The 121896-nt window shown below is 41.5% G+C and overlaps 1 protein-coding gene across 1 annotated transcript; it reads right to left on the bottom strand.

Moving 5' to 3' along the window:
- Positions 1–2936: 2936 nt before the first annotated feature.
- On the bottom strand, positions 2937–90182 carry LOC126480945 (alpha-tocopherol transfer protein-like). The gene is made up of 7 exons (XM_050104364.1): positions 90108–90182; positions 60935–61078; positions 58779–58938; positions 40795–41044; positions 40553–40663; positions 31893–31998; positions 2937–4027 (listed from the first exon to the last, which is right to left on the bottom strand). The coding sequence occupies exons 2-7, from the start codon at positions 61071–61073 to the stop codon at positions 3876–3878; spliced, it is 918 nt and encodes a 305-aa protein (XP_049960321.1). The 5' UTR covers positions 61074–61078; positions 90108–90182; the 3' UTR covers positions 2937–3875.
- Positions 90183–121896: the final 31714 nt, after the last annotated feature.

Genomic DNA, 121896 nt, shown 5'->3' with positions numbered 1-121896 from the left:
AAAAACAAAAATTTCAGAAAACTGTTTTGGGACTATACTGATAAAGATTCGTTGTATGTATATGTTATCCTATTAAGCACGATAGCGGCCGCCATGTGGATGCTACACGAGCAAAACAGAAGTGATTCTGGCGTTCCCCAAGGCAGTGTTATAGGTCCTCTGCTGTTCCTTATCTATATAAGCAATTTGGGATATAATGTGAGCAGCTGTCTTCAGTTGTTTGCAGATGACGTTGTCGAATATCGACTAACAAAGTCATCAGAAGATCAAAACAAACTGCAAAACTATTTAGAAAAAATATCTGAATGGTGTGAAAAGTGGCAGTTGACCCTTAACAACGAAAAGTGTGAGGTTATCCACATGAGCGCCAAAAGGAACTCGTTAATCTTCGGTTACACGATAAATCAGTCTACTCTAAAAGCCGTAAATTCAGCTAAAATACCTACGTATTACAATTACGAACAACTTAAATTGGAAGGAACACATAGAAAACGTTGTGGGGAAGGCTAACCAAAGACTGCGTTTTATTGGCAGGACACTTAGAAAATGTAACAGACCTACTAAGGAGACTGCCTACACTACGCTTGTCCGTCCTCTTTTAGAATACTGCTGCGCGGTGTGGGGTCCATACCATGTAGGATTGACGGAGTACATCGAAAAAGTTCAAAGAAAGGCAGCACGTTTTGTATTATAGCGAAACGTGGGAGAGAGTGCCACGGAAATGATACACCATTTGGGCTGGAAATCGTTAAAAGAAAGGCGTTTTTCGTTGCGACGGAACCTTCTCACGAAATTCCAGTCGCCAACTTTCTCCTCCGAATGCGAGAATATTTTGTTGACACTGACCTGCATAGGAAGGAAGGATCACAAATAAGGGAAATCGGACCTCGTACCGAAAGAGATAGGTGTTCATTCTTTCCGCGCGCTATACGAGATTGGAATAATAAAGAATTGTGAAGGTGGTTCGATGAACCCTCTGCCAGGCACTTAAATGTGATTTGCAGAGTATCCATGTAGATGTAGAAATATCACCACTTCCACAATCTGTTCTCATAGTGGTCGCTGGAATGCGCGGAACGCCACGGCGGGCGGCAACCCATCGTACAGCTTTGTTTCGCACTCCCACGGCTTAAGGCGCTGCTCAGTCACCGACACACAACGCAGTTATAAATGGTTTGCCCTGCGATGTTTTTGGCTATTGTTAGGATTGGGAAGAGAAGGGCTGCGAGTAGTGGAGGGACTTTAAATAACAGAGGAGTACAACAATGCTCACCTGAAGATGATTATAGCTCGCAGAAATTTGAAACACACTTACGAGAAAAGCCATGCTCGGCAACGATCGCAAAACATCGACTAATATTCAGTACAATTGGAAAATTTGCAGATCCAATATATCAGCTCATGAGATAAAAAGCGAAAATAACATTCAAAAAAGTAGGATATGAGAATATGTAAATAATACAATACTTACCTTGTCTTATATCTGGCATTTAGATAATTACGTAAAATAAATTTAATCATTGTCACACGATCATTTAACACTATTGTATCCAAAACTCTCCTCTCTGCCTCTACAAAGGCCTTGGAAGGCCCAACAGAACCGACTGGCCGCCGTGTCGTCCCCAGCCCACAGGCGTCACTGGATGCGGATACGGAGGGGCATGTGGTCTGCACACCGCTCTCCCGGCCGTGTGTGAGTTTATGGGACCGAAGCTGATACTTCTCAATCAAGTAGCTCCTCAGTTTGCCTCACAAGGGCTGAGGGCACCCAGTTTGCCAACAGTGCTCGACACATAGGATGGTCACCTATTCAAGTGCTAGCCCAGCCGGACAGCGCTTAACTTCGGTGATATGACGGGAACCGGTGTTAACCACTGCGGCAAGGCCATTGGCCAACACTATTAGATAGGGATCCAAAAACTAAACAACAAATAGAATGGAAAGTAATATTTTCCGAGATTATTTCTCCTGCTTTCATAGTTACGTAAGCAAAATTGAAAGATACAACGTCATAGGTGGATCAATAATATGAGCGATAAATCCAAGTTTCCTGAGGTTGCGATTTTAAATATTGAACCTTGTATCAACAACTTACTTTTAACAGCCCGAATACAATTGTCTGACGATACAGCTTCTGACATGAACTGTGCTTAATAAAACAATTATGTGCACTACAATTCGTTGTAGTTTCAATGAGCTCATACTCGAGTTTGTTGATGTTGATCAAAATTTTGCTGCTCTACGAATTTCTTTGTTCACGGCTACTATAAATACAACTTTTTAATATGGTTTTCCGGACAGGATTTGAAATTAATCAAACAAAACTAAAGGTGGATATTGACACTACTCTGCAATGTGGACTTCATAGTTCTGTTGCTAGTAGAGCTTGGTGTAGATAGATTAGTTGTACCAATTCCTGTGAATTATGATTTATCAAATTCGCACTTACGGATAGCTCTGGAACATTGCAGAATGTTTAAATACATTCAAAAACATCTAAGGAATTCCAGAACGGAATTTATATAAACATAACCTGATCATTTCAGTTCATTCCCCAGTGTAAAACATATTCATAGTACTCCAGTTCTGTAGGAGAAGAACAGGTAGCTGCGACTTCAGCCGCTTATGACCTCGCGTGACTTCCGCCATTTTCTAACCTATCCCACCAGAACTTACTTTTCCACCGTGAAAGATACGAAGTTACCTTAAAATACACTGTACACGCACACACGCGCCACACAAACACAGGAGGGTGACGGTGGGTGGTTGCGAGTGCAAAATGACACAAAGTGGCATTTAGGATTACTTTTATTTAATATTGCAGGTTTTAAACAAAGTTTCTATATAGAGGGTTCGCCCCCAGTCTCTTCCCTTCTTACAAAGTCCTTTTGGTGTTGTGGCAGTATTTTCAGAGGTGTCTTGCTATCAGTACCGTGCATACACACACACACACACACACACACACACACACACACACACACACACACAAGAGAACAATATAAAATCTAATCTTAAACACCGGTTTCAGGATCTCACTATATAGTAAATCAGTCTGGTTACAATATTACAGTACCAGATTATTTTTGATAAAAGAGTTTTCTTTTTAAAAATAGCTTTGTAGATTTACGACTGAGTGCCAGTTAAGTGGGATTCTGAAATATTTGCTGCATCTTGGCTATATCAGCTTGTGGTGAGCTGCGAGAAATTCACGTTTTGGTAAGGTAACAAATATTTAGTAATTCGTAAGATGTGTGTTGTTAAATATTTTGTGTGGTAATACCAAAATATCTTGCTTCCAAATTTATCTAAGGTTTTGGTATAACTTAGAACAGTATAGCGATGTTTGAATTACTAGTCGCGCTGTGATCCGCTTTTTCACATGAGACTGTGAGGTTTCCAGCAAGTCAGAATTATTAAATTCACTCTTCGGTAACTATTGATAACGATTTCAATTACCTTAACCGTCTGTAACCACGTTGTAATTGGAATATCAGGCTACTGCACAAGGAAAGTTCTACTTAACCCATGTTTGAAAATATAAACAATGTGTGTGACGAATAACCAAGGAGATATCCTCGGATCTGACGGAACTGTTTGAAGAGGAACATGGGGCCGCCTAATCACCCAAAAGATTTATCCTTCAACCTAATAAGTCTAGTTCCCCATCAATAAACATAACCCTTTTTCTGTTGTAGATTCATTGTGGTTCTATATTTCAATTTTGTATTGCCTGAGCGGAAATTTTGAACCATCAGCTTCGTTATTACAACAGTGAAAAACGCACATCTGATGTGGAGAAGAAATCCCAACAGTGCTTGAAAACAAGACACGACATGCACATCATAGTGGTACTACGCTCTCTGCCTTTGATGTGGTCAGTCCAATTGCAGCTTTTTGAAGGATCCGTCCACACCAAACAGTTCGTAGCTGTAGCCGTTGTCCTTAGGTCTCTTGCTCTCGTCCGCGACGTATTTGTCCTCTTCCAGAAACCATTCTCTGTGCTTAACCAACTCAGCATAGTCAGAGTCTGAAAATAAAGAAATAATTTTTATTTCTGCATTCTTTTAGTAACTTATGCTCAAATGCTAGATAATAACGTACATTAGACTCAGATATATGTGATTACATAAGTTTCCTTTTGTGAGCAAATTTAATCAGCAATGTCGGCGTTCTCAGCAGAGTTGTCAGTGTTGACGAATCTCATGCGGAGAAGCTGGGTTAGAATCGCGGTACTGATAAGGGTTTTTCCTCGGTGGGAAGAGTGCGACGGGGTACTCTTAGCCTCTTGATGGCATTGGAGGAGCCACTTGAATGAAAAATATCCGTTCCGAAGTCTGGAAAATGGATAACGGCAGGGAGAGGGTGTGTTGAACCCACGACCTTTCTTACTAAATCCTCCTGACGCCACTCGGAAAAAGATGACACGGCGGCCGGTCGGCATCCATTGATCTCCAGGTTCCAATCGACAAGAGCGAGCAGTAATATCATACGGTTCAACTTGCTGCTTTATTGCGTCGCAAACTTCTCTTTCGATAAACTTTACTGTTTAGACATATTTTTTCTCCTCTCTTGAGAGGGAGTATGCTGTTCACAGATAAGTGACTTGAGATAGTAATGCTGTTTCATTATTTTTATTAGTTTTATGCCTCGAAATTGGAAAAGTGCAGTTGAAATACAAGCACTTCGTAAAGGTTGTAAAGGGCTCGCAAGAGACACACACTTCAATATGCCAATATCCGAAATCATTCTTATTCTAGGAAGAGTATGACGTTTCTTGAACCACTAATAGCTTAGAACATGTGTGGAAACCATAACTACCACAGCATATTACATTAAGATGCAAATCTGTGTTGTTGTCAACATAACGGAATCCTTTCTAAAGGACAGCGTTTGGAAACACCGTCCTGCCGACCACATTTAGGTAATTTCTTAAATATTACATAGAAAGAGATGTCTTCTTACGAAATTGAATTTCGCATGTCGTTTACGTGAATCGCACACATATTACAGGCTGTGGGATACAATGGTTACCCTTATCACAAAACACAGGCTATCAACAACTAAATGGGCTACTTCTTGAGGTGGATTGAAAATAAAACTTTTTTTTTAGGTCTGACTTGACCGTTGGGTGCAAAAGGACGTAAAGTTGCTGCCTGAGTTTTGTCAAGGTGTAACACATTTTTATTGTTTAATTGTTGTCCATCTAAGTGGAAATCTCGTTAGTGCAGTAACACGTACGAACTATGCTTTTGTACGCAGAGTTTAAATCCCTTCATATGGTTCAAAGACGGTTTACTTTACGAGAAAGCAGCACGAGACCCCAAAAGAACAGAAGGATGCCATAATAAGTATCTGGAATAATAACAAAGGGAGAATGTCAACAAGCATTAAAACGAAGGCCACACAAATTAATCCGTCATTCTCCATGGCAGCTTCAGATGCCACGTGCAACTATAAGATCCTCAAAAAGCTGTTGCGTTTTATTCATACTAGTTGCAGATTCTGCAGCCCATAAAGCCCTATCACAAGCAAGAGTGATATCGAGTTGCTTGTGAAATACTTAACCGAATCGACCGGAATCCTACTTTGCTGTCAAGTGTAATGTTTTCTGATGGGACCAGTTTCCATGTCTCTGGAATCGTGTACAGGCATAATGTTCGCCTTTGGGACTCACATAATCCATACAGTATGTCGAAAAATGTGCGAGATGGTTCGAAAGTGAACGTTTGGTGTGGTTTCACGTTCGACGAGGTAAATGGACCGTAGTTCTTTGCTCAGGATATTATCAGAGAGACGACGTACCTAGACATGGCGGAGATGTTTGTTTTTCCCTAGACTGAAGACCTGGAAGCAAACCTTTGGTTTCAGCGAGATGGTGCCACACCTTAGTCGTCGTTAAACGTTCGGATAGCTCTAAATTGAACATTTTCAAGATGCTGGTCTCCTCACCCTCCTGACACCACACCATTCTTCTCTGGAGATCTTTGGAGGACTGGGTATTCGCCATTGCAATGCACGACCTTCAGAACCTCCGCATTCGAACTGTGGAAGTGATCGGCAGCATTTATACGGACATTTTGCATCGGACCTGGATGGAAATTGAACGCCGAATTGTCTTACGTGGATGTGTTTTAGCTTGATTTTATGACGTTTTTCTTGGAATCTTTAAATTTATTTTATTTAATTTTCTGTTGGCAACAAATTAAAAATATGGTATTTCGTTGTAGACAACAAGTGTAGTGGGAAGATTTTGTTACCTATAAAAGAGAACGGTGCGCGCTGAAGAGAAGGGAATTCTCCATCCCGTCATGTCCGACGTCCTACACTGCGGCAATGGTATCTTCCAGGCGCACTACTGTCTGTATCACAGTAGCAAAATAGTGCTGTAGTGCTAGAGAAATATGATAGTGAATTCACGTTGATTTCATGGTCACAATATTTACTTACTTTGTACCTGATGGAACTAATCGGGGGCACACACGAGCACACAAACCATCAACCCCGTGATTCGTGGAATGCGTCATATGTACGTAAATATCTAGTGTTCCACACCTGCAGAAACCTACTAAAGACTTACTGAACCCACGCCGCACAGTATAGGTTTTGCTTTGTTGGGCCAACCACACTGTTAAGGACGTAATCGTATCTTTTCTGCTCGACAGAGTATTTAGGGCATGAACCGCAGTTCACACTTCGCAACTTGTTGAGGGGCTTGCAGACGAACTGTCTGCAGAAGCCAGCCGACAGGTATCAGAAGAGTGAGCTTGTAATACGCACTGAAATGGATAACTTTCAGACTGAGAACAGGAATATGTCTACGAGGTCGACAATCACTCACTTGGAGATTTTTTGTTGTTTCTGGGGCTGTGCGGACACTCAACGTCGAGGTCATCAGCGCCTTTACAAATATTTAAAGAAAAGAATGTGAGAAAAAGACTAAAAACGTTGTCACACTATCTCGTTCACTCATCACTCCAGCCTCACCAGCATTTACCCACACAGACACTCCATATCACAGCTAGAGGTTTTACAGGATCATGGTGATGAGGTTCCTGTCCTAAGCTCTGTCTGTTTAGCTGCGTTACAGAAACATGTAAAATAGTTGGAATTAATATAAAAATTAGCAATGCAGATGATGTTACTAGAGCTTGAGGCTCTGTTTGATTCTCATGGGTTTCTGTTGGTGAGCATACTGACGAAGTACGAAATCAATCTGAGGATGAACTGTCTGTTTATCACATATAGTAGAGAAAACCACATTATCCGCAACCAGTGATAGAAGAGTTCTTTACACAGTAGTGATGAGACTGTATTATAGAGGGAAGTACCTGTTCTTCGAGAGCAACAATTTGGTGATCATCAAAAAAAAAAAAAGTACGTGACACAAAATGATATCGTTTTCGTTTTATTGTAAGGTCAAATTTAATGTTGGGGATCTTACTCAATAGTTGCATTATGTACAGCTGTGTGCTGTCTACCATCTTATATCTGTATACTCTTCTGTTGGAGTGTTAGTTGGATAAGTTAAACCACCTACTTATTTTATTTTGTATTAATCACTGGTAGGAGAGTAAAGAGTGAAGGATGTTTCACAGAAAGGGTACAACAGGAAGACGCATGTGACCGAAGAGGAATGAGATGTATACCGAATGAAATTTTCACTCTTCAGCTGATATAAAACTTCCTGGCAGATTGAAACTATGTGCCGGACCGAGACTAGAAATGGGGACTTAGCCTTTCATGGTAAGGGCTCTACCCTCTTATTTTTTGTTTTTGAACTGTCTATTAGACCGAGAATGGAACCGAGGAACTTTGTCTTTCGCAGGAAAGAGCTGGTTCCTCAAATGGATATGGTACTAGATTGTCTATTTATTTCCACTTTTTATTTTTTATATTTTTATTTTTATTAATTTTTTACTTTTTATGAAAATGAAACTTGATACACATAATTTCCTCAACTTTGGTACTCAAAAGAAAACAATTTTTTTCTCTGGGGAGAATACAATTAGAGGAAGCTAGAATAAGAGTAAAGAAAAAGGAACACATAAACAAAGGTTACCAATACCCTGACGACTAAGGACAAACTACAAAATATTTGCAAATGCAGTACGATAATGTGGAAGCCTCTGCCACTTCCCGTAAGCATGGCCATATATTCGCGGAAAACGCGGGGATGGGATCAACTGCACAGTAGACGTACTGTCCCAGGAGCCATAAGATCGAATCAGTCTTCGTCCGATGGAATACGGTGAAATCCGAACACAGAGAACTTCAACCGAGTAAGCAGCTTCAGGAAGGCCAGTTTTCGACGAAACCAGTGTCAGCGTTCTCGTTTGCAAGCAAGAAGACTGTGTGTTAATGTACCAGGTCGATGTCACAAAGACCAGTCAGACTAAAACCAAATCGATGGAGGCGGTCGTTAGTTGGGATCAGAATGACCCAATACCACGACGAAGTGACTTCCATCAGGAGTCTAGGATTAATAAATCGAAACCACACTCTTTCCAGGACATAACGGGAGCGGCAATTTCAACTAGAAGAGTGATGTAACTCTTCAGGCTTTCCCGGCGATCTAATGACATCTTGGGTTGTCGGGTGTTCTGCCGGATATCAGCGTCGTACTTGCACGATATTTCGGTCACGTAGCTCGAGACCTTCATCAGGTGCGACCTGAGACTGCTCCTCGAGTGGACCTGGTCCAGTATTTATGCCTATGGACTTCCCCCTCCACCAACAGCTGCAGGCGCTTCCTCTGTGGTCCGCGCCCATTCCCTGTGACCTGCTGGAGCGTTGCTGCTCCGTTTTCCGTCCGCTGCGGTTCTAGGTGTTCCCTCTGCGGTCCGCGCGGACCGCAGAGGGAACACCTAGAACCGCAGCGGACGGAAAACGGAGCAGCAACGCTCCAGCAGGTCACAGGGAATGGGCGCGGACCACAGAGGAAGCGCCTGCAGCTGTTGGTGGAGGGGGAAGTCCATAGGCATAAATACTGGACCAGGTCCACTCGAGGAGCAGTCTCAGGTCGCACCTGATGAAGGTCTCGAGCTACGTGACCGAAATATCGTGCAAGTACGACGCTGATATGCGGCAGAACACCCGACAACCCAAGATGTTAGAAGAGTGATGACAGAACTCTCCAACGAGAAAGCAAAGATCAGTGGTAAGGTGTGTCACTGACAAATGACGCCTCCCAGAAGTATTACTAAAACAAAAAATTCATCTATGTACCGTAATTTAGAGTTAATCCGGCCATCATCAGCATGAGGAGTTAGACTGGCCGGTTGAAGACACATATATAAGAGGGATGTAATAGAATAAGTAGCTCAAGTTGAACCGCACTGCGTCTCACGTTGGTGCTGTTTGTAGGTTTCCGCCCTCTGTCGGAGCCCAGACGGTATCGTTTAGTTGGCTTGGTTGCAGGAATTTGTCTTCTTCTCATGTTGACTGGCGCTACTCGGTCTCGCAAGCATTGCCTGGCCACTAATGGCAGCAGCGGCGGTTATCGATATGTAGTAAATGTTGCCGTATGTTCGCGGCGACGTCGTTGTTTAACCGGGTCGTGTGAGTGGAGAGTTCGGTTGGGGACGGAGGACAAGCCAGGACGGTGCAGTGCGAGAACACGCTGGGAACGCTGGTAGCACACATGGACTGCCGGATGGAACGGCTGTGGTCACGATGGTAAACCGAATCCCGCAGTCTTTAAGAGGAGTGCATATCTATCTGAGTAGTGAAACCTCCACCATTGTGATATCCCTGCCCTGGGGTTTAGTGTATGTAACGGCAATGTGCATTTACTCGCCTTGGTGCTGCTGTCCGGTAAAGCGTGTAGTTTTGACAGGTTTCTTTATTGTAGGCCGGTTGGTGATACCTCTACTCTCGTGATAATGATTCCTTTCTAGTTCAGGGGGTTCTAAATACAGTATTCAGGACGTAGAGCATGACCATCTGTTCCGGCTTTGGAATATTGTTCCATCGTTGCATTTGGTTTGCCAGACGTCAGGTAGCTCCTGCAAGATTATCATTAGACTTACCGTCTTGTGAGGTAAATGCAACTCTTTGATGTCTATCTCATCGCTCGCGAAAGTGTTTGCTGCTGGACGTTCTCAGAGAGCGATTCCTGGAGCACCATCTGGGTCAGTTGCTTGTTTTTTTAAATTAACTTTTGCTTTTGTATTTGCTGTTTTACATCACGTTTCGAAATTTCTATATTATTGCCGTTGCTGATGGTGGTCATTTGCCTTAAAATTTTAATTTGGAATTTGTATTTTACCAGTAACCCTTGAAACCTTACTTAGTGCCATTCCTGGCGTCTGATGCCTTCTGCTGCGTTTGTGGCGACTTACCATACTATTTGAATACCTGTAAGTTGTAAATTGCCGCGAGTAATTAAATAATTCTTAATTTATTGCCATTCTTGTTGTGTAAGGCCTTCAGCTTGTAACGCTGGAAATGCATATCCTCCTATTTCCATCTATTGTTCTATAAATTTTTTTCTTATTTTGTTACCTGAATATTTCTGTGCCTTTATATATTGTAATTGTTTTACTATTTGTATATATATTTATGTATCAATGTCGATGTATAATTGGTTTGTTTTGTAAATATTATTTGTATTTTACGCTGGGTCTTGCCTAGGGAAAACTATGCTGTCGAACGAATACATCGATAAGTCGTGTGGAGAACCAAAGTGTTTAGGATCTTTGATAGTGTTAACTCTGCCGCGTGGAGCGCGGGCAGAGCAGACAGAGTCTGGCTGGAGTAGTGCAGTGGAGCAGGTGTGTAGTGTGACCCTCCCGCGAGTTGCCGCGCTTTCGGGGTTTGGCAGCATGTAATTGCGCTCGACTTGCTATGTTAGTTTCTGACATGGTGTCGCGGACGGGAAGCTTTAGCTGGCACACATCAAGAGCCCGTTTCGGCTGGAGACCGTGTCGAGAAGAAGGCACGCCAGCATCCAGCTTCTGCAACAGCGACGGCCGACAATGAGTGACTGTCGCCACCTCCTCGATCGACGACTTCAAACCTTCAGTCAACCAACAAGGAACACTGGTAGCACGTAAAGTTTTAGAACTGTATGGCAGACCTCAGCTTTTCAAACTGTCCAATTTGTCTCACCAAATTACAGCAACTTAGAGTGAACCTTTGTTGCTCATTGTCCCAATTGCATTACCAAGCAGGGTCCCTTCCTTTTCCGAAATGAACCCGAGTGTCGTTGAAATTCAAACGCGAGCATTAGAGTAATTCCATTCCATTTCACTGCTTTAATTTCAAAGTTCAGTTAAAGTATTCATAGCTGGCTACAATATTTAGATTACACAAGCACAAATTAAGAGTGCGAGTTTTGTTACCATATTTTAGCTTACCTGTGACTGCAGCTCAGCTTGGTATGTACTAAATTTTACTATTGTTAATTGTTCAGAATCATTTAATTCAAGTTCAAAGTTAAATCTCTTGTTTCTAAATTACGTAGATTCAAGTAGCTTTTGAAATGATTGTTGAGGTAGTGCAAGACTAACCGTATTTTACTGAATTTCGATGTGCTTCAGAAACGAAGCTCACTATTAATTTCAGTCACTAAATTAACTTTCAATTTTCTGGTTTTATTAATTCTTTTGCTAAATTAAGTCAGAGTGTAGCGAAATTTATTGCTTCTGGCAAACTTTCAGTTTTCACACTACACGTGTCAACCTTCAGTTGCCACGCTTCTAGTGCTAATTATATGTGTAATAACCTTTCTTTTTCAGTTACTATAGTAATTGCCCATAGGACTGGCGACCGTAATTTCCCTCAAATCTCAAACATCTAATTAACGCCAATTAATTGTTAACGTGACGACCGCACATTTACTTTCTTTATTAATTTTACCCTTTTCTCAAAATTAATGTCCACCAATTTCATTTGCATTTTTCCTTTCATTTAGATGTAGCCCTTTCCTCCCTCTTTACCGGCAGATTAACTTCGGTGACGATTGCTTTTCCCAAATTCTAATTTGATATCGGTATTTACGCAGTACACCTTTAGAACCTCATTTACTGCCATTCCTGGCGTCTGATGCCATCTGCTATGTTTGTGGCGACTTGCCTTTAATATTTCAGTACCTATAATTTGTACGTTGCAGCGAGTTTTAAACAATTGTTAATTTATTGGCATTCCTGACCTGTAAGGCCTTCTGCCCAGACCACTGTGGCTTGCTTTTAAAACATTATCTGTAGTATCTGTATTTAATGTTGATTTGCTAAATTGTAACTCATTGAAAACACTATTATTTACAATGTGGGGTTCTCCTTTATAAATAACGTGTGGTATTTTTATTTACTGTTTCGTCTGGAATTACTGGTTTAAAATAAAATGTAATTGTAAAAGGTAACCAATAGTAACTTATTGTGGCCCCGTCGACAATAGTAACCGAATCCTGCCTTCCCTTGACGAGTAGAAGTGAAAACATCACTCCGTATAATCAATATTGAAGGCTACACTTTGATACTGGGAAGTTCCAACTCTCTAGGCGTACGGGGCCTCGCTACCACTTCATACCGAAGTCGAAAAATATGACTTTTCTAATGGAAAAGATCGGGTCATTGCACCAATTTGCGTGCTATCATAGCGCGGAGTGGGAATATTTGTGCAACATACTACACTTTACTGGAAGTTTAGGGATGTAAGGTCCGTACTTGTGAAGCAGTTTGAGGGAACGGTTTTCGTGTTCACCAACTGCCCCTTGAATTCGATTCGTCATCTCCTACTAATCCTACTAATTAAGTGAAGCGATTTTCATTGCGCAGCGATCCACGGTAAACCACAAAGATTTGTGGCGAGCAACCACCGTTACACAGGGAATTACAACTTAATGAAAGCCCGCAATGGTAGCAGGTTTCATTTCCGTTCATTTGTGTGGGCTCTAGCAAGAGAACAAAAGGAATCCAATAAGACCTTGAGCAAGAATATGTCATCGATATGACGTAGCAACACCATAACATCATCCGTGTACGCTCGTACCAAGAAGATTTCTCCTAATATTTTCCAGCCACATAACTGGTCAATAGTAACGCGAAGCATAAGTTGTAAGTTCTACTGACAGGGCAAGAAACGACATGGAGAGGGGGCTCCCTTGCGGTAAGCCTTGTGGGTTGGGGATCTGGGAAATGAGAAGTCCATTCACGGCAACACATGCTTGAATACCAGAGAATAGGTTGGACAGTACCTGATCAGCAGTGTGATTGAGACCTGATGCCTTTATCACCTGCATCAAGAATCTGTGTCTGACCTGGTCAAATGCCTTATTTAATAAAAAGTACGGCTCCAGAAACAAGTCGCTATAGCCACCCAGATGATGTTCCGGCATTCGACTAGGTACAGAAATCACGATCGTGAGCCAAGGCACACAACGTTGATGAACAGATAGAATTTGCTCTCGGAATATCGACAAAAGACTATAAAACACCCTGTGGCGAAACAATCGCTGTATCATTGTGAGAGATACAGAGACGAGCGGGTGTGCCGGGACTTACCCCAGTTCACTGCTACTAACACCACGTCATCATAACTGGCCTGTGCGTAGCATACGAAGAATTCCGTCATAATTTAAGAATGAAATTAAAAACTGAAGAATCTTTACTAAGCTTTGTCAACATATGCTTCAGTATATTAACGTTTAAATCGACAAATCTCAGAGGCATCATATGAATAACTTCCCCTAAATTCATCGTTTTAAGAAAAAAATAAGTGTCGCTAAATAATAAAGCTATACAGCTTAAAATCAATCAGAACGTGCAAATGTGTGTCAAAATTAACTAATACAAGTCTTAGCTTCATGAGAGCAATTTTTTAAGAAAAACTGAAGGAACTAAATATTGGACTCAGGAAAATGAAAATTGGTATGAAGCTCAATTTCATATGGAAATCATAACTACAAGACGCCATTGAGCTATCTTTAATAGTTTTCAAGAAATTTCCTGAAAACTAAATTTGGAACAACGACGTCATAATTTATAGTAGATTAAGTATCAGTTATATTAATGATAAACAGTTCTGACGAAAGCACTTGGTTGCATCTATCAAATAATGAAGGTATAACAAGTTTCAAGACTTTGATTTAAATAACAATCTGTACAAACTCTCTTGAAGATGTAGTTCAGAGGCCATGTTCTACTGTGTCGGTTCCATTCTAAAAATTCTAGCCAGCAATGTTTAAATGCAGGCGAGTTAAAACTTTCTCTGTGATTAAATCCAACATAATTCATACATAAACTACGAAGATACAAATGTGTTATAAAATTATGTGCATCTGAGAAAGCGGCCATTTACATGCTGCTAGTTGGGGATAGAGTGGATGGCAGTAGTGTTCCCTTCGGTCGTCTGATGCGTACATGTATAAATACCGCATTAGATGCAGTGAATGGACTTACCCACAGGTTAGCCGAGAGCGCTATTGAGCTGATTCCTGGACTTGGGTAGGCACGCTGGCATCGGATCGAATCCGTCCAGCAGATTAACGACGTGGGCCGGTGTGCCAGCCAGCCTGGATGTGGTTTTTAGGCGGTTTTCCACATGTTGCTAGGTGAATACCAGGCTGGTCCCCACGTCCCGCCTCACTTACACAACTTTCAGACGTGTAAATCACGTTCGCACTCTTCAATGGATACACTAGACGCAGACAACTGGGGTACACCGATTCCATCCCAAGGGGTACAGGACAGTGGCAGGAGGGGCATCCAGGCACCCCTTTCAATTAACCATGCGTGATCCAACAATGCCGACCCTGTGAAAATTGTGGGACAAGGGTACAAGCAAAAGAAGAAGATGAGGCAGTGAACGGACTTCACTTCGCACCCAGCTAACATACGGTCCGTGTCATTGAAACGCCGCCTTACGTGCTGTCTCGGGTGAGATCACAGCCAGGCTGCAACTTAACGCTTGTTTTCGGTAGAAATAGGAAGTGAATTCGCGAGGACTGTACACCATCCTGGATCGCTTAGATTTCACAGAAGTAACTGGTAACAAAACCGCGTGGCATGTGGTGACATTATTTTCCACTTTTGTGGCGAGCAATTAACTTTGAGTATCAGAAGTCAGGACGAAGGACCATTTAATGGGGACTTACCACAAAGGTCGCCTCTGAATTGCTCATAGTGCTATTTCTGATAGTGACATCATTGTTATTATTATCAGGAATACCACTATGATGTGTGTGTGAAAGTTTATCAAATACACTCCAGGAAATGGAAAAAAGAACACATTGACACCGGTGTGTCAGACCCACCATACTTGCTCCGGACACTGCGAGAGGGATGTACAAGCAATGATCACACGCACGGCACAGCGGACACACCAGGAACCGCGGTGTTGGCCGTCGAATGGCGCTAGCTGCGCAGCATTTGTGCACCGCCGCCGTCAGTGTCAGCCAGTTTGCCGTGGCATACGGAGCTCCATCGCAGTCTTTAACACTGGTAGCATGCCGCGACAGCGTGGACGTGAACCGTATGTGCATTTGACGGACTTTGAGCGAGGGCGTATAGTGGGCATGCGGGAGGCCGGGTGGACGTACCGCCGAATTGCTCAACACGTGGGGCGTGAGGTCTCCACAGTACATCGATGTTGTCGCCAGTGGTCGGCGGAAGGTGCACGTGCCCGTCGACCTGGGACCGGACCGCAGCGACGCACGGATGCACGCCAAGACCGTAGGATCCTACGCAGTGCCGTAGGGGACCGCACCGCCACTTCCCAGCAAATTAGGGACACTGTTGCTCCTGGGGTATCGGCGAGGACCATTCGCAACCGTCTCCATGAAGCTGGGTTACGGTCCCGCACACCGTTAGGCCGTCTTCCGCTCACGCCCCAACATCGTGCAGCCCGCCTCCAGTGGTGTCGCGACAGGCGTGAATGGAGGGACGAATGGAGACGTGTCGTCTTCAGCGATGAGAGTCGCTTCTGCCTTGGTGCCAATGATGGTCGTATGCGTGTTTGGCGCCGTGCAGGTGAGCGCCACAATCAGGACTGCATACGACCGAGGCACACAGGGCCAACACCCGGCATCATTGGTGTGGGGAGCGACCTCCTACACTGGCCGTACACCACTGGTGATCGTCGAGGGGACACTGAATAGTGCACGGTACATCCAAACCGTCATCGAACCCATCGTTCTACCATTCCTAGACCGGCAAGGGAACTTGCTGTTCCAACAGGACAATGCACGTCCGCATGTATCCCGTGCCACCCAACGTGCTCTAGAAGGTGTAAGTCAACTACCCTGGCCAGCAAGATCTCCGGATCTGTCCCCCATTGAGCATGTTTGGGACTGGATGAAGCGTCGTCTCACGCGGTCTGCACGTCCAGCACGAACGCTGGTCCAACTGAGGCGCCAGGTGGAAATGGCATGGCAAGCCGTTCCACAGGACTACATCCAGCATCTCTACGATCGTCTCCATGGGAGAATAGCAGCCTGCATTGCTGCGAAAGGTGGATATACACTGTACTAGTGCCGACATTGTGCATGCTCTGTTGCCTGTGTCTATGTGCCTGTGGTTCTGTCAGTGTGATCATGTGATGTATCTGACCCCAGGAATGTGTCAATAACGTTTCCCCTTCCTGGGACAATGAATTCACGGTGTTCTTATTTCAATTTCTAGGAGTGTATATCGATCAATTAGAATTCAAAAGATTCGTTTATATCCATAGTTCCTGATTCTGTTGAGTATATAGAGAGTAGAAACATTTCTTTCAGTGAACAAAAGAAGAATGTGGAAAACTGGATATTCGTGTTGAGGTTTTATGGGACCTAACTGCTGAGGTCATTGGTCGCTGAGCTTACACACAGCTTAATTTAACTTAAACTAACTTACTCTAAGAACACACACCTAAGCCGGAGGGAGCACTCGAACCTCCGACAGGGGAACCGTGCGGACCATGACAAGTCGCCTCAGACCGCTTCGGTACCCCGCGTGGTCGAAGAATGTGGACTTTCACACTGGAAACGTTTGTCATTATTTTCTCCATCGCTTTCTGGCTGACCACAAAAATAGTTTTTAGGCTCTCGTAAACAGACGGCGCCGCCGCCCCACATATGGTTCATCGACGGGAAAATTAAACGGTGAAAGTGGTCGGTATAAAACGTCGAACTCGGTAGGCACTAACAGGTTGCCGAAGTGAAATGGACAGAAACCAGTGCGACAACAGTGCTAAGATTTGCCCGCAACTGGGGAAACTAAGCTGTGAATGTTAGCCACAGTAAACTTGATCGTGTCGGAAGGAAGCGAGAACACGACACTAGATCGGGGCCGCCACCGGCGCTGAGGTTACAAGAGGACGGTGCATCATCACGGAGCTGCGAGGATCTGTGAACCACCTGTTACTGCGCTCGCTCATTGGTGCCCAGCCCCCCCAGAAGCTACCACAGTAGGTGAGACTCGACGCTATACTCAACGGCACTGCTGCTGCCGCTGCAACGCTTCGCTTCAAGTATGCTGGTACACCACGCTGGCGTCATTCGTCAAGGTCCAGCAATTAAGTTCGATATAAGTTGTCAGTTGCTGCTAATAGGCTACTAAAAGTGGAAAATATTGATGAGAATAATGTAAAATTAAGCTGGAACCAGTCTCTGACGACGTATCCTCAGCATCAAAGTCTGAAATTAATGACGATGGTTCCGTCGATGTAATAAACTGAAAATCGGAGTGTGATTTGTCAAAAGTAGAATGTAAATTGAATTTCAATGGTGCTGCAAAGTCAGTAGCATTTTCTGATGACGAGGTAATTGCAGTTGAGGTCAAAAAGGAAAAGGTAGAATTAATAAAGTTATCAGATCATGAAATTGAGCTCAATATGTCTGAAATTCAAACAAGCCTGCGAATGCTAGAAACTCCTTTAAAAACAGTGGAAATCATCAGTGGCTATATAGAGGCATCACATTGGATGCAATTACTGTTTACTAAACTTGAATCGCATCATAAAGAACTCAGGGATAGTAATAAAGAACTGAAAAGTAAGGTGGAATCCCACAGAAAGCAGTTAAGTAGTAAGATAGAATCTAGTAATAAAGCATTAAAGGTTTAATCGACCTCAAAACTGAATAGTTCAAATCATAAAATGGATGCTAACCACCACGATCTGCAAGTCAAAGTAGGGCAACAACTAAATAACTTTCATAGTACTTTCAAAACTGAAATTAGCGAAATTCGCAAACAATTCAAAGACGCAGACGAACATTTGGAAGGGAGGTTTTCAGAAAGAGTAGGCAACGAATCCAAACTTTACTCTCATCGATTTGAAGGAGTAACTATTATAGCAAATTCTTGTCAGAAAGATATTAAGAAAGTAAAGTCCGGCTGTGAAATTTTGTGAAGATGTTGAGAAAAGATTTTCTAATAACGTGGAAGCAGTAAAATTACAAGTTGAAGAACTAAATACTAGTATTACTAACACCAAAAATAGAGTAACCCCTCGCAGTTCCTGTAATACTACTGTTCAGCATTTTGGGTCAGTTGACAACACTTTCATCGCCTGTCGTCAATTTTTACGTTTTGATCCAGACAAGCAAATTCACCCATTAGAGTTCTGGAACGATTTTGAGCGTGTTTTGCCTAATGTATGGTCAGAGTGAGAGAAAATTTCTTTCATAAGAAATTATTTGCCAGGATATGCTTCTTCGGTAGTTAGATGACATAATGATAAGACGCAAAACTCTTTCTGAATTTAAACCTGCATTTCTTTACGAGTATTGGCCACTCAACAAACAAAACGATGTTTTGAGAGAGTTTTGGAGTGGTAAAAAGTTTGCTTCACGACGTGAGTCAGTAAAAGAATTCTCTAGAGATTGGATTTCATGGCTGTCACATCTGACTGAAAATATAAACCCGGAAAGGGTTAATCACGGGACTTGAAGGTAAACTGGCTTTGTATTCTCAGAAGACAATCATTTCTGCACCTGGGGATAGTGTGGCTATGTTCACTGAATGTCTAGAGCAAGTAAAAAGAGTAGCTGCTGCTGAGGAGCAGGTGTTAAAAAATAAGAGTTCTTCTCACGATCGTGTAAACAACAGAAATAATGACAGTGGGAACGTGAATGTTGAAAATATGGAGGTTCAGAACACAAGGTCTAATTATCGTAATGAAGGCCATGGTAGAGGAAGAGTGGGCAGACACAACTATTATTATGACGAAAGCAGAAAATGTAAATAAAGTGTCCTTGAGACAAGACGGAAACCAGACCGCTACCCAATCTGATTCTACATTAAATGGACACAACAGACCGCGTGTGGGAAACTAAGTCCCGTCTATGAGGAAATTGGGGCTTACAAGGCGGAAACAGTAACACAGCCAGTAACAAAAACACAGACGACAGTCAGTCAAAGCGCGCAAACGGATAACAGAGATGATAGAATAGGAACAGACTTTACCAGTGATGTGCTAAACCATTTTGATAATATAGTTGACAGCATTTTGGACACTTTAGAAAATTTGGTGAAGCAAGAGAAAGAAAGTGCTATAGGTAATAGGGACGAAGAAATTAATTGAATCTAATAGGGACGAAGATGAAATGAAGGCTTACATCTTCAACGATAATGGAAGTCTGACGGCTAAAGCTGCGGTATAGAAGTAGAGTCAGTTTGGCAAGGTTTCGAAGCGGAGTAATTGATGGATGATGGGGTAGCAATAATAATGAGGTCAAGGAACCTGTTAGCTGTATTGACTTGCCGCAAACGGTAAAAGCCGAAGGCAATGTTATAGATATCACGTTCTGCAAGGACGCAGTTGCTCAGAGATAGAGAATAGTTTAGCTGATATGTAGCAAACGGAAGTAGAGGAAGTCATCAAGTGCTTTGATTTAGAGTTGCTGGATGGGTTGCAAAAGGCAGTTAAGAATGACCCCATGAATCTAAGTGTGAATATATTTGGAACTGAACAATACTACTTTAACTGAATACAGATTGAAAAGCATTTATTAGAAAATGTTTATGAGGAGCCTGTTCAGACGAGAATAACTTACCCAAGTATACAAACTAATGTCTCAGGATTAATAGTGCCTTATCTTCCTGACAGTGGCGGCGAAGTGAGGACTTTGTCCCAAGCATTTTTTGATTCGATTCCAAATAAGAGTTAATTAAGTGTCATGAAAATGAGTGGTTTGAAAGGAATAGGTACCACTGGGAAAGTATCTAGACCAGTACAGCACGAAGCTCTGATACCAATTGATATAGGTGACATGATAATAGATCATCCTTGTTTAATCGTGCTGAGTTTAAGTGTTGAGGTAATATAGGCACAGATTTCTTAACAAAACGTAAAGGGAGTATTGATTTTGATCAGAACAAATTAGTTTAAACCTTACCTGATTCTCAGGTAATAAAAGAGCATTTAATAGGAAATTTGTAGGCAGTAATTATGAAGCCAAGGAACTACCTATTAGGCTAATGAGGAATAAAGGATACTTGCAGAAAGATACTTAATTCAGTAATAATGTGCAACATGTTAATCCGGAGGAAAACTATATCCTAGAAGAGATAGAGGCAAAAGTGCAATCAACAAATCAAATTTCTGATAAAGAGCATAATTAAGGGAAGTATTAACCACTCATCATAATGTATTTACGAATACTCCTGGTGAAGTTAGGAGGTATGAATACCGTTTGAATGTAAAGCCTGGGCAGGTATTTTTCAAGAAACCTTATCAGATACATGTTTCAAGAAAGCAAGCTGTTAAAAAAGGAATTCTGCATATTTTGGTATGGGGTATCAGCGAAAAAGCAGCTAGTGAATGTAATAATCCTCTTATTGTTGCGCCTAAGCGTGACGAAGGCTTTAGATTAGCACTGGATGCGCGCTGGCTAAATGAAATTGTAATAAGGGAGAGCGAACATCGCCAAATATGGACGAGGTAATAACAAAAGTTTCGAGGAGTTAGGTATCTCTTACGTCTATGGACGTCTTGCTTTTAAAACATTTTCTGTTGTGTCTGTATTTAATGGTGATTTGCTAAATTGTAACTCACTAAAAGCACTATTGTTTACGCTGCCTTTATTCGTTCATTAAATAAGTGTAGTTTTTTTTATTTATTGTTGAGTCTGGAATTACTGGTTTAAAATAAATTGTGTGCAATTGTAAAAGGCAACCAATAGCAACTGATTACGGCCCCGTCCACAATCGTAACCGAATCCTGCCTTCCCTCGACTACCACCAGGTCTCACTGGACGTTTTCGAAACTTGAACAGCAGCTGACTTGTTATCATTCGATCTGAACTTTGGAAGTCTCCTCCAATGGAATATTTTCAGTAGAGTGGAGCAAGGAAGAGGAATCGTCGGACTTCTCACCACCTAACGTCCGTCTACGTTTGCCTAGAACGGAGGTGGCGGCGGCGCTGAAGCTACAGTGGCAAAGACCCAACGCGCGGTTAGCTGCAGAAATGCGCTAGCTAGATTAAGCAATGGATCGGTTGCCCCTCAGAACCTAGGTTAAGCGCAATGACTTCCACTTGCGGAACTCGTCCGCTGAAGTGAGACTTTCACGATGTTCATAAGTTGATTTTATGACCGTCACGCGACGTGGGTGGTTTGTGTGGATATGCACACTCGCATTACATATAGAACAGGTCCCTTCTTGCCCTGTGTATATTGTATATACCCGATTTTCACACACTGGGATACTCCGTTCTGGTTTCCTTCTTGTCTCCGTTTGACCACCATGTCCACGGACAGAACACCACTACAAATTTGTAAACAATGTAGGGCAGTCCAGAGTTCCGTCTTGAGAAAACTGTCGTAAAAGTTAACATTCGTATATTGCACCTCCGCGTTCACCAGAATAACCACACTATTTGAAGCATTGCGATGACTGAAAGAGACTTCTTATCCAAGCCGCAGACAGAAGAAGGCGTGGAAAATTGACATGACACATATACGATTCAGAATCGAAGTAAGCCGTGTGAAACTGTTCTGAAGTTACGTTGATAGTATCTGCTAGCCAATCGCGAATATCTAACGAAGTTGGCTGTACATGCCACGTGGACTTGTCAAAAATATAACTGACGGTACCTGTACGTGAAATGTTGCTGGGACACATGGAGAATGTCACGGCGCAAGACAACGCCGCGGCAAAAGTGAGTCATAAACACGAGAAACTGAGAGAGAAATAACTATATGACAAACATAAGGACTCTAATGAAATTGAAGACAAACACGCGGAAGCACTTGCAGACCTGCGGTAGAAGTGGAAACAGGCAGAACATACTCACCTGATGCGCTAAGCAGGAATGTAACGGGCTACCCAAGCGCCACTCACGACTCACCCCGTAGCTTTACTTCCGCCAGTACATCTCCTACATTGCTGGGTCCAGCACACAGTTTTAATCTTCCAGGAACTTTCATACCATCGCACACTCTGCTACAGAGTGAAATTTTTTTTCTGGATATGTCCCCCAGGCTCCAGCTAAACCACCGCAATACCCTTTCTTCCAGTAGTGCTACGCTTGCAACTTTCGCTGGAAAGCTTCCGTGAAGTTTGGAAGGCCGGACATGAGGTACTGGCAGAAGTAGAATTCTTGGGGATTTCATGAGTCATGCTTTGATAGCTCAGTCGGTAGAGCACTTGCATGTGAGGTATGAAAGGTTTGTAATTAGTTGGGCATTAGCGAACGCTGAGAAAAAGGTATACGTTAGCAACATACTACATAAGGGTCAAAACATATTTTAATCTACTGGCTTTCGGGAGGCTGACGTACAAATTTGGGGCATAAATCGGCAACAGTCAACACGTGACACCTGACATGTTCTCGTGGAACGGCAACGCTTCTGTGACTGACAGAGGAATGTGGTAGTCTACACAAGATGACGTACTGGCTCGCCCGATGCCAATATCACTCACGGTGGAGGTGCGGCATAGGGAGGTGGGTCATCAGTGATCACAGTATGATGCGTCAAATGGACAGCATGGTTCAGCGAATGATGGAAATCAGAGAACTCCAGAACGTCAGGCGCGTAATGGGGCCCCTTAGGGAAATGGCAGCAAGAGAGGGGAAGAAAAACAATGTGCACTCCGTGTGCATACCGGGGGGAGTCATTCCAGATGTGGAAAGGGTCCTTCCGGATGCCATGGAGGGTACAGGGTGCACCCATCTGCAGGTGGTCGCTCATGTCGGCACCAATGATGTGTGTCGCTATGGATCGGAGGAAATCCTCTCTGGCTTCCGGCGGCTATCTGATTTGGTGAAGACTGCCAGTCTCGCTAGCGGGATGAAAGCAGAGCTCACCATCTGCAGCATCGTCGACAGGACTGACTGCGGACCTTTGGTACAGAGCCGAGTGGAGGGTCTGAATCAGAGGCTGAGACGGTTCTGCGACCGTGTGGGCTGCAGATTCCTCGACTTGCGCCATAGGGTGGTGGGGTTTCGGGTTCCGCTGGATAGGTCAGGAGTCCACTACACGCAACAAGCGGCTACACGGGTAGCAGGGGTTGTGTGGCGTGGGCTGGGCGGTTTTTTAGGTTAGATGGCCTTGGGCAAGTACAGAAAGGGCAACAGCCTCAACGGGTGCGGGGCAAAGTCAGGACATGTGGGGACCAAGCAGCAATCAGTATTGTAATTGTCAACTGTCGAAGCTGCGTTGGTAAAGTACCGGAACTTCAAGCGCTGATAGAAAGCACCGAAGCTGAAATCGTTATAGGTACAGAAAGCTGGCTTAAGCCAGAGATAAATTCTGCCGAAATTTTTACAAAGGTACAGACGGTGTTTAGAAAGGATAGATTGCATGCAACCGGTGGTGGAGTGTTCGTCGCTGTTAGTAGTAGTTTATCCTGTAGTGAAGTAGAAGTGGATAGTTCCTGTGAATTATTATGGGTGGAGGTTACACTTAACAACAGAACTAGGTTAATAATTGGCTCCTTTTACCGACCTCCCGACTCAGCAGCATTAGTGGCAGAACAACTGAGAGAAAATTTGGAATACATTTCACATAAATTTTCTCAGCATGTTATAGTCTTAGGTGGAGATTTCAATTTACCAGATATAGACTGGGACACTCAGATGTTTAGGACGGGTGGTAGGGACAGAGCATCGAGTGACATTATACTGAGTGCACTATCCGAAAATTACCTCGAGCAATTAAACAGAGAACCGACTCGTGGAGATAACATCTTGGACCTACTGATAGCAAACAGACCCGAACATTTCGACTCTGTATGTACAGAACAGGGAATCAGTGATCATAAGGCCGTTGCAGCATCCCTGAATATGGAAGTTAATAGGAATATAAAAAAAAGGGAGGAAGGTTTATCTGTTTAGCAAGAGTAATAGAAGGCAGATTTCAGACTACCTAACAGATCAAAACGAAAATTTCTGTTCCGACACTGACAATGTTGAGTGTTTATGGAAAAAGTTCAAGGCAATCGTAAAATGCGTTTTAGACAGGTATGTGCCGAGTAAAACTGTGAGGGACGGGAAAAACCCACCGTGGTACAACAACAAAGTTAGGAAACTACTGCGAAAGCAAAGAGAGCTCCACTCCAAGTTTAAACGCAGCCAAAACCTCTCAGACAAACAGAAGCTAAACGATGTCAAAGTTAGCGTAAGGAGGGCTATGCGTGAAGCGTTCATTGAATTCGATAGTAAAATTCTATGTACCGACTTGACAGAAAATCCTTGGAAGTTCTGGTCTTACGTTAAATCAGTAAGTGGCTCGAAACGGCATATCCAGACACTACGGGATGATGATGGCATTGAAACAGAGGATGACACGCGTAAAGCTGAAATACTAAACACCTTTTTCCAAAGCTGTTTCACAGAGGAAGACCGCACTGCAGTTCCTTCTCTAAATCCTCGCACAAACGAAAAAATGGCTGACATCGAAATAAGTGTCCAAGGAATAGAAAAGCAACTGGAATCACTCAATAGAGGAAAGTCCACTGGACCTGACGGGATACCAATTCGATTCTACACAGAGTACGCGAAAGAACTTGCCCCCCTTCTAACAGCCGTGTACCGCAAGTCTCTAGAGGAACGGAGGGTTCCAAATGATTGGAAAAGAGCACAGATAGTCCCAGTCTTCAAGAAGGGTCGTCGAGCAGATGCGCAAAACTATAGACCTATATCTCTTACGTCGATCTCTTGTAGAATTTTAGAACATGTTTTTTGCTCGCGTATCATGTCATTTCTGGAAACCCAGAATCTACTATGTAGGAATCAACATGGATTCCGGAAACAGCGATCGTGTGAGACCCAACTCGCCTTATTTCTTCATGAGACCCAGAAAATATTAGATACAGGCTCCCAGGTAGATGCTATTTTCCTTGACTTCCGGAAGGCGTTCGATACAGTTCCGCACTGTTGCCTGATAAACAAAGTAAGAGCCTACGGAATATCAGACCAGCTGTGTGGCTGGATTGAAGAGTTTTTAGCAAACAGAACACAGCCTGTTGTTATCAATGGAGAGACGTCTACAGACGTTAAAGTAACCTCTGGCGTGCCACAGGGGAGTGTTATGGGACCATTGCTTTTCACAATATATATAAATGACTTAGTAGATAGTGTCGGAAGTTCCATGCGGCTTTTCGCGGATGATGCTGTAGTATACAGAGAAGTTGCTGCATTAGAAAATTGTAGCGAAATACAGGAAGATCTGCAGCGGATAGGCACTTGGTGCAGGGAGTGGCAACTGACCCTTAACATAGACAAATGTAATGTATTGCGAATACATAGAAAGAAGGATCCTTTATTGTATGATTATATGATAGCGGAACAAACACTGGTAGCAGTTACTTCTGTAAAATATCTGGGAGTATGCGTACGGAACGATTTGAAGTGGAATGATCATATAAAATTAATTGTTGGTAAGGCGGGTACCAGGTTGAGATTCATTGGGAGAGTGCTTAGAAAATGTAGTCCATCAACAAAGGAGGTGGCTTACAAAACACTCGTTCGACCTATACTTGAGTATTGCTCATCAGTGTGGGATCCGTACCAGGTCGGGTTGACGGAGGAGATAGAAAAGATCCAAAGAAGAGCGGCGCGTTTCGTCACCGGGTTATTTGGTAACCGTGATAGCGTTACGGAGATGTTTAATAAACTCAAGTGGCAGACTCTGCAAGAGAGGCGCTCTGCATCGCGGTGTAGCTTGCTGTCCAGGTTTCGAGAGGGTGCGTTTCTGGATGAGGTATCGAATATATTGCTTCCCCCTACTTATACCTCCCGAGGAGATCACGAATGTAAAATTAGAGAGGTTAGAGCGCGCACGGAGGCTTTCAGACAGTCGTTCTTCCCGCGAACCATACGCGACTGGAACAGGAAAGGGAGGTAATGACAGTGGCACGTAAAGTGCCCTCCGCCACGCACCGTTGGGTGGCTTGCGGAGTATCAATGTAGATGTAGATGTAGATGTAGACTCTGTGACATAATCAGGAGGTGTCTGCCATCCTTATTGTATTGGGGATTACCTCATCCTAGTCAGCCAACATCTTCCCCAACTTGCCGAGTGTTATGGATCAATATATTAACAGCTCACCCAAATGTCACTGTTTTTCGTCCACTAGAAAATTTTGAGATACTCCTATAACTCACATCCCAAAGTCCTACTAATGAGCGTGTACCTCTCCTTCTGTAGGAAAAAAGTTCCAAACAAACATAAATGTTTTATTTACAGAACAAACATCAGGCAACGTACTATTATTCATTTCAGTATGACTGATATGTAGTTATACCTCTTTTTATTGTAAAATATAATTTGTATCCTGAAAATAATTTTAAGAATAATATTTCATTTTATTTCGCTGCGTCAAAAATTTTCAGATATTAACATTATTATGATACATACTCTTGTATGTATTTGTGAACGTCATACAATTTTCACGATTTCATGTGGGTATTTCTTTCGTGTGTATTCATGTAGCTAATTTGATCGTGTTAAAGGAAGCTAAAGTTAGATAATTTAGAGCAGAGATCATGAAATAATGGTAGGAATATGTTCTACTAGAAAATGAAGAAGGAACATTGTTTGCCGCTTTCAGGAAATGATGTAAACGGAATAAATGTCGTATCCTCTATGCAAGGAAACTCGCTGCAAAGTATAACATTTTTTGATAATCGTCACAGCACCCTTAGAGGTCTCTGCATCACTTTGTATGTCATATCTCTGCTAGTTCGGGACCTTTGACCGACACGAGCCAGCGAGATTACAGAGTGCCATACCCGGTTGGACCAACGTGCTATGAAGGGAGGAAGTTACGCACTTGATTCTGGGGCCTGCTTTCGTGCAGTTTAGATATTCTACACGAAGATAGTTGCGTTTTCATGCTTCAGCAAGCTTTTCGCTACAGTTGGGTATGACTACTGCCCACCACGCGCGTTGACCATGATATTCAGTCGTATATCAAGTCTAATGTTAATTCAAAGTAATTTCTCGTACTGCGTATTTCACGATATGCTTCTGGGCTTCACTATTCTTTTGCAGGTTGTTTAAGTTCACATGCATACATAGGTGTGCATACATAGGTGACACATCAAGTTATACATTTTCCATATGTGAGTTAAAGTTGCTTATAATATGTTTCTCACTCTTTCTCGTAAAAAGCATAGGAAACATTGTGCAGCATTCAGTACAAACATTTAACGGCTTTCATTGAATATTTCCTTGGTGAAATGGGTGCATCAGCTGAACTGAAGAGCTATATTCTTGATGTGGGCCTACTGTTATTGTATCACTATTTCGGACATTATAACATTTATTTTGTTTTTGTAGTACTCATTTTTTTATTGCAGTAGAGAATTTTCCTGTCCCCTTTCATACTTTCACGTGGCTTTACCTATCCACATTAATGTGAGGTGGTCTCAAGGCACCTAATCTGATTTTCTACATCCATACCCTGCAAACCAATGTGAAGTGCGTGGCCGAGGGTACTATTGCCCATTGTGTCGGCTATTACTGGCTTCTTGCGCTTTATTCTGAAAGAATTCGAAATTGGAACTTTAGAGATCCACGTGAGTCAACAGAGGAGAAGAATAATTCCTTACTCATTTGGCAATGGATAGGGTGTCCACTGAGACCTCCCTGATTTCCAATGCACTTTTAAAGAATTGATGAAAAGTAGGCATTTGAGGTTTGCAAGAATTTTGTACATTTTTTCTAGACGTTTCCTTTCTTTTGCTTCAGTTGGTAAATAATTACTAGAAATGATCACACCTGAAGACCGACACGTGGTGTGTTAAGGAAAAAAAATCACGCATTGTTGTCACAAGAAATTCCCGACATGATTTAATAAAGGAGGCCACCAGATGTTAAGAGGATTAAGGCTTCATATGAGAAGCCACTGGTAATGTAAACGGACAGTTAGTTTCCTGTAGAAAACGCAGATCTGATGAAATGGTAGAGGAGAATAGAGAGCTTCCAAAGAAGCCCATCCAAGTCCTTTTGCCAATTATAACGAGAATTAAATATCCGTTGCTCAGGAGTTCATAAGATGCTGTTGGAACGACTTCGCCAACGTACTTACAAACCTCAGACTGCTGAACAGCATCAACCAAAAGCTCCGCCACGTACTTGGTATTGAGATGTTGGACCTGACACGGCAAAGCCGCTACCACCTAGGCACTGTCCTTTTCTCTAACGAAGCAACCATCTACAACTGCGGGACGGTAAATCGTCACAACTTTCGCAACTGGGTTCGGCTACACCCACAGTTTCCGAAAACGTGTCAGTGACAGCGAAAAATGGAAGTGTGGTGACTGCTGCTGGAAGACAGCATAAACTGACTGGAATCTTTTCTCTGGGCATGCTCGAGCAATTTGCTGTCCCTCAGCTTCTTCCCCTACAGCCAAATGTGATCCTCCAACACAATGTTGCACCTACGCAATGGAGTTAGCACGTTCGTAGCTTCCTGGACCGATATTTCCACTGCCGTGGATAGAACGAGAGGAAGTAACCAAGTGTCAACCGCGATATTCGAACATAGACCCGTCTGGTTTTCTCCGTGTGGGGTTCTGTGAAAGGCACTGTGCATGCCTCGCCTGTACGAGACGTTGGCGATCTCCGCAAAAGAATCGGTGGACGTAATAGAACCGTCACCTCGGACTGCTAGTGTGTAAACTGGATGAGACAGAGTCTCGTCTAGACATTTGACGGGTCACAGAAGATACCCTTTTAAGAAGTGTTCTATTTTTTGTAGAAAAGCTTCTAAGATTTTTTTCTAAATGATTTACTTTGCTTTGTTTCAAATGCTAAATTATGACCAGAAATGACTATACCTCCGAAGAAGATCCAAACGGTATCTATGCTCACAGTTTTGTTATTACATTTGGAAATCAGAAAGATTTTATGTGGACACATTGTACATCTGTAAGTGCCATTCGTAAATTATGTACTGCATTGTTGTAACATATACTCAAGAACCGTGCAAACAGCGTAAAAAAAGAACGCTAGTTTCCTTAAATGCTTCATCAGCAGTTATAATTTGCTCATGGCCGGATGCGGCCCATTTATCAATTCCCTATTGGTTTTAATGCAGTTACGAATCGTCATAGTTTTAAACTTCCAGTAACAATGCAGAAACTAGTTGAGTATCCTGGAAGTGTTTCCCTGATTACAAACATTCATAATACATGATATATGACACATAGGCAATCGTATTTTATCTTAAATGGCATGTGACAATCTTAGGTTTTCGTGCACATGTACTTACCGCTACTTTGTTTGTTACCAACAGCGGAATCGGACACCATTTGTTAACAACATATACTCAAACCAGGAGAAAGCGCAATTTATCCTCTGGTATCAGGGAACACAGTCACCAAAAACTGTCCTCATCGGAGAAAAGTACACGCTTCATATAGTCAACACGTTCCCCAACCTCAGCCGGCATGGTAACAACAAAGTCATAACGAGTACTGCAATCCGTTGGTCAGAGGGACTACATGACCTGGACTTTGTCTGCACAGAGATGATGTTCGTGTATGGTAGGGTGCAGTGATGTCTACGGAACCTGCAGATCAGGCGAAGCTCTGCGGACTTACTTGTTGGCACTTCTCACGACGGCGTCCCTCACCGTGTGAGGTCTGTGCGCACCTGTTTCATTAAACTTCATACACCACATCTTGATGCTTTTAACAGGAGATGGGGCTGTCTATGATGTGCAGCCTAGAATTTTCTCCAGAATGGTGACTGTATCGCGCTACACCAGAGGATACATTGGGCGTTCTCCTGGTTTAAGTGAGTGTCGTTTGCAAATGGTGCCCAGGTCCGCTATACGTCACTGGGCCCTGTAACATAGTAGCAGTAACTATTTTTCTACACAAAACCTTGATACATCACTTGCAATTCTAAATAAAAGGTATTAATGCACCCTACTGGCCATTAAAATTGCTACACCACGAAGATGACGTGCTACAGACGCGAAATTTAACCGACAGGAAGAAGATGCTGTGACATGCAAACGATTAGCTTTTCAGAGCATTCACACAAGGTTGGTACCGATGGCGATACCTACAACGTGCTGACATGAGGAAAGTTTCCAACCGATATCTCATACACAAACAGCAGTTGACCAGCGTTGCCTGGTGAAACGTTTTTGTTATGCCGCGTGTAAGGAGGAGAAATGCGTACAATCACGTTTCCCACTTTGATGAAGGTCGGATTGTAGCCTATCGCGATTGCGGTTTATCGTATCGCGACATTGCTGCTCGCGTTGCTCGAGATCCAATGACTGTTAGCAGAATATGGAATCGGTGGGTTCAGGAGGGTAATACGGAACGCCGTGCTGGGTTCCAACGGCCTCGTATCACTAGCAGTCGAGATGACAGGCATGGGTGTAACGGACCGTGCAGCCACGTCTCGATCCTTGAGTCAACAGATGGGGACGTTTGCAAGACAACAACCATCTGCACGAACAGTTCGACGACGTTTGCAGCAGCATGGACTATCAGTTCGGAGACCTTGGCTGCGGTTACCCTTGACGCTGCATCAAAGACTGGAGCTCAACTACGAACCTGGGTGCACGAATGGCAAAACGTCATTATTTCGCATGAATCCAAGTTCTGTTTACAGCATCATGATGGTCGCATCCGTTTTTGCTGACATCGCGGTGAACGCACGTTGTAGGCGTGTATTCGTCATCGCCATACTGGCGTATCACCCGGCGTGATGGTATGGGGTGCCACGTCTTGCTTACACGTCTCGGTCACCTCTTGTTCGCATTGACGGTACTTTGAACAGTGGACGCACGACTGAATGTAGCAGGTCCTGTACGAGCCTTCTTAATACAGAAAATGTTCGACTGCTGCCCTGGACAGCACATTCTCCACATCTCTCACCAATTGAAAATGTCTGGTCAATGGTGGCCGAGCAGCTGGCTCGCCACAATACGCCAGTCACCACTCTTGATGAACTGTGGTATCGCGTTGAAACTGCATAGGCAGCTGTACCTGCACACGCCATCCAAGCTCTGTTTGACTCAATGCACAGGCGTATAAAGACCGTTATAACGGCCAGAGGTGGTTGTACTGGGTACTGATTTCTATGCACCCAAATTGCGTGAAAATGTGATCACATGTCAGTTCTACTATAATATATTTGTCCAAAGATAACCATTTATCATCTGCATTTCTTCTTGGTGTAGCAATTTTAATGGCCAGTAGTGTATATGTCATTTTTTATGCCTTATAAACGTATGCAATTTAATACTTATGGGACACACGATACATGTGAACTCCTTTTGAGAACTTCATGAAATCAGAAATAATATGCCGGTAAGTAGCTGAAGCGTTATTTGTGGAATTTGGTATTCACTGCAGAATTTTAGTAGTTTGGAAGAAAAATGTAGAGCCTTTGAGTAATTTTGTAGTTGTTGATAAACATAAGTTTACTTTTAAATCCTATTACTTAATCGTAGAGTATCTGCACCTAATGCAAACGACTTATTGAACCACTACTTACCCATTATATCTCTCACTGGACCAGCAGTACCACCCATTTCGTCGGGAACCACGTATTTAGGTAAATGTTCGAATAATGTCTGTGACCCTCGTTCGTGGACCATTATCTGAAAACGGAGGTGACACTTTATAACATATGTAGTACATGTGTATTTTATATGGGAAAGAATGTTCTACCTTGGAACACTTTGTCAGACATTCGGCACTATTCATTTCTGTAATAGAAGTTTGATATATATTTCTTCTATATTTTAAAATGACGACATTCATTTTAAGTGTGCTGTAATCTTTTTCTGAACTTAAATAAACTGTTCTGAAAAGTAAGAGTTTTTCAAATTAGAAAACATGTTCCGAGGTACAACATGGTTACATACACAGGAATAAACATTCCATTGATTTTTAAAAGAAACTGCGAAATGTGGGAATTTAAGGAGATGGGACCTGGATAAACTGACTAAACCAGAAGTTGTGCAGAGTTACAGGGAGAGCATAAGGTAACATTTGACAGGAATGGGGGAAAGATACACTAGAAGAAGAATGGGTAGCTTTGAGGGAAGAAGTAGAGATGGCAGCAGAGGATCAAGTAAATAAAAAGACGACGGACAATAGAAATCCTTGGATAACAGAAGAGACACTGAATTTAATTTATGAAAAGAGAAAATATAAAAATGCAGTAAATGAAGCTGGCAAAAAGGAATACAAACGTCTCAACAATGAGATCGACAGGAAGTGCTAAATGGCTAAGCAGGGATGGCTAGAGGACAAATGTAAGGATGTAGAGGATTATCTCACTAGGGTTAAGATAGATACTGCCTACAGTAAAATTAAAGAGACCTTTGGAGTACAGAGAACCACTTGTATAAATATTAAGAGCTCGGATGGAAAGCCAGTTCTAAGCAAAGAAGGGAAAGCAGAAAGGTGGAAGGGGTATATAGAGGGTCTATACACGGGCGATGTACACTATTATGGAAATGGAACTGGACATAGATGCTGATGAGATGGGACATTTGATACTGCGTGAAGAGTTTGACAGAGCACTGAAAGGCCTAAGTGGAGACAAGGCCCCGGGAGTAGACAACATTCCATTAGAACTACTGACCACCTTGGGAGAGCCAGTCCTGACAAAACTCTACCATCTGGTGAGCAAGATGAATGAGACAGGCGAAATACCCTCAGACGTCAAGAAGAATATAATAATTCCAATCCCAAAAAAAGCAGGTGTTGACAAACGTGAAAATTACCGAATTATTAGTTTAATATGTCACGTCTGGAAAATACTAACGCGAATTATTTACAGACGAATGGAAAAACTGTCAGAAGCCGACCTCGGGGAAGATCAGTTTGGATTCCGTAGAAATACTGGAACACGTGAAGCAACATTGACCCTACGACTTATCTTAGAAGATAGATTAAGGAAAGGCAATCCTACGTCTCTAGCATTTGTAGACATAGAGAAAGCTTTTGACAATGTTGACTGCAGGATTCTCTTTCAAATTCTGAAGGTGGCAGGGGTAAAATACAGGGAGCGAAAGGCTATTTACAATTTGTACAGAAAGCAGATGGCAGTTATAAGAGTCGAGGGGCATGAAAGGGAAGCAGTGGTTGGGAAGGGAGAGAGACAGGGTTTTAGTCTATCCCCGATGTTATTCAATCTTTATATTGAGCAAGCAGTAAAGGAAACAAAAGAAAAATTCGGATTAGGTATTAAAATCCATGGAGAAGAAATAAAAACTTTGAGGTTCCCCGATGACATTGTAATGCTGTCAGATACAGCAAAGGACCTGGAAGAGCAGTTGAAGGGAATGGAGAGTGTCTTGAAAGGAGGATAAAAGAGGAACATCAACAAGAGGAAAAGGAGGATAATGGATTGTAGTCGAATTAAGTCGGGCAATGCTTAGGGAATTAGATCAGGAAATGAGACACTTAAAGTAGTAAAGGAGTTTTCCTATTTGGGGAGAAAAATAACTGATGATGGTCGAAGTAGAGAGGATATAAAATGTAGACTGGCAATGGCATAGAAAGCGTTTCTGAAGAAGAGAAATTTGTTAACATCGAATATAGATTTAACTGTCAGGAAGCCGTTTCTGAAAGTAATTGTATGGAGTGTAGCTTTGTATGGAAGTAAAACATGGACGATAAATAGTTTGGACAAGAAGAGAACAGAGGTTTTCGAAATGTGGTGCAACAGAAGAATGCTGAAGATTAGATGGGTAGATCATGTAACTAGTGAGAAAGTATTGAACAGAATTGGGGAGAAGAGAAATTTGTGGCACAACTTGCCTAGAAGAAGAGATCGGTTGGTAGGACATATTCTGAGGCATCAAGGGGTCACCAATTTATTATTGGAGGGCAGCGTGGAGGGTACAAATCGTAGAGGGAGACCAAGAGGTATATACACTACGCAGATTCAGAAGGATGTAGGTTGGAGTAGGTACTGGGGGAAGAAGGAGTTTGCACAGGATAGAGTAGCATGGAGAGCTGCATCAGACCAGTCTCTGGACTAAAGACCACAACAACAACAAGAAATCAGAACTTATACACTTATCAGCCAGACCATTTTGACCACCTAACAGGACTGATGACCATAGATGTTAAGTCCCATAGTGCTCAGAGCCAGCCACCACCTAACAGCCTGTATCTCCGCCTTTGGCACTGATAACCGCGGCTGGTTGTCGTAGTATGCAAGCAATGAGTCCTCGGTGGGTCTATCTACACATGTCGCCTCATTCTCGTAAATCCCGTGGAGCGCGGAGATGAGCTCCGACCCCACGTACAATCACATCCCAGGGATGTTCAAATGGCTCTGAGCACTATGGGTCTTAACATCTATGGTCATCAGTCCCCTAGAACTTAGAACTACTAAAACCTAACTAACCTAATCACATCACACAACACCCAGCCATCACGAGGCAGAGAAAATCCCTGACCCCGCCGGGAATCGAACCCGGGAACCCGGGCGTGGGAAGCGAGAACGCTACCGCACGACCACGAGATGCGGCCATGTCCGATCAATCGGGTCCTGATCTGGAGAGTTGTGGGGCCGGCACATCAACTGGAACTCTCAACTGTGTTTGTCGAACCACTCCATCACACTCCTGGCCTTGTGACATGCCGCATTGTCTTTGTTGAGCAACGCGACTGCCGTTGGGATACATGGGTGTCATGAACGTGTGTACGTGGTCTGCAACCAGAGTACGATAGTCCTTGGCCCTCAGGGTGTCGTGTACAAGTTCCACTGGACCAATGGCTGTCCACTTGAGCGTTCCCCAGAGTATAACAGAGCCATCGCCAGCTTGTCTCCTTCCCGCAGTACGGAGGCCAAGGATCTGTTCCCCGGGAGGACGACGGATTCGCGCTCTCCCACGGGCATGATGAAGAAGGTATCGGGTTTCATCAGAGCATGCAACTCTCTGCCAGTGCGCCAACGTCCTAAGCCGATGGTCACGCGCCCATTTAAATCGTAGCTGAGGATGTCGTTGTGTTAACATTGGAACATGCGGGGTCATCAACTGCAGAGGCGTTAGGAGTGTTCGGTGAACTGTGCGTTCAGCATTAAAATCGGATGTTAATTCCGCCACAATCCGCCGCCTTTCTTTTTTTACCAGTCTGTCCAACTCCACGACGTCTGGACGTGATTTCAACTTGGTTCCACCACGTGTTGAAAACGCTCAACACAGCACTCCTCGAACATCCGATAAGTCGTACAGGTTCTGAAATGGTAGTGCCACGCTTTCGGGCCATCAGAATCTGCCTCCAGTCAAATCAAAATGGATCGCGCACCTGCCTCATTCTACATACGGACAGCACGCTCACTGATACTAAATGCACCGTGCGTGTGTCCTACTAACAGTAATTTCTCGCCAGGTGACGCTGCAATCGCCTGGACGGGTTTATGTCGATAATACATCGATAATCATAAGTTCTGTCTGATCAGTGCATATCCGCACCGGAGTTGGACCGCATAAACGTTTACGCTCCACCAACGCCCTCACACGGAAATATTAGGTTGCCTCTTACAACACAAATTTCGATTAGCTAGACAGCTAAAACTGTGAACACGTTAAAGAAGTAGTTCATTTGCAAATATTACATGTACTGTGGTAGAAGATTTTCCCGTTTCGAGGTACAGGATGGTGCTTGACCAATAAAGTATGGCTTAACAGCCCATATGTTATAGCTGTTCATAAAATTATTGTTAATTTTTCAGTTACAGAATTCTGTATATTTTTAAAAACATACAGAATTTAGTAACAGAAGAATTTACAGTATCTTCCATATCGATTTAATACGTTATACAGTTTGTAGACCTCAAAGTTTTTACTAATGCTGAACCTCATCCTTCACAAAACAAAACAGTGGAAAATGCCTGAAGCGGCTTATGTGACTTCAATATCTTTCACTAGACTGAAAGATCAGCCAAGGTATGTTCCTATGCACACTGCTCTGAAGGTACAGAAGGTAAAGGGTTAGTTAGACATAACATGATTAATAGTAATGTGATTAATACAAATCTAAAGATTATTTAAACGTGAAGTATGGGTGAAATGGAATTTTTTTAAGATCTCCATTTAAGCCTGGAGGGTTATTAGACCCTGTTTGATGGAAGAAGAATAAAGGAAAAGAATCAAACTAAGTTGTGTTCTGTTGAAAGTCTTCATTTGGTAAAGGCTTTTTGTACCAGTATTAATACTCAATCAACGATAATAAAGAAAAATAGGTGCAGAGAAATGTGTCCAGAATTTTCCAATAAGTAAAATTCGTGTTAAGGCGAGTAAAGTTTTGAATGTAGTGTACATTAAGATACGTATTGTATTCTAATTCTTGGATGATGATGGAGGAAGGGGAATGACGGAGAGGGAGAAAATGGTAACGTTAAGATGAAGTATTAGATCGTAACTAGAAAAGAACCATTTGTGTAAGTAAACGCGTTCATTATTACGATTTACATATTCAGTTAGCCAATTTAGACCATCAACTCCATTTTATTGTGGTCTCGTCTACAGAAGATATGAGACCGAAGACTTTATTCTAAAACTTACACGACATAGGTAGCTGAAGGTTTTAATCTTAGGAATCGGTTTGAAAGATTTACGTCTGTTAAAATTCAACTGAAAAATTTTATTGCATCTGAGATCTATCTGCAATGTGCCACGTAACAGAAACTGACATACTATTGGTACCGTAGCGAGAGATGAAACTAAGTGTGACCATAAAATGTAAATTCATTGAATACAAATGAAACAAATTGCGAAAATTTGATAAAGAAATGTTGCAGTACACCACGAGCTGTATGTAAATAATTTAATAAGCAGGTTGGTGTGGTTGCGTCGATTCGAATACACATACCTCAGTGTGCGTGTAAGAAAAAACACGAATCTGTTGAATAGCACGTGGCATTCGCTTACGACGTCATATCACTCATAGCCAACAGCAGTCTGTATGGGTCTGTCAATTGTTCAGAATGAAGATGACGTTAGGTGGTCAGAAAATGTGTGAAATGCTTGTAGGGATGTTACAGGGCAGGTAGTACTGAGACATAAATGTTAAGAAAGAAATTCGATACGTTGCTCCGTTTCCGATTTACTTAGCATTGAAGTTAACCAATCGGGGCGTGCTACGCGTAAATTCAAGTTTCAGCTAACGAGTCAAAGCAGTGGCAGGCCGCTTGAATGTGAGCGCGCGACGCCGCGATTGGCTAACTTCAGTGCTAAATAACTCGGAAACGGAGCAACGTATCGAATTTGTTTCTTAACATTTATGTCTCAGTACTACCTGCCCTGTAACATCCCTACAAGCGTTTCACACATTTTCTGACCACCCTATATATACGGGGTGTTACAAAAAGGTACGGCCAAACTTTCAGGAAAAATTACTCACACACAAAGAAAGAAAATATGTTATGTGGACATGTGTCCGGAAACGCTTACTTTCCATGTTAGAGCTCATTTTATTACTTCTCTTCAAATCACATTAATTTTGGAATGGAAACACACAGCAACAGAACGTACCAGCGTGACTTCAAACACTTTGTTACAGGAAATGTTCAAAATGTCCTCCGTTACCGAGGATACATGCATCCACCCTCCGTCGCATGGAATCCCTGATGCGCTCATGCAGCCCTGGAGAATGGCGTATTGTATCACAGCCGTCCACAATACGAGCACGAAGAGTCTCTACATTTGGTACCGGTGTTGCGTAGACAAGAGCTTTCAAATGCCCCCACAAATGAAAATCAAAAGGGTTGAGGTCAGGAGAGCGTGGAGGCCATGGAATTGGTCCGCCTCTACCAATCCATCGGTCACCGAATCTGTTGTTGAGAAGCGTACGAACACTTCGACTGAAATGTGCAGGAGCTCCATCGTGCATGAACCACATGTTGTGTCGTACTTGTAAAGGCACATGTTCTAGCAGCACAGGTGGAGTATCCCGTATGAAGTCATGATAACGTGCTCCATTGAGCGTAGGTGGAAGAAACTAAAAGGAGCTCTAACACGGAAATTAAGCGTTTCCGGACACATGTCTACATAACATCTTTTCTTTATTCGTGTGTGAGGAATGTTTCCTGAAAGTTGGGCCGTACCTTTTTGTAACACCCTTTATCAGTCGTTACTGTGACTTTTTCAACATGCAGACCGATCATTCTCACAAATATCGGGCACATCCTATCTCTTACACTCCTCTTGCGACAGGAAACTTGTACAAGAGAGATAATTCTAGTTTAGAACAACGGCCCAGCATTTATTGCTCAGGATGATAGCGTCAATGTCAAACTAGGTACTCCATTTGACATTGTAAGAGAATCCGTTTATAAGGCTCTGTTTCCTGACACTAATCCGGCATTTGGAACCCGCAAATGATGAGAAATCGCCTTTCCTGGAACTGTAATTTATTCTGTGTGTCGGGCGCTCCTTCATATCGTCATTTACACTGATATTGGTGACCGTCAGTAGCGTAATTTTTTTCTCAGTCTTTTCATGTTTTAATAGTTCCTGTACTTCGTTTCTGACGAAGAGATGGAGAACAAACTAGATGGGAGGTTAACAGAGGCAAATGTGGAATTAGTCGTACAGTCACCACTCAACTCATGCCGGTGGACTGGAGAGCGGTCTCTAAGAGATATCGAGGGATTCTTCACCTTCCCATCTCACTAATTACCACATTACTCATTGAAGCTACGTGAATCTAGTGTTCCACACAACGCCTGCGTCGCCGTATCGAGTGAGAGCCTTGGAAAGGCTAGTTCAGTGGCATCCGAGCCCACGTGGTCAACGGTGCAAGGTGAAGGGCAGCACTTGATCAGCAGTAGGCTATACGGGAGCTGTTTTGAAGTGCGAGCAGTCGACGCCGCCGGACAGTTAACGAATTTGGTGGGTGTACTAGTAGAGCGAAGCTACACTCCAGTCCTCATATAGTTGCTTAATTATGGAAAAGACTTGCGACGTTTCCCGAACTAAATGGTGAGGGCAACGCCCAGTCCCTGGGCGGAGAAAATCTCCGACCCGGCCAGTAGTCGAACCCTAGACCCGGTGGTCCAGAGGCAGCAACGTTAGCCACCAGACCATGAGCTGCAAACTACTCCCCAGTGACTACTGCGTAAAAGATCTCGGGTATAGGATTAATCTCATTTGTGTTACTACAAATGTGATGGGTAAAGATTTTAAACGAGATGCGAAAAGTGCTTTTGTGAAGATCCTGTTCACGTGTTATATCCACTCATATGTCTGTACAGTTTATGGTTTTTAGTTGTTTTAAAGTGGTTGTTAAGTTCCGCTCAACCAAGCCAAGGATATGAAAAATTCATCACTTCAGCGAATGGTAGTTCTAGCGTGAGTCTACCGCCCGCACCACAAACAGCAGAGGCCTTTGCGAGATTGCGGTCTACTAAGATTAGAATAGGCGCTCCATACGATGTTAGAGCAGTGGTGCATGGACGGTTGCTCGGCAGGATATATCCCTGCAGAGGGCAGATTGCAGACTACATCATTTTCATTTTAACATGTGTTACAGTTTATTTAGAAACTGTAGCTGTCTTTAAAATGTCTAAAGGAATAGTTTAAACATTGAGTAACAAATGATGGATGCTGGCAACAAGAATCCATTTGGTTTTCATCGGAGGCTATCTTTATAATATCGTATGCGTAAAACATAACTTGAATTCCTAATAGTATGGTACATTGGCTCAGGTGCGTTCCCTTAGCCTTTGCATAATTTTCACCGACTTACACTACATATCGTTCCGGAGATGCATTTTGGAACACCTCAGTAAAACTAAATGGGTTAAGGCTCTTGAATACAACACGCACAGTCTGAAAATTTTTACTGAGTAGCAGAGACGGACGAGCAATACAACATTTGTGATACATTGAAGTTTGAAGCGATGTACAACCTGACCTCTTTTGAAATAGTAAGTGTGAGTATATAAAGGATTTGATAATTTCATCACTTACGGTGTCTACGACAGTGAATGTATGATGAAAAGGAGAAAATGGTAACAGTAATGAGGGAAGTTCATATAGCATTGGCTCTATCAAGCAAAATATACAAAATTTTTACGGAATGTAATTTATTAAATGAAAATGAAAGATGTTAGTGGATATTTTACGTAGACACTATCTGCTGAGGACTCTTAACAGTGAACTATCAAGTGGTCGATTAGCTCACCCTCTTCTGCAGTTTCTCGGGAAGAGCTAGTTTCACTATGGACAGCACTGTGTTCAGTATCTTCGGCGCGTTTAGAAAATGTAAGGCTTTGATCCTCTTAGCGTAAGCTGTCTGTAAAAGAAAACAGTCATCGATGTATACGATACGGACAAGATGTAACGAGGAAAGTACCAAACTATAAATTTTCGTTGTTTGTTTTTAGCATTTAAAGCATCCTAAAATGTAGCTAATTAAATACCTACCCTGGTAATCAATTCCAGAGCCCGAAGGTCGCGGATCGTCAGCTTGCTCAAGTGTCCAGCAGTCATGTCCTTCAGATCGATTAGGAGGATGTAACCAACGGAGTAGTCAAATGACAGAATGAAGTTAATGATCATGAGACACGCCTTTGCTACGTGCACAGGATTCAGATCCGAAGGGTCAGAAGAGATGCCACCGAGGACTCCAACACGGTGAAACTGCGGTGTGAGACGAGGCATCGTCGGAACTTTACTGGAAGTGGGAGGAAATCACACCTAAGAAGCTGTTCATGCATGCATAAAATGGTATAGTACAGCTAACAAGTTGACCGGATGTTGTCTCAGATCAACCGTCGACTAGCGAAGGCAGCTGAAACGATTAATTAAAATTGTGTTTTTCAATGTTCACAACCTAATACATTTATGCTGAAATGTCTTAGTTTCCTATTTATGACCTTCACCAAAGCTTCGTGTCAGTTGGAAGAACCTAAATCTGGAACCAAAATCTAAACAAGAAATATACTATAATAGGCAGAGCAGGGAATCAGCTACGGGGATCACGGCTATGGTGCAGAAGAGTTTGTGTGAGGTGACCTCACAGCAGTACATGTAAGACTTCCATGTATCATTTTCAAGTGTTCAGCAACACCAAGATTTTGTGCAAGCAAAGCATTATGGATTCTTGCAGTTAGAGTACCGTAGCGGGAAGGAACGTCACTTTGGAACAATTTTACACGAATGCACCGATCATGACGACGATCTCGACAAAGGAATAAAATTTCTTAAGATCAATAATGGGCAACAAAAACCCACTTCTGCGTCCTATCTACTGTGATGATGCAGTAGATTTGTTACTTGTTATCTCCACTGAATTAAATAAAAAAATTGTTATTATCTGAGTTCTGTACTTCTTGTGAGTCAGATGGACAGATAAAGACATTAAAATTTTTCCCAAACCGCTGAAAAAATAGCATAGTGGCTGCAGATGTCAGTAAAGATAAGCGATGAATATTTTACATGTAATATACTGATACCGAAGAAAAGCTAAATTGTCCAACACTTACAGGCGATACCGTGTTTTGTCTTTTTGATGGAACAAAATACCACCTTCATGTGATGTGATGAACAATGATGAAATTTACGATTGCATGCAGATGATCATCAACATATTAGACTTTTTTAAAAAAAGTAAAATTCTTTTTCAAAGTTCATCTTTCGAGATGTTTGACGTCCGAAAACAGTCCTATTTTTCTACATTCTGTCATAGTGTCTTTGTCAGGACAAGACTTGCTTTTATTATATACGTTCTACATTGGAAACAATTAATCAAAATGTTAATTATTTTCTTTCAGATGGTGGCCAACGGAGTCTAAAACTAGATATTACAATAACATATAAAATAAGAACAAGCGTAAATCCTTTAAATGATCGAAATCCATTGAGCTAAGTACAATTTGCCCTGGCGTATTATGTCTTTGACAGGGGAACATGTAGAAGATCAAGGTACTAAGGCATAACGGACTAACAGTGTTCTTTGCCGTTTCTGTGCCGCCAGCTCTCGGATATTATTAAAACTATTTCGAGAGGTAGAGACGCAGTATTTAAGTACGCATCAACGTCATTACGTGCTGAGTTATTTCTTGTACAGACGCTGCTTTTTTCCTACATGCTTCTGCAATGTTTCTCCAATAGTCAGGTCTGTCACAAGTAACCAAACATACAGGCTGACAGTTATTGGACTATATGAAATAAAATCGTCATAACTTCTGAACAGATGGTCGCCGAGTGAGATCGCAGGCATTTTCTTCGCCCGCTAAAAGAACTTATTTAAGTGACCAAACACGCTTGACACGTAAGTTCTCTAAAAGCAAAGTAATTACTGATTCGTTGTTCTGTCATTGTATCTCCAGATCAGCACAAAAACAACAACCGCACATAAAACCCTTGTGCCGTTTTTTGTTTACATACTGCCAATCTAGCGTCCTTGACAAATTTAAAACATTCTTTTAACTTAATTATTCTTTTGAAACTGACGATGAGAGAGAAATGTGGGAGCTGTTATAGGGTAGTGATCAGAGGGATTTGTTGTCAACTTGTAAGAAATATTTTCACTGGGGTAATGCTGTGAGGAGAATGTAGGGAGAACAGAAGAGGGTCTCTCCTGGAACTGCAGAGTATGCAGTAGGAACATTTTGATTGGGGAAGGAAAATCTGTGCCCTCCAGGCACAGTTGGAGGAAGCAAGGAAGGAACTCATAAGGAACAACGAGGATAGCGGGAAGGAGAGTGGTTGAGAACCGGCGGCTGGTAGGACGATAGGAAGAAAGAGAACGCCATCTGACAGTTTTATCATCAACACCAAAAACAGGTTTCTACCATTGCCAGATGTAAGTGGAGAAGAGCCTCAGGTAGAACGAGGAGCAGAAAATGTGCCGCACACTTCAGCGAAGGCCAAGAAGCCTAGGAGTGTACAAAATGTTAGGAAGAAGAAAGTGTTGCTGCTTGTTAGTAGCCATGGGCGAGGTGTAGGCCCTCAGTCACAGGAAAGTTTAAGGGCAGCGTACCAGGCCACCAGTATCTTTAAGCAAAGTGCGGGACTATGTCATGTGATAGAGTACTTAGGGGCTTTATGTAAGGTCTTTACAAAGGAGGACCATGTAGTGATAGTGGGTGGGGCAGGAAACAGTTTGGACAGGGATGGGGCATATGACATAAGTGGTGACCTGAACTAGATAGCTTCCATGACTCACGGCAGTAACGTACACATTGTTCAGTAGTTCTGGCGTCATGATCGGCCACAACCTGATGGAGCTGTGAGGCGAATCTGTGTGGAGTTAGGGATGGCTCTGAGGGCAGTCAACTTTGTTCATATTTCTGTTTCTCTGGTGCCCATCGGGATTACCAGCAGATGGGGTTTTACTGGGCATGGCCTACACCTAAACAGGACTGGGAAGAGAAAATAGGTACAGCAGATTCATGAAAGTATAGAGGGTGGATCTCAGGCCACACATGGTCAAATACCTGTTGTCATAGGTTGGAATAGTTAGTCTTTTTTTAGAATCAATCCGGGCAAAATGTTCCTCTGCCTAATAAATATCTCCAACACATTAAATAATACTGAAACAGTCACTCACAAGACGGATTTTAACACTCCAAATATCACATGTACCAGATGTCACACAGAATAACAAACAATTGGAAAAAGTAACACGGGGCATTTCGCAGACGTAACAATCCTTCATCAACACTTGCAAGGAATAAAAGATAAAATTCCACTATTAGAAGTTGAGCTCCAATCTTTGAACTGCACAGTAGTTCGTGTTACTGAGCACTGGTGTAGAGAGACAGAAATCCGACATGTAGTGTTATCGTCTTATGAAAGGGCAAACTCTTACTGCAGAACTGCTTCAAGGGGTGGAGGATCAGGCATTTAGATCAGAAAAAGAACACATTTCAAATCAAGACAGGACATCAGGACAGAAGTGAAGATAAACACTTTGAAATATCTGATATTGAATTAACAGGGCTTGATATCACCAAGAAATTAATCATTTTATGTGTGTATAGATCTCTCAGTGGTAGTGTGGACACTTTTTTCGAAAAATTAACGGAATTTCTAGATAAAGTCTCACGTACAAAGGTCAACATAATTCTGTGAGGGGGACATTAACATCAACACTAATATTAATGAATCCAGCAGTATCCTCATAAATATCCTTCAAAGTTTTGGCATGTCCCTGTTGGTCAATAGTGCAACAAGTGTTACTACAATGACTGCATCAGTAACTGAACAAATATGGACAGGGAAAAATGTGACGTAGCTGTAAAAGATCACGTACTATCAGACCATCTCTGTCAAATAATAACAGTAAAATCAGGCATGTAATTATTCCCTAAACTGCAAGCCAACAAACTACATCTATCAGAAACCTAAATAGAAGATTTTTCATAGGAACTAGCAAAACAAAGCTGGGATGTAGTGTATAAGGAAACCAATGCGAATATGAAATTCTCCACATTATTTGTATTGAACTTTGGAAAGGCGTTTCCAAAAGTTTTCATGTCTGAATCAACATCGCACAGAAACACATGGATAACAACAGGTATAAGAAGCCCCCCCCCCCTTAAATACCTCAGTTCCATGGAAAAGAGTTGCAATGATCCATAATTCTTATATTTTTATTATAGATACAAAAAGATCTGTAGGTAGGTGCTGACTGCTGCAAAAAAGTCAATTAATGACAAAGTACTATATAATGCAGAGAATAGAAGCAAAGCAGGAAACAGGGAGAGGCAAACAAACCCAGAATAACATACCGCTAAGGGAGGGGGATAACGTAATAAATGATCCACAACATATAGGAAACGATGAAAATGAGCATTTTTCAGGTATTACAGAGAAGTCGCAGCAAAAACTCCCCAAAACAAATAATATAACACCTGTAAGTAATGTTGCATTAAATACAATTTTGTTACTTCCAAGAGAACGAAGTCAATAAAACTGTTCAAATACTAAAATATAAAAAGTCAGTAGGCTTAGATGAAGTACAAATGTGTGTACTGAAACAATGAATACAGATTATACAAGGCCTCTTAACAAATACAATAAATGAATCCCTCAGATCAGGGACCTTTCCAGAGCAGTTAAAACCACCAAAAGTTGTACCTCTGCTTAAGAACGTTAATGCAGAAGACACAGAAAATTTCTGGCCTATTTCCCAGCTGTCACCATTCTCAAAAATAATAGAAGCAATTACGAAAGACAGATTAATGAATTACCTGAATAAATAGAATATTTGAAGTGATTCACAGTTTGGTTTCTGAAGTGGCAAAAATAAGGAGTCAGCCGTAGTGGAATTCACAAAGGTTGTAAGCGATGTTCTTGGCAAAGATGAGTGTGTCGCAGGCATATTTTTGGATCTTTCTAAGGCCATTGATACGGTTAACCACAAGATTCTATTAAATAAATTAGAAGCATTAGGAATAAGAGGGGTAGCTAATGATTGGTTTCGATCATACCTAGCAGATAGGGTACGAAGAGTAGACATAACATATACTTCAAATAGATCCAAACATTTAGTAACACACTTATGAGGACCGAAATACATTAATGTAGGGGTTCTGCGAGGTAGCATATCAGGAACAATACTATTAATGATAAACATCAATGATTTTCCCAGTAGCGTTACTGAAGGTGAAAAAATACTACTCGCTAATGACAGCAATATTATAGTGACTGAGAAAACAAGAGAACTCCTTGCATAGACATGAGATGAAGTTCTGAAGGAAGTTTACAACTGTTCAATAAGCAGTAAAGTGACATTGAACATAAAGAAAACCACTGCAATGAATTTCAGTTTGAGGAGAGAAAATTACAACGTTAAATTAAATGTAGGTGGCACCTGTATAAACTATGTAACAAATACAATTTTTTTAGGAATGAATACTGATTCTCAGTTGAAGTGGTGTGAACACACAAAGGTACTTGCAAACAGAATGTCATCAGTATGTTGTGCCCTTCGAATCCTATCATGAGTATGTAACATGCAGTGCCTTTTAGTTACATACTATTCATTATATACACTCACTTCTTAACTATGACATTCTTTTTTGGGGAACAAATGCACATAATATAAACTCAGTTTTCTAACTCCAGAAAAGAGCCATAAGAATCATAACCAAAACTGGTAGTCGAGCTCATTGTAAAGATCTCTTGAAATCACTGGGGATTTAACTGCTCCATGTGAATACATTTACTGGCCAGTTGTACACATCAAAAATAACATTGGTAATTACTGTACAAACAGTTCTATCCATGACCATCGAACAAGAGCTAGACTCAACTTACATTTGCCGAGAAAAAGTAAATATAAAACTCAAAATAGCATTTTCTACCAAGGAATAAAACTGTACAATAAATTATGAAAAAAACATTAAAGAAATTCCAAAACTACTCTTATTTAAAAAGGCGGCTAATAAGTACCTGTTGCTCAATACATTTTATACATTGAAGGATTAATTAGATAAAACAGAGTAGGGGTTTGGCAAAAAAAATGTTATACAAATAAATAATGATAATAAAACATTCAACATTCACACTATGTTTTTTTCTTTTTTTCCTTTTCTAGAAAGACTTACCCCAAGCTATGCATTGTACAATACTAACACCACTTTCTGAGCTCAACATCTCACTCATTGTAGAGGGATGTAGACTCAGTTTTTCAGGATAGCAAATAGGAAGTTGTGGTAGATAAAATGGCCCAGAGATCACCAGTGTGTGTGTGTGTGTGTGTGTGTGTGTGTGTGTGTGTGTCTGTGTGTGTGTGTGTGTGTGTGTGTGGTGAGTGAAGTGTTATTAAACAACGTGTGTATAGCGTGTGCAGTGACTGATAGTGAGATACGAGTGAACAATGTGGCGTTACATTACTTAATAAGTTATTTGTAAAAAATGTTTCGCATATCAGGAATAAATCTAACCATTGCCCGTAACTAGAAGTTTGTAAATCTATGTGTATACGAATTAACTTATTTTAAATGGGTCTAAAATAGCAAGAAAATTAGGATTGTGTCAGTATATTCGCATTGTGAAGGGACAGATCGACATAAGATGGATAGTTTTTATGAGGCACTCACTGATGTAGTTGTTAGAGTAAAGGACAAGGACAGTGTTCTGCTCATGGGGGATTTTAATGCCAGGATTGGAAATCGAACAGAAGGGTATTGAAAAGGGTATGGGTAAATTTGGAGAGGATATGGAGACCAACAGGAACGGTAAACAACTCTTGGATTTCTGTGCCAGAATGGGCTTAGTAATCACAAACTCCTTTTTTAACCATAAGAACATTCACCAGTATATTTGGGAAGGCAGGGGAACCAGATCTGTCATTGACTATATAATAACAGATCAGGAATTCAGGAAGGCTGTGAGGAACACACGTGTATTCAGGGGATTCTTTGATGACGCTGATCATTATTTAATCTGCAGTGAAATTGGGATTGTGAGGCCGAAATTGCAGGAGGTCTGGTCCATATGTAGGAGGATAAGAGTGGAGAAACTTAAGGATAAGGAAATCAGGCACAAGTACATAACAGCGATCTCAGAAAGGTACCAGTTAGTTGAATGTAGTCAATTACAGTCACTGGAAAGGGAATGGACAAGGTACAGGGACTCAGTACTAGAAGTGGCTAAAGAATGTCTTGGAACAGTAGTATGTAAAAGTAGGATGAAGCAAACTGCTTGGTGGAATGACACAGTCAAGGCAGCCTGTAAAAGGAAAAAGAAGGCGTACCAAAAATGGCTACATACTAGAACTCAGGTAGACAGAGAAAGTTATGTTGAAGAAAGAAACAAAGCCAAACAGATAATTGCAGCAACCAAGAAGAAATCTTGGGAAGACTTTGCAAACAGGTTGGAGACTATGGGTTAAGTTGCTAGAAAACCATTCTGGAGTGTAATTAGCAGTCTTCGAAAGGGAGGTAAGAAGGAAATGACAAATATTTTGGACAGGTCAGGAAAACTGCTGGTGAATCCTGTGGATACCTAGGGCAGATGGGGGGAATATTTTGAAGAGTTGCTCAATGTAGGTGAGAATACGATCAGTAATGTTTCGGATTTCGAGGTACAATGGGGTAGGAATGATGATGGAAGTAGGATCACATTTGAGGAAGTGGAGAAAATGGTCAATAGATTGCAGTGCAATAAAGCAGCTGGGGTGGATGAAATTAAGTCGGAACTCATCAAATACAGTGGAATGTCAGGTCTTAAATGGCTACACAGGATAATTGAAATGGTCTGGGAGTTGGGACAGGTTCCATCAGACTGGACAAAAGCAGTAATCACACCAGTCTTTAAACATGGAAACAGAAAAGATTGTAACAACTACAGAGGTATCTCTTTCATCAGCGTTGTGGGTGAAATCTTCTCAGGTATTGTTGAAAGGAAAGTGCGAGTATTAGTTGAGGACCAATTGGATGAAAATCAGTGTGGGTTTAGGCCTCTTAGAGGTTGTCAGGACCAGATCTTTAGCTTACGGCAAATAATGGAGAAGTGTTGTGAGCGGAACAGGGAATTGTATCTATGCTTCATAGATCTAGAAAAGGCATATGACCGGGTTCCTAGGTGGAAGTTATTGTCTGTTCTACGAGATTATGGAATAGGAGGCAAACTTTTGCAAGCAATTAAAGGTCTTTACATGGATAGTCAGGCAGCAGTTAGAGTTGACGGTAAATTGAGTTCATGGTTCAGAGTAGTTTCAGGAGTATGACAAGGCTGCAACCTGTCTCCACTGTTGTTCATATTATTTATGGATCATATGTTGAAAACAATAGACTGTCTCGGTGAGATTAAGATATGTGAGCACAAAATAAGCAGTCTTGCATTTGTGGATGACTTAGTTGTGATGGCAGATTCGGTTGAAAGTTTGCAAAGTAATATTTCAGAGCTAGATCAGAAATGTAAGGACTATGGTATGAAGATTAGCATCTCCAAAACGAAAGTAATGTCAGTGGGAAAGAAATATAAACGGATTGAGTGCCAAATAGGAGGAACAAAGTTAGAACAGATGGACGGTTTCAAGTACTTAGGATGCATATTCTCACAGCATGGCAACATAGTGAAAGAACTAGAAGCGAGGTGTAGCAAAGCTAATGCCGTGAGCGCTCAGCTACTATCTACTCTCTTCTGCAAGAAGTAAGTCAGTACCAAGACTAAGTTATCTGTACACCGTTCAATCTATCGTCCAACTTTGTTGTATGGGAGCGAAAGCTGGGTGGATTCAGGTTACCTTATCAACAAGGTTGAGGTTACGGATATGAAAGTAGCTAGGATGATTGCAGGTACTAGTAGATGGGAACAATGGCATGAGGGTGTCCACAATGAGGAAATCAAAGAAAAACTGGGAATGAACTCTATAGATGTAGCAGTCAGGGCGAAGAGGCTTAGATGGTGGGGTCATGTTACAGGCATGGGACAAGCAAGGTTACCCTAGAGACTCATGGGTTCAGCAGTGAGGGTAGGAGGAGTCGAGGCAGACCAAGGAGAAGGTACCTGGATTCGGTTAAGAATGATTTTGAAGTAATAGGTTTAACATCAGAAGAGGCACCAATGTTAGCACTGAATAGGGGATCATGGAGGAATTTTATAAGGGTTCTATGCTCCAGACTGAACGCTGAAAGGCATAATCAGTCTTAAATGATGATGATGATGATGATGATGATAATGATGACTAAACTTGTAAATACTTTGACATATCCTATATCCTTGTAAGAAGAAATCTATGGATGAATAAAACTACTACTACTACTACAGTTTGCGTAAGAGCGTTCAAACAGCACATTATTGGAATTACTATGCGCTGTATGGTTTGGTTTAGCGGACGGAGCCCACTTTCATGTGGGTGGGTTCGTCAATAAGCAAAATTTCGGGGACTGAGAATCAGCATTTTACGGTCAAGAAATCTCGTCACTCTCAACAGGTGCCTGTGTGGTGTGCAATATGTAGTGACGGAATAATCGGTGCGATGTTCCTTTGATGGCACGGTGACTACCGAACGGTACGTGAAGGTCTTTTAAGATGATTTCAGCTCTATTATCCAAAATGACCCTGATTTCGGCAAGATGGAGTTCATGCAAGACGGAGCTCGATCCCTGGAAGTGTTTATGCCCTGGAGGAGCACTCTGGCATGGGCCTCGATTGGCCACCATATTCTCCGGATCTGAACACATGCGACTCCCTTTTGTGGATCTGCATTAAAGACAAGGCGTACAACAATAACCCCAAAACCATTGCTGAGGGGGCCATCGACGGCATCGAAGCTCCGACACTTTAGCGGGTCTTGGTGAATTTCGTTATTCGTCTGCGCCACATCAACGACAATGCTGACAGGTATATCGAACATGTCATAACCTAAATCCAAATCTCTATAGTGACGTTCACATGTTGAATAACGTGTTCATGACATAGTTTCTAACTAATTTACGTTCATTTTTTCCATATACGAGGGTCACTCCAAATGAAATTCACACAATTTTTTTTTTAAATCCATCTTTTATTTACATGTTTTACAGTGTGTAGATACATCCTTTAGAAACAATATTTTCATTTCTCCACATAATTTCCATCTCTCTCAACTGCCTTACGCCATCTTGGAACCAGCGCCTGTATACCCGCACGGTAAAATTTTGGACCAACCGGTTGGATCCTCTGTTTGGCAGCGTGCACAAGGAAGTCATCATCTCCAAACCTTGATTCACGAAGAGTCATTCAGTTTCCCAAAGAGATGATAGTCACATGGAGCCAGGTCAGGACTGTAAGGCGGGTGTTTCAGTGTTGTCCATCCGAGTTTTGTGATAGCTTCCATGGTTTTTTGACTGACATGTGGTTGTGCATTGTCGTGCAACAGCAAAACATCCTGCTTATGCCAGTGTGGTCGAACACGACTCAGCCGAGCTTAAAGTTTCTTCAGTGTCGTCACATATGCATCAGAATTATGGTGGTTCCACTTGACATGATGTCCACAAGCTAGAGTCCCTCGGAATCGTAAAACACCGTAGCCATAACTTTTCCAGCAGAAGGTGTGGTTTTGAATATTTTTTTCTTGCGTGATGCCACTCCAGTGATTGCCTCTTCGTCTCTGGTGAAGAATGATGAAGCCATGTTTCGTCACCTGTCACAATTCTTCCAAGAAATTTATCTTCGCCATTCTCATATTGTTTCAAAAGTTGGCTTCATACCGTTTTTCTTGTTTCTTTGTGAGCCACTGTCAAGCTCCTGGGAACCCACCTGGCACAAATCTTTTTTAACACCAACACTTTCAATATTCTGCAAACACCTCCTTCCCCTATCCCAGCGTACCGTGACAATTCGTTCACTATGATGCGTCTGTCAGCAGTCGCCAATTCGTTAACTCTCTGCACATTGTCTGGAGTGTGTGCAGTACGAGGCCTGCCGCTGCGAGTACAATCCACAGTATTACCATGCCAGCTTTCATCAAGTAACCTGCTTGCCCACCGACTAACTGTAGTGCGATCGACAGCAGCATCTCCATACACCTTTTACAATCTCTTGGTGTTTCCCACTGTCTTGTTTTCACAGTACAGGAATTCTATGACAGCTCGTTGCTTCTCCGAACGTCAAGTGTAGGAGCCATCTTCAAGACATCCAGTGACGGCGCCACTCACGGGAACAGGTTGAACTAAGTTTGAAAAAAAGCAGGAAGGGTGTATCTACACACTTTAAAACTTTCACACATACGGAATGAAAACTTTATTTTTACGAAAATAGCGTGCATTTCTTTTGGAGTGACCCTCACAGTTCAATATCTGTCAGTCTGTATCTTTTAGCAGTTAACCTAAACCGTTACCGCTATTTTGATTGCATTCTTTGCTTAATTTTCTCGTCTTTTAAATGTTAATTATCTCTCACGTTAGTCAATAAATGTTACGTAATTGGAAAGTGTGGTCTTGTAGCGGAATGGGGTAGGCAGAATCAGCTAATGCCCCATTACTCCCCACTGCTACCCATGATCCGAGTTAAGTCTGTCTTCGTTTTTTTAGATTTTGTATACTCAAGACTTCCAGTTTTCTCTACTGGATGCTGCGAGTCTGTAAAAGAAAAAAATAACAGGTAAATTTGATCTACCATATCCACGCAAGAGGCTGTAGAAGCTGTACTAACTGGAAGAGTGAGTTATAAGAAAGCGGCAGCTCAGTTCATCTCTCCCCAAAGACTTTAGAGCGTCATGTCAAGGAAGAAAAGTGGAGACAAAGACTGACGTGTTAAAAAACCGGTGGGTCATTTGAATTATGTGTTTACAGAACAGCAAGGGGCCGAATAAATCCGATATTTGACTGAAATGGAAGCTGTATTATTGGGGTTATCAACTATTGAACACTGAGAATTAGCCTACGAAATAGCTGATGGTAACAATTTGCTGTATCCATTTACCAACGATAGAAAACCAGGAGTAGAGTGAGCAAGAGGACTTTTTAGGTGGCCTCAAACAGTTTACGGAAGCCGCAAGCTGCTTCAGTGGCTCGAGCTATGGGCTTTAATAAAACAGCAGTTAATAAATTGTTTGACTTGCTCGGTGATGTAGTCGATGAATACAGGCTTACTGGGGACACAATATATAAATGTGATGAGATGAGAATACCAGTAAACTCTAAAATCAAGTAGGAACTCTCACCTTTCCTGAAAGAGAAGATACTGTGACAGTGGAAATTTGCTTTCCGCATCTGGTATATACGTCATTCCACTGTTAACCTTCCCCGGGAAACGGATGAGACATTAGTTTCGAACTGCTCTCGTAGCTGGTGCAATATCAGCGGTTTGCGAATCAGGCTGGATGATCAGAATGTCTTTGGAGAATGGTGCAAACTTTGTATCGTTCACAGGGGTGAGTAAACAAAAATCGAGTTCACATCGGTCTAGACAGACATTCAGCTCATACAAAATTTTGGAACTGATCTAACAAGGGATAATGGGTTTATACTTTTCTGTTTGATACCATGCACCTCTCGTGGCCTTCATGCATTGCATGTAGCCTACCCGAAACCCTTTAGCAAATATTAGAGGGATACAATTAGTAAAGGGCTGAGCTCAAATCCTTGCATGCCAATGCATATTTGCAGTTCTCAACGATGTTACATGCTGTTAATGGCTTTCGAAAACCAGGAATGTAATCTGTTGACCAGAATGTCTTTAGAACTGAAGATTTCCTATCATCAATAACAGCTGATATTGACAAACAAACTGCACAGCAGGACTGCAATGTACATCACAAAGGACCACTCTTACACCACACTCACCGAAGATACCTCCTTGTAAAGTAGCGACGTGTCCAAAATGTAGTTCCCATGTTTCCAGTCCCGAGTACATATCCATACGTAGCATAGAAAATCAAATGTATCTCAAAAAACAGATAAAAAACAGCTACTTTGATCTCTTCTCCTTACAACACGGAGTCAATTAAGACAGAGGAAGGAAAAAACAGAATAGGAAACCTAACCACATAGTCCGAAGTCTGCATAAAGTCACCTTGAATTAGTGGAATGAGACATGTATAAGTATAAAATTATGGCAAAAACATAAAACTACAACTGGATTGAAAATCACCGAGAAAAATGGTCCAAACTCCAAAACATCCTCAAAAATAAAGCAGCCGAATTTACCCAATGATAGCGCTGTATTAGAAGATGGCAATGAATGCTGCAGTTGGCTCCAAATTAATGTATGTGGGTCGACAGTGTGGAAGGGGCTATCCACGAATACACTTCATTTTAGGTATAAACGTTTCTTATTTATATTCCGATTACAACTACTTTACGAATGTGAAATATGTATAATTTTCTAGGATTTTCATTAACATCCATTTTTTGTATGTGAAATATTATTCCCCTTTTTGCCCCACCAATGTGGCATAACGGAGAAAACAAACATTTCTCAAATTTTTCAATACAAATACGAAGTTAGGTGATTAAATAATGATATGGTGCAATGTTTTGAAAGCTGATATTACAATGTAGTGGTCTGAACCATTATAACTGCTTAGCAAAATTTTTTTGCACCTCAAAATCCCAGGTGAAGGTCAAGTACCCTGTTCCACCACAAGTTTTCCTATCTGTATTAGAATCTAAGGCTGACCAGCTAAGATTCTCATGTGCCAACCATCGGTAGCCGAAGGCACTAGCAGTCTAGCACAGTAGAAACAATTTTTACTAGTACTTTTGTACACACATGTACGCTCTATTCTTCGGACCTCCTCTGTACCCTTTTGTGACGGTTGTACAGTTAAAAATACAGTGTAATTTGAAAAACACTTGAAATATATACTAATGAATCTTTGAATACGAGAAAGCGTTACCGTGTTAATGCCCACAAAGTCTGGATGAAATAGATACTGTAACTTTGCAATTACCACAGACATAAGGAAAACATGGCCCTTAATTCTGAAGTGTAGAAAGGCATTTAACCCTGTTTTAGATTTCCACCGTCAGTAATTAACTACGCATGACGTAAAATAAAACTGTGTGGTCTGCGGACTCGACCGTTCGTTCTATCACACTGAGCCGTAGTAAAATTTGCTGTTTTGAAGAGCGCGCCGTAGCACGTAGAGTAAAGCAGTCGACCTCCGTTTCTGTCGGTGGCGCTGCTGTGGCTATCGCAGCTTGTGCGCCTACCTCTGGTGGGAAAGGGGAAAAGGTTGCTGTTCACGTGTATTTAAGGGCCGCTGTAAGCTCACCAAGAACTTAGTTGGAGCCAAGGGGCAGTCTGTCAGTCTGTATCGGTCAGTCGGAGTGAGTCTGGGGGCAGTCTGTCAGTCTTGGCGAGTCTGGCCAGTTGGTCAACCGGGTCAGTGTGGGGCAGTTAGTGTCTATCCATCGTTCGGAGTTCTAGTATGTCTGTCGTTTGGATAAAACATTAAAGCCGGCACGAGGGGGCGAGTGTGCGGCCGGTCAGTGGCTGTCTGTCGTCCGAAGTGCTAGTATGTGTTAGGCCGCCAGTCTGCTCGAGTTTGCTCAAGCAATGGGCATTGGTGGTTGGATCGATCGGTTAGTCGGTCGCGCACTGACACACCAGAGGACTTGTCCGCCTGGAGCGTCGGCGCATGTGAGGTGGCCACGTGAGACCAGTGGCCGCGCCGTATAGCGAGGCGTAGTGGCTTCGCGACCGACACGAGAGCAACAGGAGTCAACCCACGACATCGGTCTGGCCGGCACGAGTTGCGACGCCGTGAGACAGGAGATCGGCGCGCCTTCTTGCGTCCGTCGAAGCGGCTAGCAGCGGACGGTTCGGAAGAGCGTTTCGAGGGTGCTGCGCCAGATCTTCTCCACAAATCGCAGCGTATTAGATGTTAAGTGACTGGAGATATGTTGTGTCATTTAATTGTTAAATTCTTCTTGTTTTCTTGGTCAGTCTCTCGTCCCCAGCTTGCTCGCCTATCTTTCGTCCGCATTTGTTAGTGTGGTGTGCGTACTGTAAGACCTTCGGTACACACGCCATCAGATTATTTGACTTGTCGCTCTAACGAAGTAGGTTGGTTGGTTTGGGGAAGGAGACCAGACAGCGTGGTCATCGGTCTCATCGGATTAGGGAAGGATTGGGAAGGAAGTCGGCCGTGCCCTTTCAGAGGAACCATCCCGGCATTTGCCTGGAGTGATTTAGGGAAATCACGGAAAACCTAAATCAGGATGGCCGGACGCGGGATTGAACCGTCGTCCTCCCGAATGCGAGTCCAGTGTCTAACCACGGCGCCACCCCGCTCGGTCTAACGAAGTAGGCGAGTGTCAGCAATATGTCTCGTGGTCTTATCGTGGCGTGTTTATCTTCTGCCGTTAGGTCAGACGATAGAAATGCCACTTGCACGCTTAGAGTAGCAGATTGACGGTGACCAACTTTAAACAGAACTTGATTAATTTTCACACACATTTATTAAAATAATAAAAAGCATAGACATTACGTAACTTGATTCTGGATGCTGTTTACAATTGACAATCTGAAGTTCCTTTGGTCTTGGTACGTTAATCTTATTCTCACATATCTCTGATACTTAACAAAGTGTCTATACATTTATCTTCATGGCTATGTACAGGAATATGATAATCTTCTTAGTTGCATACTGAAACTTCACTATAGACTGGTACAGACTGGTGCAGACAAATGAAGACTGACTAATCGGAGGTCTTTTAACAAGATAATAATAAGTTGTCGTCTCTTCCTCTATGAATAGATGATGAGTGCAGCTAGCCGCTAACTTTGTGTAATGTCATGTCTGTATAGACGTGTATCTGTTGCCTTTAAGACCCTTTCACCTTCACACAGAAATCTATACAGTAATGTAAGAGCCTCCCGTGTCTTGGCTGATCCGTGATAAGACAGGCGAAAAGTTAGACTAATGGAGGATTATTAGTATTATCTCTATTTTCATTCGCTCTCTCTCTTTCTCTCCTTTATCTATGTGCAGTTTTTATTATAATATTTCATTACGTGAAATCAGCCAAATAGGATCTTTGGTGGAGTCCTTCGTCTTGGTAATCAGCGGCTGGCTTGCTGTAAGAGATCTTTACATTTATTATTACTGTTAAACACTGTATTCAGTCGGGAGAATCAATCGTGTGGACAATTTGTTCCTTTTACGAAAGACTGCGAATTCCAGATGTGTACGAAGCCTTTTTGGACGATTTAACACAGACTCAGTGATTGCATGCTCTCTTCGACACAGCTGAAACTTCCCCACTAATTACAGGGCCAACGTGATCATCAAATGGTTCAGAAAAAAAACTCATTAGTTCATTCACTCCGGAACAAAAAGTCACAAACCTTATTTATGAAGGAAATTGTGTATTAAATCCATCTCCATTACACGTCCAGATCTCCGGTGATTCCACGTCTTAATTATTTTCCGTTTACACTCTCTTTCTATTCAAACAAACCGCTAGTGGCACAAAAGTTAATTCGCTCGATTTAGCGAGAAGAAAATCAGAATATGTATCTCTCAGAACTACGTCAATCCCTCAATCCCTACTCCAGAAGCTGTCCTAGTTACCACTGTAACAACCATGGACAATGCATATATGCATCTCTGTTATTTCAAAGAATAAAAGCGCTAGAAAATACTTTGGCGTCGTCTAGCTGTCGCCGCATATGTTACGAGAAAATCAGATCAGATACTTTTCCAAAGTGAATGAATGTGGATGGTTTGATTGACAATGATTAATTGGTGCGTGGTAGAGGGTATTTTCTGTGGGGACACTACAGTCTGTACACTCGTTATAATACCTCGCGCGTTTAGGTATCACTGCGCGATTGTGATCCGTGAGGACAAAAGGTTCTACGTTAGCAGCCATCTCATTGGCTGTATTACATATTAATACGCGGATCGGCGGAAGCAGAATTTGGTCCTTCTTTATGGCAGCGCCATCCCGTAGAGCGGAGACGGACGAGCGCTGCGCCTGCGCTGTTGTGCTTAGCGGGGCGCGCTCTATTGGGAAAGTTGTGTACGCGCTGACTATGCGGAACTATGTACACAACAGTTAGGCAGTTAGTGTCTGTCTGTCGGTCTGCCGTACGTTAATAGCTGCCTCTGCCATGTTTGTCGGATTCGGTGTTACCGAATTGATAGAATTAAGGTAAAGACCGAATTCCTGAAATATGTTTTAATCTTGCCTATCATCTTGCGAGGCGGTATATGTGTAATGTAGAGCATGTTGTACACTTTATGTAAGTCTGAATTTCATGGGTTTTATTTAAATAGTCATTTTTATAAACTTGACACCTTTAAAATCAAATTGCACTTTTGGTGGCAAATAATTTTTTAGTGTGAGTGTTTGTACCATTTCCACCCCTCTTACGGGGTGCATAATTAATGTGTTTGTGTGAGTTGTTAAAATTTTTAGTTTAAAGTAATCTGGTGTGTTGCAGATTTGCACCAGTGTAGTTTTTCAGAGGTCGTTGTGAGCGGTCGTGACTACGGCCGTGTTGAAAGGGAGCGAGAACTTCTCAGCCCGAAGGCTCCTACTGTACAAAAAAAAAAAAATTGTTATTCTGCCTCTGAATAATTGTAACTTGATAATTAGAGGGTGCTTTCTGATTGTAATTTTAAATCTGTTTTTGAAAAGGCTGTTAGGAATAAAATTCACATTTGTTAAAGGTAATTTTATTTTCCATCAGTTACTTCCTGGCAACTACTTCCACGCTCACCTAGTGTGATAAAATGTTCTTGGTGAATCGCTAGTAAATAAAGTAAATTCTTTAAGAAAACATTTTGAAAGTTTAAAATCACGGTTCACACGCGTTAAGACATTTCTAGGTGTGGCAAACAATAAGAATATCAATAATAAAATTTACTGGTTTGGACGTGCGATTTCTGTGTGAAGCTAATAATTTTCTCAGTGAACCATACATTGGAGGCAAATTTCTGCGAAAACATGTGGCATTCTGAAGTTTTAACGATAAAAGCGTGGATGATATCACTCGTGAGTTCTACTTACCAGCATTTCAGAGCTGTGATAATGTCTTCCCCTAGCGGGTCTCTGTTCAGCATGAATTCGGGGAACTTGTTCTTCAGCGTGTACGTGGCATCCAGTATCTGCTTCACTCTCTCGGTCCTGCATTTACAGCTGATGTATAGGCGTTCCAGCCGCTCGTCATCTGTTGCGAAACGAGACAAATACGGTGTGACTCAAGCAGTAAAACACAGAGAACTCAGATGGATCACTACAACAATTCCAACACTTCTACTGCTACCCCACGTTATGAATGAACAAATTAACTGTGGAAAACATCAGACGTGATGTAAAGCCGCACCTCAGGCAAGTGGTTCACAGATGTGGGCAAGGAGTAACAACGAGAGGTGGGAAACTTGAGATAAAGAATTCGAAATTATTAGTAGCGCAACCTCTTGAAGGGAAGCCACAACGCAACGGTAAATATTGGCAACGCAGTTGGTGTTTTATCGAGCGTTTCATTATATTTGCTGACAGAATTACTACTGAAAACTAAGGACCAATCACATAACTGAGAAGGTATCTGAATTTTGTTTACTCAGAAGACAGTGAAATATAAAGTTGTCTATTGCATGATCATGAATGAAAATGACATCATCTGAATGAAAATGACATAGGCCGTTGAAAATTCGGAGTTACAACGTTACTGCGGCATGTCCTACCTGCAGAGCTAGCTTCTCACGGCGTAATAAAATAGGTTTAAATTAATTTCCTCCAAAAATCAACGGTTTAGGCCACTACAATTCCTCAAATCAGCTGAAAGATCTATTCTTAATTTTCTTCTTCTTCTTCTTTTGTTTCCCCCCACTTTTGGGTATGCTGGATCAGACATTTATTTGTGCGTTGTTCTTTTCTAAGGGCGTATTATTTCTTCATTCTTTCTGATCTTTTTTTCCTCTCTTCTTCCGAGTTGTGTAGATTTGACTAGTAATTAATTAAGCTTTTCGATCGATAAGTGAATTTTCTGAAATCTTTAACTCTACGAGGTCTTTCTCATTTTCTTTAAACCAGTTGGGTTTTTTTTCCGGTTACGGAAAAAGTTTGAATTTTTCCCGTTTTGTTGATTATTTCAAACTTATCATTCCTTAAGTCGAAAACTGATCAACAATATAAAAAAGGTTTTTTTCAGTGATTAGCGGTAAACATTGATTAGAAATGATCTTTCTGCAGTTCCGTGTCGCATCGCATTTGCTATGAAAATACTACGAAAAATTGCCCGTTTTGTTTGCTTTCGAAAGCAAAATTTTTAATACTTTGAAAAATTTCTAATATTTAACTTGTAACAAATGTGAAGTTTCAACTCATAGTCTCACAAAAATTAAGAGAAAGATTCGAAACAGACATGAGGTACAAATTTCAATAATGCCCCAAGGGATGTTCAAAACGCTTCGCCATTTCAGTTATAGTTGGTGTAAGGGTAGTTTGCCACAAATATTTTGGGATTTCTAACCGAGTCATATTTTAACTTATTTACAAAGGTCAAATGACACCGAAACGCCGCCCGTGGTGGGCGAGCGGTTCTAGGCGCTACAGTCTGGAACCGCACGACCGCTTCGGTCGCAGGTTCGAATCCTGCCTCGGGCATGGATGTGTGTGATGTCCCTAGGTTAGTTAGGTTTAAGTAGTTCTACGTTCTAGGGGACTGATGACCTCAGAAGTTAAGTCCCATAGTGCTCAGAGCCATTTGAACCATTTTTGAACAAGGAAACAAAACTACGACTGGCTATAGCTCTCGAGTCTCCATTCATTGGTTATCGAGCTTTATATTTCTGAAGCCATCGCACAAGGCTATCAAGAGTCAATAGGGAGATTGTTACGTTCCAGTTACAGAAAATATGTGGTTTGTTACATTTCGGCACTAAGACTTGAAAATGAAATAATGTATTCCGGACAATTTCGACAAATGGTGCACAACTGTCCCCATGCTGGTTAGAAAGCAGTGTTTTGGGGATACAAAACATTACTTGTTTCTTCAGATTCCAGCCTCTTGTAAATATCAACAAAGTACAGAGAACTTTTTGTATGTGATGGTAGCAATGTAGTGATAAGTTCACTGTTCAGTAGCACATTTCTGTAGCTTCGTGGACCGCTAATCGGAAGCATAACGGCAGAATACAGTGAGGTGGCGGTCACATGCTGACCTATGACATCGGGCAAGTGTGGCTGTACTTGCAGCCAGTTGCGAATGTTGGCGAGTGCCTGCCGGATATCTTCCTCGCTCGTCCCCAGCTGCTGTCGCACAAGCGCCTTCTGCTCTTCTGTCGGGAACTCGAACGCCATACCTGCCACAGAGAGGAGAACCATAACATTATCTTTATGACCTCCTAAAAATGATGTTGATAGCTCATAAAGATTTATGTAAATGTATTCCGTGTAAAATGAATATTTGGATAAGGAGTTTCGATAATTTTAATACTTTTTGATAGATACCATCCACGTAATATGAGCCTCACGTGGCAAGATTAGTGTGTGTGTGCGTTCTGTCACAGATACATTTGATTAATAACGTCATATAGTATATACTGCATGACGGTATCCCCTACGAACAAGTTTTTAAATATGCAGAGGGTAATGGGTATAAGTGCAAATACTTCTGTTGGTGATTAAGGCGTTATACCGCACAACATTACATCAGTCTTTACGTTAAGTCTCATAATTATAGCCATTACAAGTCAGAAGGCAATGGAAACCACTGCACTAAAGACACGTAATGTGTATCCACAGGAAGTGTGACCTGTAATTGAACAAGTGTCATGATGATCTCTCCATTGGCAAAAGATTCCGAAATAGCCCCCATTTGGATCTACGGGAAGGGACTGCCAAGAGGGAGGTTACCATGAGAAAAAGATTGAATAATCAACGATAGGATAACGTTCTACGAGTCGGGGCGTGGAATGTCAGAAGGTGGAACGTGGTACGGAAACTAGAACATCTGGAAAGGGAAATGCAGAGGCTCAATCTAGATATAGTATGGGTCAGTGAGTGAAGTGGAAAGAAGACAAGGAGTTCTGGTCAGATGAGTATAGGGCTATATCAACAGCAACAGAAAATGATGTAACGGGTATAGAATTCGTTATGAATTGGAAGGTAGGGCAGAGAGTGTGTTACTGTGAACAGTTCAGTGACAGGGTTGTTCTTATCAGAATCGAAGGAAAACCAACACCGACAACTATATTTCAGGCATACATGCCGACGCCGCAAGCTGAAGATGAAGAGATAGAGAAAGTGTGTGAGGATTTTGAAAGGGGGATGAAAATCTAGTTGCCATGGGGGACTGGAATGAAGTTGTAGGGGAAGGAGTAGAAGAAAAGGTTAGAGGAAAATATGGGCTTGGGACAAGGAATGAGCGAGGAGAAAGATTAAATGAGTTCCGTAATAAGTTTCAGCAATTAATAGCGAATAATCTGTTCAAGAATCACAAGAGGAGGAGGTATAGTCGGAAAAAGCCGGGTGATAAGGGAAGATTTCAGTTACATTGCATCATGGTCAGACAGAGATTCCGAAATCAGATACTGAATTGTGAGGCGTACCCAGGAGCAGATATAGACACAGATCACAATATAGTAGTGATGAAGAATAGGCTGAAGTTTAAGACATTAGTCAGGAAGAATCAATACGCAAAGAAGTGGAATACGGAAGTACTAAGGAATGACGAGAAACGCTTGAAGTTTTCTAAGGTTATAGATACAGCAGTAAGGAATAGCTCAGTAGGCAGTACAGTTGAAGAGGAATGGACATCTTTTTAAAGAACCATCACAGATGTTGGGAAGGAAAATTAGGTATAAAGATGGTAACTGGGAAGAAACAATGGGTAACAGAAGAAATACTTCAGCTGATTGATGAAAAATGGAAGTAGAAAAACGCTCCGTGAAACTCAGGAATAGAGAAATACAAGTCGCTGAGGAACGAAATAAATAGAAAGTGCAGGGAAGCTAAAACGAAACGCCTGTAGGAGAAGTGAGAAGACATCGAAAAGAAATGATAGTCGGTTGCACAGACTCAGCATACAGGAAAGTGAAAACAATCTTCGGTTACATTAAAAGCAAGGGTGGTAACATTACGAGTACAACGGAAATTCCACTTTTAAATGCAGAGGAGAGAGCGGATAGGTGGAAAGAATACGCTCAAAGCCTATATGAGGGGGAAGATTTGTCTGATGTGATAGATGAAGAAACAGGTGTCGATTTAGAAGAGACAGGGGATCCAGTATTAGAACAGAATTTAAAAATCTTTGGAGGACTTAAGGTCAAATAAGGCTGAAGGGATAAATAACATTTCATCAGAAGATCTAAAATCATTGGAGGAAGTGACAACAAAACGACTATTCACTTTGGTGTGTAGAATCTGTGAGTGTGGCGACGTACCTTCTGATTTTCGGAAAAAAATCATCCACACAATTCCGAAGACGACAAGAACTGATAAACGCGAGAATTATCGCAAAAAATGGTTCAAATGACTCTGAGCACTATGGGACTTAACATCTGAGGTCATCAGTCCCATAGAACTTAGAGCTACATAAACCTAACCTATGGACATCACACACATCCGTGCCCGAGGCAGGATTCGAACCTGCGACGGTAGCAGTCGCGCGGTTCCGGACTGAGCGCCTAGAACCGCATGGTCACCGCGGCCGGCGAATTATCGCACAATCAGCTTAACAGCTCATGCATCCAATCTGCTTAAAAGAATAACATACAGACAAATGAAAGAGAAAATTGAGGAGCCGGTAGATGAAGATAAGTTTGGCTTTAGGAAAAATAGAAGCACGAGAGAGGCAATTCTGACGTTGCGGTTGACAATGGAAGCAAGACTTAATGTAAAATAGTGCGAGATGTTCGAAATCCTGAAAAATGTAGGGGTAAGCTATAGGGAGAGACGGGTGGTATACAATATGTACGACATCCAAGAGGGAATAATAAGAGCATACGACCAAGAACGTAGTGCTCGTATTAAAAAGTATGTAAGACAAGGATGTAGCCTTTCACCTCTATCGTTCAATCTGTACATCGAGGAAGGAATGATGGAAATAAAAGAAAGGTTCAGGAGTGGAATTAAAATTCAAGGTGAATGATACGATTCGCTGATGACATTGCTATCCTGCGTGAAAGTGAAGAAGAATTACACCATCTGCTGAACTGAATGAACGGTCTAATGGGTACAGAGTTTGGATTGAGAGTAAATCGAAGAAAGACGAAGATAATAAGAAGTAGTGGAAATGGGAACAACGAGAAACTTAACATCAGGATTCGTGGTCACGAAGTTAAATAGGCTTGAGCTTCTTTTTATTACATATTTATTTTAGTTTTAAGGCTGAAGCATGCCCTTGTCTGGAACGTGGACGAAATAGTTAAATAATAAGTATTTGGGTTCACTCTGGACTTAAGCTCACGCTATACGTAGATTATGATTGACAGCTGTGAAACATTAGCAGCAGGCGAGCGACAATGGCCTCATCATGATTCACAGGTGCTGCCGCTTTTTGTATTTACTTTTTATTTCTTCTACAGTTATCCACTGAAAATACCACAAAAAGTTTAGCAATATTGTTTCCAAATCAAATACTGAACATTAGGATATAATTTTTTCCATTTTTTGAGAGAAAAAGATGGAAAACGAAGAAGATTAACATTAAGTTCTAAAAATAGTGCATGAATACCATCTCAGACTATGCATTATTACCGTTATTTTGGATTTTATTTCAGAATTTTACTTTGAAAAGGTTTTAGCTTCAAATCTCAGAATCGTGGGATTTTATGCAATTACAGTTACTTTGACCCTTGAACAACCTGCAAGCGATTGTTCATGGCAGCTGCAAGTTTACCAAATACATTATCTCACCTTCTAATTTAGAGAACAGAAAATTGAACCCCCACAAACAAATGCATGACTTCCTGCTGTCAGTGGTGAAATGGAGAGGAAAGAAAAATGTAGAAAACACTGATAAGGTGAAGGGACAGGATGATAGGACATCTGTTAAGACATTACGGAATAACTTCCGTGGTAGTAGAAGGAGCTGCAGAGGGAAAAAACTGTAGGGGAAGACGGAGATTGGACTAGCGGTTCTAGGCGCTCAGTCCGGAACTGCGCGACTGCTACGGTCGCAGGTTCGAATCCTGCCTCGGGCATGGATGAATGTGATCTCCTTAGGTTAGTTAGGTTAAAGTAGTTCTAAGTTCTAGGGGACTGATGGCCACAGCTGTTAAGTCCCATAGTGCTCAGAGCCATTTGAACCATTTTTTAAAGGAGATTCGAACACATCCAACAAATAATTGAGGTTCAAGTGCTGCTCTGAGAGGAAGAGGCTAGCACCGGAGAGGAATTCGTGGCGGCCGCATCAAACCAGTCAGAAGACTGGTGACAAAAAAAAAAACAGTGATTGTCTTTAAGTTGGTTAGTACTTCCAAGTAGATATTGCTAGAGCAAGCCATTAATGCTTACTTCCCCCTTGGTAGCAGGACAGGTGTTGCAGTTTGGATGCGTGAATGCAAAACGTGTAGTGTATACTGACAGGCATAGGCCACTTACGGTGCAGTGAGACCATGTCGACAAAATCAGGCCGTACAGGTTGTGGTGTGTTTGTGGGAAGACGGTTCCGTGCAGGGGACAATAACCGACACACTGTTGTGTGTAGATGTTAAGGTACCACATATAAAAGTATCTGCCCTGATAAGCGTTACAACCTATACATATTTATATCAAGAGGCAGTTCCATTTCACCACGGACAGCAGGAAGTCATGCATTTGTTTGTGGGGGATCAATTTTCTGTTCTCTAAATTAGAAGGTGAGATAATATATTTGGTAAACTTGCAGCTGCCATGAACAATCGCTTGCAGGTTGTTCAAGGGTCAGAGTAACTGTAATTGCATAAAATCCCACGATTCTGAGATTTGAAGCTCAAACCTTTTCAAAGTAAAATTCTGAAATAAAATTCAAAATGACGGTAATAATGCATAGTCAGAGATGGTATTCATGAACTATTTTTAGAACTTAACGTTAATCTTCATCGTTTTCCATCTTTTTTCTCTCAAAAAAATGGAAAAAATTATATCCTAATGTTCAGTATTTGATTTGGAAACAATATTGTTAAACTTTTTGTGGTATTTTCAGTGGATAACTGTAGAAGAAATAAAAAGTAAATACAAAAAGCGGCAGCACCTGTGAATCATGATGAGGCCATTGTCGCTCGTCTGCTGCTAATGTTTCACAGCTGTCAATCATAATGTACATATAGCGTGAGCCTAAGTCCAGAAAGAACCCAAATACTTATTATTTAACTATTTCGTCTACGTTCCAGACAAGGGCATGCTTCAGCCTTAAAACTAAAATAAATATGTAATAAAAAGAAGCTCAAGCCTATTTAAGTTTAATCTTTATGAAAATGGTGTTAATAAATGAATAAAAGTTTTTTAATTTATATTAATTGTTGTTACATTATTGTTATACACAACCATCAAGAGCAGACTGTCAGCTTCACCATGATCCATAATTCACTGAAGGCCAATATAAGGTTCTTGAGTGACATGGCAAATTGTCAAGGTCAGAAAATATAGCAGAATTTACTGAATGTTAACCCAAAAAGTAGCAAACATTTAAGAGATATCTTTGTGACAGTTGTTTTCTTTTACAGTAACTGACATGTGAATATTATTAATAATAAGTCAGTTTATCACTTCCCGTCCGGTCTGAAATTAATTAGGGTACACATTTTATATACATTGCGTTACAGGGTATAAGTCCAGTTTTTTTTTTGTCTGAGTGCAGTGTACTGAACAACATTACACCAGCATACGCTGCATATGGTGGGTAATAGTTATACCTATTAGGCACAGAATGTTTTTAGGTTTGTTAGTACTTCCAAGTACATGTGCCACGACAAATCCATTAAATCTTGTTATCCATTTGGCAGCAGGTCACTTACTGAAGAATGGGCATGTCCAAACAAAATGGTTAGTCAGTACTGATAGGTGTACTCGACTTAGTGATGCAGTTAAGACCTTGCAGAAAACATCAGGTCATAAAGCTTATGACGTGTTTCTGAGAAGAATAATCGACAAAGAGAAAGAATATCTAACACACCTGACTCAGTACCTACCACAATATCTGCTCTTAGACCCCTGAGACCAAATACTGAGGTGACGAAAGTCATGGAACGCAACCCCAATATCGTGTCGGACCTCCTTTTCTCTGGTCTAGAGCTGCAACTCGACGTGTCATGGACTAAGAAGTCGTAGGAGAGCTCCACAGACATACTGAGTCATGTTGCCTCTGTAGCCGTCAGCAATTGCGGAAGTGTTGCCAGTGCAGGATTTTGCACACAAAATGACCTCTTGACTGTACCCCATAAATGTTCGATGGAATTATGTCTACATCTACATTTTACATATATACTCCACTAGCTACCAAGCAGTGTGTGTGACGGAGGGCAAAATTCGCGCCAAATTCATGTTTCCCCCATCTGTTCCACTCGAGGATCGCGCGAGGGAAAAACGAAAAAACGACTGTCTGAACGCCTCAGTACGAGCTCTAATTTCCCTTATCTTTGAATGGTGATTATTGCACGATTTGAAAGTTCGTGGTAATAATATGTGCTCTACATTCTCGGTGAAGATCGGATTTCGGAATTTAGTGAGCAGCCCCTTCCGTATAGCGGGCCGTCTATCTGCAAGCATGTCCCACTTCAAACTTTCTATGAGATTCGTAACGCTCTCGTGATGGCTAAATGTACCAGTCACAAATCTTGCCGCTCTTCTTTGGACCCTCTCAATCTCTTTAATCAGACCCAACTGGTAAGGGTCCCATATAGACGAGCAATACTCTAAGACTGGACGAACTAACGTATTGTCAGGCGATCTGGATGGCCAAATCCGTCGCTCGCATTGTCCAGAATGTTCTTCAAATCAATCTCAAACACTTGATGTCCAGTGACAATTCCATCGTTTCCAACATGACATTTTCATTCTGCAGTGGAGTGTGCGCTGGTATGAAACTTCCTGGCACATTAAAACTGTGTGCCTGACCGCTTTGGAAGGTAGGAGACGAGGTACTGGCCGAAGTAAAGCTGTGAGGACGGGACGTGAGTCGTGCTTGGGTAGCTCAGTTGGTAGATCATTGCCCGCGAAAGGCAAAGGTCCCGAGTTCGAGTCTCGGTCCGGCACACAGTTTTAACCTGCCAGAGAGTTTACATTCCATCCTTGTTTGGGAACATTAAGTCCATGAACGGCTGCAAATAATCTCGTATTAGCCGAACAATACTACTTCCAGATAATGATCAGTTCAGTTGGACCAGAATACCTATTCAGTTTTCTTGTACCGCAGCCTACACCATTACGGAGCCACTACCAGCTTACATAGTCCCTTATTAACAAATGGTGTCCAGGGCTCCGGGGGGGTCTGGGTCATATCCGAACACTACTATCAACACTTACCAACTGAAACGGTGCTCATCTGATCTGTCCACGGTTTTCCGGGCGTTTATGGTAGAACCGATATGGTAACGAGCCCAGGAGGATGCTGCATGCGATGTTGTGCTATTAGCGAAGGCACTCATTTTGGTCGTCTGATTCCATAGCCTATCAACGTCAAAATTCGCCGCAGTTTCCTGATAGATACGCTCATATTACGTCCCACATTGACTTCTGCGGTTATTTCACTCAGAGTTGCTTGTATTTTAGCACTGACAGCTGTAAACAAACGCTGCTGTTCTCAATCGGTAAGCGAATGCCCTCGGCCACCGTGTAATGCCTGAAATGTAGTATTTTCGGCACACTCTTGACACTGTGTATGTTGGAATTCTGAATTCCCTAACCATTCCCGAAACAGAACGTATCACGCGTCTAGCTCCAACTACCATTCCGAGTTTGAAGTCTTAACTCACGACGTACGGCCATTATCACGTCGGCAACCGTTTTCACATGAATCAAGTGACTACAAATGATAGCTTTACCAATGCATTGTCCTTTTATACCCTGTTGACGCGATACTGTATACAGGGTGTTCGCAAATTCCCATTACCGACTTATAGGACTTTTAGAGTGCAGTGAGTATATAATATTTTGAACAGGAACCCATGTCCGGAAACGTACCGTTCCCGTTCTACGACGGTTTCAAGTCAGATGCGTAATGCGCCCACGTTTGCTGAGCGAAAGAGAAAAGTGTCAGAGTTGCTTGCCCTGGTATGCAATAGGATAGACAGGATGATGTGTACTACGTCAGACAGTCGCCTGATATTATATTGCATGAGTACTGTTCTGTACCTACAGTATACTCCGTTCTTTTTTTGTTTTGGAAGATGTAAACATACTATGTTTAAGTGTTTGTACTAAAAAACGGTGTTTCCTTCGGAATTGTTACCTGATACTTGTACTGCTTCGCTCCTAATTCATTTCCTCAAGCGGAAGAGGATGAGTTAAGCATCTGAGCTGAAACCACCGTAGAACGAAAACGGTTTGCATATCGCCATGCCATGACTTTTGTCCTCTCACTGTATATCTATGTGATTTTAGAGACAAATATTTTTCGGTGTGAACCATCTGGTGTAAATATTTATTGCGTGATGCGCCTCTTACCACTGTGTAGTATAAACTAGGGGCAAATATGTATAATAATAATGAGAACTAGAATAACAAAAAACGAATATTACAGAAGCCGAGGGTGGCCAAGATTTCGGCTCGCTGGCCATGCCCGGGCCCCAGTGCTAAAGCCCTCAGCCCCGTTTTACATTTTTCCTAGCGCCATGCCACGCTGTCTGAACGCGAGGAGGGAGAAGAGCAGAAAGCAGCGAACGCGCCGCATTTAAATGCAAGTACTGTCACACTGCATGTGACTTGGTTTATACATTTCACATTTCTTAGCCACATAGATAGCAAACGATACAAGTTTTCAATATTAATTAATTACGTTGGGTGCGCCGAAGATGTTCACTACTGGCCATTAAAATTGCTACTCCACGAAGATGACGTGCTACAGACGCGAAATTTAACCGACAGGAAGAAGATGCTGTGATATGCAAATGATTACCTTGTCAGAGCATCCACAAAAGCCTGGCGCCGGTGGCGACAAATACAACGTGCTGGCATGAGGAAAGTTTCCAACCGATTTCTCACACACAAACAGCAGTTGACCAGCTTGTCCTGGTGAAACGTTGTTGTGATGCCTCGTGTAAGGAGGAGAAATGCGTACCATCACGTTTCCGACTTTGATAAATGTCGGATTGTAGCCAATCGCGATTGCGGTTAATCGTATCGCGACATTGCTGCTCGCGTTGGTCGAGATTCAATGACTGTTAGCAGAATATGGAATCGGAGGGTTCAGGATCTCAACGGCCTCGTATCACTAGCAGTAGAGATGACAGGCATCTTATCCGCTCATGGCTGTAACGGATGGTGCAGCCACGTCTCGATCCCTGAGTCAACAGATGGGGACGTTTGCAAGAAAACAACCATCTGCACGAACTGTTCGACGACGTTTGCAGCAGCAGGGACTTACAGCTCGGACACCATGGCTGCAGTTACCCTTGACGCTGCATCACAGACAGAAGCGCCTGCGGTGGTATACTCAACGACGAACCTGGGTGCACGAATGGCAAAACGCATGTTTTCGGATGAATCCGGGTTCTGTGTACAGCATCATGATGGTCGCATCCGTGTTTGGCGACATCGCAGTGAACGCACATTGGAAGCGTGTATTCGGCATCGCCATACTGGCGTACCACCCGGCGTGATGGTATGGGGTGCCATTGGTTACACGTCTCGGTCACCTCTTGTTCGCATTGACGGCACGTTGAACAGTGGACGTTACATTTCAAATGTTACGACCCGTGACTCTACCCTTCATTCGATCCGTACATTTCAGCAGGATAATGCACGACCGCATGTTGCAGGTCCTGTACGGGCCTTTCTGGATACAAAAAAATGTTCGACTGCTGCCCTGGGCAGCACATTCTCCAGATCTCTCACCAACGGAAAACGTCTGGTCAATGGTGCCCGAGCAACTGGCTCGTCACAATACGCTAGTCACTACTCTTGATGAACTGTGGTATCGTGTTGAAGCTGCATGGGCAGCTGTACCTGTACACGCCATCCAAGCTGTGTTTGACTCAATGCCCAGGCGTATCATGGCCGTTATTATGGCCAAAATGGTTCAAATGGCTCTGAGCACTATGCGACTTAACATCTGAGGTCATCAGACGCCCAGAACTTAGAACTAATTAAACCTAACTAACCTAAGAACATCACACACATCCATGCCCGAGGCAGGATTCGAACCTGCGATAGCGGTCGCTCGGTTCCAGACTGTAGCGCCTAGAACCGGACGGCCACTCCGGCCGGCTATTACGTCCAGTGGTGGTTGTTATGGGTACTGATATCTCAGGATCTATGCACCCAAATTGCGTGAAAATGTAATGACATGTCAGTTCTAGTATAATATATTTGTCCAATGAATACCCGTTTATCATCTGCATTTTTTTCTAGGTGTAGCAATTTTAATGGCCAGTAGTGTAATATAATATTTATCTAGTATAAACTCTCGGCATGCCGACAGACACAGACAGTTTCACAGAGATTCGCACTCAATATCTGACGTAATCGTGACTTATTTCGTTTCATAATCGAAGAAAAGTCTTTTGTAAGTATGTCGGTCGAAATATTGTAGCACTGTTGTAGCCTCATTATTGAGAGTTGAAATATCTGCGTGAGTAAAGCGTTGTAGACGTCCTGGACAGTTTCAGCATAAAAATATTTGTCACTGAAACATAAATTACCTTGCACGTCAGTCAGTTATGTCTGCACATGCAAAGGGTCCCTTTCAACTGAAAAGGTAAACGGACTCTAAAACATATAGAGATTAGGTATAAGACTGACAGTATTCTCAAAACCTTTATAAAACCGTTATTTTAATTCGTGCAAGGCTACAATGAACTCTTCAAACTTCGCACCTTCTTTAACACCTGTGAGCTAAGGGAACAGTACTGTCTTTATTAGAATGTGTCCCGTCTATAAGGCGATTTTCCTTTCGAATGCAGCTTCAACAAATCTGAAAGAAATAACCTTGCAACGGTTTACAGTAGTCAGTGCGCAGTCAAGTGCACTTAAAATTCGAAGTCTGCAGTCCATTATTTCTGATGCTCTAATTTTCCTTCCTGAACTTATTCTCCCTTCATAAATTCAACAACAGCGTATTTCAAATCGGAAAATGGTTTCAGGCATGCCGCTTCACTAAACCAACGTACTTTGTAGTATTATTTGAAGTCATCATACTCTTCGTTCATTTCCATTGAAAATTGTCTCTGACAATTGAATCACTGGTACGATTTCAGGGATTTTACTGTTCGTACCCCCAATTTAAGTGCTCCATGCCTGCAAATTTTGCACAAAGTGCCTCTTTATGTACAAAACAACAAGTACCATCTGTCGATCGTTGCAGTTTTTTGTGCTTTTTAATTGCCATAAAAATGTATAAATTCTCTTTGTGTGGTGCTGTAATGTCGTTCCATACAAATAAGCAATACCCGTCGCTTATGCGAATTGAGAACTGTCATCCCTCCCTTCTGCCATTTCCATTCGTTTTAAAGGATTGTGCTAGACTGCCTCTTTTTGGGCAAATAGCCACTGGGCCTGTCAATTTTCTTCATACCATGACCAAATACCGAATGGTAAACAGCGCTGGTACTACGATTCTCCCGAGCTCAGGGACCTGTGCCGAACTAAAGACGCCGGACCACAATGCTAAATGAAATGTCGCGCTGTTCCGGGTGCATCCGAGAAGGGCCGAGCAGAGCCGAATGACAGGCGTGGCGCTGGCCAGCACACGCTGCATGCGTGAAGAAGTGTGGCACGCCGTGGTGGGCCCAGGCATAAGCGAATGGCTGCGGGCAGGGTGACCCAAAAGATCTTTCACTTTCTTAATTCGCATTCCAGAACCACAATATCAAAAAACCCTCCAGCTCTACACCTCAAACCCGAAGACATCAGCGACGGCGATGTTTGGAGTACAAGATAGTAACGAACGTGCTACACCGAGATGAGAAAAAAAACAAGAAAACGCGTTGCTCTTTTGACGGAGGAACGTAAGCAAGTCCATTCACAAAAAAAATGAAGGTAATCTGAGCTTCAAAGACAGAAAAGTTGACTGCCAAATGTAATAACATTTAAAGTTATGCCTGCTGCTGTGGCCGAGCGGTTCTAGGCACTTCAGTCCGGAACCGCGCGACCGCTACGGTCGCAGGTTCGAGTCCTGCTTCGAGCATGGATGTGTGTGATGTCCTTAGGTTAGTTAGGTTTAAGTAGTTCTAAGTTCCAGGGGACCAATGACCTCAGATGTTAAGTCTCATAGTGCTCAGAGCCATTTGAACCATTTAACATTGTTCTTGGTGACCCCATCGAAATAGCAACAAAAATGATAGTAATAATAATAAAAGGTTCACAACTTTCTTTCCCTTGTCAATCCTCACCGCACTAGCCTTTCAAAAGCCAATCCTTTCAGGTTATTCTGCTGGGCAGGGACGTTCCAGAGCGGATACAAGTTGGGTAAGCTCTGGAGAAGCAGATCGATTACTCAGTTTCTAAGGATCTGTTATGATGAAAAGGTTGGGCCTGCATTCACCGATATCGAATCGCATGAACTCAACAGTAGCCAATACATGCACAGTGAAAGCCCGGCACTAATTCGAGACAGAACTCGTAACACCCGACAGACGATAGTCACTTCAACAGAGCTGCTTCATTTCTCTTTTACGTGACGGCTACACTCTGCGAAGATTATTACGAATGGGAACCAAGTTTTCACGACGGCACTTATAAGTAAAACACTCTCGGTATTCTTGCCGCGTCAGTTCTGGATAAAATTTCGAGCTTTCGACGATTACCTCCATCGTCATGATTAGGAGCCGACTGTCTTCACTGCTGCTGTGGTAGCCTTTTTTATTGCCCGTGGACGGCTTGTGATTGGTCGCCTTATAATTGGTCGGCGATTACGTTTTGCTGTAGCATACGGAAAAAGATCCGCCAGCATTTTGCTCCTGAAACTATAAAGTTGTTCCGGCATGTGATGACGACCACCTGCTTCTCGTATGGTAACAAATTTTATGAAATGACGGAAGGTATGGTGATGGGCTGTCCGTTGTTTCCATCACTGGTGGACTCTTTTTATGGAGAATTTTGAGGAACGTGCATTAAATTCGGATCCCCTCCGTCCATCCTTATTTTATCGTTACAATGGCGATATATTTATGATCTGGCCACACGGCGCATAAGCTCTTGAACAATTCATGGAACACATGAACAGCATACATTCGAACATCCAGTTCACTGTCGAGATGGAGAAGGAAGGGAGACTGCCTTTCTTAGACGTTTTAGTACAACGACAGGTGGACGGGTGTCTTGGCCACTCTGTAAACCGTGAGCCGACGCATACCGATTTATACCTGAATGAACAGAGTCTCCATCATCCTGCTCAGAACAGACCCGTTTTCAGCACGTTGGTATACAGAGCAAAAACTGTTTCTGAGGAGGACCACTTAAGGTCCAAAATTAACCACCTGAAGTACGTGTTCCGAAAGAATGGCTATGGTGCACGCGATATAAAGGCAGCGTTTTCCAAAAAAAGGAAACGTGAAAATGCTGCACACTCATAGGATGAAATACCGATTGCGGTTCTTTCTTTTTGTGGCGCGATTTCCAGCAAAATAGGAAGAGTCCTGCGTAGAAGAGGTGTAAGACCGATTTTACGTTCTCCTAAGAAAATTGAGGAGATAATGCGCCCAATTAAGGACAATCTCGACCTCAGGGTCCCTGTAGATTACACTATACCCTGTGAGTGTGAAAGCAATTATACAAGTCAGACGATTCGTACCATTTCCGACCGCTGAGCAGAACACCAACGCCATATTAAAAATAGAGAACTGGAGAAATCGGCAACTGCGTAGCACAGCCTCACAAACAAACATAAAATATTGTTCGATGTAACAAAAAATTCTGTCCCATGCCTCCACGTACTGGGATTCTGTTATGAAGGAGGCTGTTGAAATAAGAATGAGCCAAAATAACTTTAACCGCGATAGCGGATACCATCTGAGCTGTGCACGGAAACGAGCGCTTAATGCAGAGAAGCAACAGAGACGTTCCTTCCAAGGTTTACGTTCCAACGGAAGCGGTGGCGTCACCGGCGCACACAGGGACATCGTCTGCAACAGCAGTACGTAATCGCCGACCAGTCATAAGCCGACCAATCAGAAGCCGTCCACGGGCTATGAAAAAGGATACCACAGCAGCAATGAAGATAGTCAGCTCCTGACGATGACGATGGAGGTAATCGCCTAAAGCTCGAAATTTTATCCAGAACTGACGTGGCAAGAATACCGAGAATGTTTTACAAATTATTACGAATGGGTTCAAAATACGACACGCTCAGAAGCAAAATCGAGGAGCTGAAAATTTCTGGCCACCAGATAGACAAAATTCTATCACTTGCACGAAAAAGGCAAGACTCGATGGATGGCGTCGTCCAGTAATTAATCTCACTGATAAACATCTGGGCGAGAATACTGTGAACGTCATTATTAAAGGGATAAATTCCGTGCTCACTCAAAATTTCCAGAAACAGCAGATAACTTCAGCTCCGTGGAGCATGTAGCAGTTGCGCTTCTACCGGAAGCAGAAGAAGAGATTAGCCGCTAAATCTGTAGGCTCTACTGTTCCAAAACGAGCTGCTACGAGAAATTTGCGAAAGATTAGGAAACTGCAATTCGGCCAGCTACACTATAAGTGTAATGCTTCGGTCCTAATGTCACCTTTGGACTGCAATAAGATTTTCTATCTTTAGAATGACTTTCGATGCAGATAGATACATGTCGATTCAACGACTAAAATTGGAGCGAAGATGAAGAGCAACCAGTACTCCAAGAGCGACTAAGCAGCGGCAGCTGTGAGCGCGTTCCAGGGCGGTGCTGTCGGTGCTGGAATACTGGTTACTCTTCGTGACCTCGGGCATGGATGTGTGTGATATCCTTAGGTTAGTTAGGTTTAATTAATTCTAAGTTCTAGGGGACTGATGACCTCAGAAGTTAAGTCCCATAGTGCTCAGAGCCATTTGAACCATTTATTCTTCGTGTTGTGCTGCTCATGGCAACACATATCGAAAAATACTAATATCGCACTACAATATCTTGGAATCACTCTAGCAGTAGGTGCTCGTGAAATTACGTTTTAAGAATATTTTTATTCGTAACGATAAACAAACTGACATTCCCGTCGACATTGGGCGTCGCATGAAATACTTGACGATTAGTATTTGTTCGGACTGACTCTAGCTAAACGTTGCAAACACGGTATATGCCCTCTGAAAATGATAATGAAAATGTTTGAAATCACTGAAGGCTAACAAGTATATTTTAATCCTAAATAATTACTAGTTCTTGCAGTTGCACTTCTACAATTCAAAAATCTGCCGTGAGGAAAATGACGCAGAAAGATGTAAATGAGAGTGATGTTTGTGAGAAGTTGTACCGGGGAGTATTACGTTCGTGACCTATCACTTTCCTACACTCATCACCGTCACAAATATACAACCCTGTTCACAGGTGCATTAAGATCTTAAAAAGTTTGAGAAAGACTACGAATTCTTTAATATTGCGAACAGTACGTAAACATATGCAGGCATTTGGTCTTTATATATCATATAATGGATAGAAAGCAATACTGAAATAGTTATGGCTGGAACCCATCTCTAAATTTTTTGAACTGACATTACGTGTGAAGAATTTTGACATTGGAAATGTGAGGCATAAAGACTGTCAGTAAACAGAATTTGCAAACTCAATCAACATTACTGCGGTTGCTTGCGCTAATCACAAGAAGATTGTCATTCATACAAGCGTAATTTTTCTTGTGCTCTTATACCTTGATGACGTCAGATACTTTTCCATTATCAAGGGGAAGGAATCTACAGGACGGCATACAAATCAAATCACCAAGTCACTTAAGACTTTCTCCATGCGAAATCCCCGATTCGTTCAGCTGAAACAAACCCTATACTAAATAGCATTAATCAACAGGAAAGACAGTTTCAAAATATTTAGACACGAAGTCATTCTAAGGTCGTAATCTAACGTATTTACAGGAACTCTTAATTTAGAACAATCCATTTGAAGCCAGTATCATAACTAAATTGCCCCAGGCCAGTATCAGAATGATTTTAAAAAAATTAGAAAATTTCCACCGTCGCGGAAGAGCGATTAATACTGTTTCACATTATCACATTGCTGTACTCTGAATGTTTCACTCTGCAGCTAAGTGCTGTTCGAAATTTTCCTGACAGACTAGGACTGTGCTTGGCTGCAGAGAGAAAAGGAAGTGACAGCTGTCTTTTAGCAAATTAATACAGTCGTTTAGAAAAAAACGACAATGTTTTTGAACTGGCCTTGCTGCTTGCAGTGAATAGTGTACAATCTGCTCCGAAGAATGTCGCTCAGCTGACGCGCACCCCAGCAACCTGCTGGTCGTGTTGCACGGAAAGTTCGTAAACGATAGACCTGTTCTTCAGTTTAGGCTGGAGAGATTTTGAGCGTAATTCAGTAGTTTCTCTCTCTCCCTCTCACTCTGAGTTAAACACATTGGTTTAAGATAACGGAGACCCTACGAAGTGCCAAGAATTTACCATTTCTTCTTGAAATAATAACGTAAAAACCAAACGATTCTTAGTGTGTTAATATCCACGGTCTGGCTTTTAGAACCGCTAGACCTAACAATCGAATCCTATACAATACACTGAGACCCACTCAGTAAGTATCTCAAGTTCTTTCATTTACACCACCGAACGCAGCAGAAGCCACACTTGAAATTGTGAGTGCCAATTCATATGTTTACGTACGTTTACAAACATCTAGTAATTGCCTCTTAATTACGATTTCTCATTTGGGACGAAGATTCTTATTATGTAGTCCAAATGTAGAGGGGTTCTAATTTTCTAGTATTCTAGTGGAGATAGAGACTGTCAACACCCATTCTATTATGTGACACGCTGTTTCTATGAGGTATTGATGTCATATGACTGTCTAGGCTCTGGACAAGCGATTCGCAAATCACGTAACCGAAAATTGCTGTAATAAAGTACTTCATGAAACATGCTGGTTGTTGTCAGTGGGGACAACTGGTACATAATCTAAACATTACATAATCTAATTCAAACTGAAATACCAATAGATTAACTAAACAACACTACGATCAGGATTGGATCAAACAATGTCACCCTAATTGAGAGAGTCGATGACGTGGCGGTTGCTTGTCCCAGACGGATGTTTCCATTTACAGACGAGTTTTCAATTCAGATGTCCTAGATTCCGATTTACTGCACAACGGAAAGTCTTACGGCGTAAAGCGAAGCGCCGGCATGCCAGTCAGGAACGAGAGAGCAGAGAGGTCTGTGGAAAAGACGTCAGTCGATAGCACACTGACGGACCCCTATTCAGGACGACAATGCGACAGCAGTGGCTTCTGTGCAAAGAGAACATAAGCGCTGCGCGCGACTGGGTGCGGCCAGTTCTACAGCAGCTTGAAGACTTGCAGCTAGATAGAAGTGTCAAAGTCCATTACTTTGCTTGTACATTCTACTCGTACATAGAACTTGGAATTGTTATACTGTAGAGATTTCTTATTTTGACTGTCGTCCTTCGCTTGCGACACATCTGTTAAACACTAACACGAAGTTAGGTATTGTCATTTTCTTTTCGTAGTAGAACCCATTAATACGTATTCACTTGAGTACGTCTAGCGATCCGAGAAAGCAGGTTTCCTAGACAACGTATATTCGACGACTAGGCAAAATTCAACAGAAAGAATGCAGTCCCATAACAGCTTTACATGCCCATCTTGAATCCGGAATATAAAATAGGGTTGATTATTTTTCTTTGTTCTGACATTTACACCACACTGCATACATTCTCTAGTCACCGCTTCTTCTGAAACACTGTGTCACTGTCGGGGATTCCGTACCCAGGCGGCTGCTTGGTGGGTGTTTCCGTACTCGGAGAACTGCACAGATCTTTGAGTTTCATCGGCTTTCTAACTGTACAAAGAAGCAGAAATTTCATTTATGACAGTAAACCTAGTGGCTAACAAGACGCAGAGAAGTGGCTACAGTGGGCTACATCAGATTGTGCGTCAGTTTGTAGGAATTGTCGTTATTATCAACATTATAGCCATTCCAGTTATATGATGTCTTGAAGGATAACAGGGTTGATGGGGACAACGAAGTACCACAGCAACGTACCATCATTTACCTTTTTTACATGTTCTAGCGTGTCCTTTGGGTTATAAAAGTGCTGTTGCTACAGTCTTCTTCCAGTGAGATACAGCCCTCCCTCATCGAACAGCAAGTCATCGTTCGACGTCTGTGAATGTGTGAGTTTCTTGAGTCATCGTCAAAATAGTACGTCGCACATGTAGCATCTGCGTATTCATTCGTATATAAGTCAGGCCCAACCCCCAAAAGAAACCAGGCTTTGTCACCACCTCATACCGTAAGCGCAATATATGTCTTTTCCATAGCAAAAGACCAGACCACTGCTGCAGTTTCTTCGCCATCATCCAGGGAAGCGGATAGACATGGGCCACGTAATAATCCTTGAGTAAGACATATGTATCCAGTATTCGGACGTTCTGGAGCGTGTTAGGAGGACGCCTTTCATGTTCTAGTATCGCTTCTTGAATTTTGTTCGTTACAGACTTCTAGTTGAGCGTCGCCATTTAAAGTGAGCAACGATCAATGGTGATACCAAGAGACGTATGCCGATCAACAGCAGTAGCTCTTGGAACAACCACATCATGAAAACCTCGCAAAGTAAGAAGCCTGCATTTTCCTTCAATAAGTAGTGCTCCTGAACTCCAACAATAATTACTGACTACAGCCTTCAGTCGAGGTGTCTCCGCAGGACTGCGGAGCAGAACCATCACGTAATCCTCGTATGTACGAACAGCTATAGCCCCTCCGTAAAGTGTTCAACTTTTCAGCTTGGATGCTAGATCTGAAGTAAGGACACCTGACACAACACTTACCAAGTCGTCGATGGCGGGCTGCTTTGAGGCACTCCCCGACGGATATTTAATGGGGACGTTAGTTGGCCACTAACAACCAGCGAGATGTGTGGTGTGCGTACTGTAAGACCTTCGGTACACACACCATCAGATTATTTGACTTGTCGCTCTAACGAAGTAGGCGAGTGTCAGCAATATGTCTCGTGGTCTTATCGTGGCGTGTTTATCTTCTGCCGTTAGGTCAGACGATAGAAATGCCACTTGCACGCTTAGAGTAGCAGATTGACAGTGACCAACTTTAAACAGAACTTGATTAATTTTCACACACATTTATTAAAATAATAAAAATCATAAACCCTACTTAACTTGATTCTGGATGCTATTTACAATTGAAAATCTCAAGTTCCTTTGTTCTTGGTACCTTATTCTTATTCTCACATATCTCTGATACTTGACAAAAGTGTCTATACATTTATCTACATGGCTATGTACAGGAATATGATAATCTTATTAGGCGCAGACTGAAACTTGACTATAGACTGGTACAGACTAATGTAGACTAATGCAGACTAATGCAGACTGACTGATGAGAGGTCTGTACACTCGTTATAATACCTCGCACGGTCAGGTATCACTGCGCAAGTGTGAGCCGCGAGGAGAAAAGGTTCTACATTAGCAGCAAACTCATTGGCTGCATTACATACTAATACACGGATCGGCGGAAGCAGAATTTGGTCCGTCTCTAAGACAGCGCCATCTCGTAGTGCGGAGACGGACGAGCGCTGCACCTGTGCTATTGTGCTTAGCGGGGCGCGCTCTAGTGGGAAAGTTGTGCACGCGCTGACTACGCGAAATTATGCACACAACAAGATGAAATACCCATAAACAGAGAGCAACCACCGTGTGTCAACAGCAAAGTCGATTGCCTCCAGAATCTGAGGCAAAAAGTCTCGAATAACACGATAAAATGCCTTATCAGAGTCTAGAAAGCTAAGGGCACAAGGGACGGAAATTACAGCAGCCACAAAAACTACGTCACGACACTCGACTATAGGGGTAAAAATGGTACGACCAGGTACGCAGCTTTTAAGTGGTTCAAATGGCTCTAAGCACTATGGGACTTAACACCTGAGGTCATCAGTCCCTTAGACCTAGAACTGCTTAAACCTGACTAACCTAAGGACATCACACACATCCATGCCAATGACAGGATTCGAACCTACTGCCGTAGCAGCAGCGCGGTTCCGGACTGAAGCGCCTAGAACCGCTCGGCCGCATCGGCCGGCTACGCAGCTTTGAGGCTTTGCAACAATCGTCTCCATCAGAGCCGACATCTCACTATTAACTGCCCTCGCCACAGTCTTATATTCGGTGTTTAACAAAATAAGTGGGCGAAAGCTATCAGGGGATTAAAACAACTTTTCTCACTTTGAACGAGGTCGTCACTACCTTGCAGCACTTCATTCAAAAGGGAGTAAGACACGCACTGTATCAGGTTGTGCCATTACGACACGTGGGAGAATAAATACAAGGGCGCCGGCGACGGGTCTGATACCGAAGCAAATGGTATAAGGAAGTCAGTTCTTCCGTCACCAATAACGTGGCTTGAATCGCATTTTTAAACCTTCCATTTGTATTCTCTTCAACGTCAACAATCCTGCCTTTCAAGCCTAATATCCGCACTTCGCAGAGCGGCATGATCAGCAGCATCATAAAGTTCACTCAGGATGGAGTAGTAATATTCGTAAGTTCGTCGGAAGTCTCACGCTTTGTAGCACAGAAAAGTATCAAATCTTGCCTGAGCCCGATTTTCCCAGCTGTGTCCACCAGTCAACGAAGCAAGAGCATTTCCCAGTGGACGGTAGAGTGAGCTCCCACACGGTTCGCCTCACGTCATAGAGAGAGGAGTCAGCTAGGTGAGCGATGTTTAACGTCCATGAGGAGGGCGGAACAATTTGACTGGTTGCCTTTCAAGATTGAGAGCTGTAGTTACAGGGTAGTAATCCGTAAAGGAAACTGGGATGACTTCAACATTAAGAATACTATCGCGCAGGCAGTCTGATAAGTAAAATCCGTCTAATGTGCTACTAGAAGTTGCAGTAAAGTGGGTAAATTTAATTAACGCCGGGTATGTACATGTCCAGAACTCTTTCAGACGTAAGTAGCGGACCAATTCGTGGAATTCACTAGAGAAAGTAAAATTTGGAGATTGATCTGCTGGACGCAATGCACAGTTAAAATCATCACCCAACAGAATACCCGGGGAACTATACGCAACAGATAAACAATTTCATCTGTATAAAAACGCGAGCGATCCACTGTGCGACTAGTGTCAGACGCGCATATAAAAGAACCAAGGTAACATTAAAAAGCTGACAACCTATGCCCATGCCAGAAACCAACATTTGCACCTCAGCAATAGGAATGCCTACGCTAAAGAATAAGGCATTGCCCGTAGAATGTTAGCGTGCTACATTAAAGATTTTACGAAAACCAGGTAAGGAGAAATGGCTAAATAACACCTCTTGATGTCTGCGCATGAATCATAAATGAATTGACACAGCGAATCGAATCGCAGTTATGGTTGCACACGATTAACATTTAAGGAAAGGAACATGTGGACTTGGGTCACTGACCACAGCCGTACAGGGGTGTAAGGAACGAACTGCAGATTTAGGTGGACAGCTGAGCGTCAACGTCCATTGCGGAATCCACAGATGAATCAGACATCGGGAACCAAGACCCCAGTCATCGCAACCTTTCTTCTTAGATTACTTACGTGCCACCGCACGGTCAGTTGTATACGCCGTTCCTGTCCTCTACGTGCTGTGGCGGACACTGCAGGGGGAGGTGCGGGAGGGGTCATAGTCGCAGCTTCCTGCCCCTCAGAAAAATGTCATGTAATGCAGGTCCAGTCACCAAGGTGGAATCAGTCTGTGGAACCACCACTGTAACAGGTAATACTTCGTCGCTAATTTTATTCTCCTCTGGAGTTGCTGTAGGCGTCAAATTCAGAGAAACGGTTGAAGGCGAAGGAGCAAGAAAACACTGGCACGTCTCTCAGACCGTAACGGGGGACACAAAGAGGAAGGGAGCCACCCAGCTCCCTCTCCATACATAGCCAACTGAGAAGGAGCCACCTCGCGTGCAGCAGGGATGCTGAGGTAACTTTTTCGCCACTCATCGTATCACGGACGGGAGGCATCGTATCACTGAGAAAATCAGTGGACAAAATCGATGCGGAGGAGGTTAGGGTAGAAGAAGGCGCAGCCAAATCTTGATCCTAACCATTGTGAGTAGGACGTCCCTTGTTTGTCAGTGTTGCAGGCTCTATCCTGGGGGAATGGGATTCTGGTATAGTTGCGGAGGTACCTAACCTAACCTAACCGTCTGCATAAGTAAATACCCAACGTTAGTTAAATTTACCCGATTATCAGATCGGTGGTTTCTTTCCTGTGATCCGAAACGGAAGTAAATCCGACTTTGGGAGTGGATGGAAAAAGATCGGCTAACCTTAATTTGCCACACTTCACTAATGACGGCCTTAATACGATCATACGATCACCCTCTACACCTACATATATATTCCGCTAGCCACCAATCGGTGTGTGGTGGAGGGCAGAATTCGCGCCAAAGTCATATCCCCCCCCCCCCCCCCCCCCCCCACTGTTCCACTCGCGGATCGCGCGGAGGGATCCTCGGTTAAGATCGGATTTCAGAATTTAGTGAGCAGCCCCTTCCGTTCAGCGCGCCGTCTATCTGCAAGTGTGGCCCACTTCTAATTTTCAATGAGATTTGTAACGCTCTCGCGATGGCTAAATGTTGTTGTTGTTGTTGTGGTCTTCAGTCCTGAGACTGGTTTGATGCAGCTCTTCATGCTACTGTATCCTGTGCAAGCTTCTTCATCTCCCAGTACCTACTGCAACCTACAACCTTCTGAATATGCTTAGTGTATTGATCTCTTGGTCTCCCTCTACGATTTGTACCCTCCACGCTGCCCTCCAATGCTAAATTTGTGATCCCTTGATGCCTCAGAACATGTCCTACCAACCGATCCCTTCTTCTAGTCAAGTTGTGCCACAAACTTCTCTTCTCCCCAATCCTATTCAATACCTCCTCATTAGTTACGTGATCTACCCACCTTATCTTCAGCATTCTTCTGTAGCACCACATTTCGAAAGCTTCTATTCTCTTCTTGTCCAAACTGGTTATCGTCCATGTTTCACTTCCATACATGGCTACACTCCATACAAATACTTTCAGAAACGACTTCCTGACAATTAAATCTATACTCGATGTTAACAAATTTCTCTTCTTCAGAAACGATTTCCTTGCCATTGCTAGTCTACATTTTATATCCTCTCTACATCGACCATCATCAGTTATCTTACTCCCTAAATAGCAAAACTCCTTTACTACTTTAAGTGTCTCATTACCTAATCTAATCCCCTCACCATCACCCGATTTAATTTGACTACATTCCATTATCCTCGTTTTGCTTTTGTTGATGTTCATCTTATAACCTCCTTTCAAGACACTGTCCATTCCGTTCAACTGCTCTTCCAAGTCCTTTGCTGTCTCTGACAGAATTACAATGTCATCGGCGAACCTCAAAGTTTTTACTTCTTCTCCATGAATCTTAATACCTACTCCGAATTTTTCTTTTGTTTCCTTTACTGCTTGCTCAATATACAGATTGAATAACATCGGGGAGAGGCTACAACCCTGTCTCACTCCTTTCCCAACCACTGCTTCCCTTTCATGCCCCTCGACTCTTATAACTGCCATCTGTTTTCTGTACAAATTGTAAATAGCCTTTCGCTCCCTGTATTTTACCCTTGCAACCTTCGGAATTTGAAAGAGAGTATTCCAGTTAACGTTGTCAAAAGCTTTCTCTAAGTCTACAAATGCTAGAAACGTAGGTTTGCCTTTTCTTAATCTTTCTTCTAAGATAAGTCGTAAGGTTAGTATTGCCTCACGTGTTCCAACATTTCTACGGAATCCAAACTGATCTTCCCCGAGGTCCGCTTCTACTAGTTTTTCCATTCGTCTGTAAAGAATTCGCGTTAGTATTTTGGCAGCTGTGACTTATTAAACTGATACTTCGGTAATTTTCACATCTGTCAACACCTGCTTTCTTGGGATTGGAATTATTATATTCTTCTTGAAGTCTGTGGGTATTTCGCCTGTCTCATACATCTTGCTCACCAGATGGTAGAGTTTTGTTATGACTGGCTCTCCCAAGGCCATCAGTAGTTCTAATGGAATGTTGTCTACTTCCGGGGCCTTGTTTCGACTCAGGTCTTTCAGTGCTCTGTCAAACTCTTCACGCAGTATCTTATCTCCCGTTTCATCTTCATCTACATCCTCTTCCATTTCCATAATATTGTCCTCAAGTACATCGCCCTTGTATAAACCCTCTATATACTCCTTCCACCTTTCTGCCTTCCCTTCTTTGCTTAGAACTGGGTTGCCATCTGAGCTCTTGATATTCATACAAGTGTTTCTCTTCTCTCCAAAGGTCTCTCTAATTTTCCTGTAGGCAGTATCTATCGTACCTCTAGTGAGACAAGCCTCTACATCCTTACATTTGTCCTCTAGCCATCCCTGCTTAGCCATTTTGCACTTCCTGTTGATCTCATTTTTGAGACGTTTGTATTGTTTTTGCCTGTTTCATTTACTGCATTTTTGTATTTTCTCCTTTCATCAATTAAATTCAATATTTCTTCTGTTACCCAAGGATTTCTATTAGCCCTCGTATTTTTACCTACTTGATCCTCTGCTGCCTTCACTACTTCATCCCTCAGACCTACCCATTCTTCTTCTACTGTGTTTCTTTCCCCCATTCCTGTCAATTGTTCCCTTATGCTCTCCCTGAAACTCTCTACAACCTCTGGTTCTTTCAGTTTATCCAGGTCCCATCTCCTTAAATGCCCACCTTTTTGCAGTTTCTTCAGTTTCAATCTGCAGTTCATAACCAATATATTGTGGTCAGAATCCACATCTGCCCCTGGAAATGTCTTACAGTTTAAAACCTGGTTCCTAAATCTCTGACTTACCTTTATATAATCTATCTGCTACCTTTTACTATCTCCAGGATTCTTCCAGGTATACAACCTTCTTTTATGATTCTTGAACCAGGTGTTAGCTATGATTAAGTCATGCTCTGTGCAAAATTCTATAAGGCGGCTTCCTCTTTCATTTCTTCCCCCCAATCCATATTCACCTACTACGTTTCCTTCTCTCCCTTTTCCTACTGACGAATTCCAGTCACCCATGACTGTTAAATTTTCGTCTCCCTTCACTACCTGAATAATTTCTTTTATCTCGTCATACATTTCATCTATTTCTTCATCATCTGCAGAGCTAGTTGGCATATAAACTTGTACTACTGTAGTAGGCATGGGCTTTGTGTCTATCTGGGCCACAATAATGCGTTCACTATGCTGTTTGTAGTAGCTAACCCGCACTCCTATTTTTTTATTCATTATTAAACCTACTCCTGCATTACCCCTATTTGATTTTGTATTTATAACCCTGTTATCACCTGACCAAAAGTCTTGTTCCTCCTGCCACCGAACTTCACTAATTCCCACTATATCTAACTTTAACCTATCCATTTCCCTTTTTAAATTTTCTAACCTACCTTCCCGATTAAGGGATCTGACATTCCACGCTCCGATCCGTAGAACGCCAGTTTTCTTTCTCCTGATAACGACGTCCTCTTGAGTAGTCCCCGCCCGGAGATCCGAATGGGGGACTATTTTACCTCCGGAATATTTTACCCAAGAGGACGCCATCATCATTTAATCATACAGTAAAGCTGCATGTCCTCAGGAGAAATTACGGCTGTACTTTCCCCTTGCTTTCAGCCGTTCGCAGTACCAGCAAAGCAAGGCCGTTTTGGTTAATGTTACAAGGCCAGATCAGTCAATCATCCAGACTGTTGCCCCTGCAACTACTGAAAAGGCTGCTGCCCCTCTTCAGGAACCATATGTTTGTTTGGCCTCTCAACAGATACCCCTCCGTTGTGGTTGCACCTACGGTACGGCCATCTGTATCGCTGAGGCACGCAAGCCTCCCCACCAACGGCAAGGTCCATGGTTCATGGGGGGGGGGGGGGGGAGGTCAGTCACAAATCTTGCCGCTCTTCTTTGGACCTTCTCTATCTCTTGACTCAGACCCAACTGGTAAGGGTCCCATACAGACACCGGCAGAAGTCGCCGAGCGGTTATAGGCGCTACAGTCTGGAACCGCGCGACTGCTACGGTCGAAGGTTCGAATCGTGCCTCAGGCATGGATGTGTGTGATGTCCTTAGGTTAGTTAGGTTTAAGTAGTTCTAAGTTATAGGGGACTGATGACCTCAGAAGTTAAGTGCCATAGTACTCAGAGCCATTTGAACCAACCCATACAAACGAACAATACTCCAAGAGTGGACGAACTTACGTATTGCAAGCTATATCCTTTGTCGAAGGACTGCATCGCTTAGGATTCTACCAATAGACCGCAATCTAGAGTTTGCATTACCCGTTACTTGTGTAATCTGATCATTCCATTTGATATCATTTCGAAAAGTCACACCCAGATACTTGACGGACGTTACCGCTTCCAAAGACGGGGCATTTATTTTGTACTCGTACAACGGGGATTTTCGCCTAGTTATACGCAATAGGTTACACTTACTAATATTGAGAGATAACTGCCAGTCATTACACCACGCATTGATTTTCTGCAGATCCTCATTGATTTGTTCACAACTTTCGTGTGGTACTACTGTCCTGCAGACCTCAGCATCATCGGCAAACAGCCTCAGGCCGCTGTCAATACCATCAACCAGATCGTTTAAGTAAATCGTAAAAAGTAGAGGACCTATTACGCTTCCCTGGGGCGCACCTGAAATTACGCTTGTTTCTGTGGAAGTCACCCCGTTCAGGACGACATACTGCTCCCTGTCTGTTAGAAAACTTTATATCCAATCGCAAATGTCATTGGACAGACCGTAAGCGCGCACTTTTTGTAGCAAGCGACAGTGCGGAACTGAATCGGACGCCTTTCGAAAGTCAAGAAATAAGGCATCATCCTGGGAGCCGGTATCTAGAGCCTGTTGTATATCATGCACAAAGAGGGTCACCTGCGTCTCGCATGACCGCTGTTTCCTAAAACCGTGCTGGTTTCTGCAGATGAGCTTCTCAGAGTCTAGAGAGGCCATTATGCCTGAACACAAAATATGTTCCACGATTCTAAAACAAATAGATGTCAGTGAATTTGGCCGGTAATTATGTGCATCCGATTATCTCCCCTTTTTATAGATTGCTATGACCTGGACCTTCTTCCAGTCCCGTGGAACTTTCCTGCGTTCCAATGATCTCTGATGGATAAGAGTGGTGCTATATTAGTAACATAGTCAACATAAAATCTTATGTGGATACTGTCTGGGCCAGATGCCTTCCTGGCCTCTAACGATCTTAACTGTTTTACAATCCCAGATACACTAAACACTATGTCAACCATCCTTTCGTTTGTTCGATGATTAAAAGGGGGAATGGTGCTGCAGTCCTCTACCGTAAACGAGTTTTTGAAAGCTAGGTTTAGAATTTCGGTATTGTGTTTATCATCATCAGTTACATTACCCGAACTGTCAGCTAGAGAAGGTGTTGCATTATTAGTAGTGTTCAAAGATTTTACGTTTGACCAAAATTTTTGGGGGTTATTTTTAGAATCTGCTGATAAAATATTGCTTTCAAATTCACTAAAAGAATCCTTCATTGTCCTTCTGACAGCTGTTTTCATTTCGTATAATTTCTGTTTGTCAGGGGGGCAGTGACTACGTTTAAAATGACTGTTCAAAATTCTCTACTTTCTCAGTAACTTCCCAATATGTTTGTTGTACCAAGGTGGATCCTTTCCCTCCCCTATACTTTTCCTAGGCACATATTTCTCTAGAACATGGTGAACAATACCTCGCGGGCAATTAGACCGAACGTGTCCACTTTCATTACATAGGAAGCAGGTTCCTTCTTGATCAATATACATAACACGAACGCGGTAACGGTACATTTGTAAATGTGATGGAATACTGCGTTTAACATGCATTTCCAGTAAACGAAATCCACTGTAGCACTATGATATGTGTCGAGTAGATCAGCGGTTAGGACGGATGTTTTTCACCTTACTATAAGGAGTCAATATGTCCTTTAGAAAGCGGCCATCTACCTCCGGCGGGACGTTGAACACTCGTACATTGGTATCATCAATTTCAGGATCTACGACTGACACCATACTAACGATGCTCTAACGGGACTTGAGGACCATGTCGCGACAGAGATATTTCAACGTGAAGGGGATCCATAAATTTCATGTAAAATGTGTACTCGTCTGCTTCAAAATAAGAGGTGTGGACGTGATCGGAGTTCACATGAGTTGCATCGACAAGCCAGTCGTGGATTTCTAGAGACCCTGGCGGCAAGTGTCGCGTTGTTTTATCGAAAGTAAAGCTCACAGTACCTTTCCGTGGAATACACGTGGAAACGATGGTAGTCGTAGCGGAGAGGTCGACCACGCTGCAAGTAGACGGACACAAACAGAGAGTAAGGCTGAGCGGAAGCGCTACGACTCACTCGGCAGACAGAACAACAGTAACGAGGAATATTTCACTCAAGCGACGCTGCGGCAAGTGAGAAAAACAGTAACCTTCCCGCTCGAAGCGAAACTGCACTTACTTAATACCAGGACGCTCTCATGAATTGTAACTGCGATGCTGACAATTATGATCTCTGTTAAAGAAAATCTACGAATAAGACCCCGTACTGTTTTACATCCTTGAAGTAACAAACTGAGTGCTACTACTGTGCGAGATAGTCATGAGCTCATAAAAATCTGAATAGTACCAGGCACTTAAGACATCTCCTCTCCGTTCAGTCGTCGTTTCTCAAGAATCCATTCAACACTCATATCGAAATTAAATGGTAGAGGAAAGGTAGCTAGGCTACTGCTATACGTACTATTCATCCAAAAGACAAAATTATATGAATGCCTAGCTTATGAAGTACTGATTTAGGCTCAGAACAGAAATACGAGTTCTACACAGAAAATACCGAAACTCCACAGAAGCATGCTTCGTAATGCTATCGGCTTTTTAACACGTCACCTACGGAGTGCTACGGAATCCAGCGGAACTCCGGAAATGGATTTATGTTACTAGGGAAATATTCTATGATATATTTCTGCAGGATAAAATAGCATATAGACATGTGAAGTAGAGAATAACTGCTTATCGGCAGTATCTGTGCAACGAGAGCTCCTTCCTCCGCGTGTCTTGATTCTGGGGCTAATGCGCTGCTACTGACACCACAAGAGACGGCTGGCTGGTTCTAAGCCTGTGAGCAGTCAAGGACGTCCACAATCCCTGCTGCGCCTTCGCTCCTGTAGCAGCAGCAGCGTTATTCTTCAGTAGATCTCTTTTTACAAAGAAACAGGACATGTCGAAGTATTTACAAGTTCAGACCAATTTAAAATATGCTAATTCGTATACACATACATTTACAGACTTCTAGTTACAGACACTCATTAGATTTACTCCTGATATGCTAAACGTTTTTTACAAATAACTTATTAAGTAATGTAATCCCACACTGTTCAATCGTATCCCACTATCAGTCACTGCAAACACTATACATACATTGTTTCACTCACTACACACACACACACATACACACACACACACACACACACACACACACAAACACATTGGTAATCTCTGGGCCATTTTCTGTACCACAACTTTCCGTCTGCTCTCCTGAAAAACTGAGTTATCATCCCTCTACAATGAGTGAGATGTTGAGCTCATGAGCTCAGAAAGTGGTGTTAGTATTGTGCAATGCATAGCTTGGGGTAAGTCTTTCTAGGAAAGGAAAAAAGAAGGGAAAAAGCACTGTGCGAACGTAGGACAATCGTTAGATTTATTCCTGGTACATTTTTTTTTACAAATAACTTATTAAATAATGTAATGTCACACTGTCCACTCATAACTATCAGTCACTGAACACATTATACACACATCGTTTCATAACACTTCACACTCTACACACACAAACAGACACACACACACTGGTGATCTCTGGGCCATTTTCTGTGCCACAGTTCCCCACTTCCTATCCTGAGAAACTGAGTCAGCATCCCTCTAAAGTGAGTGAGATGTTCAGCTCAGAGAGAGCGAGAGGTGTTAGTATTGTGCAATGCATAGCTTGGGGGTAAGTTTTTCTAGAAAAAGAAAAGGAAGGAAAAAAACATAGTGTGAAGGCGTTACGTGGAACGTTGTATATTTTGTAATCATTATTATTATGTATTTGTGTAACATTGTTTTTACCAAACCCCTACTCTGTTTTATCAAAGTAATCCTTCAATGTATAAAATGTATTGCATAACTTCTGCTTTTTAGCTGCCTTTTTAAATAAGTGTATATTTGCCATTTCTTTTATCTCTTTTGGTAATTTATTGAACAGTTTTATTCCTTGGTAGAAAACGCTGTTTTGAGTCTTATGTTTATTTTTTCTTGGCAAATGAAGTTGAGTCTACCTCCTGTTCCATAGTCATGGGGAGAACTGTTTGTGCTCTAATTTCCAACGTTATTTTTGATGTGTACAAGTGACTGGGAAATGTATTCACACGGAACAGTTAAATTCCCCAGTGTTTTGAACAGATCTTTCCAATGAGCTCGATTACCATTTTTGGTTATGATTCTTATGGCTCTCTCCTGGATTTTGAAAGCTGTGTCCGTATTTTGTGCATTTGTTCCCCGAAAAACAATGCGATAACTAAGAATTGAGTGTATATATGAATAGTATATAACTAAAAGACACTGCAAGTTACACGCTGATGATAGGATTCTTAATGCATAACGTAGCTATCGTTATCTCCCCAATCGAACGACCTCCTGTGCTTGCGTGTCGAAGCAAGATGATTCTCAAACAGACCTGAACACTTTTGCTTAATTCTATTCTTCTCGTTGGTTCCCACGATAATTGCCGGAGCTGATGAGATATTTTCTCACAAACGATTGTTACCAAAGACTTCCAGGTCATTGTTAATTTAAAACGGGTTCTACTAATCAAGTATTATTTGAAGGCCATAGAAAAAAACAGGGAGGTCTTTTTAATAAAAAGTAAATTTGTCGCACATGCTCACTGCAAGCCGTCGGTACTACAACGCAATTAAAATGACTTTCAAGTAAAATTATGAATTACCGAGATACAAAGAGTCTTACTTTTAGTGGTGACGGAAATAAAGTTCTAAGTCGATCTTCCCACGGACAGAATGGGGCCAGTTCAGTCTCTGCTTCGTCAGTTTACATCACACCTGTTAGGTCACTTGAGTTCCGACTGCAGACGTGATTTGTTGAGTATCTTATTCGGTGTCGCTTTCTCACAGTCAAAATGTTAAGCTTGGTGATAGTAATCTGATGGTCTTAGGATCTTTAAAATTCGTGGATCATCACAAGATGAAGGTAAGAACCCATCAGTTAATCGATCAGCTAAAGAGAGAAAAAATTGTGGCAGAACAAGTACTGTTTGTAGAGACCTTATGGCGATGTCTCATGAATTAGGTAGTTGACGACGAATGTTCATTGTTCGAGAGTTTCAGACAAATCAGACCCCTCGAAAGGTAACAGCTGTTAAAAAATTTTAATTTGTTAGGTAGCTGGAATGATCAATCTTCCTATTTAACCAGGTTAATTTATGTGGCATTAATTGCTCGAAGACGGCATAGGCATTACGATGCCAATGTCAGAAATTACTCTTTCCGATTCACTGTCAGAATCAAACGAAATGGTATCAGGAGTGAAAGTCCTGTTTTTCAAAATACCCTCATTGTATTGCATGTAGTAACAAAGGGCAGACTGCAGACTATACAGTCGAATATGACGGATGCGGGATTGTCCTCCAAAGACGAAAGAGGCATGCATGCTAACCGGCCTTGGAAACTATCCAAAGAAAAGGGGGCAGCAGTTATAAACCACATACGTGCAGTCCAGGGAAGAAACAGCCACTATGGTGAGGTAAATGCAGACAGAAATTATCTTCCAGACGACCTATCAGTAAAAAACGTGCCATGAGTTGTATAAAGAAAAATACCCTGAACTAGCTGTTGCATATGAGACCTACCGGAAAATATTTAACAACAAATTCAGTTTATCATGAGGATACCCACGTACTGATACCTGCTCAACAAATGGTAAATTTCGAGTAGAATTTAAATGTCTTAATGCAAAGTTTTCGTAAAAAATCTCTGAAAAAGAAGTATTAGAAATTACAAATAAAATTAAAGTACTTAGTACGGGAGACCAGGCTCACAAACTAAGGGCTGTTAGATTTTATTCACGAAATCTAGAAACGAGGCAAGAAAGTAAATAGATAGTAGAAAATGAAGCAATATCCGTAGACCTTCAAAGAACCCACCCTAGCCAAATATCAGCATGAATGACATTTATTGCAAGCGTCATTTATCGTTTTACAGTTTCGACATTCATCAGCTGTACATCACTGACAGAGTATTTTATACTTACGCTGAAGATGTAGAGGTTAAAGAAGTAAATAAAGGTATTAGCTTTTTGCACTATTTTGTGAGTGAAAGCCTTTATCGGAAAGTAGCGGTTCTTGTAATATTCTGTGATTCTGTGCTTAGGACAGAATAAGAATTATGCAGCGCTCTTATACCTTCAGTTTGTCGTTCATGTCATTAGGTGGCGTAAAAATAATATTTCCAATAACAGTACACTCTTATGTGGAATGCAAACAAAAACTTTGGCCTGATAAAAAAGAGAACTGTTGCACAATTACCAGAAGACTGAGTTAATGATTTGGAAACGGCAAAAATAAATCCAAGGCCTTACGGAGTCATTCCAGGACACCAATAAATTACACTAGATTGGACGACCCTTGTAGAAGCATGTTATAAACCGAAATGTTCTTTCAGCCCAAAACCACGCAGAGAAGCTATTGTTGTGAAGGAAGATAAGCTGTTCATATGCAGGATTACTTACAATGGAGCCTGGAAAACAGTCGATTTCGAGCGTTCTGCGGTCTAGAAGTAGTCGACGGCCCACAGTATCATGCTTAGGTACCTGACCAATTTTTACGGTAACAACGAGGGTTTTGTAATATGAAACTTTCTGCAAATGAATAATTCTAGGAGCATACATTCAGAGCTTCTGCCAATACGAAAAATATGCTGGCCTTCAAGAACTTAAACAGTTTTGTGGTCAAGAACCAGGGAATTTCTATTCCATTGTACCGCATAAAGAACGAAAATCTAAGACTAACAAAAAGAAATATCCAAAGCCAAACAACACAAACAAGGAACGAAAGCTTACCAAAATGTTATGCCATTGCACACGTTCTTTTTCGCATGTTTCGTCTTTTTTATCATGTAATTTCAGTTGTTAGTTTTTCAAATATACCTCCTTTACAATCATTAAGTCCAGCATCGTAGTTATATTGGTTACACTCTGTTGGAGCGTTTTAAGTATTTTTTGCAATCGTGGAAGTTTAAATTTTCTCTCTTGATAAATATACAAAATGTTACTTACTCCATTTTTTCTGAGGGTTCATCATTTATCTTTAACAACACTTTAACAAAGAAAAAACTAATATTTATTTTTCAGTAACACTTACACCCATTCCTTCTCTTTTAGGTATGCGAGCAATTTTCGTCAGTCAAAGATATTTCGATCATACGTACAGAGAGAAAACACGTGCAGAAATAACATAACAACATCTGGCACCTACTTTATTTCCATCAAAATTTTACGTATGCGAACGCTAACACTTCTACGTTTTCATCTTACGTCGAAGCTATGCTGTTCTACTGCATTATGGGAAATCTTTACAAACTTCTAGGTCGGGACTAAGCTCAGGAAAATAAATGAACAACATGACCATTCCTTAGTGGCACCAAGCTCAGGAAAATAAGTAAACAACATGACCATTCTTTAGTGGCATCGGAACATTACTCACAGACAGCTAGGCCAGTTTCATTAACCGTAAAAATGGTTCAAATGGCTCTGAGCACTATGCGACTTAACTTTTGTGGCCATCAGTCGCCTAGAACTTAGAACTAATTAAACCTAACTAACCTAAGGACATGGCACACATCCATTCCCGAGGCAGGATTCGAACCTGCGATCGTAGCGGTCGCTCTGTTCCAGACTGTAGCGCCTAGAACCACACGGCCACTCCGGCCGGCATTAACCATAAAACTGACTTCTAGCATAGTTGCTGTCAACGTTGCAGTGACATAGCTTGTTATGTAGAATATTATGAAGATAATAATTATTTTCCTTACTTTCATTGCTCATAAATTTGATCAGTCACTTAAATGAATTAGTCTTTGCTTATGTCTTTCGTGACGAGTGGCGTGTAGCTGTCTCGGAAGATCTAAAACATACCAAGTCAGTTCCATCGAAAAACAAGTTTTATTGTCTTGGTCCCGCAGATACTCCTGCATTCTGCAGACAGTATAGGGATGTGAGCTATCGTGTTGAAAAATGGATGGAGATACAATGTACAGAACTGGCAGAGATGAAAGCTATTCCTGAAATGCATGATAAATGATGGCCAAGAGTCTTATCGCTAGGAACACAATATTCGGTTGGTACTTCGTAATACTTCGGAGTCACAGCGAAATCAATTTATTGTACGAGATGCAGCACCATCAAAATTAATTTATTTTTGTGCGTCTTGATAGTCTCACTCGATTACTTAGTTTAAATTATGCAGATAAGAATTCCGTCTTACAGCAGGAATCGAAGCGATTTATCGTTCATATGAAGCTCCCGTTTACAGACTGTGCATTTCATTCAACAGGTCATGTAAATCTTCTTCGCTTCCACGGAGGATAGCTATACTATCATCGAATCTAGTCGCTGATATTCTTTTATCTAGAATTTTATTCCCTATCTAGAGCTTTTCTCTTGTTTCCATGCATCTTCGACGTATAGATTGAGCAGTAGAGGCGAAAAAGTGCAATCTTGTGGTAATCCTTTGCAATCCGAGCTCTTCGTTCTCCGGCTTTCATTCTTAATTTCTATTGTACGTACTGTGTATTACGTGTCTTCCCCTATAACCTTTACCTATTTTCCTGAGAATTTCGAAAATCTTGCACTGTTTCACACTGTCTAACTTTTTTCCATGTCGACAGTTCCTGTTCAGGTTTCTTGATTTTTCATAAGGCTTCCTTCCATTATCAAGCGCAACGTCTGAACTTCCTCTCTGATGCCTTTACCTTCCCGAAGGCCATACTTTTTCATCTACCAGATTATCAGTTTTGTATCCCATTCGTTTGTACGTGACTATTGTCAACAACTTCGATGCATGACCTGTTACGCTGATTGTGTGATAGTTCTCTCACGTATATGCCATAGCTATCTCCGGAATTTGTGCTGATGATTTAATCCCGAAATGCCTGTGGTATGTCTCTATAGATTCTACTAAACAGCTGGGTTCCTTGTTCCCCAATGGTTCCATAAATTTCGAATCATTTGATCGCTGATAAACTCTCACTCTAACACAAAATCATCTATATTGATTTTCCTGTATGTTAAATCAGACCTTCCGACAACCATTTCTTTTTAGATTCCTTCGAATTTTTCCTATTATCATTGACCTTGGATAATTTATTCCCGTCTTTCCTTCATCGGCTTTGTACTACCCTTTATCGTCTACCAGAAAATTATTTCTTCTATTATCCAAAGATTCTCGCCGTTACCTTCCTTGTACTTCCGTCTGTTCAGCTTCTGTGAATGCCGTCTGAAGATGTGTTCTCTTCAGTTAACTGTCTGGTATACATTATTGATGCATCGAAAGTCTTGAAAAAATTCAAGCGCATCTTCTTATTGCTCAGTAGTTCTGTATCCCACTTATTTCTGTAGAGAATATTCCGGACGATTCTCTCAAACATCATCCTGTTCTTAAAAATTACTAAACTGTGATCTGAGTATACCTTTCCTTTTTTCGTCGTACAATCTGATATCTGATGTCGGAATCTCTGTCTATCCAGGATTTAATATAGATGCAATCTTCTGTGTGCCCATAACTATTCCTCATCCTTCTCTTGTGATTTTAGAAATGTGTGTTTGCTATTATCAGCTAAAATTTGTTGCAGAATTCAATATTTCTCCTCTTTCAGTTCTGCAACCAAGCTCACATTTTGCCCTTTCTTCTATTCGTATCCCCACAACCGTATTCCATTTCCCCATGATTACTAAATTGTCATCTACATTTGTATACTGATTTATTCTTCTATAGTTTCTATATCCTCCTGCACTTTAATATTCATCTTCCTCCAGTGACGATGGGATGTAGATGGTGCTTATAATAATTAAACTTGCGCTGCTTGGAGAGTCCCCCTGAAAAGTGATTGTAAAACAATGAAACTGGAAACATTCGTAAGGATGTGCGCAAGAGAAGTAACGAGTAAAGTGTGCTTCATCACTCTATGAAATAGTTAAAGGCAACATGCCGTCAACTTCAACCCTTGCAAGAGAAAAAATGTACACGAATGTCTGCGTCACGTGAGGAAAGTTCGTGAGTAACGTGTAGTTTGGACAGCTGCTATTTCACAGTTATTCAAAGCGCTTTTCGAACGATGGACCATGGATTGTTCAGCTGTCGTGACACAGCTCGTCCGCAGCTTGTGACAGTTTTGTCAATTTGGATGATTTTGTCTCTTGTTTTATGGCAGTTTTGGCAACTCAGATCATTAATGACATAACTTCACTTCTTGGCTTAAAAAACGTGAGTATATCTATCGGTGGATTATCATACCATCCAGATTCCTCCACTGCAGATCCCAGTTCACCAACGTTATTCCTGCATGATTGTATCGCCATTCTATGAGCTCCAGTTAATACCAATCCATAATATTACCACTTGCTTCTCAAATACACTACTGGCCATTACAATTGCTACACCAAGAAGAAAAGCAGATGATAAACGGGGATTCATTGGACAAATGTATTATACTAGAACTGACATGTGATTACATTTTCAGCAATTTGGGTGCATAGATCCTGAGAAATCAGTACCCAGAACAACCACCTCTGGCCGTAATAACGGCTTTGATACGCCTGGGCATTGAGTCAAACAGAGCTTGGATGGCGTGTACAGGTACAGCTGCCCATGCAGCTTCAACACGATACCACTGGCGTATTGTGACTGGCGTATACTGACTAGCGTATTGTGACGAGCCAGTTGCTCAGCCACCATTGACCAGACGTTTTCAACTGGTGAGAGATCTGGAGAATATGCTGGTCAGGGCAACAAGCGAATATTTTCTGTATCCAGAAAGGCCCGTACAGGACCTGCAATATGCGGTCGTGTATTATCCTGCTAAAATGTAGTGTTCTGCAGGGATCGAATGAAGGGTAGAGCCACGGGTCGTAACAAATCTGAAATGTAACGTGCACTGTTCAAAGTGCCATCAGTGAGAACAAGAGGTGACCGAGACGTGTAAAGAATGGCACCCCATACCATCATGTCGGGTGATACGGCAGTATGACGATGACGAATACATGCTGCCAATGTGCGTCCAATGCGATGTCGCCAAACACGGATGCGACCATCATAATGCTGTAAACAGAACCTGGATTCATCCGAAAAAATGACGTTTTGCCATTCGTGCACCAAGGTTCGTCGTTGAGTACACCATCGCAGGCGCTCCTGTCTGTGATGCAGCGTCAAGGGTAACCCCAGCCATGGTCTCTGAGCTGATAGTCCATGTTGCTGCAAACGTCGTCGAACTGTTCGTGCAGATGGTTGTTGTCTTGCAAACGTCCCCGTCTGTTGACTCAGAGATCAAGACGTGGCTGCACGATCCGTTACAGCGATGCGGATAAGATGCCTGTCATCTCGACTCCTAGTGATACGAGGCCGTTGGGATCCAGCACGGCGTTCCGTATTACCCTCCTGAACCCACCTATTCCATATTCTGCTAACAGTCATTGGATCTCGACCAACGCGAGCAGCAATGTCACGATACGATAAACCGCAATCGCGATAGGCTACAATCTGACCTTTATCAAAGTGGGAAACGTGATGGCACGCATTTCTCCTCCTTATTCGAGGCATCTAAACAACGTTTCACCAGGCGACGCTGGTCAACTACTAATTGTGTATGAGAAATAGTTCGGAAACTTTCATCATGTGAGCACGTTGTAGGTGTCGCCACCTGCGCGAACCTTGTGTGAATGCTCTGAAAAGATAATCATTTGCGTATCACAGCATCTTCTTCCTGTCGGTTAAATTTCGCGACTGTAGCACGTCATCTTCGTGGTGTAGCAATTTTAATGGCCAGTAGTGTAGAATATCTCTTATGCGAATACAATGACTATAGATACTTACTACCTTTCCACAATCTTTTAACGAAAGTACCTGCTACATCACACACTTGGTTCTGTGAAACAGTGTACTGCTTGAAGATCGCACATTTCGTCCAGCATTCTCAGCCATGGCGTCATTAACTTCTTCAACAGTTTGTGGCGCAGTTGGCCGTCTGCCTCTGCCTGTAGCAAGTCCCAAATCGCCAGTTAGTTCTGAATCACGTTCTTCAACCCGATGCGGGAAGAGGACCTCTCCATATTCCTTTAATAAGCCGATACTCCCGAAGAGCAGCAGCACTATTGCAGTTGTTTTGATAAAACAGAAGCCCATGTTGACTGTCTGCCACTGTAATGCGCCCTGAGGCTTGTATTTTAACCGTGTGTCACCGTACCAACACCATCACTTAACGGCAGGTCATGACACTAACAGCACTAACAACGCAAATCCTGTAGCGCTCAGTCCGAACCTCATCCCCGTAAAGTCCGGTACCCATACTGGAAATAGTTTTCCTTCTATACTGGCTCAAGTGCGAAAGTTCAATTATAACCACCTTTTATACGTGAACTATTGCTGTTGGTCTGCAGTCTATTACGATGAGGAGAACATTATCAATGACTGCTCATTTTCTGTTCTACCAGCCTACGCATAACGAATTCTACACCCGTTGTATCATTTCAGCTGCTGCTGATATTACCCTGTATTCGTCTTACCAAAAACCGTTATCTCTTACCTGTTTGACTTCACTGACCACCGCTATATCTACACGGTCTTTGCATATCCCTTTTCAGAATTCGGGACAATCTACCACGATCTGACTCCTGATATTCCATTTCGATTCTTAGGACGTTACCATGATTTCGTTGGTTGTTCCATCTTCTTCTCGTGGTAAGCGCCCCCTGTCCCTGCCCTCTGCAACCCGTGCCCCCCCCCCCTCCCCCATCCTCTCCTCAGGCAGTAATAAAAGATATTATTTTACTTCGAGTCATTTTAAGCGTTTTCTATCTTTGACTATTCGTCTACTTAAATTCCGCAGATGTTCCTGCAGTTAATTTAAAAATTGCTGTAGTCACTTTCGCTCTGTTTACTGAAGATTAGAAACTATGAAAGGCACAGCTGCCATTTTATGTAACTCACTTCCGAAATAGACTTCTCTTATGCCTCACATGAGTATCGTAGCTTTTTGGATTGATTAGGTTTATGTATTTCAAGATGAAACCTTAATTTATCTTTGCAGTGTAGATACAGGGATTGCTTTCTAAGGTAATGTTAGTTTCACTGTGAATTAAACCATAGATTGCTATTGAATATTCGTATGAATTATTTGAAGGGGTGAGAATGATATAATCCAAAGCCACAAAATGCAGTTTTTAAGGAGGGCTTTTTAAAACTTTGAATAAATCCATAAATCACATATTAACTTTTTTGGGTATCTGACAAGGTAGTTTATTTCCCCAATGTCTTAGTATGCATTGTGTAGAGTTATAATGTGAACAAAGTGAAACATTAATAAAAAAAAAATATTTTATCACTGCCTGACATAACTTTCGACTTTTTCCTGTCTCATACTAAATGAATACAAGGTTTACAAAAATTTGAACTTCTACATACAACATAACTTGCAATGATAGCGCCTACAATATTTCGAACAATATAGTCAATATCTATCACCTCTGTGTCAATCTCATAACTTTCTTCCTTTGTTTGACTCAGACTCCTGAACTAGTCCTTCGAAACATCTGGTATATATGACATAACATCTTTGAGTTTTTTTTTGTCGCAAATTGGAATGAGTTTTAAGTATTTCCATGACACTGGAACAGATTGAGCTCCTTATGTGGTCGTCCTTTTATAGTGGCATTTATTGTAATGAACTCTTCTGGATAAGTGTCTGATACTTCACTTTCAGATGTTATGACATTCCTGCATAATAAAGAAAAGCTGTCGTTTCAGAAAATCGGAACTGAGATACATCATCATGTTTGTCCTTCTTTGCAAATACTTACCTGCAAATTCTCAAACCAATAGTGTCTGCTTGCTTCATTTTGACGATTGAAGACGGAAAACGGCTTCTTCTTGCACGATTCTCTAATGGCTGTAATCCAACGATCAGGGGTGTACACACCGGGGTTTCTGTTCTTAACGTGCTTCTCAATTCGACCGAAATCTCGGTCACAGGGGAATCGTTTGTGTCCAACTTGTGGAAACCAATGTTCGAGAGCCTTAAATTTACCTGAACGCAAAAGTGATCTCCCTAGTGGATCAATTGTTCAGTTTTTATCTTGGTATATGCATTTATCACTAATAATGTGATGCATGTTTGCTTGAGACTTTTCTGCTTTTATGAATTTTATCAGACAGCTTCCTGTCCCATCAGATCCACCTTTTGCTTCATCTTTACTCCACACGAACATATGTCCCTTTTCAGACCCACAATCATGAATACCAAAATTATATGTCAATGATTTCCTCTTCTAGAATGCAGGCCCAGTCGACAGCATTGGTGTTGGAAACGTTTGTTGTAGATCAAAGGCTATTGTAAGACGTTCCTCAGGATTTTCCCTAGCTAACTTGTAAAGCTGTGTAATGATATTTTATCCAGCAGATGCTTTGGCATGATGTAGGTCACTTTCAACTTTTAATCTTCTACTCATATCTTCAGAGTTCGTCAATCGTGCATTTTTTATTTTACTTTGAAATTCATCACATACAAGACGTGTCTGAATGAGGCGATTTAAAACCAATATTAAAATCGTGGTTAAATATATCTCGAAATTTCGGAACTTTTGCACGTGGTGCATTATTTTCTACACAATATTTCAAATAACGTTCTTTATATAATGAAGAAAGCGACATGTCATGGTCGAAGTACATTTTATTAGTGTTCTGTGAGCGACTGTAATGACTGGCATACTTAGGTATATCATTTATGAAGTTGTGAACTGCCTAAACCGCTTCTAGTGAAACTTTCCTTGATGGATTCCCTTTTTTTCCTGAAAACAAAGAAAAAGAGTAAAATTAATTTTGAAGGTAAATACCCAGGTCAGGGGAATTAACTGAATTTATGTTTGAATGTGGTACTTAAAGAAAACCGCTGGATAAATAAGCTGGATTATTTAAATTATGTTTTTTCTGGGATGCAACATTAATTTAATCGTTAAATATCACTTCTGTCTTTTGGAGAAGTGGAGTGTGCATCAAGCAAGTGTTTTTGTAAGTTCTTAAGACGTCCTTGATTGATCAGAAGTAAATGCACACTTAAAAATGCTTCTCTGCATACCAAAATATTACAGCCATTAATCTTACTCTGATACAGAAAAGTAAATTTTCGTCGCCAAACTGCGCTTTTCCTTTTCTTAGGGTACCTAAAACAGTAAAATACGTTAATCAAAGCAGTACATGATATCAAAAATTGACTTCAGGTTATCATTAATCATAGTTACCTCCTGTGCAGCTGATTCATCTTAATATTGCTCAGGAGGTAATTATTTTGGTAACTGAAATCACCCACATCCCAAAAAAATGTAATGTCTGCTCTATACATTCTTGAATTTTGTTCCAACGCTTGTTTTCACTTTTACATCCAGGGCCACAAAATTTAGCACCAACAGTTTGTCCTGTTTTATAAGATATGTACTCTCTGGCAGAATTTCTACGACTATTACATTTTCCCATTTTCCAATTGCATATATTTATTCTTTTTTTCTCCCTTCAGGTTCTTTTAGCATGTGATATTTCGGGAAACCTTTTACATTCGTCAGCATCCTAAGTCAAACAAAGTATTCTGTATGAGAAAGACCAAAGCCAGTTTAACACATATAACATACCTTAATATATTATACAAATAGCCTTATAACATTAAAATTATTACATGTAATGCAGTAATTAAAGCGAGAGGTATAATCTGTTCAAGATTCACACATATGTATTTTAATTAGCGAGTGTATAATAATTACAATTACGCAATGATATTTTACTCTGATACATTCCTAAGCCACAATGTTTAATCATATAAAGAGGTATTTTCGACTTACCTTATCATTTTCCGATAAATATTCATCAGATGGGCAATAACTGCTTCCACTGTATGAATAATCTTCTACAGAACTGGCCACTCCTGACTCGCCATCTTCTTTTTCGGTTAAGCATCGAAGTAACCTCTTCTTTGCGAGCACCATTTTGCTGTGACTTTGAGTTATATCACACACGAAAAAGATTGCTTCCTCACTGTGTGAGAATAGCAAGTGCGAACTGCTCTGCCATCTAGTGAGTGAAAGTTAGAATACTTTCGCAGTAGCTTCCTCTGTTGAATAGAACTAACACAAAAAACGTACTTTGAGAAAATCGTGGCTTTGAACTATATTATTCTCACCCCTTCATTTACTTATCCTCCTCTTTGAAATATTTAAGTCAGGAAAGGAATAAGTCGCACCACCTAAATTTCATGTACAGTTTCGTTATCTGGAAGGCCGAAATTCACAGTCGCTACTCAGAATAAATTTTAGTTTGTTGATATAAGAACGTGCTGCACATGTCGAGTATCAAATCCTACGATCTTTTTCACTGGAAGTTACTGCAAGACGATTGTTAACTGTCGTACTGGATTTTACCACTCGGAAAGAAAGCGACAGATTTCGCTGCTCCCACTGTAAACCAAACTTTAGAGTAGTGCCTGGAAACACTGCTATAAAGAGGCGACTTTTTATTTATGTATTTTCTTTTTAATGTACGACCGAAAAGCATTTAAAAGATTGCACAGCCAGAGGAGAGAGGAATACACCGATGGAGGCGAAAAACTGCAAGTTTAAATTCAGATTTTTCATAAGGCTGACTTGCAAGCAAGTCATTACTTACGATAATTCAGATTGCGGATCAACAGGGAAAGTGTAATGAGCGAGTGTAGTTACATTCGGTGACGAAGTTCTCGTAATTTTTGTCTAAAATTTCCGTGTGCTGAAGATATTTAGTTCAGGAACTGCTTTACAGTACGAAGTGTGTGATGCTGCAGCTATTTTTGTTAATAGATTGGGGAAAGGTAGTAAGTATCTAGGTAGTAAGTATCTATATTCATTGTATTTACACAATAGATATTCTGTTTGCAAAGTCAGTGGTAATTTTATGGAGTGGTACTAACTAAAGCTAAGAGAATATAGCAGTATAATCGAGCAGGAGTAACGTTGTCGAATAGGGATCTGCAGTGGAGGAATCCGCAGCTAGTTAAAGCCCACCACATATCTGATCACATTCCTTAAGAAAAAGAGAGAATTTAGGTCATTAATGATCTGAGTTGACAAAATTGTCACAAAACGGGAGACAATGGCATCCAAGTTGATAAAACATTCACAAGTCAGGAAGCAATGACTCAAAATGAGGACGTTGTCATGTCCGAACTCGAAAAATTAACAGCATAATAAGATGCTTTTGTGAGCGATTTGCTGAACACGCCAAGGACACTGTCCGCCAAGGTAAAGGAAATTAGGCAGACTGATATATCCACGTCTGCCCATGATTTATCCACGGGGATAGATAATTGGGAGAGAGCAGGAAGAATCGCTGCAATTGCAATTTAAACAGCAAGGGCAGCATTTCACAGAAGGAATTAATACGTGCATATCTGAAAAGATTATGGAAATAGATTGCGATATGCAGATGAAGGTTCACGAAATGGCTGATAAAATTACGAAAGACAATTTGGAAAACGACCATATGGAGAGTCAAACGGAAACTGAATCATGTAATGTAATAGAAAGAGGAAATCAAGATTTTGCTCGGTGGCAGGATGCAGTTTGTAAACTAATAAGTGATGTAAGTAGCTAGCCTGAGTGAGAGATATCATGATAGATAATCTATCAATAAGTCTAGGAGTTGAGAGGGGCCGTACTCCTAAACCTAGGCAGAAAACTGAGCTAACCGTGGTGTTGTTTAACAAGTATCCATGCAATTCTAGAGTTATTGTGGTATTAAATACGGCCACATTAGGAGAAAATTCATTACGCCACCGGCAATTTTGAATTTTCACATCAGACAACAGAACAACATTTATTTTTTTTAATAGAGTTATGATAAGATCATGGTCAGCTGCACAGAAAATATTTCTATTCTTTGGCTGTATACAGAGCGAAACCGTATTATGGGCTACTGAAGCTGCAGAAATCTGCATGAATTCGAGAAGTCTTTTGTTGAAAGCACTAGTCTATGGGGTTTCAGGAACGATTTCGCAAAGAGGTCTTTCATCCCAAGCCATCCACTGGATGGCAAGACAGTCTAAGAAACTGTTTTGAGAAATACATTAATGAAACGCGATACTTGGACAGTCCAAAGACACACCATGATGTGCTACGAATTTTAAAGGCCAATGTATGCATACACATAAGAAAGAAATTTATCATGGAGCCAGAATATAGCTTAGCGGAGTTCTCTCATTGTTAGAGTCCATCTATAATTAATGAGAATCCGGAAACAGTGTCTAACAATGGCAAATTTTATGGCTAGGAACATAACTCCAATTCGAATCAAGATCATCATGTAACTCAGAATATACCGCAAGGTAGGCTGTAAGACAGACAGAATGGCAGCTTTTACAGAAACCATAATAGCGACATTGGCTGCATGAACACATGCAACCAAGGTTGCATGGCAACACGTCTAACCTGGGATGTAGAGGTAATTTCGGGAGTACCGCAGGGAAGCGTGATAGGACCTTTATTGTTTACAATATACATAAATGACTTAGTTGACAACATCGGTAGCTCCGTGAGGCTATTTGCAGATGACACGGTTGTCTACAAGAAAGTAGCAACATCAGAAGACTCGTACGTACTCCAGGAGGACCTGCAGAGGATTAATGCATGGTGCGACAGCTGGCAGCTTTCCCTAAACGTAGATAAATGTAATATAATGCGCATACATAGGGGCAGAAATCCATTCCAGTACGATTATGCCATAGGTGGTAAATCATTGGAAGCGGTAACGACCGTAAAATACTTAGGAGTTACTATCCGGAGCGATCTGAAGTGGAATGATCACATAAAACAAATAGTGGGAAAAGCAGGCGCCAGGTTGAGATTCATAGGAAGAATTCTAAGAAAATGTGACTCATCGACGAAAGAAGTAGCTTACAAAACGCTTGTTCGTCCGATTCTTGAGTATTGCTCATCAGTATGGGACCCTTACCAGGTTGGATTAATAGAAAAGATAGACATGATCCAGCGAAAAGCAGCGCGATTCGTCATGGGGACATTTAGTCAGCGCGAGAGCGTTACGGAGATGCTGAACAAGCTCCAGTGGCGGACACTTCAAGAAAGGCGTTACGCAATACGGAGAGGTTTATTATCGAAATTACGAGAGAGCACATTCCGGGAAGAGATGGGCAACATATTACTACCGCCCACATATATCTCGCGTAATGATCACAACGAAAAGATCCGAGAAATTAGAGCAAATACGGAGACTTACAAGCAGTCGTTCTTTCCACGCACAATTCGTGAATGGAACAGGGAAGGGGGGATCAGATAGTGGTACAATAAGTACCCTCCGCCACACACCGTAAGGTGGCTCGCGGAGTATAGATGTAGATGTAGATGTAGATACGATAACATCAATGGGGGTATTCAATAGAACAATGTTCACGTAGTAATCTGGCTATCAGAACTGGCATAGCACAGTTCAGACTAGGTATGTGATAGACACGATTAGCCATTCGTCTTGATAGAATAAGGAAAACGAATAATGACTGCAATAAACCCTGATAGAATGAAGAAAACGAACAATGACTGCAATAAACCCTGATGAATACCCAAATTAGGAAATAGGAGTAATCCGCTGAATTACAGGGCCATATCAGTAACGTCGATTTGTAGTAGGAGCTTTGAACATATGCTGTGACCGAACATTATGAATTACCGCGAATAAAACGATTTTATTGACACATAACACTGATTCAGAAAATATCGTTCTTGTGAAACGCAGCTAGCTCTTTATACTCATGATGTAATGAGTGTCATCGACAGGGAATGTCAAATTGATTCCATATTTTTGGATTTCCAGAAAGATTTCAACACTGTTCCTCACAAGCGTCTTCTAACCAAACTGAGTGCCTATGGAATATCGTCTCAGTTGTGCGACTGGATTCGCATTTACTGTGAGAAAGGTCAAAGTTCATAGAAATAGACGGAAAGTCGTCGAGTAAAACAGAAGTGATAGCCAGTGTTCACCAAGGAAGTGTTAGAGGTTCAAAAATGGCTCTAAGCACTATGGGACTTAACATCTGAGGTCATCAATCCCCTAGACTTAGAAGTACTTAATCCTATCATAAGGTCAGCACACACATCCATGACTGAGGCTGGATTCGAATCTGCGACCGTAGCAGTAGCGCAGTTCGCGACTGAAGCGCCTAGAACCGTTCGGCCACAGCGGCCTGTCTTGTTCCTGATCTATATTATCGACATAGGAGAAAATCTGAGTAGGCCTCTCAGATTGTTTGCAGATGATGCTGTCCTTTACCGTCTTGTAAAGTCATCAGTGACCAAAAGGAATTGTAAAATGATTTATATAAGATATCTGTATGGTGCGAAAAGTGACAATTGACCCCGCATAAAGAAAAGTGTGAAGTTATTCACATGAGTCCTAAAACAAATCTGCTAAATTTCGATTACGTGATAAATCACACAAATCTGAAGGCTGTAAATTCAGTCAAATACTTTGGGATTACGATTACAAATAACATAAATTGGAACGATCACATAAATAATGTGGGTAGAGCAAACCAAAGACGGAGATCCATTGGCAGGACACTTACAATGGGCAGGTCTACTAAAGAGACTGGTTAGATCAAGTTTGTTCGCCATATTCTGGAGTATTGCTGTGCGATGTGGGATCCGCATTAGGTGAGACCGACGGATGACATCGAAAAAGTTCAAAGAAGGCGAGCTCGTTTTGTATTATCGCGAAATAGGGGAAATAGTGCTACAGACGTGAATTGGAGTGCCAATCACTGAAGCAAAGGAGTTTCTCGTTCCGACGGCATATTCTCATGAAATTTCAATCACCAGATTTCTCCTGCGATTGTGTCAACATTCTGTTGGCACCCACATACATGGTACAAATGATCATCAGGATTGAATAAGAGAAATCATGGCTCGCTCAAAAAACAATTAGTGCTCGCTTTTTCCACGCGCCGTTCGAGAGTGGAACGGTAGGGAGACAGCTTGAAGGTAGTGCCTCTGCCAGGCACTTTATTGTGAATAGCAGAGTAATGATGTAGATGTAGATACTCACAATATATTCTATTCAAGAAATTGTCCATTCCATTCAGCTGTTCTTTCAAGTGTTCTTCTGTTTATGAGAGAGTTACAATGTCGTAGGCAAATCTCAGAGTTTTTATTTCTTCTCGATGAACTTTAATTCCTGCTCCAGATTTGTCGTTGGTTTCCTATACTGCTTGTTCGACATACAGATAAATATCTTTTTCGCTGCCAGTTGCCACCAGATGAGTGTCAGTGTCGTACTGGATACTGTCACTTCGAAACAAGGCACAGGTCGTGAATCTTCAGGTTTTGGCGGCGCGAAGACTGTTCCATTACGTTTCGGGTGTGGAGCCGCCAGAAATCTCTTTCTTCTTCTAATTTTTCGGCTGTACACCGTCCAGCCGAAATATTAGAAGAAGAAGGAGATTTCTGGCGACTGGACACCCGAAACTTAATGGAAAAGGCACAGGTTCTCCCGCGCCAGACGAGACTTTATAATAGTGTCTGGCAAGCGCTATTATAACGAAGAAGAGGCTGCCCTGAAACTCTGTCCTTTCCTCCGCTGTCTTTGACAAGAACGTTGGCAGAGCAAGGAATTCTTCGGCCGTCATCTCTGATGATTTCTATTCAAAATTTTATCAGTAGCTTAGATTGAAACCGTGACCCAAGACGTTTCTATTACTCTTCAAAGGCGGTATCATTTGACCACGTGTCTAATTTTAAATTAGTGAAACAGATTTTTAGCATTTTTGGTAACTGAAAAAAACGGTAGGTGGAAAAGCTTTTATTTTTTATTTATTTGTACTCAGCTCACTAACAACCATAAGATCAAACCATTTTCATTAAAAAGGTCATCATCTTCGGTTTTTGTAATCACCTCTGATCCAATTAATTTCTGCAGGGATATTATTTATCCCTACTTTCTCGTCTGATTGCAAGTCTTTTAACGTTTTGTCAAAGTGACTCTGCACTGTCCATGTGTTCCAAATGGAAAACCATTTCTAATTAAAACCGCGAACTGTTCACAGTAACTAATTCCTTACCCAGCTTATTAATTATATTTTCGTTCTACAATTTTTTAATGTTGTTGATATTATGCTGTATTACTCCGAACATAGAATTTTTATTTTCATTTCACTGCAACTAAATAAGGCCGCTTTCTTTTTCCTTTTCAAATTTTTTCGCTTCTTATCGTATTTTGACTTCTGGCACTTCCCCATCTCCCCCGTAGAATGCAATAGTGCCGTCAGTTGCTTTCATCAGATCTTCCGCATGTTAAAGGCAGTTTCCCACCGTAAGTGCAAGAGTCATTCTGGAACTTTTCAGGTTCTACATTTGTGATACACTACTACATATTACGGAGCTGAGCGTGAAATGCCAAAAGTCAGAATATTGTAGCAAGCGAAAAAATTTGAAAACGAAAAAGCAAAAGGTTTTATCTAGATGGCATGAAACGGACGTGAAAATTACCATGGAAACAAATATCCGTCCATCCAAAACCTTTCGTATCAAAGCTATACTAATATCAGCAATCCAGTTCTACAGGGTGTTTCACAGTTCTCGTAACACACTTATGTAGAGTTTGTAGAAGGGACTCAGGAGACCAAGTTTTACATAGGAAGCCGTGTCCGGTAACATCACCCAAGGATGCTACAGAGCGTCAAAGTTACAGATGCCGGCGCCCGTAAATGTACGTATGTCCAGGGCGATTCAGTGATGATGTTACAAACTTTCTAAGACGACGGGGAGGCGTAAATTTATCAATTTCAGATAAGCGTCCCTGTGGGTGAAACGAACCAGTCGGAAGTAATAAGCGAAAACCTTTGTGATACCTCTAACAGTGGAATAAATGTACTGGTACTATAGTTGCTAAGACTGTATGGTACACAAGTTTCAGAAGTGGTAATAAGGACTGAAATAAGGATATAATGTTCCGTAAACGTGGGCTCCAAAAAGTATATCTTAGGAGCTATCAGCAGTTATTCATCTTCGTACTGTGGAACACATATCTTGTGTTGAACAAGTGCTCATAGCTCTTAAGGTATGCATTTTAGAGCCCATTTTTGCCGGACATTTGTTCCTTGTTTTAGTCTACACTACCACCTCTGAAAGTTGTCTACCCTACAATCTTAGCAATAACAGCACCAGTACATGTATTCCACTATCACAGGTATCAGAACGGTTTTCGTTTATAACTGTCGACTCGTTTGTTTCCGGAACATGGACCCTTACCGCAAACTGATAAATGTATCATTCTCCATCATCCTAGAAAGTTTGTAACATCATCATAGAATTACACTGTACATACATCCATTCAACGGCGAAAGCACCTATACCTTTGATGCATAGTAGCGTCGTTGGATGACGTTTCCGGATACGGGTTCCTTTGTAAACCCACTAGGCCCCTCTACAACCTCTAGTAACTTGTAACATGAATTGTCAAACACCTGTGTATTTAACTGGTGTGAATCTTTCACTGAACAAAGCTGAAGGAGAAAAATAAAATATCTCTTCTCAAATTAAAAAAAAAAAAATAGTTAGACTACGAACCTGTGGATTGAATGTAGTGAAAGAAGGTTTCCCTGCAGCATAAGACTGTTGGTCATGTGATATTTTTGCTCAACGCATGAGGATATGTATTTTTCAGGTAATCTTTTTTGCCTGCTGTTTGTGAGGCAGTACACTGCCTCGCAGTCAGGATATCCACCGCTGTTCGGTTTCTGACGAGAAAACAGGTTCTACCACTAGCACATCACTGCATCGTGGACGTAACTGCGGGTTAGTGACCTCGCTCACGGGAACGAGTTTTTCCGAGGATACGTTTACTACAGCGGCCGCTGGTGACCGCACCACCTGGTATGCTGATAGAGATATGTCCGCAACCAGCTCGGTAGGCTCGGCACTGGTTGTCGAATATTTTCCTCACTTGTTCCCACTTTTCGCTGCACAAACACCTTCCGTTCGTTGGTGAGCAGCTTGATCTCGATTGTCGGAATCATCCGGAATTAAACAGTTTGCAATACAAAAGAAAAATTTGTCTCTGAAGTAGCATTCTGAACATGTAGTACATGCATTAAAGCAAAATAAGGATGATCATGCAGCAGTTCGGCCGTCGGTTTGTCACTGATAGGCATTGTAAGATAAGTAGTAAGGAATAATAATTTAGTATCTTCTCCTGAATACAAGTCACGACCTTTGGACACCTGAGCCTTGAAAGTGCGTACAGACTGCTCGACTTTGCCGTTCGACTGAAGAGGAAACGGAGCAGTTCTGAGACGACAAGTACCGTTTTGTTGATAGATTCTGGGAAATTTCTCTGCCGATAGCCGGGGAGCATTGACGGTTTAAGGTAATCCTTCGGGACCGAAAGCCGGCGTAAATCCTCTGACAGAGCTGACGCTGCTTGTTGAATTCATTGGGCTTACAAGCCTTCGACCATAGTTAGCCACTGTACGTTCCAAAAAGGGCCAGCAAAATCTTTACGACCATGTTGCTAAGGACCTCCTAGTCGCGTCCAGATGAAAAATTCTGGTCTCGGCGTTGCCTGTTTTCCGAGCAAGCGTGACAGTGCGAAGTCATCGTTTCAATACGTTTGCCTCTCCCTTGTCACGTGTCTTATGTTGGGGCGCTAGTTGTTTTGTTTGCACCATACCCCTGTGTCCTCTACGCAAAAGACGTCAAATAGTATGCTGTAATGCCTTAGGACTCTAGTTAATTAATTCATCGTATGTAACAACATTACATCATCTATTGGATGGTGACTATGAACAACCATCAAGTAATGTATAAAACACATGTTTCTTCCTCAACTGCATTTATTTTAAACTCAGATATGACAAATGTAATGTGGTGGCTTGAACCATTTTAACCCTTATCTGTGAAGATGGTCCATGACTGAAACCGGTTGTTTAAAACAAAAGCAACTGATGATTAAGCATCAATAGTCAATTGCCGCATGTATAAATCTTATCACTTGAGAACGGGTCCACAGATTTGGGTGATTTTTTAAACTGTGTGTGTGAATATCAGGACAAGGTTTGTACGGAAGAAGATTTTTGGAAAATCTGCCGGAAAAGTCTGGATTTTGGGTGGTACTTGCATATGAAATTCTCAGTGAAAGAAATGTGACGGTCGGCTTGATAGTTCTGCTGTCTCACGTTTTCATAACAAAATCTGATGTTCAGTTTGACAGTTGTGTTTTTATAAGAACAACAATATCCTCACTGAGTATTAATATTTTGCGAAAAGAGAATATAATTGAAAAACGTTATTTCAGTGTGTTTTCGTTAGTGCTTATGTCTTTGGCATGTTCGAAGATGGAATTGATCTCAGTTCGTGGTAATTTGGTGTGTTGGAAGCATTCAGTTGATTTCAGTTCGTGGTTAATTTCTCTGGAAAAAATGCACCAGTGAGGCGTCGAAATATTATTTGGCGAACATGAACTGCAAGCCAATGACATGATCGTCGTAACAATGAGACTGAGCGTTTTGAGACGAATTGAATAAGAATTTTTCAGTCGCTATTCATTATGACTTTGGAAAAGCGGATATACCCGGGTTCGACTCGCTCATTGAAGCTTATGCAAAAAATAATTTGGAACGTCGACAAAACATACGGCCAAACTTGATAGTACAAACTGTAAGTTTATCTTTCAGATACGCCGTGGACGCATTGGTCGACTTCGGAACAATGAACAATGTTTGTCAACACTGCAATACTTTGAGGTTTGAACGTGAACCACCAGGATTCGGAAGTGCGATCTGAAAGGTCAAATTACCACAACTGACACCGCCATTACAGCTACTGGCACCATTGCTTTCTGCCCAAGAACTTCGAACGAAACATTTCTTGCTGAATCTGAATACACAAAAGTACAACAGCTCTTTCCAGATTACATCATTTGGGGCGAATATTATCGAAGAACGAAGTTTTAATCCCACTTTTAAGATAAATTCCTTTTAGTCTGCATCAGAAATACAAAGACCAACGATTCAGAAGTTATAAAGAAGGGGAACGAGTATATGGATACAGAGATAATGGAGAAGGAGAGTTATTCAGAGAGTGTGGGATAAGAGATCTACAGGGAGCGGGAGAAAGTGATTGACAGGGACAGGGGGACAGAAGGAGATGGACAAAGCGAGGGAGGCGGGAGGAAAGGACTAGAGACTGGAAGGGAGGAGATTAGGATATACAAGGTGAGTCACTGTTGCCACCAAGAATACATCCGAAAATATGATAGGAGCTGAAAAGTTTGTGGGACAGAAGTTGCATGGGACAATGGGGGCCATTACATGGCGTTGGTTTTTTGTTGCTAGATGGGGTCGCTTCGGAGATATGAAGGTCGACTTTGTTTTTCTAAATGGGGTGCTATAGTTTGGTACTTATTTTCTGATGGCGGCTATCGAGACAAACCCAATGATGTGTAACAGTAAGGTCTTTGAAGGTCAACAAAGGTCACAAAGGTGTCATGAACGTCCATTTGTAGAAGGTATTCGAAGTGATGACCATTGGTATCAATACAGGGCTCCGTGTTGCCAATCTAGCATTATAAAACTGCGGCAGTGTCATATGCAGCAGACGTGTTGACTTCTGGTACTCAGTATTATTAGTTTGCTGTGACAGTAATGTATAAGATAAGTTTGACCAAGCAAGAATTCCTTTAATTAAGATTGTTTACATTATCGAGTTCATCTGAAATGAATGTTTCTACGGCGGAAACCATGCAATGGTGCCGCGATATTAACTGCGATTAGAAAGCATCATACATCATAATAAATTTTACCAAGAGCTGTGAAATGGTAGCAAGCATGAAACTGTCACCGGTAAGGTGCTGAAACGAAAGCCAAACGTTTGAGCAACATTTATTGGCCTTAGCGGCTTTATAAACTAGACGAAATGAACAATACGCTGAGGTTACGGACCAGTGATATTGACATATAGATATGGCGATAAAACAGCGAACACGAGGTATAAAAGGGCAGTGCATTGACGGAGCAGTCATTTGTACACAGATGGAAATAGAAATGAGCGTATGGCGTCAGTGGCCTGGAGTTACCAGACGGGAAGTTCTGCCGCCAAGTGCAAGTCTTACTGAGTGCGACGCCACATTGGGCGGCTTGCGCGTCGACAATGGGGACGAAAGGATAATGAGGACAGCACAACACCAAATCCCTGAGGGGAGAAAATCTCCCTCCGCAGCTGGGAAACGAGCCCGGGCCCCCAACCGCGGCATTCCAACGCGTTCACCGTTCAGCTATTGGGGCGGACTGTACTCATATGATTCATGTGAAATGATTTCCAACGTGAGTGTGGCCACACGACGGGAATTAACAGACTTTGGAGCTGCACGCATGGGGCAATCCCTTTCGCAAATCGTTAAGGAATTCAGTATTCCGATATCTACATCGTCAAGAGTTTGCCGAGAATATCAAGTTTCAGGCATTACCACTCACCATGGAGAGCGCAGCTGTCAACAACCTTCGCTTAACGACCGAGATCAGTGGCGTTTCCGTAGAGCTGTCTGTGCTAACAGACAAGCAAGATTGCGTGAAATAACCGCGGAAATCAATGTGGGACGTATGACCTACGTATCTGTTAGGACACTGCAGCGAGATTTCGCGTTCATGGGCAGTGTTAGGAGACGACCGATGTGAACACCTTTTCCAATAGCACGACATCGCCTTTAGCGTTTCTCCTGGCTTCGCGACCATATTGGTTGGATCCTAGGCGACTGGAAAACAGCCACCTTGTAAGACAGGAACCAATTTCAGTTGGTAAGAGCTGCTGGTACAGTTTGTGTGTGGCGCAGACCAAAGTTTTTAACAAGGCGCTGTACAAGCTGGTGATGGCTCCATAGCGGTGTGAGCTGGGTTTATATCGAATGGACTCGGTGCTCTGGTCCAACTTCACCGATCTTTTTCTGTTAAAAGCTACGTTCTGCTACTTCATGGCCTTCATGTTCCCTAACGAAAACGGATCTTTTATGGATGACAATGCACAGTGCCACCGGGCCTCAATTACTCGCGACTTGTTTGAAGAATTTCCTGGACAATTCGAGTGAATGATTTGGCCACTCAGATCGCCCGACCTGAATCCCATCAAACATTTATGGGATTTAATCGAGAGGTCAGCTCGAGCACAACTTTCTGCATCTATAACACTTTTGCATTTATGGACGGCTGCAGAGGCCGCATGCTGCACAACGCTGGGGAAAAGCAGCTGCGGCAAGATATTAGGAGGCATCCAAAGAGTTTGGTCAGCTCAGTGTATGAGCCACCATAAGGAAGGTGCTGCAAGTTATTAAGTATTTAAAGAAACTTTAAAATTTCGCGCAATAAGTTCTGAATATCAAAAACGACAAGAGAATTAATTGTAACAAAAATTTAAACAGTGAAGTCACTGACAATATTTCATTTCAATTCAAGGGCCGGGAACAAATACTTTGATATTTAATGAGATATTGAAATATGGCGACCAGCTGAAACTTACCCCAGACATCACCAGGTACATAAGATTACACTGAAATACACGCAGATTTAAAATTGACCACGTGCAAGTGTTTAAAGGAGGACAATTTTTTCATTAGTTAACCTCTAACCAATTTCAGCACAAGTTCCTTTAAAAGAAGGACACAATTTAACAAATGAATTTCATGTTAGTGAGCAAATACAGAAATAAGACTTCCAAGAAGCAATCTACATTAAAATCTTAATTTTGTTTGACTTTCGCAAGTAGGCTTAAAATATTTCAGTGCTGTAGCATGTAACCTTCCCATAAAAATAATTTAAAGATGAACCAAATGTAACCTCCCCACAGAAATAATAATTAAATGAATTTTAAATATTGCAACCTCTAAACAAAATTGGTTCCCATTTATTATCTCTGTGCAGAAATGCACTAACATTTAAAGTACCCACAAAAATTCTTTTCTCATTTAATATTAAGTTCAAAAAAGAAAAATTCCTAAACTCAAAAATAATAAAAAATTCAGTAACCTGGTAAATTCTATGACGACAGCAGCGCTTCGCCACGGCCCTGTACTCTGAATAAAAAAAGCAAAAATTCTTACCTCGATAAAAACTGCTAATATATCTGCTCTTACATAAAAAAATTTCGGCACAGCTTCGTGCAATGCTGGCCTATGCTTTGTGATTCTTGAAAGGAATGATCATGGATTGTATATATTCTTTAAATTGAAATGAATGCTTTTTTTAAAAAAGATTACTTTATATTATAAAAAATTATTATTGGGGCATTTTTAAAAGAAATTGGATGACAGTTAACATACATTACTAGATATGCGCAAGGCTGCTTCTTTACCTTCTACAATAATACTCATCCTGCAAAGTCCCGACCAGAGCAGACTGCACACTGCACACAAGCGCAGACACGCGCAGACTCCCGCCGACTACTACTGACTCACGCAGACTACTACTAGCGACAAGCAACAACTAACTACATACTGCTCTCTGGTCAGAGACTCTCCTAAGTCTTGCATGTTGGAGGCAGCGCATATAGCGCATACCTCTTACATAACCCTCCACTGGGGGGCAAAAATTTGGCAGCGATGGTGAGTCAATTGGACTTGCCATGAGCAACAAATTTTTCCTAATTAACTAAGTTTACTATCACAGAATATATACATATATGTAAGTGCAGAACATGAAATAAAATATAGTGCACATGCACTGAGTACAGAACATATCAAGCAATGACAAAATGTATACGCAATGAGTACAAAACATAGTAACAATTGACAAATGTGCACATGCACTGTAGTACAGAACATATCAGGAAATCACAAAATGTATACACAATGAGTACAAATCATATTAACAAATGACATAAGTGCACACGCACTGTAGTATAGAATATATCAGGAAATCACAAAATGTATAGGCAATGAGTATAAATCATATTAACAAATGACATAATGTGCACACGCACTGTAGTTCAGAATATATCAGCAAATCACAAAATGTATATGCAATGAATACAAATCATATTAACAAATGACATAAAGTGCACATGCACTGTAGTTTTTTTTTTACTATTTTACAAGAACTAGGGTAGGAAAGGGAAGGATTGCATCATGGTTGTAGCACATTAGGTTGCACGAAGCTGCACTGAAAGTCCATATGTTTCTACAGAAGCACAACACCAAGTGAGACAATCTGAAGTTCTTTTCCCTGAAGTATTAATCAGTGTAGCCAAGACACTGAAATGTCGTATTAATATTCCATGTTATCATTTTGGTAGTACATTAGGTACACCAAACAGTGGGACCATAATAACATCTCCATCACTCAAGGTGGTGGACAGCATGTCGTGTCAACACCACGTTCTTGTAAGGTACACCAACATAGAATTAGTGCAAAAACCAAATATAGTGCTCCATGATCATGAGGATGGACAGGACAAACGGATATTGTAGTAATTTCTGGTAATTAGGTCAGAAGATGAAGGACATTAAGTCTTATGCCAGTCATCATTGATAGTTACACTAGTCTATCAACTGATTTGAGTAATTTGTGGGACTCATCGCTCAGTTACTGAACATTTCTGTACCATGTATCAAGTATTACAGAATAATGTTCATAAGTCATCTGATTACAAAGAACATTGGCACTTATTGACCAATTACAAACCATCAGAAGTCATCATTCAAAACAGGAGCTAATGAGCGTACCATCAAGCTACTGGTATTCATATATATAGCATGAAAGTGACATAATATAAATTTAAAGTATAAGAAAGAGTGGCATTCGTTGGTCAGCAAGTATTGAATATTAGAAAACATTTTTCATCATTCAAGTGACATATGACATTTAAAAATAATTATTGGCACTCATTGGCCAGTTACAAAACATCAGAAATCATCAGTCAAAACAGGAGCTAATGAGTGTAGCATCAAGCTACTGGTATTCATATATATAGCATGTAAGTGGCATAATATAAATGTATAGTATAAGAAACAGTAGCATTCATTGGTCAGCAAGTACTGAATATAACAAAACATTTTTCATCATTCAAGTGAGATATGACATATTTTAAAATAATTATTGGCATTCATTGGCCAGTTACTAATCATCAAAAGTCATCAGTCAAAACAGGAGTTAGTGAGTATAGCATCAGGCTACTGGTATTCATATATATATATAGCATGAAAGTGACATAATACAAATTTAAAATATAAGAAACAGTGACATTCATTGGTCAGCAAGTATTCAATATTACAAAACATTTTTCATCATTCAAGGGACATATGACTTATTTAAAAATAATTATTGGCACTCATTGATCAGTTACAAAACATCACAACTCACCAGTCAAAACAGGAGTTAAAGAGTGTAGAGCATGCATGCATTATTACAAAATATCATTCACTATTACTCAGAACTCATCATTCAAGTGGCATATGACATATTTAAAAATATAACACTCTGTAACTATTACTCAAAGTCTGTGATTAGAAAACATCACTCAGTATTACTCATAACTCTTTTAAATTGGTAGCATTATTTGCGACTGGTAATACATTTTTTTTGTGCTAGCAATGCATTGCGTTGGGATCGATAATTAATTGCTGGGAGCATAACAATATTTGCTTTTGACTTATTGCTGCAAATGAAGATGTGTAACGTCATTTGTCATGAGTCAGCTGTAACAAGGTTATGAAACAAATAGAGTATATGTGATCACATTCATGAATGACACAGGTGTAATGACTAACTGCTTATAGCACATTAATTTCATGAATAATTTCTCCTGCAAAAAATGCAAAATGGATTATAAAGCTGAAAGAAGAAACGCATATTATGCTGAAAAGTAGTGAACTTTGAATTAACAGGTAATGAAATGTGTATTAAATATATATGTTCTCTAGCTGTCCTTTCCAAAACCTTCAGTCATCATACCATGCGACATAAGACATACTGTCAAGATTAACTGCAACAAAAACTTAAATAACTACATAGCATAAATACATAAACTTTAACATTATCCTCATCTGCAAAGAAAAACTTCATTATCATTACTATCATCACCTGCAAAGAAAACTTCATTATCCATATCACCATAATTACATTATGATCATCACCTGTAAAGAAAAACTTCATTATCCATATTAGCATATTCTGCATCACTATTCATCATCTTTCATTATCATCTGCAAAAAAGTCACTTCATTACTCATTATACAAATAATCATAGTATAGAGTTACTTATTTCTAGCATATTTCATCACTAAAAGTAAGATGTGTAGTTCTGTCTGACAGTCTGCATCAATCGCCTCGTATTCTGAAAGAAAAAATTAGTTAAGACTGCTATCATACGATGTGTATAGTATATTCTTGTTAATGCTTGTTAATTCTAGTCCTTTCACTCTTCGTGACGAGGTACTGCATCTTCTTTCGTTCATTGCGAAGGTGAAATTCCCTTTTCACAGTAATCCACTGTGGTTTGTTTAATTTATTTCTTTGACACGTTATTTCTTTCTGAAAATGATGAACAATGATTAATGTCTTGCATTTAAATCATATACCCATTAAATAAAAGCTGCTTTCTAGTGATATAATGAAGCATACAGCATAGCATGACAGAAAACGTAATATGTGAAAAACATAGACAGTGTCCAGGTGCAAAAGTGTACACAGAATATCATACTGTAGAAGCAAAAAATGTAAAATAGTCACGATGTTGAGATATCATAAGGCAAAATGTCAAAGCCAACTGGTGTTTTGTTATATCTTAAATATTTCATAGTGCATACAAACGAAACAGTAAAACAATCATACATACATGAAGAATGGAAAATGTGCACGGTCTGATGTGTAACGACAAGAAAAGCGACCAGCTAACCTTACTTTGCCGGGCACTTGCCGAGAAAAAATACTATAATCATCAGTAAGTGTTCATGTGAATATAATTGCATAAGTGGTCATAAAAAAATCAGGAAATGGCATTACAGTGTGATAAATCATAAAGTATGTTCATTCAATAAAGGGCTTGATGTTGGAGATATGGTTATTCCCTTTGGTTTTTCTGGTTCTCAGAGTTTCGACGTGTACTACATTTGGGTGAGGCGAATTCGATATGGACCTGCGTATAAAAGCTCAAATTTACTACATCTACTTTTTCCTCTATTAGATAAATAATGTGTGTGCACTAATATCTTCAGTTCAATGTGAAAGTCACGGCGTGTAAAAACTTGTTTTTGCTGTCTTCTCCGGCGCTCTGCGGCACGTTTCATGTTGTTCAGCGCAATGTCAATTATTTCATGGTGTCGTAGTCGACGAGATGTAGGAAAGGTTACTAATTCTTTTATTTTGTTAGGTGGTTCAATATTTTTCAGTATAACAGTCGGAGATAGCATAGTAGATTCATTTGGTATGGAATTAATTACATCCTGGAATGAGAGTATGTGTGTGTCCCAATCAATATGTCTTTTATGGCAGTATATTGTGCACAGATTACCAATTTCTTTCTTTAATCGTTCACAAGGATACGAAGAAACATGGTACCTGGATATATAGATCGGAGAAATGTTTCTAGCTCGTAACATACGTGTCCATATAGCAGATCGAAACTGTGATCCATTGTCGGAAATTACTTTCAATACATGCCCTACATGAAATAGAAAATGTTTTACAAACGCATTTGAAACAGTTTTAGCAGTAACTTTGCGTAACGGAGTGAACGTAACAAATTTTGAAGTGAGTTCAACAGCGACAAAGATGTAGCAAAAACCTCTATTAGTTCCGGGAATCGGACCAAAAATGTCTACAGCGGCCATGTGTCTCAATTTAACAGGTACAATGGGATGTAATGGAGGAATATGTGAAGTCGTATCTGACTTAGCTTTCTGGCAGATTTTGCATGACGCTAAAACTCGTCGAATACGTTTCTCCATGTTGGTAAAATAACAGTTCTGTCTCAGTATAAGAAAACATTTTCTGGCTCCGTATTGTGTGTAACTTAAATGAGTATACCAAATTAATTTGTTAACAAGTTCGTCAGGAATGTATAATTACCAATTGTTACTGTCAGGGTGAGAGCGGCGAAACAGAATGTTATTGCGTACATTGTAATGGTTTCTAATGGTAACATTATTCCTATCTTGCCAAAAGTGTTTAATTTTTTTCCATACGTTGTCTTTACACTGCTCAAATGCAACTTGTTGAATGTACACGACGCTGAAATTTGCTTGGCAGAAGTTGGTTGCGATGTCTTGCTGATTGTTGCTGAGAGAACGCGATAGTGCGTCTGCTACAATATTTTGTGTACCGGGAATGTGAACGATTGTAAAATTAAATACCTGCAAATAAAGTTTCCATCTACTTAATCTGTCGTGTGTAAATTTAGCGGAAAGTAAAAACTGTATAGCTCTATGATGTGTAAATGGTCGTATGTCTTCCATAAAGAAAATGCCGAAATCTCGTAAATATCCGTACAACACATAA

This window comes from Schistocerca serialis, chromosome 5 (assembly GCF_023864345.2).
Source record: "Schistocerca serialis cubense isolate TAMUIC-IGC-003099 chromosome 5, iqSchSeri2.2, whole genome shotgun sequence".
NCBI classification, from domain to species: domain Eukaryota; kingdom Metazoa; phylum Arthropoda; class Insecta; order Orthoptera; family Acrididae; genus Schistocerca; species Schistocerca serialis.
The sequence above is the reverse complement of the archived record's forward strand: the minus strand, read 5'-3'. Positions and strand labels throughout refer to the sequence as shown.

Coding starts and splice junctions, on each gene's coding strand:
- LOC126480945 (XM_050104364.1), bottom strand. CDS start 61,073: ATGGCGTTCGAGTTCCCGACAGAAGAGCAGAAGGCGCTTGTGCGACAG. Junction 41,045..58,778: donor ATCACAGCTCTGAAATGCTG/GTAAGTAGAACT, acceptor TCCCACTTCCAG/TAAAGTTCCGACGATGCCTC. Junction 31,999..40,552: donor CCGAGAAACTGCAGAAGAGG/GTGAGCTAATCG, acceptor CTCCGTTTTCAG/ATAATGGTCCACGAACGAGG.